This window comes from Loxodonta africana, chromosome X (genome assembly GCF_030014295.1).
Source record: "Loxodonta africana isolate mLoxAfr1 chromosome X, mLoxAfr1.hap2, whole genome shotgun sequence".
NCBI lineage: Eukaryota > Metazoa > Chordata > Mammalia > Proboscidea > Elephantidae > Loxodonta > Loxodonta africana.
In genome coordinates, this window is record NC_087369.1 from 176,300,976 (window position 1) to 176,443,273 (window position 142,298).

Below are 142,298 nucleotides of genomic sequence, written 5' to 3' on the forward strand. Positions count from 1 at the left end.
ACTCGGTTAGAACCTGCGTTATGCAGATGACATAACCCTGCTTGCTGAAAGCGAAGAGGACTTGAAGCACTAACTGATAAAGATCAAGGTCCAGAGCCTTCAGTATGGACTGGACCTCAAGCATACGGAAAACAAAAATCCTCACAACTGGGCCAATGAGCAACATCATGATAAACGGAGAAAAGATTGAAGTTGTCAAGGATTTCATTTTACTTGGATCCACAATCAACACCCATGGAAGCAGCAGTTAAGAAATCAAAAGACACATTGTGTTGGGCAAATCAGCTTTACAAGATCTCTTTAAGGTATTGAAAAGCAAGGATATCACCTTGAGGACTAAGGTGAGCCTAAGTCAAGCCATGGTGTTTTCAATGGCATCATATGCATGTGAAAGCTGGACAATGAATAAGGAAGACTGAAGAAGAGTTGATGCCTTTGAATTGTGGTGTTGGAGAAAAATATTGAATATACCATGGGCCGCCACAAGAATGAACAAATCCGTCTTGGAAGAAGTACAACCAGAATAATCCTTAGAAGCAAGGATGGTTAGAGTACGTCTCACACACTTTGTACATGTTATCAGAAGGGAGCAGTCGCTGGAGAAGGACATCATGCTTGGTAGAGAGTCAGTGAAAAAGAGGCAGACCCTCGAGATTGATTGACACAGTGGCTGCAACAATGGGCTCAAGCATAAGGATTGTGAGGATGGCACAGGACCGGGCAGTGTTTCGTTCTGTTGTACATGGGGCCGCTATGAGTTGGAACCAACTGGACAGCACCTAACAACAACCGAACATAGGGTGGGTAGTAAACTGACCAATCACTTGCAGCCTGACCAGCCATCTTGGGAGAATTACAAACCCAGGGTCAGAAAGGCCATATAAAGAAACCCACTGCTCTGCAATTGGCACATATGTTTTGTTCTTTTTTAGAGTTGAAGAATAGTCTATTGTGTGACTATACTGCAATTTTTTTAACTAGTCCTCTACAGAAGGTCAGTTAGATTTTTTGCAGCTTTTGTGTTCACCATTTACACCACCCAGGGACCAGGACCCTGCTGACTTGAGGCACAGAAGCAACAGACCAACACAGATGAGTGTCTTAGGTACTGTTATGGATTGGATTGTGTCCGCCAGAAATATGTGTTGTAATTCCTAACCTCTATGCTTGTGGTGGAGCTCTGGTGGTGCAGGCTTCTACCCAAAAGGTTGGCAGTTCGAATCCAGCACCCACTCCTTGGAAACCCTATAAGGCAGTTCTTCCCTGTCCTATAGGGTTGCTGTAAGTTGGAATCCACTGGAAGGCAAGTTTTTTTTTTTTTAATGCTTGTAGTTATAATCTCATTTGGGAATGGGTTATCTTTGTTATGTAAATGAGACAGGATTAGCATAGGGTGTGTCTTGAGAAATAAAAGAAATTAATACAAGCCAGCCAGCGAGCAGAGATGGTGGAAGAGAGATGTCAAGCCTCATGAAGATTGCCCAGGAGCAGAAGCTCAGAAGAGACAAGGACCTTCCTCCAGAGCCAACAGAGAGAGAAAGCCTCTCCCTAGAGCTGGCTCCCCGAATTCACACTTGTAGCCTCCTTAACTGAAAACATAAATTTCTGTTTGTTAAAGCCACCCATTTGTGGTACGTCTGTTATAGCAGCAGTAGATAACTAAGACGGTATTTGGTACTGAGAAGTGGGGGTGCTGCTCTAACGGATACCTACAATGTGGAAGTGCTTTTGGAATTGGGTAACGGGTGGAGGCTGAAAAAGTTTTAAGGTGCCTGATATTAAAGCAGAAACCCTGGTGGCGCAGTGGTTAAGTGCTACGGCTGCTAACCGAAGGTGGGCAGTTCAAATCCACCAGGCACTCCTTGGAAACTCTATGGGGCAGTTCTCCTCTGTCCTATAGGGTCGCTATGAGTCGGAATCGACTTGACAGCACTGGGTTTGGTTTTTGGTAATAACAAAAGTCTAGATTGCCTTGAAGAGACTGTTGGGTAGAATTATGGGTGTCAAAGGCAATTCTGGTGAGGGCTCAGAAGGAAGTGAGGAGAGCCACAGGGAAAGTCTTGTGGTCTTAGAGAACACATAAGACGCCAGCAACAGACTGCTGCTACACATGTGGACGTTAAATGGGCTTCTGGTGAGGCTCTAAAAAAAAACGATGAACATGTGATCGGACAACGGAGGAAGGGTGATGCTTTTTATGCAGCGGCGAAGAACTTGTCTGAATTATGTTAAAATGTTTGGTGGAAGATAAAACTTGTAAGTGATGAACTTGGATATCTGGGTGAGGAGATTTCTAAGCAAGATCTCAAAGGGGCCACATGGTTTCTCTTTGCCGCTTATAGTAACATGCAAGAGGAAAGAGCCAAAACCAAACCCATTGCCGTCGAGTTGATTCTGACTGATAGTGACCCTATAGGACAGAGGAGAAATGCCCCATGTGGTTTCCAAGGAGCGACTGGTGGATCTGAACTGCTGACCTTTTGGTTAGCAGCTGTAGCTCTTAACCACTACACCACCAGGGTTTCCAAAGAGAAACATTCTAGGACACGAGTCTTTAGTCTGTACAAAAGAATTTTTCAAATGTTTAAGTTTTGTTTTCATTTCTCACAGTTTATTTTTAAGTCCCTCTCTCTCCTTAAAAATGAACTGTATGAAATGAAAACAAAACTTAAAGATTTGGAAAATTCTGTTGTACAAACCAAGGACATGTGTCCTAGAATGCTCACCAAGGACATGGCTACACAATCTTGCGTTAATGAGATTAAGCCTGTGGCTGATGGATCTAACCAACTACCACAGCAGATAACCCATCAGTTTAGATTGAAGGGGACAGACAAAGAACAAAAGGAGAGATTTATGTCTTGCCCATTGGAATTCTATAGGCAGGGAACAGGCCAAAGGAGCTACATCTGTTGTCCTACAAGAAAAGGAACATCCCTGGAGCAGCTCGGGGACCAGCAGAGCCGTTGGAAGGAGCACAGGAAGCAGGGCCTTCTTGGTTTCAAAGAGTGGGGGCCACAGCCTCCTAGGTTTCAGAGTCAGATCTTGGCCAACTGATTCCGGAGTGTGGGGCTACCATTTAAGGTATGTCAGGGGGATGGGGCAGCTGCCCAAAGCAGAGGGAGTGAGGCTGCCATGCCCAAGGGGCAGAAGAATGGGGCCTGCTGGGGCCATGGCGGTAGGGTTGCTACTCAGATGGACTAGCAGAATGGAGCCACCCAAAGCCAAGGGAGCAGAGTTGAAGCCCAGGGCCAAGGGGCCTCCACCCCAGAATCTAGAGGGCGTGGCCAGCACCCAGTGTCTGGAGACTGGGGTCATTGCCCTGATGGTCTCAGAGAATTGTTTTTGAGCCATGAGAGGTAATGTAATTTGTTCTGCTGGGCTTTGGACTTGCTTGGTGCCTGTTACCCCCCCCCTTTTTTCCCCCCCCAATTTCTCCCATTTATAATGGAAATTATATCTTGTGCCTGTTCCACAACTATACTTTGGAAACAGCTAACTTGTATTCTAGATTTCACAGGTTCACAGATGAAGAGAAATTTTTTTTGCCCCAGGATGGAATACACCTAAAGCCTCACCCATATTTGATTTAGATGCTTTACAAGATGAGATTTTAGACTTGGAGACTTGGATTGAATTGTGTTCCCCTCAAAAATGTGTTGAAATTCCTAAACTCTATGCCTATGGTAGAAACCCTGGTGCTGTAGTGGTTAAGTGCTACGGCTGCTAACCAAAGGGTCAGCATTTCAGATCCACCATGCGCTCCTTGGAAACTCTATGGGGCAGTTCTACTCTGTCCTATAAGGTCCCTATGAGTCGAAGCGACTGGAGGACACTGGGTTTTATGCCTATGGTTATAATACCATTTGGGAATGGGTTGTCTTTGTTATGTTAATGAGACAGGATTAGTTCAGGGTGTGTCTTGAGTCAATCTCTTTTGAGATATAAAAGAGATTTAAACAAACAAGCCAGTAAGCAGAGCTAGGGGAAGAGACCGCAAGCCACATAAAGACCGCAAGCCACATAAAGATCGCCCAGGAGCGGAGGCTCAGAAGAGTCAAGGACCTTCCTCCAGAGCCAACAGAGAGAGAAAGCCTTCCCCTAGAGCTGGCACCCTGAATTTAAACTTCTAGCCTCCTAAACTGTGAGAGAATAAATTTGTGTTCGTTAAAGCCATCCACTTGTGGTATGTCTGTTACAGCAGCACTAGATAACTAAGACAGCTATCTAGTGCTGTTATAACAAAAAATACGAGTGGCTTTAAAGAAGAGAAATTACCTCACAGTTTCAAGAGGCTAGGAGTCCAAATTCAGGGTGTAATTCTAGGGGGAGGTCTTTCTTTGTTGGTAGCCCCAGGAGTTCTTTGGTGCCTGTCTTCCCCCTGTGTATGTCTCTGTGTCTATTCCACTTTCTTTGTCACTCAGAAGTGATTAGGGTTAGGACCCACTCTATTCTGGTATGACCACATTAACTTGACAGAAGAAAACCTATTTCCAGACAGGGTCATATTTGCATGTACAGGAGTTAGGATTTCAACACATATTTTTTGCAGACCCAATACAAGCCATAATGTTGTTTAACCAGCTCCCATAACTGCATAGGGTCCTCTCTCGAGGCACACAGCCTTAGAACCCAGCCACCATACTGTGAAGAAGCCAAAGAGCCACCTGGAAAAGGTCTGTGTAGGTGTTCCAGTCCTGGTAGAGCCGTCGGCTGACAGCTGGCTTCAACCTCCAGACGTGAGAGTAAGCCTTCCTATGACCCAGCTCACAGCCTTCGACCACCCAGCTCTCACCTAGTGCAGCCAAGGAACCAGCCCTGCCGAGCCCTGCTCTGACTGCAAATTCCGGAGCAACGTAATCATTGTTGTTTTAAGCCACTGGGTTTTGGGCTGGTTTGCTAAATTGTGATCTAAGTGGAGGCTGTTCCATGGCTGTGTGCATATATAAAAATTCACTGAGAGGTGGGGCCAAGATGGCGGACTAGGTGGACGCTACCGCAGATCCCTCTTGCAACAAAGACTCGGAAATACAAGAGAATCGATCACATACATAACAATCTACGAACTCTGAACAACAAACACAGATTTAGAGATGGAGAACGAACAAATACGGGGAGACGATTGTTTTCAGAGCCAGGAGCCAGCGTACCTGGCGGTTGGCAAGGGCGGCGTGGCGGCACAGCCGGTGGGAGAAGTCCCGGGGAGACAGTGACTGGTCTCGGAGCGGGGAGAGCAGTGTCCCAGCCAGGGAGCCATCCCGCCGGGATTTTGGTGGGCGCGGGCGGGGCGTGAGCGCGGGAACCAGCTACATTCCCCTGAATTGACCCCGGGGCAGTCCCAACCGGTTCGCGCGGGCCCAGCCGGTTCGCGCGGGCGGTGTGGCGGAGCAGCCGGTGGAAGAAGTCCCCGGGAGGCAGTGGCTGGTCTTGGAGCGGGGAGAGTGGCGTCCCAGCCGGGATGCGCAGTCGCGACTCAGGCGCCGGGAGCTGCTCCGCTCTCCTGAGCTGACCCGGGGGGGGGAGCCCACTCGGTTCATGAGAGCGGCGCGTGACGCGGCTGGCGGGACGGGGAGTCCCCGGGAGGCAGCGACTGGTTTTCGAGACGGGAGTGCACCGTCCCAGTAAGGGAGCCTTAACCTTGTGGGTGGGGCTGACAGCGGAGGATCTGACCGTGACGCCAGCAGGCCAGACCCCCCGGGGGGCAATCTCCACACAGCCAGTACATATAGGCGACGCGCCCCGCGGAAATCTCAGATATAAGAGTCATTCCAAGTAAGACAAACAACTCTGGCTATATTCTGAGGGAGAAGTCCCCGGGAGGAAGTGACTGGTCTCGGAGCGGGGAGAGCAGCGTCCCAGCCGGGGACCCGTCCCGCCCGGATTTTGGCGGACGGGGGCAGAGCGTGAACGCGGTGTTCAGCTCTATATTCTATGGTGCTACACTCCTAGCTCTCTGATCCCTCCCCCACCCTCCCCAGGCGGCTCCATTAACATCCGAATACCCGGAGCCAGAGGGAGAATTCAGATAGGGATCTGCCTGCATTTTTTTTAGCTGATTACCTGGAAAATCTAGTTTCCCAGTGATGGCTCGGACACAGCAGTCCATATCAAATCACATAAAGAAACTGACCATGACAGCTTCTCCAACCCCCCAAACAAAAGAATCAAAATCTTTCCCAAATGAAGATACAATCCTGGAATTATCAGATACAGAATATAAAAAACTAATTTACAGAATGCTTAAAGACAAATGAAATTAGGATAAATGCAGAAAAAGCCAAGGAACACACTGATAAAACTGTTGAAGAACTCAAAAAGATTATTCAAGAACATACTGGAAAAATTAATAAGTTGCAAGAATCCATAGAGAGACAGCATGTAGAAATCCAAAAGATTAACAATAAAATTACAGAATTTGACAACGCAATAGAAACTCAGAGGAGCAGACTCGAGCAATTAGAATGTAGACTGGGACTTCTGGAGGACCAGGGAAACAACACCAACATAGCTGAAAAAAAATCAGATAAAAGAATTAAAAAAAATGAAGAAACCCTAAGAATCATGTGGGACTCTATCAAGAAGGATAACTTGCGAGTGATTGGAGTCCCAGAACAGGGAGGGGGGACAGAAAACACAGAGAAAATAGTTGAAGAACTCCTGACACAAAACTTCCCTGACATCATGAAAGACGAAAGGATATCTATCCAAGATGCTCATCGAACCCCATTTAAGACTGATCCAAAAAGAAAAACACCAAGACATATTATCATCAAACTTGCCAAAACCAAAGACAAACAGAAAATTTTAAAAGCAGCCAGGGAGAAAAGAAAGGTTTCCTTCAAGGGAGAATCAATAAGAATAAGTTCAGACTACTCAGCAGAAACCATGCAGGCAAGAAGGGAATGGGACGACATATACAGAGCACTGAACGAGAAAAACTGCCAGCCAAGGATCATATATCCAGCAAAACTCTCTCTGAAATATGAAGGAGAAATTAAGATATTTACAGATAAACACAAGTTTAGAGAATTTGCAAAAACTAAACCAAGACTGCAAGAAATGCTAAAGGAGATTGTTTGGCTGAATGACCAATAATATCAGGTACCAGCCCAATACAAGGTCACAAAACAGAACGTCCTGATATCAACGCAACTCAAATAGGGAAAGCACAAAAACAAACAAATTAAGACTAATTCTAAAAAATAAATAAATAAACAAAATAATACACATAACAGGAAATCATGGAAATCAATGGATAAACGATCACAATAATCAAAAAGAGGGACTAAATATAGGAGGCATTGAACTGCCAGATGGAGAGTGATACAAGGCGATATAGAAGGATACAAGTTAGGTTTTTACTTAGAAAAATAGGGGTAAATAATAAGGTAACCACAAAAAGGAATATCAATTCCATAACTCAAGAAAAAAGCCAAGAAAAACGTAACGACTCAACAAACACAAAGTTAAACATTATGAAAATGAGGATCTCACAAGCTACTAAGAAAAACGTCTCAGCACAAAAAAGCATGTGGAAAAATGAAATGGCCAACAACACATATGAAAAGGCATCAAAATGACAGCACTAAAAACTTATTTATCCATAATTACGCCAAATGTAAATGGACTAAATGCACCAATAAAGAGACAGAGAGTCACAGACTGGATAAAGAAACACGATCCATCTATATGCTGCCTACAAGAGACTCACCTTAGACTTAGAGACACAAACAAACTAAAACTCAAAGGATGGAAAAAAGTATATCAAGCAAACAATAAGCAAAAAAGAAGAGGAGTAGCAATATTAATTTCTGACAAAATAGACTTTAGACTTAAATCCACCACAAAGGATAAAGAAGGACACTATATAATGATAAAAGGGACAATTGATCAGGAAGACATAACCATATTAAATATTTATGCACCCAATGACAGGGCTGCAAGATACATAAATCAAATTTTAACAGAACTGAAAAGCGAGATAGATACCTCCACAATTATAGTAGGAGACTTCAACACACCACTTTCGGAGAAGGACAGGACATCCAGTAAGAAGCTCAACAGAGACACGGAAGATCTAATTACAACAATCAACCAACTTGACCTCATTGACTTATACAGAACTCTCCACCCAACAGCTGCAAAATATACTTTTTTTCCCAGCGCACATGGAACATTCTCTAGAATAGACCACATATTAGGTCTTAAAACAAACGTTTGCAGAGTCCAAAACATCGAAATATTACAAAGCATCTTCTCAGACCACAAGGCAATAAAACTAGAGATCAATAACAGAAAAACGAGGGAAAAGAAATCAAATACTTGGAAAATGAACAATACCCTCCTGAAAAAAGACTGGGTTATAGAAGACATCAAGGAGGGAATAAGGAAATTCATAGAAACCAACGAGAATGAAAATACTTCCTATCAAAACCTCTGGGACACAGCAAAAGCAGTGCTCAGAGGCCAATTTATATCAATAAATGCACACATACAAAAAGAAGAAAGAGCCAAAATCAGAGAACTGTCCCTACAACTTGAACAAATAGAAAGTGAGCAACAAAAGAATCCATCAGGCACCAGAAGAAAACAAATAATAAAAATTAGAGCTGAACTAAATGAATTAGAGAACAGAAAAACAATCGAAAGAATTAACAAAGCCAAAAGCTGGTTCTTTGAAAAAATTAACAAAATTGATAAACCATTGGCTAGACTGACTAAAGAAATACAGGAAAGGAAACAAATAACCCGAATAAGAAATGAGAAGGACCACATCACAACAGAACCAAATGAAATTAAAAGAATCATTTCAGATTATTATGAAAAATTGTACTCTAACAAATTTGAAAACCTAGAAGAAATGGATGAATTCCTGGAAAAACACTACCTACCTAAACTAACACATTCAGAAGTAGAACAACTAAATAGACCCATAACAAAAAAAGAGATTGAAACGGTAATCAAAAAACTCCCAACAAAAAAAAGTCCTGGCCCGGACGGCTTCACTGCAGAGTTCTACCAAATTTTCAGAGAAGAGTTAACACCACTACTACTAAAGGTATTCCAAAGCATAGAAAATGACGGAATACTACCCAACTCATTCTATGAAGCCACCATCTCCCTGATACCAAAACCAGGTAAAGACATTACAAAAAAAGAAAATTATAGACCTATATCCCTCATGAACATTGATGCAAAAATCCTCAACAAAATTCTAGCCAATAGAATCCAACAACACATCAAAAAAATAATTCACCCTGATCAAGTGGGATTTATACCAGGTATGCAAGGCTGGTTTAATATCAGAAAAACCATTCATGTAATCCATCACATAAATAAAACAAAAGACAAAAACCACATGATCTTATCAATTGATGCAGAAAAGGCATTTGACAAAGTCCAACACCCATTCATGATAAAAACTCTCACCAAAATAGGAATTGAAGGAAAATTCCTCAACATAATAAAGGGCATCTATGCAAAGCCAACAGCCAATATCACTCTAAATGGAGAGAACCTGAAAGCATTTCCCTTGAGAACGGGAACCAGACAAGGATGCCCTTTATCACCGCTCTTATTCAACATCGTGCTGGAAGTCTTAGCCAGGGGAATCGGGCTAGACAAAGAAATAAAAGGTATCCGGATTGGCAAGGAAGAAGTAAAGTTATCACTATTTGCAGATGACATGATTATATACACAGAAAACCCTAAGGAATCCTCCAGAAAACTACTGAAACTAATAGAAGAGTTTGGCAGAGTCTCAGGTTATAAAATAAACATACAAAAATCACTTGGATTCCTCTACATCAACAAAAAGAACACCGAAGAGGAAATAACCAAATCAATACCATTCACAGTAGCCCCCAAGAAGATAAGATACTTAGGAATAAATCTTACCAAGGATGTAAAAGACCTATACAAAGAAAACTACAAAGCTCAACTACAAGAAATTCAAAAGGACATACTTAAGTGGAAAAACATACCTTGCTCATGGATAGGAAGACTTAACATAGTAAAAATGTCTATTCTACCAAAAGCCATCTATACATTTAACGCACTTCCGATCCAAATTCCAATGTCATATTTTAAGGGGATAGAGAAACAAATCACCAATTTCATATGGAACGGAAAGAAGCCCCGAATAAGCAAAGCACTACTGAAAAAGAAGAAGAAAGTGGGAGGCCTCACCTTACCTGACTTCAGAACCTATTATACAGCCACAGTAGTCAAAACAGCCTGGTATTGGTACAACAACAGACACATAGACCAATGGAACAGAATTGAGAACCCAGACATAGATCCATCCACGTATGAGCAGCTGATATTTGACAAAGGACCAGTGTCAATTAACTGGGGAAAAGATAGCCTTTTTAACAAATGGTGCTGGCATAACTGGATATCCATTTGCAAAAAAATGAAACAGGACCCATACCTCACACCATGCACAAAAACTAACTCCAAGTGGATCAAAGACCTAAACATAAAGACTAAAATGATAAAGATCATGGAAGAAAAAATTGGGACAACCCTAGGAGCCCTAATACAAGGTATAAACAGAATACAAAACATTACCAAAAATGATGAAGAGAAACCCGATAACTGGGAGCTCCTAAAAATCAAACACCTATGCTCATCTAAAGACTTCACCAAAAGAGTAAAAAGACCACCTACAGATTGGGAAAGAATTTTCAGCTATGACATCTCCGACCAGCGCCTGATCTCTAAAATCTACATGATTCTGTCAAAACTCAACCACAAAAAGACAAACAACCCAATCAAGAAGTGGGCAAAGGATATGAACACACATTTCTCTAAAGAAGATATTCAGGCAGCCAACAGATACATGAGAAAATGCTCTCGATCATTAGCCATTAGAGAAATGCAAATTAAAACTACGATGAGATTCCATCTCACACCAGCAAGGCTGGCATTAATCCAAAAAACACAAAATAATAAATGTTGGAGAGGCTGCGGAGAGATTGGAACTCTCATACACTGCTGGTGGGAATGTAAAATGGTACAACCACTTTGGAAATCTATCTGGTGTTATCTTAAACAGTTAGAAATAGAACTACCATACAACCCAGAAATCCCACTCCTAGGAATATACCCTAGAGATACAAGAGCCTTCATACAAACAGATATATGCACACCCATGTTTATTGCAGCTCTGTTTACAATAGCAAAAACTTGGAAGCAACCAAGGTGTCCATCAACGGATGAATGGGTAAATAAATTGTGGTATATTCACACAATGGAATACTATGCATCGATAAAGAACAGTGACGAATCTCTGAAACATTTCATAACATGGAGGAACCTGGAAGGCATTATGCTGAGCGAAATTAGTCAGAGGCAAAAGGACAAATATTGTATAAGACCACTATTATAAGATCTTGAGAAATAGTAAACCTGAGAAGAACACATACTTTTGTGGTTACGAGGGGGGGGAGGGAGGGAGGGTGGGAGAGGGTTTTTTTTATTGATTAATCAGTAGATAAGAACTGCTTTGGGTGAAGGGAAAGACAACACTCAATACATAGAAGGTCAGCTCAATTGGACTGGACCAAAAGCAAAGAAGTTTCCGGGATAAAATGAATGCTTCAAAGGTCAGTGGAGCAAGGGCGGGGGTCTGGGGCACATGGTTTGCAGGGACTTCTAAGTCAATTGGCAAAATAATTCTATTATGAAATCATTCTGCATCCCACTTTGAAATGTGGCGTCTGGGGTCTTAAATGCTAACAAGCAGCCATCTAAGATGCAGCAATTAGTCTCAACCCACCTGGAGCAAAGGAAAATGAAGAACACCAAGCCCACATGACAACTAAGAGCCCAAGAGACAGAAAGGGCCACATGAACCAGAGACCTACATCATCCTGAGACCAGAAGAACTAGTTGGTGCCCGGCCACAATCGATGACTCCCCTGACAGGGAGCTCAGCAGAGGACCCCTGAGGGAGCAGGAGATCAGTGGGATGCAGACCCCAAATTCTCATAAGAAGACCAAACTTAATGGTCTGACTGAGACTGGAGGAATCCCGGCGGCCATGCTCCCCAGACCTTCAGTTGACACAGGACAGGAACCATCCCCGAAGACAACTCATCAGAAATGAAAGGGACTGGTCAGCGGGTGGGAGAGAGATGCTGATGAAGAGTGAGCTAATTATATCAGGTGGACACTTGAGATTGTGTTGGCAACTCTTGTCTGGAGGGGGGATGGGAGGATAGAGAGAGAGGGAACCCGGCAAAATGGTCAAGAAAGGAGAGACTGAAAGGGCTGACTCAAGACGGGGAGAGTAAGTGGGAGTAGGGAGTGAGATGTATGTAAACTTATATGTGACAGACTGATTGGATTTGTAAACGTTCACTTGAAGCTTAATAAAAGTTATTATAAAAAAAAAAAAAAAGAAAACATTTTGCATCCCACTTTAAAGAGTGGTGTCTGGTGTCATAAAATCTAGCAAGCGACCATCTAAGATGCATCAATGAGTCTCAACCCACCTGGATCAAAGGAGAATGAAGAACAGCAAGGACACAAGGTAATTATGAGCCCAAGAGACAGAAAGGGCCACATGAACCAGAGACTACATCATCTTGAGACCAGAAGAACTAGATGGTGCATGGCTACAACTGATAACTGCCCTAACAGGGAACACAACAGAGAACCCCTGAGGGAGCAGGAGAGCAGTGGGATGCAGACCCCAAATTCTCATAAAAAGACCAGAATTAATGGTCTGACTGAGACTAGAAGGACCCCAGTGGTCATGGCCCCCAGACCTTCTGTTGGCCCAGGACAGGAACCATTCCTGAAGCCAACTCTTCAAACATGGATTGGACTGGACAATGAGCTGGAGAGGGATGCTGGTGAGGAGTGAGCTTCTTGGATCAGGTGGACACCTGAGACTATGTTGGTATCTCTTGCCTGGAGGGGAGATGAGAAGGTAGAGGGAATTAGAAGCTGGTGAAATGGACACGAAAGAGAGAGTGGAGCGAGGGAGGGAGCGGGCTGTCTTATTAGGGGGAGAGTAATTGGGAGTATGTAGCAAGGTGTATATAAGTTTTTGTGTGAGAGACTGACTTGATTTGTAAACATTCACTTAAAGCACAATAAAAATTATATATTAAAAAAAAAAAAAAGAATAAGTTCAGACTACTCAGCAGAAACCATGCAGGCAAGAAGGGAATGGGACGACATATACAGAGCACTGAACGAGAAAAACTGCCAGCCAAGGATCATATATCCAGCAAAACTCTCTCTGAAATATGAAGGAGAAATTAAGATATTTACAGATAAACACAAGTTTAGAGAATTTGCAAAAACTAAACCAAGACTGCAAGAAATGCTAAAGGAGATTGTTTGGCTGAATGACCAATAATATCAGGTACCAGCCCAATACAAGGTCACAAAACAGAACGTCCTGATATCAACGCAACTCAAATAGGGAAAGCACAAAAACAAACAAATTAAGACTAATTCTAAAAAATAAATAAATAAACAAAATAATACACATAACAGGAAATCATGGAAATCAATGGATAAACGATCACAATAATCAAAAAGAGGGACTAAATATAGGAGGCATTGAACTGCCAGATGGAGAGTGATACAAGGCGATATAGAAGGATACAAGTTAGGTTTTTACTTAGAAAAATAGGGGTAAATAATAAGGTAACCACAAAAAGGAATATCAATTCCATAACTCAAGAAAAAAGCCAAGAAAAACGTAACGACTCAACAAACACAAAGTTAAACATTATGAAAATGAGGATCTCACAAGCTACTAAGAAAAACGTCTCAGCACAAAAAAGCATGTGGAAAAATGAAATGGCCAACAACACATATGAAAAGGCATCAAAATGACAGCACTAAAAACTTATTTATCCATAATTACGCCAAATGTAAATGGACTAAATGCACCAATAAAGAGACAGAGAGTCACGGACTGGATAAAGAAACACGATCCATCTATATGCTGCCTACAAGAGACACACCTTAGACTTAGAGACACAAACAAACTAAAACTTAAAGGATGGAAAAAAATATATCAAGCAAACAATAAGCAAAAAAGAAGAGGAGTAGCAATATTAATTTCTGACAAAATAGACTTTAGACTTAAATCCACCACAAAGGATAAAGAAGGACACTACATAATGATAAAAGGGACAATTGATCAGGAAGACATAACCATATTAAATATTTACGCACCTAATGACAGGGCTGCAAGATACATAAATCAAATTTTAACAGAATTGAAAAGTGAGATAGACACCTCCACATTTATAGTAGGAGACTTCAACACACCACTTTCGGAGAAGGACAGGACATCCAGTAAGAAGCTCAAGAGAGACACGGAAGACCTACTTACAACAATCAACCAACTTGACCTCATTGACTTATACAGAACTCTCCACCCAACTGCTGCAAAATATACTTTTTTTTCTAGTGCACATGGAACATTCTCTAGAATAGACCACATATTAGGTCATAAAACAAATCTTTGCAGAATCCAAAACATCGAAATATTACAAAGCATCTTCTCAGACCACAAGGCAATGAAGCTAGAAATCAATAACAGAAAAACTAAGGAAAAGAAATCAAATACTTGGAAAATGAACAATACCCTCCTGAAAAAAGACTGGGTTATAGAAGACATCAAGGAGGGAATAAGGAAATTCTTAGAAAGCAACGAGAATGAAAATACTTCCTATCAAAACCTCTGGGACACAGCAAAAGCAGTGCTCAGAGGCCAATTTATATCGATAAATGCACACATACAAAAAGAAGAAAGAGCCGAAATCAGAGAACTGTCCCGACAACTTGAACAAATAGAAAGTGAGCAACAAAAGAACCCATCAGGCACCAGAAGAAACCAAATAATAAAAATTAGAGCTGAACTAAATGAATTAGAGAACAGAAAAACAATTGAAAGAATTAACAAAGCCAAAAGCTGGTTCTTTGAAAAAATTAACAAAATTGATAAACCATTGGCTAGACTGACTAAAGAAAAACAGGAAAGGAAGCAAATAACCCGAATAAGAAACGAGAAGGACCACATCACAACAGAACCAAATGAAATTAAAAGAATCATTTCAGATTACTACGTAAAATTGTACTCTAACAAATTTGAAAACCTAGAAGAAATGGATAAATTCTTGGAACAATACTACCTACCTAAACTAACACATTCAGAACTAGAACAACTAAATAGACCCATAACAAAAAAAGAGATTGAAACGGTAATCAAAAAACTTCTAACAAAAAAAAGTCCTGGCCCGGACGGCTTCACTGCAGAGTTCTACCAAACCTTCAGAGAAGACTTAACACCATTACTATTGAAGGTATTTCAAAGCATAGAAAAAGACGGAATACTACCCAACTCATTCTGTGAAGCTACCATCTCCCTGATACCAAAACCAGGTAAAGACATTACAAAAAAGAAAATTTTAGACCTATATCCCTCATGAACATAGATGCAAAAATCGTCAACAAAAATCTAGCCAATAGAATCCAACAACACATCAAAAAAATAATTCACCCTGATCAACCAGGTATGCAAGGCTGGTTTAATATCAGAAAAACCATTAATGTAATCCATCACATAAATAAAACAAAAGATAAAAACCACATGATCTTATCAATAGATGCAGAAAAGGCATTTGACAAAGTTCAACACCCATTTATGATAAAAACTCTTACCAAAATAGGAATTGAAGGAAAATTCCTCAACATAATAAAGGGCATCTATGCAAAGCCAACAGCCAATATCACTCTAAATGGAGAGAACCTGAAAGCATTTCCCTTGAGAACGGGAACCAGACAAGGATGCCCTTTCTCACCACTCTTATTCAACATCGTACTTGAAGTCCTAGCCAGGGCAATTAGGCTCGACAAAGAAATAAAGGGTATCCGGATTGGTAAGGAGGAAGTAAAGTTATCACTATTTGCAGATGACATGATCGTATACATGGAAAACCCTAAGGAATCCTCCAGAAAACTACTGAAACTAATAGAAGAGTTTGGCAGAGTCTCAGGTTATAAAATAAACATACAAAAATCACTTGGATTCCTCTACATCAACGAAAAGAACACCAAAGAGGAAATAACCAAATCAATACCATTCACAGTAGCCCCCAAGAAGATAAAATACTTAGGAATAAATCTTACCAAGGATGTAAAAGACCTGTACAAACAAAACTATAAAACTCTGCTACAAGAAATTCAAAAGGACATACTTAAGTGGAAAAACATACCCTGCTCACGGATAGGAAGACTTAACATAGTAAAAATGTCCATTCTACCAAAAGCCATTTATACATATAACGCATGTCCAATCCAAATACCCATGTCATACTTTAAGGGGATAGAGAAACAAGTCACTAATTTCATATGGAAGGGAAAGAACCCCCGGATAAGCAAAACATTACTGAAAAAGAAGAAGAAAGTGGGAGGCCTCACCCTACCTGATTTCAGAACCTATTATATAGCTACAGTAGTCAGAACAGCCTGGTACTGGTACAACAATAGGCACATAGACCAATGGAACAGAATTGAGAACCCAGACATAGATCCATCCACGTATGAGCAGCTGATATTTGACAAAGGACCAGTGTCAGTCAATTGGGGAAATAATAGTCTTTTTAACAAATGGTGCTGGCATAACTGGATATCCATTTGCAAAAGAATGGAACAGGACCCATACCTCACACCATGCACAAAAACTAACTCCAAGTGGATCAAAGACCTAAACATAAAGACTTAAACGATAAAGATCATGGAGGAAAAAATAGGATCAACCCTAGGAGCCCTAATACAGGGCATAAACAGAATACAAAACATTACCAAAAATGACGAAGAGAAACCAGATAACTGGGAGCTCCTAAAAATCAAACACCTATGCTCATCTGAAGACTTCACCAAAAGAGTAAAAAGAGCACCTACAGACTGGGAAAGAATATTCAGCTATGACATCTCCGACCAGCGCCTGATCTCTAAAATCTACATGATTCTGTCAAAACTCAACCACAAAAAGACAAACAACCCAATCAAGAAGTGGGCAAAGGATATGAACACACATTTCACTAAAGAAGATATTCAGGCAGCCAACAGATACATGAGAAAATGCTCCCGATCATTAGCCATTAGAGAAATGCAAATTAAAACTACGATGAGATTCCATCTCACACCAACTAGACTGGCATTAATCCAAAAAACACAAAATAATAAATGTTGGAGAGGATGCGGAGAGATTGGAACTCTCATACACTGCTGGTGGGATTGTAAAATGGTACAACCACTTTGGAAATCCATCTGGCGTTATCTTAAACAGTTAGAAATAGAACTACCATACAACCCAGAAATCCCACTCCTCGTAATATACCCTAAAGATACGAGAGCCTTCACACAAACAGATATATGCACACCCATGTTTATTGCAGCTCTGTTTACAACAGCAAAAAGCTGGAAGCAACCAAGATGTCCGTCAAAGGATGAATGGGTGAATAAATTGTGGTATATTCACACAATGGAATACTACGCATCGATAAAGAACAGTGACGAATCTCTGAAACATTTCTTAACATGGAGGAATCTGGAAGGCATTATGCTGAGCGAAATGAGTCAGTTGCAAAAGGACAAATATTGTATAAGACCACTATTATAAGATCTTGAGAAATAGAAAAAACGGACAAGAACACATACTTATGTGGTTACAAAGGGGGGAGGGAGGGAGGGAGAGGGCTTTTTATTGATCAATCTGTAGATAAGAATGGCTTTGGGTGAAGGGAAAGACAACACTCAATACAAGGAAGGTCAGCCTAATTGGACTGGATTAAAAGCAAAGAGGTTTCCGGGATAAAATGAAAGCTTCAAAGGTCAGCGGAGCAGGGGCTGGGGTCCGGGGAACTTGGTTTGAGGGGACTTCTAAGTCAACGGGCAAAATGATTCTATTATGAAAACACTCTGCATCCCACTTTGAATTGTGGCGCCTGGGGTCCTAAATGCCAACAAGCGGCCATCTAAGATACATCAATTGGTCTCAACCCACCTGGAGCGAAGGCAAAGGAAGAACACCAAGGTCACACGACAACTAAGAACCCAAGAGACAGAAAGGGCCACATGAACCAGAGACCTACATTATCCTGAGACCAGAAGAACTAGTTGGTGCCCGGCCACAATCGATGTCTGCCCTGTCAGGGAGCACAACAGACAACTCCTGAGGGAGCAGGAGACCAATGGGATACAGACCCCAAATTCTCATGAAAAGACCATACCTAATGGTATGATTGCGACTAGAGGAATCCCAGAGACAATGCTCCCCAGAACTTCTGATGGCACAGGACAGGAACCATCCCCGAAGACAAATCATCAGGCATGAAAAGGACTGGTCAGTGGGGGGGAGAGAGATGCTGATGAAGAGTGAGCTAATTAACTCAGGTGGACACTGGAGAGTGTGTTGGCAACTCTTGACTGGAGGGGGGATGAGAAGATAGAGAGAGAGGGAAGCTGGCAAAATTGGCACGAAACGAGAGACTGTAAGGGCTGACTCAATAGGGGGAGAGCAAGTGGGAGAAGGGAGTAAGATGTGTGTAAACCTACATGTGACAGACTGATTGGAATGGTAAATGTTCACTTGAAGCTTAATAAAAATTTAAAAAAAAAAAAAACAATGGAGAGAAAATCTTAGTCAGCAGACCTGCACTTCCAGAAATGCCAAAGGAAAATGTTTCCAGATGGAAACCGAGGTCTAAATCTTTAAAAAATGAAGAGTGTTGGAAATGGTAAACATGTAGGTAAATATACAAGTTTTTTTTAATGAATTTTTAATTTATTTAAAAGATAATTGAATAAAAATAAGGTATTGTGGAGTTTGTCACATGTGTAGAAGTAAAATACGTAACAATAGCACAGAGGATGGAGTGGAAGTATTTGGTGTAAAGTGTATAAATTCCACATGAAGTGGCATATTATTATTTGAAGGGAGAGTGCGAAAAGCTAAAAACGCATATCATAAACCCTAAAGCTAGTAAGTCAACAGTGAAGATAAACGAGTACCAGAAATAATTTGATCAATCCAAAAGAAGTCAGGAAGAGAAAAAGGAACAAAGAACAGAGGGGACAAATAGAAAACAAGTACAAGATGATAGACTTGAACCTATTCACTAAATGCAGGTAGATTAAAAGACCAATTAAGAAGTAGAGACTGTTAAGATGGGTTAAAAAAGGAAGACCAAACCATATGCTGTCTATAGTAAATATACCTTAAATATAAAGTCACAGATAGGTTAAAAGGAAAGAATGGAAAAAGTTATACCACAAAAAAAAAAACTAAGCATAAGAAAGTTGGAATGGCTATATTCATACCAGACAAATGGATGGAATATCGCCAGAAATAAAGAGGGGCATTTCATAATTAAAAAAAGGGTCAATTCATCAAAAACACGTAACAGTCCTAAATGTGTATGCACCCAATAAAGGAGCTTTAAATTACATGAGACAAAATCTGACAGAATTGAAAGGAGAAAGATACATCCACAATTATAATGGAGACTGCAACACCCTTGTCTCAGTCTACCAGACAGACCTAGCAGACAGAAAATCTGCAAGGATACTGAAGGCTTGAACATGATCTATCACCTAATTAACATTTATAGAACACTCCACCCAACTGCAGAACATACATTATTTTCAAATAGGCATGGAAAATTCACCAAGCTAAGCCATACATGAGGCCATCAAACAAGTTCCCAATAAATGGAAAAGAAATGAAATCATATAGGATGAATGATCTGCCCATAATGGAATTAAATTAGAAACACATAATATAACAATGGTGTGGGGGCAGCGTCTGACCTCCTCTAACTTCACAAGGGGGAAGGTGAGTCATCAGCAGTATCAACGGCCTAGGGCTGATTCCTATGAGGCAGGTTCAGACAGGCCTCCTCTCACCAACCTTTTTACCAGTTCTGACACCAGCCATCCCACAGCACTCTCCACTGCTCTGCTGGATTCGATAATTCATTGCAATGGCCACGCGGAGCTCACAGACCATACTCACAGTTATGGGGTTTATTTGGGAAGCAACAGGTTACAATTCAGGATACAGCTCTTCGATCAGGACAGCCTCTTCTCAGCCGTGCCCATGGGCAGGCCTCTCTCTGGTCCGTAGCCCCTCAACCTGGCCTCTGCCCTGTTCCCGCAAGCATTACAAAGCTCTTTAGCTCCACCCATAAGTACCTGGGGGCACCCCACTCCACCAGCAAGCCTCCTGCCCAAAGGTGCTCAGCTTTCTCACTCTTTGGGCCAAGAAGCTCACTTTGCCATCTACTGCCAGCCTCCTGGTTCTGCTGCCTCTGCTGCTGCTGTTTCTCGCCGTCTTGCTGTCTCCACTGTTAACAGCTCTCACTCTGTCTACTGGGTCTAGGAGGGTCTCAGTGCAGGGATCCCGGGTCCAATGGACACGCTCTGGTCCCCTCTTTTCTTTCTGGTGGTAGTCAGGTCCCCCTTTGCTCTGGGATTGGCTCTCTTTTAAGCCTAGTGGGATAGCAAAACTGACCAATCCCCTTGTTAGGGTTCCATATACCTTATTTGCATGGTCCCACCCCCACATGGGTGCCATGCACCTTATTTAGATTATTAGCAAGCTATCCAACCCCCTTGGTGGGCCACAAGCACCTCATATGCATATTCTCACCCAGTCATTTGGTAGGAGTAACTATGGTTAGAAGGCCCATATTAAGTAATTCGCTGCACTGCATATAACAAAAAGATACCTGCAAAATATCCAAATATTTGGAAATGAAACAACACACTTGGAAGTTAGTCATTGATCAAAGATGAAATCTCAAGGTAAATTAGAAAATATTATGAACTGAATGACAATGAATATAGAACATATCCAAACGTGTAGGATGCAGCTAAAGCTGTGCTTAAAAGGAAATCTTAAGCTTTAAATGCTTTTATTAGAAAAGTTTAAAATCAATGATTTACAGTCACACCTTAAGAAGCTGGAAAAGAACAATCCACAATACTGGGGAAATCAGCACAACTTGTACAAAGCAAGGTCACGGGAGCTCCACAGACACATCCAAACTCCCTGAAGGATCAAATTACTGGGCTGAGGGCTGTGGGGACCATGATTTTGGGGAACACCTAGCTCAACTGGCATAACAGAGTTTATAAAGAAAATGTTCTACATCCTACTTTGGTGAGTAGCGCCTGGAATCTTAAAAGCTTGTGCACAGCCATCTAAGATACTCCACTGGTCCCACCTCGTCGCAAGCAAGGGGGAATGAAGAAAACCAAAGACACAAGGGAAAGATTAGTTCGAAGGACTAGTGGACCACTACTACCACAGCCTCCACTAGACTGAGTCAGGCCCAACTAGATGGTGCCCAGCTACCACCACCGACTGCTCTGACAGGGACCACAGTAGAGGGACCCAGACAGAGCTGGAGAAAAATGTAGGACAAAATTCTAACTCACAAAAAAAGACTAGACTTACTGGTCTGACAGAGACTGGAGAAATCCCAAGAGTGTTACCTCTGGACACCCTTTTAGCACAGTACTGAAGTCTCTCCTGAGGGTCACCCTTTAGCCAAAGATTAGACAAGCCCATAAAACAAAACGAGACTAAATAGGCACACCAGCCCAGGGACAAGGAAGAGAAGGCAGGAGGGGACAGGAAAGCTGGTAATGGGGAACCTAAGGTCGAGAAGGGGAGAGCGTTGACATGTGGTGGGGTTGGCAACCCATGTATTCGTATATTGACTAACGAGAAGCTAGTTTGTTCTGTAAACCTTCATCTAAAGTACAATCAAAAATTTAAAAAAGAATAAAATAAATAAAGTGGTTGTCATCAATTTGGGAAGTTTAGGTCCCTGAATGCTGACTGTATCTAAAGTGTCACCAAAAAGCGTTAGCATTAATCTAAATTCTAGCAATTTCAGAGTGTTACCAGATCCTGGCAGAGAAATGTTCATATCATCACTTATAAGGGAGAGAGTGCAGAGGGTCACAGCAGGTTTCTGAAGGAAGTACAATGTGACACCAGCCCCATGGAGCTGGAAAAAGATGAGAAAATTAAACCCAAAGTGTAAGTAAAAGAAATCCATGAAATGGACAATGAACAAACAATAGAGAAAAATCAGTGAAACCACAACTCGGTTCTTTGAAATTATTAGTAAAATGGAGAATCCTGTATTTAGGCTGATCCAAAGGGGAAAAAAAAAGATGCAAATTACCAATATCAGGAATGAAAGAGAATGTCACAATGGGCATACAGACGTGAAAAGGATAATAAGGGAATATTATTAACTATATACCAACTGAAATGGACAAATTCTTTGAAAGAAAATTACCAAAACTGACATAATAGAAAATCTAAATGGTTTGATATCTAATTAAAGAAATTAAATTCATAATTAAAAAAAAAATTACCTCCCCACAAATAAAACTCCAGGTTTAGATGGCTCCCCTGGTGAACTCTATCAAACATTTAGAGAAATAACACAAACCTTGTAAGAATGTGTAATAGGAGAAGGGAGCAGTTTCCAACTTATTTTATGAGGCCAGCATTACCCTGATAGTAAAAAACAGAGAAAACATTACCAGAAAATGACAGATCAATATTCCTCATGAACACAGATATAAAAACTCTCAACAGATATTAGCAAACGGAATTCAGCAATATATAAAAGGATAATGAATCATAACCAAGTAGTGTTTTTATCTAAGAAACACAAGGTTGATTTAACATCTGAAAATCAATCAATGTGATTCACCAGATTAACATCAGAAAAATATTATGATCATCTCAACAGATGCACAAAAAGCACTTAAAAAAATTCAAGAATCATCTATATTCAAAATTCTCAACAAACTAGGATATATGAAAACTTCCTCCACCTGATCAAATACATTTATGAAAATCCTACAGCGAACATACTTAATGGTGAAAGACAACACTTTCCACCTAAGACTGAGAACAAGGCGATGATGTTCACTTTCACCACTTCTATTCGGCATTTTACTAGTGGTCTTAGCCAATGCAATAAGGCAAGAAAAAGAACTAAAAGGCATACACATCTGAAAAGAAGTAAAACTATTTTTATTTGCAGATGAAATGATCATGTACATTGGCTACCCCAAGGTATTTACCGAAAAACTACTAGTACTAATAAATGAATTTAAGCAAGGTCAGAGGCTACTAGGTCAATATATAAAAAAATCAATTGTGTTTCTATATACTATGAATGAACAATCGGAAAATGAAATAAAAGTGCCATTTACAGTGGAATAAAAAAACATAAATGACTTAGAGAAAACATTAACGCCCTAGGAAAGCACTGTTGGACAGCAGTACTGTGGACCTGGCACCAGTGTAGGTGCGGCTCATTAGGAGTGGAAACAAGGGCCTCCAGAGGATTTGGGGAGCTAGTGTTTTTAGATGGACAGTCAAGAATCTTAAGATGAAAAGCAATGGAAAGAAAGCTCAACACTTTCAGTGCAAGAAACTCCACAAGTATAGCCAGAGATCCAAAATGCAAAATTTTATTACTCAAGGACAACTTTTACTTCACCAATGCCTAGCTTCATGGGGGCGTGTAGTGTGACTCATGATTGTGGACAAACAATCATCATAAGCCTGCGCTACAGCCCGGGGCTACTTTCTAAGACACCCAAGAGGACGCTCAGTTAAACAAAATCTGACTTGCTTCTAACATGTGAAGGTTGTTTTTTCTCTGAAAATGCTTCCCCTCCCTCTCTGCCTTGTTCCCAACTTCCGTCTTCTTGGGCCTCCTCACTGTTTAGGCTTGGGCCTAGCTGCTCCTTCTTTCACCATCAGTGCCTGGGTCAGAGGCTGAGCCCATGGCCTCCAGAGCTTAACCTGGTCTGCAGCCGTTCATAGACCCAAGGATGCCAGTGAACCCTGGGGCATGCAGGCACTGGCCAGACTTGTGGGGCGGGGGGAGGGCGGGGCGCTGTGGACTGGGAAGAGACTCAGAACTCCTACTTCTTGCGAGTGGACCGAGCCACAGGACAGCCACATGGCAACTTTCCACATTACAAACGGCCCGGGAGGGCTCTGGGCCTCACCTGCTCTATTCTGCAGCATAGATGGCTGCAGATACCCCACCTCACTCTCAGGGGAGCCAGCTCCCCTTCATCCCACTGCACCAGCACCCATGCAGCCAGCGGCCTCAGATCCGTACTCCCCATGTCCCTCTAATGACACCCAAGTGCTGACCCAAAGGCCAATCGATGGCTTGGCTGGCCGAGTCCTGCCTGTGACCCCCCCCTTCTCCCTCCAGGGACGGTGCCCCCACGCCCGCAGCCCACGAGCTGCCAAGCGTTCGCACACCGTGAGAACTTCCGACCACGAGAACTTTGACTTCCAGGTTTGGGGCGTCTGACCGGGCACATGCTCAGCTCTGAAACTCGTCACTCTCTTCAGGCCCCTGCCTGTCCGCAGGGCCCAGGCCCAAGCCTATGAAAGGGAAGAGGAGAGGACACTTAGCAAGCAGGTGGGGGCTCTGCTGCTGCCTCATCTCCTGGGGCATTTTCTGGAATCAAGGCTATTTCTAAGAAGCGCCTCTTCCAGTAGCATCTGGAATGGAAAGTTCTCGCTGGGCTTCTTAGTTTCTGGGAGCATCAGCGAGGGTTGGCAACCCCAGGCAGAGAAAGGTGTTGTCAGGGGCAGCCAAGGTTCACAGGAGAAGGTAGGGAACTGGGGTAGAGTCGACAACTTGCCGAGGGAGAAGGGGTGGGGGGGCAGGGGTGGCTGGGTTTTCAGCCCTCCTTGGGGGAGTGGCCTGCCTGCACTGTCAGGACCTGTGGCAGCTGGCAGGAGTGCAAGTCTCCAGGGTATCTGCCCCATCCACCCAGCCTCTGGGGTACCTGGGAGTGAGCTCGAGGACAGCAGCTGGAGGCTGTCCAACACCCCATCTTCGTACAGGGCCAGCTTCTGCACCATCTTCTGTCGGGCGGGGTTGATGACGATCTGCGGTGGCTCAGATGATGTGGTACTAGCCAGCGGTGACCCTGGGGTACACAGCATCCTCTTAGCTGCCAGAGCTGTGCCAGCGTGGCTTTCCCTAGGCACTCCTCGCTGACCCTCGAGGTCTAGGCCTAGCTCCTGCTGACACCAGTTCCCGCAGGGCTCTCAGGGGTGGGGAGGGGAGAAGGGCTAGGAACCGAGGGCCCGGCCTCTCCTCTGGTGAGGCCAGACAGTCCCTAGGTCCCTGGGCCATGATGTGGGCCTCTCTCTAAGGCTGGCAGGCCCCCGCCCCATCAACAGCGGCCTCTTACTAAGGACACATGGGGCTGAACAGCAGGCCCCCAGTTCCTCTTCCCAGAAGGAGTCCCCTGCCCCCAGATACCTTCCAAGGCTGTGGGCCAGGACCCCGGGCCGCTCCCCCAATTTGACTCTCCGGTGACACCCCCTGCCTGAGTGCAGCTGGCCAGTCTGAGGGGCGCTGGGGCCCAGGTGGCAGCTCCTTGCCCAGGGCTGCCTGGCAGGGCCGGGCCTGGGGGGGGGCTTGGAGTCAAGTGCCAGGAGCACAAGGCACCAGAGAGGCCGGACATGCTCTCGTCGCTCTCCACAGGCTCGTTGGGGCCTTTCCGGAGCTGGTCTGCAGCCTGGGCCAGGCCTCTGGATGGCGCTGCCAGGGGCTGCCAGGGGGCGCCCCTGCTTGGGGCAATGCCGGCGGTGGATACATAGGAGTTCTCCTGTGGGGAGGGTGGACCACGGCCGGTGGGCTCAGCAGGCTCCAGGGGCAGCCCTGCTGCTGCCTGCAGCTCCTCAAGCCTCTCGTACACCTGCGGGGGCAGAAAAGGCTCTCTGGGAGGGACCCAGGTGGGGCTCTCCTGCCCCACCAGACCCCTTTAAGAAGCAGCCCCAATGCCAGGCAGAGCAGGTCTGCCCACAGGCCAAGCCTTGGGGAGCAGAACCAGGGCTCTCTGGCAGGGCTACCAGCTTCAATCACGGTCTTCAGAGCACGGCCCTGGTGTGGGGCCCTGTGCTCAAACCACAAGGCTGCTTCAGGCTGTCCGTGACCTGTCCTCGGGCTGTCAGGACCACTAAACTGGCACAACTTGTAACCGGGAAAGCTCTGTTCTTTGCCCCTTTGTCCCTGTCACCAGGAGCCCTTAGTCACAGCTACCAGCACCAAGGACTGAGAAAGGATTCTCTGTATCTTCTAGAAAGTGAACCTCACTGCCCTGCTGTCCTCAAATGGGGCCTCTTCTACTCTCAGCTGTCACCAGAGGGGATAGAGATCAGGGAGGGGGCAGAAAGATGCAGATGCAGTGGCACCATGCACCCAGCAGGGGGCGCAGCAAAGGTCATTTGTTTTTATCTCTGGGCCAGGCTCAAAGTCCAGCGTCAAAGCAGGAGAGCCCTGGGTCCCATGGTGCAGAGAGAAGCAGATGAAACTTGAATGCTGAAGGGCAAGCAAAGAATGTTGTTTTGGAAACTCCAGAAAGAGGCCTGGCAGGCAGTTTGGTCAGCTCACTCTGGTACAGGGCCAAGAATGCAGGACTTCAGGTCAGGCCCTCCCTCCAGGGCTACCTGGGTCATGGGGGGCCTCCTCTTAGCCCTGCGGTGCAGGCAGCAGCAGGCCAGCTGGCCCAGGGGCTGGCCTAGCTTGGGTGGGCAGGGCCCGGGCCTGGGATCCACGTGTTTCTTGTAGATCTGGGCAGCGATTGGAGCAGCCCAGGCATCCGAGGCCAGACCTGCCTGCGCTGTGGTGTGGCCACCTTTCAGGGCCACCCCGGCCTCCTCCGCCTCCTCTTCGACCAGGTCCTTCTGTAGAACAGACACAGTGAGCAAAACCTTCATCATTTATGCCTCTTTCTATGTATTCATTAATCCCCCAGTGGGTGCCAAGCCCAACACCCTGAGCCCTCTTCACAGAGCTGACATTCCAGTGGGGGAGATGCCCAGGGGCCACAGACCCTGGGAAGCTGCTGCCACTGAAAGACATGCTGGGGCGGAGAGGCCCACGAGGGCGCTGACCAGGGCTGCTGGGTTGGCCAGGCCTCCCTGAACGAGTGCTTGATGGGATCAGAACAAGTCAGACGGCACGAGGCAGTGGGGACACACATAGGATCAGGCCCTTCACCCCAAGAGCAGTGGGGAGGCCTTCACCGGGGCTTTGGCTGTAGCCTAGAGAACAGACGGGAAGAGGAAGGGCTCAGAAGGCCAATGAGAGACAACCACTGAGGACCTGGCAAGTGATGGTGACAGTGGAGAAACAGCTGGTCAGGGTCTGGCTGGAAAGATGGGCCACCGGGACGTACTAGGGCACAAGTGGATGGGTGTGGAAGGTGAAGGAAAGGAGTCTGTTGATGAGGGAGGGCAGCTGAGGCCGCACAAAGAACAGGAGGGGAGAACACAGATGAGATGGCAGGAGCAGCTGAGAGTCCCCACAGAGACACCAGTAACAGACAGGGCCACGCGTGTTTGTTCCCTGAGCCAGGAGCAGACGCACCAGAAGGGTGAGGAGCAAATACTGACAGAGCACATTCCTGGCGTTTCACGTGTCCTGTCTGTTTTGCAGATAGGGAAACTGAGGCCCAGTGCTCCCTCTCAGGCCCCTGTCAAGTTGGGACTTGAACCCAGGTCTCTAGTCTTCTGGCCATGGACAGGCACCCAGGAATACAGGAGGGAGAGGCTGGGGTAACCCAGACCTGCCCTGCAGCCCTGACTGTCCCCTGCTGGGTGCCTAGCCTCCCCTTCCCCGCCCTCCTCCAGAGGTTCCTCTCCAGCCTTGGACCCAGCGCCAGCTACAGGGGGTTTTCATATGCAGTACGTGCATATAAAGACACAGGGTTCTCCTCAGCAAGGAGCAGTCCAGGCCCTGGCTGCTTTCAAAAAGGAGTCAGCAACAGCGGAGGCAGGCTTTGGGGGGCCCTGCCTTCCAGATCGTTCTACCCTCCAGGGCTGCCTCAGGAGCTGGCTCACCAGGTACTTGGTCCCAGTTCCCTGTGTTCTCACAGCCCTCTGGCCCACCAGGGTCTCCAGCACCACCTGGGAAGAGGGCAGAAGAAAGAGAAGTGGTCTCTAAGGCTGACAGAATGGCATGGGTTGGGGCCAACAGGCACACAGCCCTCAGACAAGCAGAGGAGCACTGGTTCCCAGAAGGGACAGCGCCAGGGGGACAGAGACCAGAGATGAAGACAAAGAATGCAGTGGCCCCACACGTCCCTAGTGAGTGAGAGGCCGCTGTTGATGGGGCGGGGGCCTGCCAGCCTTAGAGAGAGGCCCACATCATGGTCCAGGGACCTAAGGACTGTCTGGTCTATCCAGAGGAGAGGCCAGGCCCTCGGTTCCTAGCCCTTCTCCCCTCCCTGCCCCTGAGAGCCCCGTGGGAACTGGTGTCGGCAGGAGGGCGCGGAGGATGCAGGGAGCTAGGCCTAGACCTCGAGGGAAAGCGAGGTACAGGGCTTGGAAGCGGCCTCATTAGTGTCTCACCAGACCAAACTCTGGTCCCCACATGGAATTTTCCAGGCCCTCTCATCTGTGACCATTTGTGGCCTTTTCCTCCCCCAGGCCGCCACAAGGGCCAGCAAGCAGCTCACCACCCCAAAGCTGAAAGTGTCGGTCTCCACGGCCAGCTTCCCTGTCTTGACATATTCCTCGGGCAGGTAGGCCAGGGTGCCCCGCACCGTCCGAGTCCGGGCCACGGCACTGCTTTGGCCAGGGCTGGCACCAGTAAAGCGGCTAAAACGGGCGAGGCCAAAGTCTCCCAGCTTGGGCATCAGTCTCTCATCCAGGAGGACATTGGAACTTGGGGACGAAAGAGAGTGGAGTCAGCCCCGCCCCGGCCCTAATGTCTCTCCATACCTGCCTGGCCCCTAACGCAATGGAATTCAGGATTGTTGACCTGGTGCTTTGCCCCAGGAAAACGGTCTGTCGCTGCCCTGCATAGTCCAGCAGACTGGCTAATCCCATGCCCACTGCCCAGTGACAGAAGGCTCAGTGGGCACACCCACTGGGTCCTTGCAGTAGAGGGTGGGGCAGCCCCCAAACTCACTCACTCAGTTTTGGCTCCCGTTCTTCAGCAGGGCCTGCCCTTGGCCTCCATCTCCACATGGGTCTGATGCTGGGGTACTCAGCAGCCCTGGAGCCCCCCAACTTGGATGTCCCAGGCCTCAAGCAGGAGAGGGCAGGCCCCTCACGGAGGCACTTAGGGCAGGGCTCCTCTGGGGCCAGACTCGCTGCTCTAAGCTGGCGGGAGGCTGGGAGGCATCTTCCCTTCACAGCTCTCATGGGCCCCAGGGTGCCGGCTGTGCCCCTCCTCACCTCTTGACATCCCCGTGGATGAGGCTGGGGCTGTCCTGGTGTAAGAACTGAATTGCCCGGGCTGTGCCCACAAGGATGTCCATTCGCTGAGGCCAGGAGAGGGGGGCGCAGGCCGGGGTCTGGAGGGCAGAGGGACACAGGGGGCTGGGGGGGCAGCCATGAGCACTCCTGTTCCTCGACTCCGACCCTCCCCCACCTGTCACCACTTCACTCTCTGGGCCTCAGTTGCCCCTTCTGGAAAAACAGGATCAAAACTGCCATTACCTACTTCACAAGGGGGCTGAAACTAAGTTAGTCCGACGTTTTGGGAAACGTTTTAAGAACGTGGAGTGTCTGTTTCCGGGATTCATTACAAACTATAACAGTCACTCCTGAGTTCCCCGAGTTCTTCTCCAAGCAGCTACTTGTCCTGGCTGAGTGGATTTTTGCCCTCCCCCATCACAGTGTGCCCATCCTGGGCACACAGGTGACAAGGCAAGGAAGCCCACAAGACACAAAGAGCTGCCAACTGCTCCCTTTTCTCAAAGGCCGGGTTGATGAGACCCTTTCGTCACTCTGCTCACAAGGGGGAGAAGCATGAGTTGGGGCGCTCTTGTGCAGAAATCCCCCTTCTGAGAGGCAGTGGGCCCAGCTCCAGGCCGTGCAGGAGCAGCCAGGGTAAAGCCATCAAAAGAGACCCATAGAAAATGGCCACCCAACCTCGGGAGGAGCCCTAAGCTAGGGGCTGCAGGGAGAGCCGGGAGCCCGGGCCCTGCCCACTGGTGAGACTCGTTCACAAATACTGAGCCCAAGGCTGTATGCCCAGTTCTCCCCAGGACCCCGTGTGCCACAGGCCCAGGGACCTGTGCCAGGTCAGGTGGGGCTACCTGGAAGTGGAGGCGGTCTTCCAAGGAACCATTGGGCAGGAAGCCGTAGACTAGGCAGTAGAAGCCGCTCTGAGCACAGTAGCCGGCAAAGTCCACAATGTTTGGGTGACGAAACCTGCTTGACAAAGGGAGGGCTACGTGTCTCGCCTCAGGCTTCACCACACTTTCCCCCTGGCCATGGCGGGGGCCCAGAGAGCCAGGCACAGCCCTGGAAGCATTTTGGTGGGGGGAAGCTCACCGGGACAGCTGCTCCACCTCAGTCAGGAAGCTCTGCTTCACAGCGTTCCACTCCAGATCGGCGTCCTGCAGCCCCGGTGAGGAGGGGAGGGAAGGGGAGAGGCTCTGCTCACCATGGCCGCCCCACCACTCCCACTGCCACCTTTCCCGGACTTTCTGCAACCCAGCAGCCTGGGACCCTGAACTGGCGCCTTCGCCGGAGGACACACCCACCTCCTTCAGCCTCTTCACAGCATACACCGTGTTCCTCATCACCGCCCGGTACACGCAGCCAAAACCACCCTCACCGATCTTGAGCTCCTCGGAGAAGTTGCGGGTGCCCTGGGCAATCTCAGGGAGGGGCCAGCAGAACGGGGCAGGGTGGGCCCCCTGCAGGAAAGCCAGTGGGCTCTCTGGGCTCTGCTGTGGGACAAGACCCCAGCAGGTGGGCTCCTGTGTCTGGGTCTCCTCCCCTCTGCCCTGGGCAGCCAGGTCCCCAAATCCACCCCAGCTGCCTCCCAGCTGGCTGCTGGCTCCGCTTTCTTCCTCTGTGCCTGGAATCTTGCCTGAGGCAAGGGGCACCCACCTCGGTGGAGCAAGGGGCTGGAGTTGGCAGTGCTGGTCGGGGGACGGCAGGGTGTGCGGTGGGGCCGAGGTGGGGCCCAGGATGGGTCTGGGAACCTGTTAAAGTGAGAGACCACGGTCAAGGTGCCTCTTCCCCAAACCCATCTTGTCCAGCAGCCCCGGCTCTTACCTGGGGAGAGGAGGGTGGAGGCTGAGGACTGCGACTTCCTGGGGCTCCTGGCCTTGGCCTCAGAGGGGACAGAGATGCTGCTGGGCCCCAGGGGCTGGGTGGTGGCGGTGGGGGGCGGGAGAGGGGCAGGAGGATGCCCTGTGCATGGCGGAGGAAAGGGAGAGGGTGAGTGGCGCCTCGGCCCCCGGCCCCCGGCCCCCGGCCCCCGGCCCCCGGCCCCCGGCCCCCGGCCCCCGGCCCCCGGCCCCCGGCCCCCGGCGGCCAGCGGGCACTCACAGGCCGTGATGATGTCCCGAGCGCGGAGGAGCTGCAGGTGCGTGAGGATGCGCACGAGGTCGGCCACGCGGGCGTTGCGATTGATCCAGGGCCACAGGACGCTGGCCGTGCGCTGTCCCGAGCGCTCGCAGAGCCGAAGCTCGGTCTGGTCGCGTACGATCAGGGCCGCTGCGGGGCAGGGGGCGTCAGGCGGGCAGCGGCGACCCGGGGACCCCCCGCCCCCCGCCCCGGCCCGCGTCCGCCGCCACCCACCGAACTGGCACCAGTCGGCAGGCTCCAGGGCGTCCATCACCTTGTAGAAGCGGCACATGACCCAGGGCGGCACCTCGTACAAGAAGTGCTGGGCGCCGGGGGCCGCGGGGTCCCCCGGGCCCGGGCCCCCGGCCATGGCCCGCCTAGCGCCGCCGCCGCCGGGCCGGGGCCTCTGGGGCCTCGGCGGGCGCGGGCCTCGGCCGGCCGGGTCGACGGACACTGACTCACTTCCCCTTTAAGTCGCCTCGTGCGACGCCCGGCGGGACGGAAGGGGCGGTGCCCGGGCCCCGCCGCCATCTCGGCCGCCGCCGCGCAAGCCTTGGCCACAAGGGGGCGCCCGCGCCCGGCCGCAGCCCGTGCTCCCGCGAGCCCGGGAAGTCGGACCTGCACCTCGCCCAACCGGGCGGGCCTCCAGGAGGAGCGGCCTGCTAAGTGGGGCGCTGAGGGACGAGGACGAGCACAGGGCACGGCGAAGGCACAGTATGTTTCAGAACGGGAGAGTGCTTCCAGGTGGCTACAGCCGGACCATGAGAGAGCCATTTGGAGGTCCCGTTAAGATGTTTGGTCTTTAAGTGGTAGGCAGTGGCTAGTCATCAGAGTTCTGGGCAGGACAGGGTCAGTTAGGTGTTCCACAAAGGCCCCCCTCGGCTGACTCCAGTCAGGGAGGGCGCCCTGGCTCCATCTTCTCTCCTTCAAACCTGCTCCACCAAGCGTTAGCTCCTCTACTTTCCTTCTCTACTGGCTCCCTCCAATGAGCACATACACCTAAGTCTCTTCTGACCGAAAAACCGATCTTGGTGCCTCCCCGCATCACCTTCACCTCCTGCTGTCTCTCCTCCGTTTTGCTGTCACACTTCTCAGGCAGTTCTCACTTCCCCTGGGGCAGGACAGCAGGGTCTGGCTTCCCCCAGTCACCACCTCGAACTCTGCTCAGCTAGCTTGACTTCTTTAGCCACGTTTGTGTCTCTTGCCCACTCTCAAAATGTTCTCCACCCTGATTTCCTTGGATTCTTGGGCCACCCCTCCACTCCTCTACCCCACACCTCAGCAGCCACTATCTTCCCATCGTCCCCTGATCACCTCTGGGGCTCAGCCCTTCCCCACTGGCCCCCACCTGCTTTATTACCTTCCCTGCTTACACTCTTCCCGGGGTCCTGGAGCCCTCTGATGGGGTCCCAGTTCCTTTTTGCAGCACACATGGCTGTCACGATGTGGCCCCTGCCCATCCTCTCATTTCTAACTCTCTCCACAGAGCAGCAGCCTTAAGCAATTCAGAACTCTGCAGGGTTCCAAAAATGTACATGCAGGGTTTTCTGTGTCCTGGAGTTTGCACATGCCACTGGATTGGCCTGGAACATTCTCCTTGTCCAACAGCTGTGGCGAACCTTTTCCGGTCCCTCGGCAGACAGAGCTGACTGCAGTCCACCCGGCACCTTTTACTTCTTGTGCATCCTGCTCACCACAGGGCCACCACCCCACTAGACGGGGAGTCCCCAGGAGCAGGACTGTTCCTTCTTCAGTTGGCTTCTCCAGCTGCCAATAAGTCTTCTCCGCCAGCTTCCTGGCCCCTCTCAATCCTGACCCCAAAGGAGCATCCCCAGCTTGTGTTCCCAGGGACTTAGGGCTGCTTCCAGAAGCCAGATCCTCCCACAGGGCCTGAAATCTATCCCCACTGAGCTTCTTCCACAGGACTTCTCAGGAGACAGCCCTTCCTGAGACACACCCTACCATCTGAGATGACCACACACATGCTAAGCTTCAGGGGAGCAGGGCCTGGGGCCTCCTTGCTCATGCAGGCTGTCAGCTCCTAGAACAGTCCAGATGCCTACGAGTGGGATCTTGTCCCCCTCCCTTTCAGTTTCCATTCAGGGCCAGGACTTGAGTGTACCTTCCAGTACGTGTGCGTCCAGCATCTGCAGCGTCCTCAGTCTGGAGCCAGGGCAAACAGCTACCGAGAGCCCATACCCTGACTGGGAACCAGAGAGGATGGGGGGACAGGCCTATAACCCCTTCCGCTCCTGGGGAACCAGGCTCTTGTGGCCCACAGGGCCCCCTTAGGGCAATCTGTCAGCATGCCCTTGCTGGGTCAAGCGGCCTGGTCATCAGGCAGCCAAGGCCAATGCAGAGGTCACAACTGACGTTCGAGACAGGAAGAGCCAGAGCTGGGAGAAGGGGTCCAAAAGCACCCAGATGCTCCCCGCCCCTGGCAGGGACATGCAGACCCTCCCGCCCCCAGTCCCTGTGCTGTGATTAGAAGGACTGGAAGAGATGGAGGCAGGGCAGACCTGGCCAGCCCTTCTGGGGTTCCCCATTGTCCTCAGGACTTGGAGCACCCCAAAGAGGTGGCCTCCGCAGACGAAGAGCGCATCCCTTCTTTCTGCTCTGCCAGGCCTCAACCCCGTCCATCTGTGGCAAGGGCAAGCCAGAGACGGTCAGGAAACCCGTGTGACCTGGGAGGGGGACTTCTGACAATGAAAGCCCAGACCTTGAGTCACTTTCACAGAGAGATTTATCGAGAATGCTAACAGCACAGGATACAGTACTTCCCAACAAAAGGTGCAAACGCGTCACTTAGAAAGGCATGCTGAGTATTCTTTGCTTCACATGTATTAAAAACCTTACAAAAATAAAATAAAACTGCGTGCTGCCCATCTTTTCGAATAGTAAAAGAACCTTATGAAAAATCACTGGGTTTTACAACAAAAGACACAAACGGACATTTTTATGTAAATTTATAAGGCAAACTCTTTATATAATAAATAGGTTACAGGGATTCCGTGGGGGTGTTTTTCAACGTATACAGGTACATTCAGACAGGTTTACTGAAATGGTACAAATTTCCTTAATAAATTGCCTTTTGTTTTTAAATATATCAGTGCTTTCAGTCATTTGGCTATACACAAAGAACCCTTTTTTTTTTTTTAACACTACAAAAAAGCAATCAATATTTTTTTTGTTTTTAAAACGACCTACTTATTTTCTAAAGTAATTGTCCCGAAACACAAAACCCGAAGGTTAATGCCATCAAGGCTGAGTCTGCCCCAGGCTCTCCCTACCCTCCACACTTCCCCCATCCTCGGACAGGCTTCTGGGCTGGGTGGCCCGTGTCACTGGCCTCCAGGCTGGGACAGGGAGTGTAACTGCGCCTCCGGAGGGCAGCCCTCCCCCACCTGGTTTTTGTAGCTACTACCCCTCCCTCCCCGTGCAAGTGGCCACCACGACCGGCACTGTCCCTGGCCTTTCCAAGGGGGGCTGCCGGACACGGAGCAGAGATGTGTCCCATGAACCCCAAACAATGTCTAATGCTGGGTGACAGCTTCTCTGAGGGAAGGGAAGAGGGTTTCTCAATGCCACATTTTGCCAGGGATCAGAGAGCCCCCTCCCAAGTCAACTTACTGCCCTGGGACATCACATTGGTGTTGTGCATATGAATGGGGTGGGGAGGGGATGCTGTGTCTTTAATGGTAACTTCGCGGGACCCGCCTTGGAGAGGATCATCCAAACGCCAGGCCTGTTCAGGAGGAGCTGCTTCTGGCGGGGAGCACTCACCTCCCAGCGCCAGCTGGGCCAGACCCCTCCGAGGACCTCCGGGCCCCACCACTTAGGCCATCCACCCTCCCTCCCCACTTAAGCGAAGGCAGCTCCACACATCCAGTCCTCTCCTGGCTACCCTCGCAAATGCCACCTTGTCTTTCCTTAAAAATAACTCTGATGTGAGTAATCTTGGGGTGGGGGTGGGGTGAAGCCAAAAGAATCCACTGGGTGGTATGAAAGGGGTTTTGCTCTTAGAGGATGGCCACGTGTCAGCCAGAACCGGACTCTCTTTTGTCTTTTTGTCTTTTGGGGGGGTTGTGGCTGACCTGGGCAGGGGGCCATCTCTTCAGATTTCCCCGGAACGGGGGAAGAGGTAGGCCCTCTCATTTCAGTCACCGGCCTCCTCCCTCCAATTTTTGTTCATTTGTAAAGAAATGGTGTCTCTGGAACAATTACTTTAAACATGGTTACAATACAGACTTCAGTTCAAACACATAAGAGATTTACTTAGCAAAGTTCCTTTCACCCACCAAAAACTACACAAATATAAGCCTCAACACCACAGTTAAGAGGACCAGTAGAGAGTGTCTCATGTTTGGAACACAAAAGGAAAAATCAAATCCAAACCAAACCCAAACAGAAACCCCCCAGAAAGACAAGGCAAGGGCAGGGCAGGAAGGAGAAAGGAGCGCAAACACAGCACGCGCTACAGTGTCCGGATACTCGGGCCGGCACGTAGTTAGTAACAGTCCTGGTCATATTTGGTCATATATTCATCAACTACTGACTCTGGAGCGGCTGTTATTGATTGAAGCAGGAATAAACTCAAACAGAAAAAGGCGGCCTTGGTAGCAAGGGAAGGAGCAGGCTTCAAGTTCTGTGACCCTTTCTGCACCCATCGTCCTCCACAGAAACACTGAACAGGGGGCCTCACCGGCCGGCAGGGCTAGCGGCCCACGGGGGCTAACTCCGGCATTGCCTTCACTTCTGGTCAGAAATCACGTGCATTTACACATGGGGACACCCACCTGGGAGTGGCAGGACATCAGCGCCAGTGGTCTCCTGGCCGACTCTCCCCTACCCGGCCCACTGCTAATACTGAACACCAGCTTCAGGGTGAGCACCTCCCACCCAGCTTTCTCTCGAGGGTCCTGAGGGCAGCCCAGCCACCCAAAGGGCCAGAGACCCATTCCTCTTGTGAACGTGGGCCTCAGAAGCAGCAATGGCGCAGGGATGGAAGCTTTTGGCCCTGGTGATTATAATGCTCTCTGCTTTGGAAGAACAAGTTTCTAGTTTTTTTTTTTTTTTTTTTGGTGTTTTTAAAAAAGGATCAAAAAGAACCGTTACAGCTAAACTCTCTAGCAGATATTGCTCATTTAGAATTACAAAAGCAAATGCAATTTACTGGTAGGCTACGGGAGAAGAAAGGGGTGGTTCTGGAGTCTTCTCCAACTCCTGGTGGGGGCACACCGGACGCATGGGGTTCTGGAGTCCCTGGGGCCCTTCCTGGCCTTCCCATCTCCCCTCCGTCCCCTGACTCCCCACGCTGATCACCACGCCCAGCTCACTGGCAGGGGAGGGAGAAGTCGAGACTCTCTGTGGGTTCCAGCTCCCCCACCCAGAGCTGACTACACTCCAGTCTTCCCCAGGTCAAGGGAGCCTTGGCCACCTGCCCGTGCAGGTGATCTGTCCTGCACCCAGTCTAGGGACACAGCTCACAAGCACAAGAGACTAGGAAAAGGAGGGCACACCCTGGGTGACGTTTGGCGCCTGCCCTGGCTTGGCACGAGGCAGCCCTGGAGACACCAGCAGGAGAGCCCACGGATCTGCTTGGACAGAAGAAGTGACCAGCAGACAGAGTTGTCGGTTTTTTTTGTTTTTTTGTTTTTTATTTTCCCTTGTCCTATGCTATGGTTATCAGAAATATTGTAATTAAGCAACAGGTATCATTTTAACAGGTCTTTTGTGTGTGGCGCCACAAGCAAAATGAGTTTATAATTGTGCAATATACAGATATATATATAAAAATTCCACTGCTTTTTGTGTCTAGTTGGTGCATTAAATAAAAGGGACAGAAAAACTAAAGGCAGAACTAAAAAGCAAAACAAAGCCAGCCCCAGGATCAAGGAGCACAAGCAGCCTAGGCAGGTGTCTCTAAGTCACGAGGAGCATCACTGGACACACGGACACTGCAGGAGGGCACTGTTCACCTGATTCCTCTCCCTGCTAAGCAGGCCAGGACCAAGGGCAAGAGAAGACGGGAGGCCAGCAGAGCCAAGGCCATGTGCGAGCCTCCCAAATGTTCTCAAATTCCAATGTTGGGCTTCCACCCAGGAAGGTGGGGACTGGACTGGGCTGGGCTGGGCTGGTGGGGGCTGCTCTCCTCGCACCTGTCCTGCCTCCGCCCCAGGGTTTCTCCCACCCGCCCCTCCCGACAGGGCCCGGTGGCTTCAGGAGGTGGCCAGGCGCGAGGTGAGGGGCTCATCCAGCACAGCCTCTGTCCTCACCTCTGGAGTCAGAGGGGAACCCGGGTGGCAGTCTCATGAAGGGGCTGCTTCCCAACACTCTAGGCCCTAAGACCCGGAGGGAGAGTGAGGCAGGGAGAACTGGCCGAGGGGGTGGGAGGGGACTGGAGTCCCTGGGGGACAGGGTGCCCAACAGGCAGATGCCGAGGGATAGACGTCACGCCCTCCGTCCAAGTTCCCTACGCGTCAGTGACTGGGGTGGGCTTTGTCAAGACGAGGAGAGAGCAGGAAGTAGGGTGGGACCGGTGGTGCCAGCTTGCGGCCTGCTGAGTCACCGGTAAACATTCCACCTCCCATACCAAGAGCTGGGCTCCTACGCAAACCTCCGTACCCAATTCCAAAGAACAGGTCACAGGCTGGCTCCTCAGGGACTGCTACCAAAGGACAGACTGGCTCTCCAATGACAAAGTGGCCCAGAGTCTCAGGTGGCTTCGGGCTGGATTTCCCTTGGCCTGTACTGCTCACCAGACACCTCAGGCCAAGCTCGAAGTATTTTTAGATCAGCATTTTTGCAGAAGTTTGCTCTTTTTCATTCAGAAACATCGAAATGTAATTTTCTGCCAACCGTTTTCTAGGTTTTCCTTCTAATGCTTGAGAATTGGTCTCTGTGTTAAATTTTTCTCCTTTAATATGTAATTATAGACCCTGGAGGAGGCAGTATCCTAGTGACTTATAACAATTAAGACAACGCCTTTTCTAAAGCTTGACACAGTATCTAAAAGAGAAAAACACAAAAGTGGAGAAAATGAACAGGTTCTTTCGGAGTGTAGCTAGTTCGCTGATGGACAGAGCAGAGATGGGCCCTGCAGACAGCAGAGAGAGAGCATGGCGGGCAGGCAGGAGCAGGGCATCCTGGGGACCGAGGGGGTGCACAGGGCTTGGGACGCAAAACACTCACTGCTCACACCGGGGCCACTTCCTCCCCGGCCTGCTATGTCTGCGGGAACCGAGGGGCTTGCCCTGCCAACTTCCACAGGGGACTCTAGAAACAGCTCATTTCTGTCGGGTTAAACTCGAATCAGGAAGCAATGTGGGACAACCATAAAGGTCTCAAAGAACTGGTGACCCGTGACCATCCCCAGCCCAGTCAGGGCGGAGGGACGGATACACAGCTCAGGCTGCCCAACTCCAGTCAGGTACACCAGGTGGACTCAGTGCAGACCTTTCTGCTCTTGCCTGGGCTTGAGCTGCTTATTAAAAGTTGGATACAAGTCAGAGGTCCTGTCAGTTAAGGAAACGCCTGCCCTACCCAACTTGGCTGTTGGCTTCTGGTGATAACCCTTCTTTCAGGGTCCCCTTCAGGGCAATGACAAACAAGGCTTGGGGCCAGCAGGGAGCTTCAGGCCCATGCAACCCTGATGGGCTGGGTGATGTGGCATTTCTAAGGGGCCCCAGTGCCTCTGTACTAGTGCCTGGCTGTGGTCACGCCCCCACTCAAGGCTGGCTACCCCACTGATGACAAGCCCTCCAGTGCGGGGCAGGGCAGGACGAACCAGGGAGAGGAGGTAGAAACTAACACCTAGATCAAGGGTGGGGACGACTGAACGCGACCTTCAAGGCTCCAGCCCCATGGGCATGTGAAAGCTGTTGGTCAATGCCTGTATTTTTCACATAGTCACTAAAAGATGCCCTCAATCTTTGTCGAGTTCAAGAACACACATACCCGAGGCCCCCTTAACACAGGGTGGGACACAGCCTTCCTCCAAGCTCCTGTTCAAATCGACCTCAAGGCAGGGCAGCCACAGGGGCCATCCTCAGCTTAGACTCATGACAGATGGAAGGGGAGAGGAGAGTGTAGACTCTGCGGAGCCTGAGGCGCCAGCTGCAGCTTTGGGAACCAGAGGGAAAGAAGCTGGGGGAGTGGGGGGTGCTGGCCAGCCCTGGGCCCGACTGCCAACTCCTGACTTTGCTCCCAAGAGCCACACTGCACTGGACTAGGCACATTGTATAAAAGCCAGACCAAGCCCAACCCATGTCTTCTTAGTGACAGTGTCTCAGCAAACTGGTCGGATGCCACACACACATGGGCAGGTGTCCTTTGGAGGAGCCAGGAGTTCCAGGATCACAGAAGCCTACCGAGTGAGGCCACGTCAGAGGTCAGGAGCCTTTTGTCCTCCGAGGAAGGGGAGTTAGGAAGGCCTCGCACCCTCCCCAGACCGCCCACTTCCCTTCCTGGGGAGAAGCCAGAGGAGAAGCTGGAAGGTTTGACAGCAAGTGCAGGTGTAAGGAATCAGGCTGACATGGGTTTTGTTGCAGTACTTGCCTTTACAGCATAAGAAAATGGATACAAATAGGCTAAACAGGCCAGCTATGACTCTACGAACCAAACGGGGCAAACTCCCTTGCTTCTAACCATTCCGGAAGAGACAAACACTGTTTTATCTGAAGCTACTGATTGGAACTGTCGACTACGGTTCCTGATCACTAAGACTGGCAAGGAAGTGCTACACGGTTTCTATGATGTTTCACTCCTTCAGGATCACACCAGAACAAGGAAGCCGGGGACAAGAACAGAAATACACAAGACAACACACATTTGACAGGTCACTGCAGCAGCTCACAGGTGACGTGCTTGTGGGTGTTTCTGGAAGCATAAGACTGCTGTCTCATTTTGCTACTTTGATAAGGTACTTCTCAGTTGGACAGATTTAGATATAAGAGACATCTCTGTAAACACAGAAAAGGATATACCAATATGATGAAGATATGCAGCTAAATAAGGACTTCCTGAACAGAGGTTAACAAGACAGGAACCCAAATTAAAACTTGTAAATTAAAACCCATCCCAAGCCCAAGCCCACTACTACCCCCAGCACCACACCTTGGACCAGAGAGAAATGTGTGATGCACTGGCCCCACCCAGCCTTCTCTGTTAGACAGGACTTCCTAAGAATCAGAGGAGCTGAGGGCTGAGACTGGGCGCTAGGTCAGGTCTCAGGAGTGTCTGCACTACTGTAAGCCAGGAGGAGCTGGGCAGAGTCAGCCAGAGGCCACTGTCAGGATAGCACAGGGGCCTCAGAGACTACACTGGGGGCCTCAATGCTGCACCCAGCTAACACACCCACCCAACTTCTCCCGCCTGCTTCTCTGGAGCTGAAGTTTTTGCAAAGGCTTGTTGCTTAGGGTTGGAAGAGCATTTTGCTTTTTTTCTTACCAGGGAAGAAAGGCCTACCTAGGAGAACAAAACCTTGTTGCTCCTTCATTCTCTGCAGGGAGAGAAGCCCTGAAATGCTATGGCCAGCTCTCATTCAGCGGAGACCGGGGCCTCCTAAGGGGCTGGGGCTGCAGCGTGAAGGCAGAGGGATAGGCAGGGAGACTTCTACAGGGCCAAGAGCCTACAAGCGTTAGCTCAGGGTATGGTGGGGCACTGCGGCTGCCTGGAACAGAAAGGACAAAATAGAAGGAGAGAATGGAAGAAATGAAAGGGTAAAATGAAAGGAAGAAATGGAAGGAGAGAAGAAAACACAATCAGGAAGTCCTTATAAAATTGCAGCAAACACTTAGAGTTTCGAAGCTTCGTGGGAACCCTATGTGCTAATCCCACTTTAAAACAAGCGCAGATATGTACAAATACAGGCAGTCTGAACACTGTCACTTCTGGTGGCTGGAGTGAGCCAGTTTTCTCTCAGAGCATCTCTGTTTGTTTTGAAGTGGGAACATGAAGACTCAATAGTGCAAATAATTCTAAGCTGTCCCTAAAGTAGTAGAATTGGAAAATAACTGAAAGAACAGTTTTCCTCCCCCGCCCAGGCCACTATGTCCCTAACTACCGGTAAAGACAGCCTGGAGTAACTAGGAACCCCTTCTGCCCCACTGTGCTGGGTCTGGTCCCCACCCTGGGCCAGCCTGCTGTGTCCTCGGCTGGCTGTTCTCCCAGCCTCTCTCTCTAGAGCCACCCTCTGGAGAATGTCCCCTGAGAGTGGACAATGCCACCTTGCCCATTCTCCGCTGGCTCAGGCCAGTCTACAGCCAGCAGTTCACATGATGGCTCCTCCCAGGCCATGTCAGGACTGGAGGGGACAGGGGTTACTGTTCTGTTCGGGCAAGTGTCCTGGTCGAGTTTGGATGGGTACCGGCGTGGGACCAGACTTGGCCTGCCATAGGTGGTCTTGCAGGGGCCAGAGCTACTTGCCATCTCGGTCTGCTCTGCTAAAGAATCCCGCTGTCTCTCCTGCCTCACACCTCCTTGTCCCGTTATCGCTGGGAGCGGGAGGTGGGGGGAGCTGGGAGAGGTGCAGGCAGGGTGGGGGCAGGAGACTGGGGCACCAATGGCACGGAAAACGGGTATTTTCTAAACTGCTCTCTGTTCCTAATGACCACCAGCAGCGTGCCACTCCTGCCCCACACAGGGTAAAAAGGGTTGGGTGGGAGGGCAGGTGCAGGCGTTGCCTAAGCAGCCTGACAAACAGCTTGTCTGGTCAGTAGTATCTGCAGCAAGCCTTGTTGAAGGAGCCTAGTTTAGAAAAGTGCAAAGCTACTTCTGGCCCTGGTTAGGTCTTCAACCTGACTGTGCTTGTCGGTAAGAAAAACATCCCAATGCTCCAACTACTCCCACCCTGAAGCCACGAAACTCTAAGTTTACTGAAAGAAAAAAAAATATTTTTTATTTCAGTTAATCGGGAAGCTTTGTCAGAGCCCTACCCATAAGGAGAAGAGACAACAGCTGCCTTTATTCTTGTTGGTTTGCTTTTTCAATCCCCTCAGTTGAAAGTCAGCTAACTCTCTCTGTCACGGGCGTCCGGCTGTCCACAGGCTCCTCTCTGTTTGGCCTTGGCATGGAGGATGAAACAATGTCTTTCCGCTCTCCCTCCCCTCGGTGTTTGTACTTTTCTGCGGCTGTGGCGGCAGGAGCAACCGCGGGCTGAGTCTTAGCTGGTTCCTTGGGGCAGCCGTCACTCTCCAATGAGCCTCCTCGTGCCATCTTCTCCTCCTTGCAAATGCTGCTGCTTAAGTCCTGAGGCTCGGGGGAGCTTTTGGGGTCCTTGGAGCTTTCAGGCTCAGGCGGGGGCAGAGGCGGCAGCAGCGGCGCGGGGGCCTTGGGGGACTCCGAGTGGTGGTGGTGGTGGTGGTGCTCCTTCTTGGGGGGTGAGGAGGTGCTGCTGCTGCGGCCCTTGGGGCTGCTCTCCTTGCTTTTCCGCCCGGGGCTTTTGCAGGTCTTCAGTCCTTTCCCGCTCTTTTCGCCCATGGTGGACACCAGCAGGGGCTTCACCACTTCTTTAACCTCGATGCTGACGGTCTCCCGGGTCTTGCGCTTCTTAATTGGGAGCACGGTCTCCTGCACAGACCGGATGGAAGACTCTTTCACGGCTTTCTTCTTGGCCTCGGCAGCCGCGGCTGCCACCACGCTGCCGGGCTTCCGGCCCCGCTTCTTAGGAATGGCCTGGGGGTCAGCCTCTGCTTTCCGCTTCCTGCCTGGGCGTTTGATGACCATGACCTGGGTGGACGTGGTTGCCCCTCCCCCTTCTGCCTTGCCCCCCGCCGAAGCTTGGAAAGGCATCTTGACGAGGAGCTTCCCAGGACTCTTCTCCATGACCCTTTTCACTTGCACGCCCTCGGACGCTGCTGCCTTGGGTCTCGCAGTGCCACTCCCTTTGGGCCGCCCCCGACCTCTGCCAGTTCCTGGAGCTTTGGGAGATTTGGGCTTCTTAGGTGGTTTCTGCTCTCGCCGGGAAGGGCTCCCTCTCCCTGTGACCGTGAAGTCAAAATCATTAGGGTCCAGGGAGGTGTCGCCTACCTTTTCGAAGTATGCAATCAGCTCCACTTTAGAGCGGAAGGCTTTGCCCTGGGGGCTGGGGGAAAATGGAGAAACACAAAGAATGATTAGCGGCTTTCCAGGACAGTGTCAGAGATGGGGAAGTGCGGGAGAGGGCCATGAGCTCTCTGAGAGGATGTTTAACTGACACACCTGATCTCACTAGTAAACAAGAGTCTAGTGAGGAAAAGCCACAGCACACTGTCACTCTAGGGGCACCAGAAAGGCTGTGTGTGAAGCCACATGGCACAGGCAGGCCTCAGAGGAGCTGGTGTGCAGGCGGCCTGTGCAGCCTGTTAAAATGCTTGGGGCAGCCTGGATTGCCCAGAGTACCCTCCTGCCACTAAGCCCCCCAACCCAGCCCCGGCCTCTCCACAATCCAGCAACCAAAGGGGTCAGGCCTGTCACAGAAGGGACCCCAGGGGCCCTGCCTAGAAGTCAAGCTGGAGTACATCCCGCTGGTCGGTGCCTGTGCCTGATCCACATGTCTGAGCCCAGGCATGTCGCTTAACCTCTCTGGGAATCTGTTTCCTTCTCTGTCAACAGGCTAACACTTTGCACACTCTTCTCAAAGGTGATGTACACTTAACCCTCATTACCCACAGTAGTGATGTTCCATAAAGTCCCCGTAAACAATAAATTAGCAAATACTGAACGAGCCTTGTTCAACCTCAGCTGGGAACTTTTCACCACCCTGGGTATGCACATGTCTGGGAAAGCACCACGAGAATTTTTAGCGAATAGGCCAATTCGCAAATAAGGAACCCGTGAATAATGAGGATCGATTGTAATTAAATAAATGATACACAAATGTCCTTTGGAAAGTGCTAACATTTTCTGCATCATTCCAAGGGGTATAACTGAAATGTACTCATTCCCTGTTCCTCTAAAGCTCAAACTCTGGAAGTTGCTCTGTTTCAACAGAACAAGTTCAGCTGGACAAATATCAAAGGGACAGATGGAAAGGCACGTCAGTGCTGTTGGTCTCTCTTCTCTGAGGCCATGTTAGAAGGCACACCTTTCTCAAAAGTGATTCACATAGTAAAACAAAAATCAGAATAGGCTGGGCACTATTAACTTCTTCTTCTGTTTCAAGGAAAGAAAAGAGGGCAGTCTCACGGTTTGGAGAAAAATCCCTGCAATGAATGTTCTCCAGGGGGGACATGGCAGACCCCGGGAGCTCCAGCTGCCATCAGTGCTGGGCTCACAAGCTTGGGGGAGCAGGCTGCAGTGGGCCCGGCTTGGGACAGGCTCTTGTGTCCTTGAGCACAGCAGGCATGTCACCCTGAGTGTCTTCACTGCCTACATGTCGGACTCTGCTCTCTGTACTCTCCAGGGCTTTGTCTGGATCCTCACTGGACCCCTTGGGTAGGGTCTACTGCTACTCGTTATTCCATTTTCCAGGTGAGGAGGACATGAGGCACAGAACTCAGAGCATGGCACTGTGTCCTGGCCTTCTGGACACAGGCCTTCTAACACATCTGGTGGGCATTGTGTCCTGGCCTTCTGGACACAGACCTAACACATCTGGTGGTCTGGCCTTGGACTTATTTAAGGCCTGGCCTGCCTCGCCCCAGGAGGCGGGGCTACACACTCCCACCAGTTTCTGCGCACCTGCCCCACCCCCAACCCTCGCAGCCCTCCAGACCCCGCAGAGACAGGAGCTGCTCTTACTTACTTGATCAAATACACGTCATACTTCCCAGCGGAGCGGCCAGATTTCCTTTGCTTCAGTTTTCGTGTCCAACCTTCAGGCAGGGTGGGATCGTCATACATGGGTCCCCGGTCGCGAATGATTGAGCGCCGCTGTTTGGGGGACGCAGAGGCCTCTGGGACGGCCGGAGCAGAGCCTGACCCTTCGGACGTCTCTGCCTTGCCTGCCTCAGCTGGCTCAGCAGAGTGGTGGGCAGACTGCACAGGCTCATGTTTGCCCTCTTTGTCTTCTTTCTTATCCTTCTTCAACTTCTTCAACTTCAGGGGCTTATCCTTGAGGCCCTGGAGGTCTTGGTCTTCTGACTTTTCTTCCCTGAAGTATTAAACAAGTATGTAAGTATCACAAAGAACACATCAGTTTGCAGAAAAAGTCAGCACCGTCAGGCAGGCTGGGGGGGTGCCCAGCACAGAGCAAGTCTCTAACTGCTGCCCAGGGCTCTGGTACAAGAAGGAAGCAACTCCAGACTGGTCTGCCTTGTCATGAGATGCTCCTTCCCAAGACTCCGCACCTGGAGAGGGCCACAGCCCTCCCTACCCGCCTTCCTGCTGGGACAGAAGACAGCCCCCTATTCCATTGATGGGAGCAGATCCCGCCTTGGCAATTTCCTGCACCCTGGGGCCAGTGTTTTGCCAGGATACTCTATGGCCAGGTCACAAAGCGGTCATCTGCAGGCGGTGTACAGAGGCCTCAGGATCACAGGCACCCTTTAGCAGCAGACATGAAAAAATGGCAAGGGCAAGACCATTCTTGCCCTGTGTCCTCAGCCAAGAATCCTCCTGGCCCGTAGGGCTCGCATCTCTGCCAGTCACTGCCCCTCTCATCTATTCCAGGGAGACTGGGCAGTGAAGGGGACCAGGGCACGCTCTGGCTGTACCAACTGGAAACTCAACCAGTGCATGTCACAAGAACACACATTTCTGAGTCTTGGGTCCTGATAAACTAGGTGTGGCCGACCAGTTCAGCCTTTGGGACTGGCTTACTAGACTTCCATGTGTAAAGGATGGGAAAGGAGGGCATGACAGCAGCACAGCAAGCCCAGAAAAAGGCTGCCCAGAACCTTCCAGTTAGTTTGCAGTCGCGGACAGACTAGACTCCCCACTTTCACACAACTCACAACATGATTCACACCCTGAATAACAGGGGGCTTCCTGGGTCCTGGAAAGGTCTGGCTTCTGTGGAGCTCTCGTTTATACTCCCCAAATAATTTTAACACCATGGGGCCAAGGACAAACCACAGGCCACAAGGAATGCCTGTTAAATACAACCAAGGGGTGGAAGGAAATTAGCGAGGTTCTGTTTTCAAGAAGGACAAGGTTGGGATGTAAATAGGTATTTTCAAGGTTTTTGAACTTATGACCTCTTTATGCTTTAAAAGGATATGACGTGTGGGCCGTGACCCATACTAGGGAGGAGGTAAGGTAACCCTACACAATATGGTTACTCAGCCTGCAGCTGACCAGGCACAGTTTCACTTTCCAGCTCGTCACCGAGAGCAAACGCTGCCCAGGGTAGAGACTAGGAAAGAGGAAAAGAACCTGGCTTCGGAACTAGTCTCTGGATATGCGTTTCAAATGAGAAGTGGCTCCATGATGGGACGTCAAGCCTGGTTTCAGTACCCCAAGAGCTTCCGGCCCCTCGGCCAGCACAGTCTGACCTGTACAGACTACACAGGTTCCAAAGAAGTCTCCAAGAGTCTCCTTTTCCTAGTGGAGGGAGTAAAGGACCCAAACCCTTGATGGTTCAAAGGGCAGTTCTGCCCACACAAACATCCAAGGACCACCTTGATGAGGCACCACCTTGGTGGCCTACGTCCTCAGTGCTTGGTCTTGAGCGCGGAGCAGCACATTCCCCAGAGGCACAAGGGTGCCACGCTCTCCAGACCACGCAGCTGTGGTCACAAAGGGGACTGAAGAGAGCCCCAGTGATGGCTACCCCAACAGTGAGAAATGAAAACATGTGAGGAAAGAGGAAAAAAGTGATTGTTATACACTGAATTGTGTCCTCCCAACATATGTGCTGTAAATCCTAACTTCCATGCCTTTGGTTCTAATCCCATTTCTGAATGGGTTTTCTTTGTCATGTTAATGAGGCAGGATTACTGTAGGATGCATCTTCAGTCAGTCTCTTTTGAGATATAAGAGATTAAACAAGTAAGCAGAGCACAGATGGGGAAGAGAGATGCCAAGCCACATGAAGACCGTCCAGGAGCAGAAGCTCAGAAGAAACAAGGACCTTCCACCAGAGCAGTCGGAGAGAGAAAGCCTTCCCCTACAGCCTGCACTCTGAATTTGGATTTCTAGCCTCCTGTGAGAAAAAATTTTTTTTCTTTGTTAAAGAAAAAAATATTCCTGTTATAGCAGCACTAGAGAACTAAGACAGTGCTCCCACCGCCCTCCCCTCACCCCCTCCCTTCCTTAAGGTATAAGGTACAAACCATGAATTGCTCCTATGGAAGTTCAAGCTGAAACTGAAGAAAATCAGAGCAAGTCCACAAGAGCCAAAGTATGACCTGGAGTACATCCCACCTGAATTTAGAGACCATCTGAAGAACAGCTTTGATGCACTGAACACTAGTGACCCTTCGAAGACCAGACGAGTTGTGGAATGACATTGAGGACATCATCCACGAAGAAAGCAAGAGGTCCTTAAGAAAAGATAGGAAAGAAGGAAAAGACCAAGATGGATGTCAGAAGAGACTCTGAAACTTGCTCTTGAGTGTTGAGCAGCTAAAGCAAAAGGAAGAATTGATGAAGTAAAAGACCTGAACAGAAGATTTCAAAGGGCCTCTCGAGAAGACAAAGTAAAGTATTATAAATTAGATGTGCAAAGAGCTGGAGATGGAAAACCAAAAGGGAAGAAGAAGCTCGGCGTTTCTCAAGCTGAAAGAACTGAAGAAAAAATTCAAGCCTCGAGTTGCAATAGTGAAGGATTCTATGGGGAAAATATTAAGAGACGCAGGAAGCATCAAAAGAAGATGGAAGGAATACACAGAGTCATTCTACCAAAAAGAATTAGTCGATGTTCAACCATTTCAAGAGGTGGCATATGATCAGGAACCGATGGCACTGAAGGAAGAAGTCCAAGCTGCTCTGAAAAAAAAAAGCTCTGAAGGCGTTGGCGAAAAACAAGGCTCCAGGAATTGACGGAGTATCAGTTGAGATTGTACAACACAGTGAATGTAATTAATGCCATTGAACTGGACATTTAAAAGTGGTTAAAATGGCACAAAAAGGACAGAAAAATGAAATCCTGATACATGCTGCATGGGCGAACCTTGAAAACACTATGCTAAGTGAAGAAGTCAGACACCAAAGGTCACATCTTGCATGATTCCATTTATATATCATGTCCAAAATAAGTAACTCTATAGAGGCAGAGGAGCCCCAGTTGCACAGTGGTTAAGAGCTACGGCTGCTAACCAAAAGGTCAGCAGTTCAAACCCACCAGCTGCTCAGAGAAACCCTATGGGGCAGTTACACTCTGTCCTGTAGGGTTGCTATGAGTCAGAACTGACTTGAGGGCAACAGGTTTGGTTTGGCTTTAAAGAGACAAAACAGAGATTAGTAGCTGCTTAGGACTGGGGAGGGGGAGATGGAGGAGTGACTGCTAATGGGCATGGGGTTTATTTTGTGCAACACTGTGAATGCAGTTAATGCCACTGAATCGCACACTTTAAAGGAGTGACTTGTACGGTATGTGAATTCTCTCCGAAGTTTTAAAAAGCCCAATAAAACAGCTGCTGAATTAACCAATTACCTTAAGTCGTGAAAGCAGGCTTTGCATCGCCTGTGCAAAGTTGTAGCTGGCCAGACTGGCTGGCACGCAGGCACTGGAGGAAGCCGACCGGGATGCCAGCTCTGGAGTCCGCGACACAGTAACCACGACAGTCAGAAAGGAACTTAGTTCAAAGAGTTTGAGGACCAGGCTATTAGCCATGTAGAAGGTTGTCAGCTAAATGTTCGGAGGGCATTTGATCAATCGTTTTATTGTGGTAAAATATGCATAAGATAAAATTTACCGTTAGTGGCATTTAGTACATTTACAACGTTGTGCAACTATCACCACTATCTAGGTTCCAGAGTATTTTCATCACCTCAAAGAGAAACTCCCTACCCTTTTCTTTTTAAAATAATGTTTATTGTGCTTTAAGTGAAAGTTTACAAATCGAGTCAGTCTCTCACACAAAAACTTATATACACCTTGCTACACACTCCCAATTACTCTCTCCCCAATGAGACAGCCTTGCTCTCTCCCTCCATTCTCTCTTTTCATGTCCTTTTCACCAGCTTCTAACCCCCTCCACCCTCCCATCTCCCCTCCAGGCAGGTGATGCCAACATAGTCTCAAGTGTCCACCTGATCCAAGAAGCCCACTCCTCACCAGCATCCCTCTCCAACCCATTGTCCAGTCCAATCCATGTCTGAAGAGCTGGCTTCAGGAATGGTTCCTGTCCTGGGCCAACAGAAGGTCTGGGGGCCATGACAACTGGGGTCCTTCCAGTCTCAGTCAGACCATTAAGTCTGGTCTTATGAGAATTTGGGGTCTGCATCCCATGGCTCTCCTGCTCCCTCAGGGGTTCTCTGTTGTGCTCCCTGTCAAGGCAGTCATCGGTTGTAGCCGGGCACCATCTAGTTCTTCTGGTCTCAGGATGATGTAGTCGCTGGTTCATGTGGCCCTTTCTGTCTCTTAGGCTCATAATCACCTTGTGTCCTTGGTGCTCTTCATTCTCCTTTGCTCCACGTGAGTTGAGACCAATTGATGCATCTTAGATGGCTGCTTGCTAGCGTTTAAGACCCCAGACACCACTCTTCAAAGTGGGATGCAGAATATTTTCTTAATAGATTTTATTATGCCAATTGACTTAGATGTCCCCTGAAACCATGGTCCCCAGACCCCTGCCCCTGCTACGCTGGCCTTCGAAGCATTCAGTTTATTCAGGAAGCTTCTTTGCTTTTGCTTTAGTCCAATTGTGCTGACCTCCCCTGTATTGTGTGCTGTCTTTCCCTTCACCTATAGTAGTTCTTATCTACTAATTAGTGAATGCCCCTCTCCCACCCTCCCTCCCTCCCCCCTCTTGTAACCACAAAAGAATGTTTTCTTCTGAAACTATTTCTCAAGTTCTTATAATAGTGGTCTTATACAATATCTGTCCTTTTGCAACTAATTTCACTCAGCATAATGCCTTCCAGGTTCCTCCATGTTATTAAATGTTTCACAGATTCCTCACTGTTCTTTATCGATGCGTAGTATTCCATTGTGTGAATATACCATAGTTTATTTATCCATTCATCTGTTGATGGGCACCTTGGTTGCTTCCAGCTTTTTGCTATTGTAAACAGTGCTGCAGTAAACATAGGTGTGCATATATCTGTTCGTGTAAAGGCTCTTATTTCTCTAGGATATATTCCGAGTAGTGGGATTGCTGGATCGTATGGTAGGTCTATTTCTAGCTTTTTAAGGAAGCGCCAGATAGATTTCCAAAGTGGTTGTACCATTTGACATTCCCACCAGCAGTGTAGAAGTGTTCCAATCTCTCCATAGCCTCTCCAACATTTATTCTTTTGTGTTTTTTGGATTAATGCCAGCCTTGTTGGAGTGAGATGAAATCTCATTGTGGTTTTGATCTGCATTTCTCTAATGGCTAATGATCGTGAACATTTCCTCATATATCTGTTAGCTACCTGAATGTCTTCTTTAGTGAAGTGTCTATTCATCTCTTTGGCCCATTTTTTAATTAGGTTATTTGTCTTTTTGCAGTTGAGTTTTTGCAGTATCGTGTAGATTTTAGAGATCAGGCGCTGATCAGAAATGTCATAGCTAAAAACTTTTTCCCGGTCTGTAGGGAGTCTTTTTAACTCTTTTGGTGAAGTCTCTGGATGAGCATAAGTGTTTGATTTTTAGGAGATCCCAGTTACCTAGTTTTTCTTCTACGTTCTTTATAACGTTTTCTATACTGTTTATGCCATGTATTAGGGCTCCTAACATTGTCCCTATTTTTTTCTTCCATGATCTTTATCGTTTTAGGTTTTGTATTTAGGTCTGTGTTCCATTTTGAGTTAGTTTTTGTGTGTGGAGTGAGGTATGGGTCTTGTTTCATTTTTTTTGCAGATGGATATCCAGTTATGCTAGCACCGTTTGTTAAAAAGACTGTCTTTTCCCCCATTTAACTGTTTTGGGGCCTTTGTCAAATATCAACTGCTCATATGTGGATGGATTTATGTCTGGATTCTCAATTCTGTTCCATTGGTCCATGTATCTGTTGTTGTACCAGTACCAGGCTGTTTTGACTACTGTGGCGGTATAATAGGTTCTCAAATTAGGTAAAGTAAGGCCTCCCACTGTGTTCTTCTTTTTCAGTAATGCCTTATTTACCCAGGGCCTCTTTCCCTTCCGTATGAAATTGGTGATTTGTTTCTCCATCTCAGTAAAAAATGTCCTTGGGATTTGGATCAGAATTGCATTAAATGTTTAGATTGCTTTTGGTAGAATAGACATTTTTATAATGTTAAGTCTTCCTATCCATGAGCAAGGTATGTTCTTCCACTTATGTAAGTCTCTTTTGGTTTCTTGCAGAAGTGTACTATAGTTTTCTTTGTATAAGTCTTTTACATCTCTGGCAAGATTTATTCCTAAGTATTTTATCTTCCTGGGGGCTACTGTAAATGGCATTGATTTGGTGATTTCCTCTTCGATGTTCTTTTTGTTGGTGTAGAGGAATCCAACTGATTTTTGTAGGTTTATCTTGTATCCTGATACTCTGCTGAACTCTTCTATTAGTTTCAGTAGTTTTCTGGAGGATTCCTTAGAGTTTTCTGTGTATAAGATCATGTCATCTGCAAACAGAGATGATTTTACTTCCTCCTTGCCAATCTGGATGCCCTTTCTTTCTTTGTCTAGCCTAATTGCTCTGGCTAGGACCTCTAGCACAATGTTGAATAAGAGCAGTGATAAAGGGCATCCTTGTCTGGTTCCCGTTCTCAAGGGAAATGCTTTCAGGCTCTCTCCATTTAGAGTGATGTTGGCTGTTGGCTTTGTATAGATGCCCTTTATCATGTTGAGGAATTTTCCTTCAATTCCTATTTTGCTGAGAGTTTTTATCATGAATGGGTGTTGGACTTTGTCAAATGCCTTTTCTGCATCAATTGTTAAAATCATGTGGTTCTTGTCTTTTGTTTTATTTATGTGATGGATTACATTAATTGTTTTTCTAATGTTGAACCATCCCTGCATACCTCGTATGAATCCCACTTGGTCATGGGGAATTGTTTTTTTTTTTGATATGTTGTTGAATTCTATTGGCTAGAATTTTGTTGAGGATTTTTACATCTACATTCATGAGGGATATAGGTCTACAATTTTCTTTTCTTGTGGTGTCTTTACCTGGTTTTGTTATCAGGGATACGGTGGCTTCATAGAATGAGAAACTCCCTACCCTTTAAGCATTAACTCCCCATTCTCTCTTCCCCCAGCCCATGGAAACTATTAATCTGCCTTCTGATACTAGGCATTTGCCTAATCTAGGTCTTTCATGTAAGTGGGATTATGCAATATTCGTCCTTTGGTGTTTGGTTTATTTCACTCAGCATCATGGTTTCCATGTTCATCCACGTTTTAGCAACTTAGTAACTCCCCATTCCCCCAGCCGCTGAAACTACTAATAAACTTTTGTCTCTACGCATTTGCCTATTCTACATATCTCATATAAGTGGCATTGTACAGGATTTGTCCTTTCATATCCAAAACTTCACACAGCATAATGTTTCCCAGGTTCTTTGACCTTGTGACATGTATCAGAACTTCATTTCTCTTTATGACTGAGTAATATGCCATTGTATGAATGGATGACATTGTGTTTATCCATTCATCTGTTGAAAGAATACAACCCTGGCGCACACCTTTCCTGACTTTAAACCACTCAGTATCCCCTTGTTCTGTCCAAAGAACTGCCTCTTGATCTATGTAAAGGTTCCTCGTGAGCACAATTAGAAGTGTTCTGGAATTCCAATTCTTCACAATGTTATCCACCGTTTGCTCTGATCCACACAGTCGAATGCCTTTGCACAGTCAATAAAACACAGGTAAACATCCTTCTGGTATTCTCTGCTTTCAGCCAGGATCCATCTGACATCAGCAATGATATCCCTGCTTCCACGGCCTCTTCTGAAACCGGCCTGAATTTCTGGCAGTTCCCTGTCGATATACTGCTGCAGCCGTTTTTGAATGATCTTCAGCAAAATTTTGCTTGCGTTGGATATTAATGATATTGTTCTATAATTTCCACATTCGGTTGGATCACCTTTCTTGGGAATGGGCATAAACATGAATCTCTTCCAGTCAGTTGGCCAGGAAGCTGTCTTCCGTATTTCTTGGCATAGAGAAGCTGGACTATATGAAGAACAGGGCATCAGGATTGGAGGAAGACTCATTAACAACCTGCATTATGCAGATGACACAATCTTGCTTGCTAAAAGTGAAGACGACTTGAAGCACTTACTAATGAAGATCAAAGACCACAGCCTTCAGTATGGATTGCACCTCATCATAAAGAAAACAAAAATCCTCACGACTGGACCAATGAGCAACATCATGATAAACCGAGAAAAGATTGAAGTTGTCAAGGATTTCATTTTACTTGGATCCACAATCAACAGCCATGGAAGCAGCAGTCAAGAAATCAAAAGACACGTTGCATTGGGCAAATCTGCTGCAAGGGACCTCTTCAAAGTGTTGAAAAGCAAAGATGTCACCTTGAAGACTAAGGTGCACCTGACCCAAGCCATGGTATTTTCAATCGCATCATATGCATGTGAAAGCTGGACAATGAATAAGGAAGGCCGAAGAGGAATTGACGCCTTAGAATTATGGTTTTGGCAAAGAACATTGAATACACCATGGAGTGCCTGAAGAACAAACAAGTCTGTCTTGGAAGAAATAAAGCCAGAGTGCTCCTTGGAAGTGAGGACAGCAACGTAGTGTGGCCACGTTATCGGGAGGGACCAGCCCCTGGAGAAGGGCATCATGCTTGGTAAAGTAGAGGGTCAGCGAAAAAGAGGAAGACCCTCAACGAGACAGACTGACACAGTGTCTGCAATAATGGGCTCAAACACAGCAATGATTGTGAAGATGGTACAGGACTAGGCAGTGTTTCATCCTGTTGTTTGAGTCAGAACCGATTCAAGGGTACCTAACAAGGACTAATGATGTTGATCCTGTTTTCACGTGCTTATTGACCATTTGTATATATATTTATCTACATATTTTTTGAGAAATGCCTATTGAGATTTTTTGCCTATTTTTTAATTAGGTTATTTGTCTTTTTATTATTGAGTTAAAAGAGCATATGTTTTCGACACGAAAACCTTATCAAATATATGATTTGCAAATATTTTTTCCCATTCTGTGGGTTTACTTTTTACTTTCTTGATGGTATCCTTTGAAGCACAAAAGTTTTTAATTTTTGTCAAGTCCAACTTATTTTTTCCTTTGATTGCCTGTTTTTTTGGTGTCGTATCTAAGAATTCTATCCCAACTCCAAGGTCACAAAGATTTACTCCTCCATTTCCTTCTAAATGCTTTAGAGTTTAGTGTTCATATTTAGGTCTTTGATCTGTTTTGAGTTGTTTTTGTATATAGTATGAGGTCAGGGTTCCACCTGATTCTTTTGCATGTGGAGATCCAGCTGTCCCAGCACCATCTGTGGAAGACACTACTGTTTCCCCGCAGAATGGCTTGGCACCAAATAATCCACTTTGGAAACACTTTCTTCTGGCTTCTGTGATAGCCTTCACCCGGCCTCCTACCTCACTGTTCTAGTGTGCCGTCGAGTCGATTTCGACTCAGTGAACCTATAGGACAGAGCAGAGCTGCCCCATAGGATTTCCAAGGCTGTATTCTTTATGGAGGAAACCCTGGTGGCGTAGTGGTTAAGTGCTATGGCTGTTAACCAAGAGGTCGGCAGTTCGAATCCACCAGGTGCTCCTTGGAAACTATCGGGCAGTTCTATTCTGTCCTATAGGGTCACTATGAGTCGGAATCGACTCAACGGCACTGGGTTTGGTTTTTTTGTTTTTATTCTTTATGGAAGCAGATCGCCAGGTCTTTTCTCCCACAGAGCTGCTGGTGGGTTCCAACCCCTGACCTTTTGGTTAGGAAACAAGCTCTTAACCATTTCACCACCAGGACTCCTTTCTATTTCACTAGTGGTTCCTTTTTAAAGTTTCCTATTGATAATTTTTTTTCCTACCTTTGTATACTTCATGTATATGTTTTTACAGACTTATCAAAGTGTTGGCTGCTTCTATTGAAGAAGAGAATTTTTGACAAAATGAATTTTCAACATGGAGGCAACATTTTGGGGAAAAATAAAAAGAGATATCTAGTGAAGGGAGGAAGCTCAGGGCCATTCACTTTATGTGATTATCTCATCAGTAACTCCGAGGGCTGTCTTCACTTTCACTATTTTGCCTCTCCCTAGTGCCGCTGTGTCTCGTCCACATGCCTGCCAAACTTCTGCTTTGTGACAAGGGTGGCCACTGAGCCCACATTCTGACTTCACCTTGATCCCATAGGAATGACCACAGAGTAGACAAATGGGGAAATACCTTTACTATTGTTGGAAAACAAGAACGCTGCCATCAACATCTGTGGTGCAGTGAATTAAACATGGCCCTTTTAGCCATGCATGGTCTTGGAACTCCGGCTCAGTGACGTGGTGGGAGTATGTAAAAAAAGGTGCTGTGGCCCACCAAGGGGATCAGACAGCTTGCTAACAATGCAAATAAGGTACATGGAACACTTGCGGGGGTGGAATCATATAAATAAGATGAATGGAACCTTAATGACAGGATTGGTCAGTTTGCCATCCTGCTAGGCTTAAAATGAGCCATTCCGGAGGTGGAAAGATGGGACTTCACTACCACCAAGAAAGCATGTCTTTTGGATTCGGGGTCCCTGCACTGAGAACTTTTTAGACTCAAGAGAGAGGGCTTTAACACCAGAGAAAGCATGAGATGGCAAGAAGTGGCGGCAAGAGCGGCAGAGAAAGGCAGCAGCAGAACCAGGAGATCGGTACAAGACGGTGTGGTGGGCTTCCCGACCTATCAAACGAGACAGCTACAAGAGGCAAGCCGACTCATGGAGCGAGAGAGCTGTGTGTCTGCGGTGTAATGAATTTCTTAATATAGCCCTTCTAGCCATGGTGTTTGTGACTCATGCACAATGACTGAGTGGGACTACGCAAACAAGGTATATGGAACCTGTGATGGTTGGGGTTATGGGTCAACTTGGCTAGGCCATGATTCCCCATGTTGTGTGGCTGTCCCCCATTTTATGTGTTGTGGATTCTGACCTCTACATGTTGATGAGGCAGGACTGGTGGAGGGTGTGTCTTGTGTCACAGCCTAGCAGGAGGGCAGGACTCAAGTCCCACTCTTAACTCAAGTTACGCCCTTCCCTGGGGGATGGCCTGCATCTAAGATATATGTGTGGATGACCTGGCAGGCTCTCTCTCCATATGGATCCTGTGTCTAGTTTGTGATCAAGTGACCTCTGGTTCTTGGGCCCGAGGCCTGCTGTCTGACCTGTCAATCCTGGGGTTTGTTGGCCTCCACAGCCCCGTGGGCTGACAGCCTATCATCTGACCTGATTCTCCAGCTTCCGTAGCCTTGTAAGCCAGCAGCGTCAGCCCCCGCAGCCACAGACCCACATATTTGGGACCTGCCGGCCTACACAAGTGTATGAGCCATTTCCTTTGTACAGTGTGTGAATTCCAGGAGGCGTTGCGGTGAATTAGGGAACCCAAAGACGTGAGGGAGAGTACTGAGGGGAGAGGGAGTAGTGGATGTTAGAGATGATGGAGTGGGACAGCAGCTTGGAAAAGGTGGACCTTTAGGACATCTTTAACCTCTGCCTCATAGGAACCAGCCTGGTGCTGATCCTTATGAAAGAAATTAATTATTCATTTAGTGCCTTTGGGCAGGAAGCTTGCTGGCAGAGTGGGGTGCCTCTGGGCATTTACTGGCAAAGCTCAAACAGCTCTGTAACACTTGCCCTAGCAGGGCAGAGGGCAGGCCAAGGGCCAAGAGAAGAGGCTTGTCCTGAAGGGGCCGAGAGGAGCCTGTCCTCAAGAAGCCAAGAGGACCCCTACATGGCCGAGAAGAGCCGAGAGGGCTGTCCTACACTGAAGAAGGGAGACTTTGCCTAAATGCTTCCTGATCCTGATTCCAAGCTGTAGCCTGTTGATGCGGATCCCCAGTTCTAAACTGGTACTTCCCTAATAAACCCCATAATTGTTGAGCACTGTCTGTGAGTTGTGTATGGCCGCTGCAACAAATTTTCGAACCCAGCAGAGAAGTAGAGGGTGCCATAGGAAGGACGGCTGGTGTCAGAAGTGGTAAAAAGGTTGGAGGGTGGAGGTGTGTCTGACCTCCACCTCAGAGGAATCAGTCTTGGGCTGATGTTCATCTTCTCTCCTCCCCGTTGTGGAGTCAGGTGAGGAGGTCTGACAACATCACACCACAACATTTCTACAATGGCCTAGAAACTCTGCGAGATTTCTGGTGGATATGGTGCCACTGGGATCAATCTAAGAGAAATACTGCTCACACAATTCTGCCACGATTTAGCATGAACGAAGCAGGGACCCATCAGGGAGTTACGTGGACAGGATGCCCCAAGAAAACCCTAGAAAGTCTTTAAGGTCAGGCAAACAGGGCAATTTGCCGGTAGCAAGTCGGGGGAACCTGGAAGCACACTAGTGCCCTATGTGGAGAGGCCACTACAGGGCTGACCTGTTTCCCTTGGCACTGCTGAGAGGTTCCTGACAGTGATGGAGGGGCAGAGAAGGGCTGCAGCACTCCAGGTACCTCTGTACGACTGTAATGGGTAGAGGTATACGTATGGGTCTAGGTACAGGCAGAGACAGAGATTCCACTTATTTCGGCCACCTCCCCAGTAGGACCCTGGACCTCTACCCCACCCCAGCTTCTGCCAAAAGAGGTTCAAACTGCCTGGAAAGCCACGAGTGACCAGCAGGGGATAAAACTTCTGTTCCCAAAAACAACTCTGGGGTATTGGCTGAGCAGTTAAGTAACATGGTTGACGGCAAACAAATATAAACAAATCGGTAACTTTCTCATGTATGGATAGTCGGTAGAAAAGGGAATGGGAGGGCTGAATTACTGCTGCTCCAATCAAGATCCCAAATGGGTTTTCTTTGAAGCTGACATTTACCTAGAAGAATAAGCATCTGCAAATAGCCAGAGAAAGTAAGAAGAGGAAGCCGAAGGGGGGGAACCCAGGCCATGCCTTACAGCCCTATCAAAACTTACCTCTTACCAACTGTTGCTCACACATCACACGACAGAATCGATTACACACGGATTAAAGAATTATGTTCAAATGGCAGATTCAAGGGTCCTCAATGAATTTCACTCTCCCAATCCCTAATCAAATGAGAAACAAACAAAAGCAGGGAGAAGGAATGTGAAGGAAGGAAGTCATCAAAAGATGGGAGGGGCCATTCTCGAAATCAGGATGCTTCAAGAACTGGCAGCCCAGGGAACGATTCTAGAGGAAAATGTAGCTGCCAGATTGAGCTCCTAGGCCTGCCCCTGCCCCCAGAAACCTTCCTCATGAGCTATATCCTGAGAATTCTCAGCTTGCAAGCTGGAAAGGAGCACCTGGGTGCGTGTCCTTCGCTTTTTCCTTTGAGACCTAGAAACTGCAATCTTGCTGGGTAGAGCGAGAGAATCAGATAAGGCGGTCAGTGAGTCAAGCCCACACTGGGCAGTGTATACTCTCAGGGACACACAGATGCAGGGAAACATCCAGAGCTTGAGGCTTCCCCATTGCAATGAGGAGGGCACACATAACCTTCGGGCAGCTAGAATTAGCTCTGGTATAAGACGTTTCACCCAATTCCAACAACAAGGAGAAGAATCTAGATAATGACAAAGATTACCCAGCTGCAGCTCCCCTCAGTATCCAAATTCTCTCCAACGCCCAGACAACCAGCCCTCACATGATAGCCAGAGGGAGAACACAGAGAGGAAATGCCAAGAGACTGGGAAGACAGAATCCCCATTCTATCAAAGCAAACATAAGAACTGCACAGAACCATCTAAGCCAGAGCCCAAAGGAAAACAATTGACACGGTAAGTTTGCAAACATGTATGGCAAAAAGAAAAAAGAGAGACACGGGGAAGGAGACGGCCCCTGAAAGCAAAGTCTCTGTTCGAGAAGAAAATACACCTCAAGGAAAAGAAGGAAATTCCTTACAACTTTATAAGAACACATTCCCAACAGAAGAGCTCAAAGATGAGACGATGAAACACAATAAGATGAAAAGGCACATTCCCAACCTATAGGAACAAACTGTAGACCAAAACACATCATTATGAAACAAATAAATACATTAAAAACAGCCAGGAACAGAATATACATCGCTGAAAATCAAATTAGATAAACACAGTGAATGCAGAAGAAAAAGATGAAAGCTAAGGCAATTAGAGCAAAGCTAATAGCATCGGAAGAGAGACAAAGACAATTCAACATAAGGATAATTTGTGTCCCTGAATGGACACTGCCATCAAAGATCTATTAGGAGAGAACTGACCTGAAATGGAGACGAACTGTATTTGCAGCTTCAAAGGACACATCGTGTTCCTGGGAAAATTTGATAAAGAGTGCTCAATGGCAAGACAGACTCTAGTCAACCTACTCAGCTTCAAGGATAAAGAAAGAATTCTTCAGGCGTTCTGGCAGGAAAAACTATGTGACTTCCAAGGGGGAAACATCAGAAGACCACGCACATTATCTACAAAGTTCTAGGGCAGCTTGGTGCAGTGGTGAAGAGAGCAGGCTCAGGAGCCAGCTTGCCTGGGCACTCAAATCCTGGCTCAGCTGTTTACTAGGTGAGGGTGGGGGAGGTGAGGGGTCAAAGCACAGAGGTCAGAGACAAGTCAGAGAGATGGGTAGGGGCCAGAAAGCTCAAAGTGGCTACTCTGGGAAGGTGAACTTGAACACAGACCTGAATGAGGAGTGAGGAAGCAGGTCATGCACAGGGATCCAGGCCTCTTAAGGAGCAGCAAGAGCAAGGACTCTGACACTAGGAACAATTTGGCATTTTCCTGTACAAACAGATGAGTGGGCTGGAAGCAAGCGAGCAAGGAGGAGAACGGCAAAAGATGTGGTTACAGAGGTAGGTAGGAGCCAGGTTATATCTAGCCTTCTAGGTAAAAAAAAAAAAAAATTTTTTTTCTAGCCCAACTATATAATTTGCAGAGCCCAATGCAAAATAAAAACGGGAGCCCCTTGGTCAAAATTAAGAATTTCAGGATGGTGACAGCAGAGCATCACACCAAACACAAGCTCTCGTAAATCTTAAGGGACTGTACAGGTGGCACGTCCAGGAAGCCAGCCTTGCTTCTGGGCAGATTTTGAATTCTATTCTGAGCTGGACGGGAGGCCCTGGAGGTTTTTATCAGGGAAGTGACTTCTAAAAAAGGCTCATTTTTACAAAACTCACTCTAACAGTATGGAAGATGTACAGGATGTAGGGGGTGGGCATGAGGGAACAAGATGAAAGCAAGAAGACCTGAGGTGCCACAGACTGGGCTCTCCAAAAGAAGACGCTGAGTGCCAGCCCAGGGGGCAAGATGTGTACCAGGGGCTGATACCTGGGCAGAGGAAAAGGTCAAAGTGCACGACAGGCCTGACAAAACTTCAGCCCACCTGGCTGGGAGCTCTGGAGCAAGGAGTGCCTGGCAGAGTCCCACCTTGGGCAGAAATGGCCAGGGGGAGGGGGCTCTGTATCCCCCTGGCTCAGTCACCAGTGGGCTGCCCTGGGAAAGGCAGGACCTTGGGTAAGGAGCCTCTCACAGTTGAGCCCACTGAAGCTGGCAGGTGGAGCCTGCCAAGTGCATTCACGCCGAGGGTCCATGCAGTGACCTCTGTGTCTGTCACGTGAGGCTACGGCAAGAGGCTCAGCAGGAAATGTTGGTGGCTGGCCTGGGGCAATCAGGGACAAGAAAGCACGTGCAGTGTAGGGGACGTAGGGCAGGTGGGAGATCAAGAGCTCTGGATTCCATGTTGTATGTTTTAGATATTTAACCTTCTACAGGTCTCAATGGCAGCTGGATATACAAAAGTCTTGAGTTCGGGGAAGCAGTATGGCCTGGATAGAGTCTTGGCACGGAGGTTGGAAGAGCGAGGCAACTGAATGTGGCACCTGAGGCATGAGTGCAGATCTCTCACTTCACTATCCGGAGTTGTGAAGAGGAGAAAGAATCAGCAAAGGAGAAGAGAAAGAACAGTCAGTGAGATGGAAGGAACATCAGGTGTATCTGTCCAGATTATTAGTTGTAAGCAACAGAAATCAACTGTAGCTGATTTAAGCAGAAAAAAAGCTTGATTAAAAGGCTACTGGGTGGCCCAGAGAATCCCTAAAGGGTTGGAGAAACAGGATGGAGTCCAGTTGGCCAGGAGCAATACCCCACTTCCTGCTACCAAACTGGTCGCATGCAGATACACAGCCTCTGCCAGCGCTAGTCCCATGGACCCTGCACCCCAGGAGCTCGTCCTTCTCACAGCTGTGGCAGTGAGACAGGGCTCCTCTGCAGCAGGTGTATTAGACTGGCAGTGCCAGGGTCACACGCCCACACCCTCTCAGGGCTCAGCCAATTTTTGTTGGGAAGCGCCAGATAGTAAATATGTAAATATCTTAGGTACTGCGGGCCACATAGTCTCTATCAAAACTACTCAACTCCACCACTGCAGTAAGAAAGCAGCCATGGACAACATGTAAAAGAATGGTTGTGGCTGTGTGCCAATAAAACGTTATTTACAAAAACAGGCTGTGGGCCGGGCGTAGTTTGCCAACCGCTCATAAGCTAAAGGGGAGACTCTCCCAAACACAGAAGTGGGTGCAGATGTGAGGTTGGCAAAAAAAAAAAAAAAAAGAAGCCAGTGTACACCATACCAGGAGAGTGAGGGGTCCCAGGAGGTACAAGAGGAAAATGTTTGAAGGAAACATTTTCAGGAACTGGAGGACTCACCACTGGCCACACAACTTGGCTATGTGGATGCTCACTGGGGACAGGACAAGACAGTTTCATGGAATGAGAGGAAGAAAGCCTTTGAGGAGTTGGCTGAGCAGAGTGGGGGTAAGAAAGGAGGTGGAGACAGTGAGTACAGATACTCCAGGAAGGGCTTTGCTAAAGAGGAGCCAGAGAATTAGATAGGAGCAGAAAGAGCTATGAAATGAAGGGAGGGTTTAAGATGGAAAAGTCTAATGCACGTTAATATGGTGGTAGGATGATTCATAAAGGAAGGGAAACTTGAAGTCTGAGAGAGCGAGCGAGCACGGAGTCGTCACAGATCACGCCAGCTGGAGGGACAGGAAGTTCTCCTCATGGACTGAGATATCTGAATTCTAGCTCTGCGGGTGGAGCTGTCTCAAATGATGACAAAGCCCAGGGCGTGAACATGGCAGTGGGTGGCTGAGGCCGCTGGAGCAGAGGGGTCAGGGAGATACCTACATGTACTGCGGTCACTGGTGGGATGGCAGGGACAGGGAGAGATAGAAAAAAGTTGTGGGCCTGGCACTCAGTCCTCAATGCACAAGGACCACTGGGGCAGTAAGTGAGGTGGTGACAGGGAGTCAGTGGGGCTGGAGAACCGAGTAGCACAAGGGTCACATGGTGCTTTTTCAGATGGAGAGTAAGGAGGGGCAGGGAAGGAAAGCTGAGTCTGAAAGAGTCAGCAGGATGTGGAGGTAGATGGGGAGGAAAAGGAAAAGAGATGGCAGCTTTAGGCAAGGGAACCAGGTGTGAAGGCCTGACGTGGGCAGCAGGGCAGTGTGTGGAGGAGCTTGAAGCAGCCCTAAGTAGCTGAGGGTAAGCCGGTGAGAAAAGGAGCAGCAAAGAGGCTAAAGAGAGAGGCAGGGCCAGATGAGGGACCATGATGTCAGCCTTCATGGACAGTTGTCACTGTCACTCGCAGGTTTAAAGCACAGGAGGGAGACGTGACCCTAGAGAGTACGTGCTGGCTACAAACAACAGAACCCACCAGCTACTGGAGGAGTCCTAGAGAGAGGTGAGGCTTGAACTAGCATGGTGGTGGCGGGATGTAGAAGAAGAAGAGGCTGGAGACAGAGTTCAAAGGTGACTCCCTGGATGTGGGCAGGGCAAGGCAGATGGCTCTCGAGTTTCTAGCTGGAGGACTGGTGCTGTTAGCAACTGTAACAGAGAGCAGAAGACATGGGGCTTGGCTGTCTGGTCTTCTGGTCCAACCATCTTATTTTAGAGGTGCTAAGGCAAAAAAAAAAAATTTTTTTTTTTTAAGGCAAACAGTCAGAGTGACGCTATGGAACACAGCAGAACTGCCCCATAGGGTTTCCAAGGAGCGGCTGGTGGATTTGAACTGCCAACTTCTTCGTCAGCAGCTGTACTACCAGGGTCTCATGAGTCAGAACAGACTCTATGGCAGGGTTTTTTTTTTTGTTGTTGTTGTTTTTTTAAAGGGTAAGCAGTGGGTTGAGGAGAATGAGAGGGCAAAAATTCTTCCTAATGCTCCTTATTTTCTACCATGAAAGAAGCAAAGCAAGGGTTATTTCCTTTTTACTTCCCCTTCAGTGCTCTCTGTTGCCACCCAATGGGATCTTCGATGAAACCCCAAGAAGACTCACTGTGGACTCACGGGCAGACCGGGAGTCTTGGGAGTCTCAGGAGACAGCCAGCCTAACCGCAGAGTCGAGAGTGGTCCCAAGCCACAGCCACGGAACCAACCCACCCAGCCCAGGAATATGGGACAGCGCCCCGAAGCAGCCACTGAAAGCACCCCGGCTTCCTTTAGACACGTGACAATCCCTCTGCAAAGATCAGAGATTCCTGGAACTAAGAGACAGGAATTCATTTATATTCAGTAGTTCAAACTAAGATGGTTTTTGGCAGACACGCCTTGACCTTGACTTCTCTGTACTCCCAGGATCACTTATCAAATTCAGGTATACCAAGAGGAACAATTTGCAGACATCCAAGAAACTGTTATTTGGTGGGATAAAAATTATGGTGCACTTGAGCTGAACTAAGTTTTAGGTTCTAGTGTTTAGCGTCTACATTTCAGGTGTATTTATTTTTTAAATTCAGGAATGCAAACAAACTTAGTGAAAAGTGTTAGCTCTCAGGGTAAAGCATGGAGCTACAACTACTTGCTGCTCTCCACCTTCCACCCCAGTTCTATCCTGGCTACCAATGTCACTTGCTGAACAACACTCTGTAAGGAGTGCTGTACCCAAGGTCAAAATGGGAGGCTCTATGGGTGAGTGGAGGCCGTCACTGCTCTCAATGGACTTGGCTGAGTGGGGGGAAACATGCATCCACAGGTCATGTTACCGTCATTGGACCTGCTTGATAAGAAGCCCACCCAGCCTGGTATGAAGCCTGAATGCAGGACATACAGCTCCGTACACGGGAGGGACAAGGATATGGAAACAGGGTCAAACAACAGGACCTGGCTTAACTCTCCTTTTCGGCAGGGAGGAGTATCAAGGAGCAAATGAACATTTTCAAATGCCAGAGAGAGGTCCGGTAAGATAAATACTTGAATTTGCTAAACTCCAGGAATGAACAAATGGGTTACGCAGCAGGTGCAAGCTAACATTATGCTGATACCTCGAGAGAGAGAGAGAGAGAGACAGACAGACAGACAGAACAAGGGAATAATCTTCTCTCAGTTAAATTTTATCAGTGGCCAGAAAGGATGAAGACACATGACTTCTGGAGAATCTGACCAGATCAGATGGACACCTGCAGCAGACCTGAGTGGCTGGTACCTGAGTAATTTCACCCTTAGGGCTCTTTATTGTAAATGACTGTTTTGGACTGGTAAAACGATTGGGAGGGGGAAGTTAATCCTTCAAGTATGAAAGTGCCAGTGGCTAGAAGAGCCAGGGGGGTAGCCGGCGGTGCAATGAATTACTTAATGTGGCTTTTCTAGCCATAGCCTTTGTTACTCACAAGCAATGATTGAGTGGGACTATGCAAATAAGGTGTATGGAACCCTAACAAGGGGATTCGTCAGTTTCGCCATCCCACTAGGCTTAAAATGAGCCAAACCAGAGGCAGGAGGAGAGGATCTAACCACCACCAAGAAAGAAGAGCCAGGAATGGAGCACATCCTTTGGACCCGGGATCGCTGCATTGAGAAACTCCTGGAAGTATGAGACAGAGAGGCAGACAGAGAGAGAGAGAGAGAGCTGTAACACAGAAGACAGCGAAAAGTGGCAGCAGAAAACAGTGGCAGCAGAGGCAGGAGACCAGCAGGAGGCAGCGCAGTGGGCTTCCTGGCCCATGGAGTGAGAAGAGCAAGAAAGCTGAGTGCCTTTGGGCACCTGGTGGAGCTGGGTTTGTCAACCCCCAGAGTTAGTGCTGTGCGCCTTTGGGCCAAGGCTTGCTGGCAGAGTGGGATGCCTCAGGGCGCTTATTGGCAGAGCTAACAGAACTTTGTAACACTTGACCAAGCAGGGCAGAGGCCGAAGGGCCAGAGAGAGGCCTGCCTGCAGGCATAGCTGAGAAGAGGCTGTCCTGATCAAAGAACTGTATCCTCAGCGTTCCTGAACTTGAATTGTAACCTGTTACTTCCCTTATAAATCCCCTAACTGTGAGTATGGTCTGTGAGTTGTGTGTGACCATTGCAACAAATTATCGAACTCAGTAGAGACACAGAGAGTGCCGTGGGAGGGAGGGCTGGTATGAGAATTGGTAAAAAGGGCTGGCGAGAGGAGGCTGTATCTGACCTCTGCCTCACAGCAATCAGTCTTGATTCTCCTCCTCCATTGTGAAGTTAGAGGAGGTCAGACGATACCTCCGCCACACCATTTTTACAGTTCCCGTCTGAAAAATGTGGGTAGAAACTGAGCCTACCTCGCCAGGGGGCTGTGCAGAGTGGGTGAGTTAGCACAGCACTGGGAGGGCTGGCCTCGGAGGAAGGCCCTGCTGCTGCTAGTTCTGTGATCAGAGCAGGCTGTCAGGGCAGGAACCAGCAGAGATGCAGATCCAGGGCCGACCACTGGGGAGGACTGCAGCTAGAAGCTACTTTTGTGGAAAGGCTGGCATGGACAAGGATAAAGAGTCAATAGGAGGCTGCAGAAGAAAATACACTAGACGACATGATGGATAGATATTAGGCAGCCTTTCAAAGGATGTTTAGAAATAGTTTTTCATAACGGGGGAAAAAGCAGGGTACAATATTATGTATACACCATGTAACAGCAATTAAAACTCTATCCAGGAGAAAAATACAAAATAAAAACCTGAAGAAGTGGGAAAAAAGAAAAGGCATATGACACCACCTTAGTAATGAAGGAGATGTTAGTGGATGAAGGAAAAGCATTATCAGTTATAATGATAAAAGGGTCAGCCCACCAGGAAGAGAGAACAATTTCTAATCTTGAAAGCACCTGAAAACAGGGAAACTGACAAGTCCATCCTCACAGGGGATTTTCACACACATTCCTCGGCAATTAACAAATCAAGTAGACAAAATTACAGCAAGAATATAGAATATGTTCACAACACAATTATTAGGGCTGAGGTAGCAACTGGAGGCCACACTCCCTGTTCCAGCAGTCACCGAATGGGTATCAACACAGATCGTGGACCAAGTTCTCTGACCACAGTGCAGTTTAGTTAGAATTTGGGTTTTTTAAAAAGTAACTAGAGAAAAACAAAACCAATGCGCTTGGAAATGAAAAAAAGAAAACTAAGTAATTTGTGGATCAAAAAAGAATCATAAAGTTTAAAAACCCTTAGAACTGAATTAAAGCGACAAGACTATATATCAAAGCTTGCTGGATTCAGCTGCAGGAATACTGGAGGGTCAGCCTTCAGTGCTTACATTTGAAAAGGCTGGTTGGCAATCAAAAACCTAAGTTTACATTTTGAGACGTTAAAAAGACAAAGACTGTACTTCAAGGAAGTAAAAGAAATGATAAAGATAAAAGCAAAAACTAATGAACTAGAAAACAAACATACACTAATACAGAACAGCTTGCTCCTTGAAAGACTAATAAAGCTGACAAGACTCCTAGCAAGACTGAAGAAGGAAAAAAGGAAGAAGGCACAAATAAACAGTCTTAGGAAAGAAAAAGGAGACACAGATACAGATGCTGCAGAGATGAAAAAATGATGATATGAACACTCATGTGACAAGAAATTCAACAACTTAGACAAAATGGACAAATTCCTAGAAAAACATACCTTCTCCACACTGACACAAGCAGTTGAGGAAAACGAAGGTCGGTTTAGAGGTAAGTGCTTAGAGCATCTCCAAGGCTGCGTCCAAGAACCTGGCCACGACGGTACCCTGCAGAGGGGCCTGGGGGCTTGGAGAGCAGGGCAGCAGGGACACTAAGATGAGCTGTCACTCGAGTTGATGCATGTTCAAAACTAAATCCAAATGTGCCTAACTCAGCTGTGGTGCGGAGGCTGGACAGCAGCGTGGGGAGCAGGTAGAGGGCAGCTCTGACCCCTGGCCACACTGGGTCTTTCCTTTCTTTCTTCTTTTCCCTTTCAATCTCTCCTAATTTGGAAGGTGACATGGCATCTTTTTTGTTTTCATTTGGATCTCTTTGATTACCACGGAGGCAGCACTTTTTTCCCATCTTCATTAGCCATCTGGATTTCCTTTTATGAATTTCCTGTTCATGTCCTTTGTTCAGCAGTGGTGACTACTGGTAAGTTAGCAACAATCAAAACTTTTGCATTCAAGTCTAGACTGAGAAGGAAATTAAAAACTCTGACCCAGTGCACTTGCAATAAATTCTACTGAATAAGCCCCAGACAACTGTACCCACAGCCCACGTCAGAGGCGTTTCCACCTTTCCTTGTAGAAACATGAAGCCTAGAATGAGCACTGGATGGTGGCCTACAGCAGAACTGTTTTTCTAACTCAAACGGTTCCCTCTTCTGGGTTCCAAGAAGTTACCACCTGAGTATTCATCCATTCGACAAACATCTGCTCAGCTGCCTCAGCGTGCCAAGCACCGTGCTTTGAGTGAGGCCTCCTTCTGCACCCCCTTTCCAGCAGGGCCCTGAATTGCAACCAGTGCTCCTAAATTACTACTCCATTACTAAAAGGATGTACATCCAATCAAGAAGGTTAGTAGATTAAAGACTCAGGAATGAATTCCAAGGCCACATGGCGTGAAAAGCCTACACTTGGGTCACTCCACTTGAGAGCACATTGCGAAAGCACGTTTTTACGTGGTCCACACCTGCACGTTTTGTCAAGAGTCCTCGGTCACAATCAACAGAAACCAACGGTGGCTAACTCCAATCAAAAAGGAATTCTTTGGCAGCATGTCTGAAAAGGGAGAGAAGACTAGAGAACTTGGCTTAGAAACACAGCTGCACAACTGAAAACACAGCCAAGCCAGTACACAAAGCAGCCGTCTGGTCGGACACCCACTCTGGGGGCCACGGCCACTTCATCACTGGACATCAGCCGCTACTGCTGCTTTACTGTCTCCATTACCAAGCCCTCACCGTCCCTAAAGTGTCCAGGTCCCAAAGGGTTTGGCCAAACCCAGGTATCATCACCATCCCGTACCTGTTCTCCTGGGGCAGGCACGGCTGGCAGGCTACCCACAGTCCAGGCTCTCTACCTCCCTTATTAGCGGGAGTCTGTGCTTGGCTAAAACACAGTATTTCCCAGCCTCCAAGGACAGCTAGGTGATGATGGTCTGGCCAACAAGATGGCAGCAAAGGGCTTTATTTGCTCATCAGTTTCCACTCCCAGCTGCTCCTGCCCCTGGCTCTGGGTTTATGCACATGTCCTGCTTCAATTGCTGGGATGGGGAAGGAAGTGACAGCATGCTGGTCCCCAACAGAGGCTTTAAGAGGCCTCCTGTCTCTGCTCCTCTTCTGGGGCTCCTGACCTCTGCCAAGCAGAGACTGTCCCTGGTAGCTGCTTCCCCAGCCTGGGTCCTGGCACAACAAGCTTGAGAACACATCTGAACCCCATCTTGTGGCTGACCCAGACCCATGGGTAAGAAATAAATGACTGCTGCTCTCGTCCCTGAGGCGTTGGGGCTGTCTGTCCCCCAGTAAACCAGGAATTGTTGAATGGGCCTGCAGGGCTGGGCTGGCAAGTGTCCTTCTGCCCTTCCCCCGTATTACCCTCTTTCCTCTCACCTGTAACTGTCATCTCCCAACCATGAGGCAGCCTTGAGGATGGCATTCACGCACTAAGGATGATGGAGCAAAAGGACAGAGGAGCCATGGGTCCTGGATACTTATGGGGCCACTGCAGTGGCCACGGCCAGCTACCTCCAGATGTCATGTCACATGAGAGAAAAAATGTACTGCTAGGCTCAGCCCCGTCTGGGCTTTCTTAAGTGGAAACTAGGGTCCACCTGCCACACCATGGGGGAATTCTTTTATAACAAAGAAGCTTTCATGATGACTGGAAGTCAAAACACAACAAAATGTCCATGACATACCCTCTGTGAGACTCACCCACAACATGGCTTCTCACCAAATTATCTACCACAATCACTGTAACTCCAACTACTGAAAAATGACACAATACCTTCTGAAATTGTTTCATCTACTTCCAATGGCTAAAAAACCAGTCTTTGGATGGTTATAAATGAATTCAAGAGACAAAAATCCAGATAATTCAGAATACACTACCTAAAACACATGTGCTTTCTTCTGTGTAATAAGCTCCCACTATTACTTATTCAGAGAAAACTCACCTCATTGCAGAAACATAAAAACGTTTTCAAAAAATTACTCAACACGCCATCTCCTATGACAGCAGATGACAAATCACTTCCTTTACGCTTGCAGTTGTCATAACCTGACCAGAACAAAAACACATTATTTCAATCGCTGAGACTCAGAAAGTTTGATTAGCCAGGGAATAGAAAATGCTCTACCCCAAACTATACCCAGTACACTGGGCTGAACGACTTCTCCCAAAATACATGTCCTTCCCAGAACCTCAGAATGTGCCCTTGTTTGGAAGCAGGGTTGTTGCAGATGTAATTAGTTAACATGAGGTCATACTGGAGCACAGCGGGCCCTTAAACCAAGAAGAGACACATATACATTCCATGTGATGATGGAGGCAGAGATTGCAGTGATGTGTCTACAAGCCAAGGAGTGCTGGCAACACCAGAAGCTAAAAGAAAGGCCTGGAACAGATTCTCCCCTAGAGCCTTCAGAAGGAGCATCACCTTGATTTTGGACTTCTAGCCTCCAGAACTATGTAAGAGCAAGCTTCTGGTGTTTTAAATCACCCAGTGTGTGGTCCTTTGCTCTGGCAGCTCCAGGAACCTAACAGGCCCACCTAGAAGCGAAGCAAGTAGAACAAGCCTATGGAATGAGATGGGTCAACAGATACCAGGCCCACACATGGGCCATGACCAGATGCCAGGAGCAACGCTGGCTCTTACGCTTCCCTCAGAGATCCAAGGGGACTTGGCCCACTGCTCCTTCCTTATTCCAGCAGTCACTGGGTACCTCTGACAGCCAAGGGCTATGCTATGAGGGAGAGCACCGGAGCAGTCAGCTGAGATCTCTGTACTCAAGAAGCTTGTGACCCATTAGGGAATAAGCAACATGCCAAAAACCACTGTCTGGCTAGAGGGGCTACCAGAGCTATCTGAAGGGGATCTAGCGAGGGTACAAAGGAGAAAGTGGTCAAGTCTCCTGGGACACGAGATAAGGTGGGCACTATTAGCCTCTTTTCCATAATCAATTCTTAAGGTTCCCAAACTGTCAAGTGGAAATCCACCAAGGCCACTCTCATGGGCACGTTAAGCAGCACACCTGTTGGCAGAACACAACTGCTGTCACACAAATATGAAGCCTGGGTCAACTGCAAAGGCCCCTGACAGCCATCACCATTTCATTTCCTCTGCTCTGCAGAGCTCTGTTAGGAAATCACACTGTTAAATTAGACATTTGTTAAGTAACCACCTTTACGAAGTGGATGAACTGTGAGTACCACTCAGACTTCATACATTTCTCCCGTGTTTTCTGATAACTGAAAATTCCCCAAAAGCAGCCCAAACTTGAGCCCCACCTATTACTCTGTGTGTGTGCCTTCTGACTCACGACTGCAGAATTTATTAACCCATTAACAATCCCGTGCCTGCTGGCCAAGGAGAAGCTGATGGCACAACAGCAGACTGGGCTGTGTTCTATTTGGCCTCTCTTATCAACAACAACAGGAACCCCAGTGGCACAGTGGTTAAGTGCTTGGCTGCTAACTAGAAGGTGGATGGTTCAAACCCACCAGCTACCTCGTGGGAGAAAGACGTGGCAGTCTAATTCTGTAAAGATCTACAGCCTAGGAAACCCTATGGGGCAGTCCTACCCTGTCACATGAGGTCGCTATGAGTCAGAATCAACTCGACGGCAATGGGCTTTTGAACAAAAACAAAATCCCAGGGCAAGGTCCCACTGCAGAACTCATTCATTCATTAAATATGCAGAATTCTAGGTGCTGGGGATATGGCAGGGAAGAGGCAAAGTCTCTGCCCTCACAGCGCTTAGATTCTAGAGGGGTGGGAGGGAGTGGAGGGAGAGAGACGGACGGAGTGAGCGTGGATGAGTGTACTAACAAAACCAACCAGTAAAACAGAGTGGAGGAGATGGTGACCAGTGCCAGGGAGGGAGACTGGTAGGTAGGTCAGCGAGGGCCGGAGTGAGAAGGTGACACTTGAGAAGGCTTGAAGGAGACCAAAGAGGGAGCCATGCAGCTACCTGGGGGGAAAAGTGCTCCAGACAGAGGGTAAGCAGGTGCCAAGGCCCCGGGACAATGTGGCTGGAGCATCCCAGGAAGGGAAGGGAAGCCAATGAGGCTGCAGTGGGTGAGTGGACACGGGGGTGCCCAACGCTGGCACGTTGGGCAGAGGACTAGACAAGTGGCCACAGAGCTGAACAACGTGGAGACCCTCACAGAACAGTCGGGTAGAGCTGGGTCAGCTAAAGGCCAACGGGAGAAGGTTCGTGGGTGCGTGGGCATAGGTCTTATGGCCAGTGAGTAGAGCATCCTTCCAGGAGCCCTACTGTGAAGGGAAGCAGAAGAAAGGGTCAGATGGAGAGCGTGGCAGCTTCTAAAGGGTGGAGCGGTCATGGCACAGGAGACAGTGGAAGACGGGTGAGTGTGATTTCTGGGAACAGGGGAGAGGAGCCTGGAGGGCGATTCCTCACAGCAGGACGGGAGTGAGGGCCCTGCTGGTGGTATTTCCTCTGGGAACTGAGAAATGAGGTGATCACCTGAGAGAAGGTGCAAGGGAGGGAGAGGAGAGGAGAGACTGGGGAACTGCAAAAAGGTGGGCAGGCAGCGTGAAGGTCCCTGAATGTAAATTTGGACGCAAACCAGTTGTCAGGCTGTGTTCGTCCTGACAGACAGGGCAGGGCAGGAAGACTGAATTTGCTCAGGGCCGAATATGATGAAGAGAGTGGCTAGGGAGTCGAGGGGTATACCAGGGAGCAAGAACCAGCGGTTCAGGCTCGGGGAGAAAGGGCCAGAGAAAAGATGGGCCTGGCAAGGAATTCTAAGTTTGACTACTGGAGGGAAAGGGTATGGTAGAGTTTTTACTTTGGCACAGGACTGGGCAGTGTTTCATTCTGTTGTACACAAAGGGTCGCTATGAGTCAAACCCACTCCACGGCACCTAACAACAACCACTGCTTTGGCAGATAACTGAAAAAACGAAAAGATGAGAGCTCAATTTTCTGGAGCCAGCACCAGTCCTGGCAAAAATCGCTGAACTGTGAAAAAGAGTAAAAAGAGGTGCTATCAGTCAGAGCATATGAATCTTTAGAAAGTTGTCTTTAAGCATATCACGTAAGTACTTTCACTTTGCAACGTCTGATCTCTGTGGCAAGTCCAAGAACAAGGTACAGACGAGAAGGGACTGAAACTGACAGTAAGTGCTGAGGGGGGTCCTCCTGACAGCTGCCCAGCAACTGCAAGCAGACAGAGAGCAGCTGCCCTTGCAGCTGGGAGTCAGGCGGGCATTCGACTCAGACAACTCAGGACAAGAGGAGCATCTTGCTAAATCTACTATGAACCTTTTTAGGCTAAATCTGTTGTGATCATGCTGTATGGAGTAGAGCTAAACTGCCACTCCCCATCTGTTTATATCCGAAATGGAAACCAAGAGCTCTGTGGGGAAGCCTGGCCTTTCCTTGGGCCCTTCTATCCTGGAGGTAGGATGGGCATCTGGAGTGGGCTGAAGGGTGGTCCCAAAAGATTCACCCACATCCTGATACCTGGATCCAGCAGTGGTGGCCTTATTTGGGAAAGCGGTCCTTGCAGATATAATTAGTTAAGATGAGATCATACTGGAATAGGGTGGGCCTTAACCCAATGACTGGTGACCCAGAGGGAAGGCTGCCATGTGATGATGGACGCAGAGATGGGAATGATGCCACCACAAGCCGAGAAGCTGGAAGAGACACGGAAGGATCCTCCCCTCGAGCCTTCAGACAGAGCACAGCCCTGCCGACACCTTGATTCCCAACTTCTGGACTCTGGAACTGTGAGAGAGTACATTTCTGTTCTTATAAGCCACCCAGTGTGTGGTATTTTGTTGAAGCAGACACAGGAAACACATACAGCGTCTCCGTGTGCTCTAATTCTCTGTAGAGTCCTTGGCTTTAACAAAGGATTCAGGTACTTTCCATCCTCCCTGTCTCCCCAAAGCCCACCCCCTATGTGGCCAGAGGCTCTGGGTGCTACCTCCTCTCTCTGTGCAAGGACTCTGTTCCCCCAGGTATGCAGCCTCTCCTCCTCTTTAGGTGGCCTCTTTACTGGGCTGTGCCCCTGTGGGGTGCAAACATGCCCTCCTATCCACCACTCAAGAGGCCCTTTCCTATCTCCACCCCCACCTCCCTGGTCTCCATCACAGCAGAACTTTTCAAGAAGAGCTGTCTACACCAGTCTCCACTTCCTCGTCTCCCACTCACCCATCCGCAGCTCCAATAGGCTTTCTGCTTCCATCACCTGCGATTATTTTCACCATCTTACAGCCAGGGTAGTTGCTAGTTCTTTGACATAAACTTACAGTGTTACTCCCTGCTTCAGATCCTCCAAGGGAAGGCAGCCTGCTGTGTACACGCATTTGCCACCTGCCCCTCCAGGCTCAATAAAGCTGAAGTACGAAAGTACAGCAGAAGAAACCACTAGCAGGGACGATAGCAGGAAGGGACTTATAAATAAATAGTGGGATGTTTCCAACAAAACCCTAGAGCTGAAGTAGTGAGGAACGTGGTGACAACTGAAACAGGGCAGAATGAACTACAAGGGAGATACAGAGGAAGGGGAGGTCGTGTGCCTACTAGAATCTCAAAGAGGCTTTTGGGTCAGATCAGATCAGGTCAAGCAGTGCCCCTCAAACTTTCGGGTACACACGAATCACCCGGGGTCTTGTTCAACTCTAGATCTGATCCAGGAGGTTTGGGGCAGCCCGAGGTTCTGCATGGCCAGCAAGCTCCCAGGTGAGGCTGAGGTCGCAGGGCTGGTCCGTGGACTGCTTTAAGTGGCAAGGTGCTATGGTCTACAGAAAGGAGAAATGAGACTAAACAGGTGGGGATGGGGTGGGGAGGTTACAAAAAAGTTTGGGAATGGCTGTCCCTGGAGACACCTAATCACATACCCTCAGGCTAGAAACCAAAGGAACTTTCCTGAATAAATACCTGTGAGCCTTCCCCTCAGGCTTCTGATGTGGCTGCTGGCAGCCCAGGGGAAGCCCACCTCTTTCTCGCATCTGAGCGTCTGTAGTGGGAGGGTTAGCCCTTCCCTGCCCTGCACTGCGCAACACAGAGCTCCTAGTCCAAATCACCCCTCGGGAAAGACCCAGCAGGAAGAGGGCGACTCCAGCACAGCAGAACAGAGGCAGCCCGCCAGCTAACTAAGCCTCCTCTCCCCAAAGTGAATAGCTCTCCAGGGGCAGGAGAAGAGAAGCAGCGACATGAAAGACAGACCAATTCCATCCCTAGGAGAAACAGATAATACTCTCAGGGAAATTCTAGAAGATAAAACAGTCAGAAGAGAAACACCTGTAAACAAGAAAGAAACAGACAATAAAAGGGTTCAGAGATTAAAAATGGGTTAGCTACAAATACTAACAACACCCAGCAAGGTTTTCCAGTTGGCATTGTTTGTAATAGGAAAAGAGTAAAAATGACCCAACTGTCCAGCCACATGGAAACCCTGGTGGCAGAGTGGTTAAGTGCTACGGCTGCTAACCAAAAGGTTGGCAGCTGGAATCCGCCAGGTGCTCCTTGGGGCAGTTCTACTCTGTCCCACAGGGTTGCTAGGAGTCGGAATAGCCTCTACAGCAATAGGTTTGGTCTGGATTCTGGTCCAGCCACAGGGAACTGCTCGACTAAACCACATCTGTACAAGGGGTAACAAAGAGAGGGAAGGAAGAACTCCATGCCGTCATGGAAAAAGAAAGGAAGATCTTCGTGCTGATGTGGAGTGATCTCCTGGATATATTACATGAAAACCCGTAAAAACGAGATGCAGACCCATATATACAGCAGGCTAACTTTCCAGGTGAGAAACAAGGGAAAATAAGAAGACACATGTTTATCCGCTTACCTTACAAAAAGAAACACTAGAAGGATGAGCAAGAAATGAAGAAAAATGGTCACCTATAAGGAAGGAAGGAAAGAGCATCAGGGGTGAGATGTGTAAATGTCACTTCTCTGAGTATACCTTTTTATGTAGACTTGACTTTTGAACCATTTAAATGCTTTACATATTCAAAAAAATAGACAAAGGAAAAAGCCAACCACAAAGTTGTAAAAATGAACCAACTGTATATCAAGTCGATAACATAACCACTGAGAAAAGAATTATTCCGAGGGACTTTTTCCTGAGCTATTACAAAGAAACATTTCAAACATACAGAAGAAGTTTTAAAGAACTGTTCAAAAAAACACCCACATGCTCGCCATCTAGATTCTGTTAGCAATTTGCTATATTTATTTGATCATGTATCATTTATCTATCCATCAATTTCTTATTTTTGATTCATTTCAAAATTTAAACACAAGTACACTGCACCCCTGAACACTTTAGCACGCATATCATTGACTAGAATGGAAAAGTGGCTTTCAGTGCTGCAGGTGACATTTACAGGGATCATTCCATGAGTTCTGTCAAGCGCATGCACCCGTGGCACGCGCTCGCCACACAAAGCCCTGCCCTCCGTGACACTTGGTGTCGTCACTTTTCAATTTTGGCTATTTTGGTAGGTGGGTAGTGGCATCTCACTGTGGCTTTAATTTCCACTTCTCTGGTGATTAATCGTGTTGAGCACTTTTTCATGAGTATACTGGTTATTTGTACACCTTTGTGAAGTATCAAAATCTCTCCATTTTTAAATTGGTATTGATTTGTATTAGTTCTTTATCCTGGATACAAATCCTTTGTTAGATATAAGATTTTTCTATTTTCTCTATAACTTGTGTCAATCATTTTCTCTATGACTTTTCATTTTTTTAACGGTATCTTTCAAAGAGCTAAATTTTAACAAAGTCCAATTCATCCATTTTTTTCCCTTTAATGCTATTGCTTTCTGTATCCTAAAAAACCTTTTCCTACCTCCAGATTGCGAAGACATTCTCCTATGTTTTCTTCTACAGCTTCATACTTTCAGCATTTACATTTAGGCTTATAATTCATCTGGAATTAATTTTTCTGTATGGTGTGAGGTAGGGTCAAGGTTCTTTTTTTTTTTTTCTGGCACAGACAGCCAGTTGCTCCAGCGCCATTTGCTGAAAAAGACATTCCTTTCCCCATTGGACTGCTCTGGTGTCTCTATTAAAAAATCAAATGATACTGTAAAAATCAAATGGTCTATTTCTGGACTCACTATTCTATTCCACTGACTTATGTATTTATCCTAATACCAGTACCAAATAGTCTTGATTACTGTAGATTTACAGTATGCCAAAATCAGGTAGTATAAGCCCTCCAATTATCCTTTTTATATATTATTGGATTCAATCTGCTAATATTTGATTAAGATTTTTGCTTTTATCTTCATGAGGGATACTGGTGTGTAATTTTCTTGTTTTGTAATGTCTCTGCGAGGTTCTCATAACATGAGCTGTGAAGTGTTTCCTCCTCCATTTTCAAAAAGATTATGTAAGACCGGTGCTATTTCTTAAATGTTTAATAAAACTCACCAGTGAAACCAACCAGACCTAGAGTTTTCTTTGTGGACTTTGTGATAATTAATTCAATCTCCTTATTAGATAAAAGGCTATTCATATTTCCTATTAAATATGAGATCAGTTTGGTAAGTTTTTAGAAGTTCTATTTTTCAAGGAATTTGTCCACTTCATATAAGATTGCAAACGTATTGGCATAAAATTATTCACAATATTCCCTTACAGTCCTTTTAATGTTTAAAAGGTCTTTAGTAATATTTCCTTTTATGCCTGATATCATTAACTTATGAGCTTTTCCTTTTTTCTTGATCTGTTGATATATTCAAAAAACCACCATTTGGCTTTGTCAATTTTCTCTATTGTTTTTCCTTTTATCAATTTCTGCTCATCACTTTTTCTTCCCTCTACTTTGCTCTTCTTTTTCTAGCTTCTTAAGGTAAAACCTTCCATTACTAATTTTACATCTTTCTTCTTTTCTAATTAAAAGCATTTAAAGCTATAAATTTCCCTCTAAGCACTGCTTTGGCTACATTCTACAAATCTTAATACATTGTATTTTCGTTATCATTTGAAATATTTTCTAATTTTTCTTGTGATTTCTTCTTTGACCCACAGGTTATTAAGAAATGTATTGTTTAGTTTTCAAATATCTGGTTCTCTTCCTATATGTCTTATTGTTATCATTCCTAATTTAATTTCATTCCGTTCAGAGGATATAATCTATAGAATTTCAACCTTCTGAAATTTACTGAGCATTGTTTTATGGCCTAGCAAATGATACATGGTTGAGCTATATCACATACACTTGAAAAGAACTGTATTCTTTAGTTGTTGGGTATATTGTTCTAAAAATGTCAATTAGGCTAAGATGGTTGATAATGGGAAACCCTGGTGGCATAGTGGTTAAGCGCTACGGCTGCTAACCAAAAGTTCGGCAGTTTGAACCCACCAGGTGCTCCTTGGAAACCCTATGGGGCAGTTCTACCCTGTCCTATAGGGTCACTATGAGCCAGAATTGACTCAATGGCAACAGGTTTGGTTGATAATGTTGTTCAGATCATCCATGTCCGTACTGATTTTTTTGTATAGTTCTATTAATTACTGAGAAGCCCGTTGCTGTCAAGCATATTTTCACTCAAGTGAAAAGCCATTAAAGAAGAAAACTCATCCAATGCAGTTCCCCTCTTCCAAATATCAATTTCCCTCCAGTTTCTGCCTGCTTTAGTCACTCTCCAATGCCTTTAAATTTTTGTCCAGGGTTTGTAACTGCCGTCTGTAACAGGGGTGGTCCAATATGAATTACCTCACCAATACCAAGAGCAACTTCCCAGGTGGCTTTTGAACACAGTAAACTTGATTTTACATATTTAGTAAGACATACTCTAAGGATAAAAAGAGCTGCAAAGAAATGTAAGACTTCATTCAGTGTTTTTATTGTTCATAGTTGTGATGGTTATGGTTGTGTGTCAATGTGGCTGGGCCATAATTCTCAATGGTTTGGCAGTTAATGATGTAGTTTGGCAGGCATATGCCGTTGTGATCACTTCCATGATGAGATCTGATATCCACGATGGTGTCTGTAGTGAGTAGCCAATCAGTTGAAAGGGAGTTTTCTTGGGCATGTGGCCTGCACTGAACATAAGTGGACATTCTGGCAAGACTCAGGGACTTGTATTTGCCCTGGATTCTGCAATTGGCTCCTGTTCGTCTGACCTCTGGTTCCTGGGACTTGAGCTAGCAGCTTACCTGCCATCATGCCTGCCGACCTTGGGATTCTTCAATCTTCCCAGCCTGTGAGCAAGAGCGCTGCTCTCTGACCTACCGATCTTGGGTTTGCCAGGCCCTGTGGCTACGTGCCGTTGGATTGGTGGCGTAGTGGTTAAGTGCTACGGCTGCGAACCAAAGGGTCTGCGGTTCAAATCTGCCAGGCGCTCCTTGGAAACTCTATGGGGCAGTTCTACTCTGTCTTACAGGGTCGCTACGAGTCAGAATCGACTCGATGGCACTGGGTTTTTTTTTTTTTTTGGGTGGCTACATGAATTAGGGGAAGCCTCTATCCTGACCCATGGACTTGAGACACTGCAGCCTCTACAATTGTGTGAGCCATTTTCTTGATATAAATCTCTCTCTATATATTTATTTATATGCTCTACCGGTTTTGCTTCTCTAGAGAACCCAGCCTAAACCAGTAGTAATACTGGTATTGTAATTATGTAACTATTTTATGTACGATATTTTTACACAAATAATGTGCACCACCTACGTCTGTTTGCCAACCATACCCTCCCCGTGACATATTTTTGTAAGTGTGCTTTGCTAATTTTTAAATTTGTCATTAAGTATTTTGTTGTTGCTAGGTGCCGTCGAGTCGATTCCAACTCATAGCAACCCTTTGTACAACACGATGAAATATTGCCCGGTCCTGCACCACCCTATGTTGTTGTTGTTAGGTGTCATCAAGTAGCTTTCTGACTCACAGTGACCCTATGCACAACAGAACAAAACATTGCCTGGTCCTGTGCCATCCTCACAACTATTGCTATGCTTGAGCCCACTGTTGCAGCCACTGTGTCAATCCATCTCATTGAGGGTCTTCCTCTTTTTCACCGACTCTCTACTTTACCAAGACACATTTGTCTATTCTTTTGGCAGCCCACGGTATATTCAATATTTTCTGCCAACACCATAATTCCAAGGCATCAGTTCTTCTCTGGTCTTCCTTATTCATTGCCCAGCTTTTGCATGGATATGAGGCAACTGAAAATATTATAGCTTGGGTCAGGTGTACCTTAGTCCTCAAAGTGACATCTTTGCTTTTAAACACTTTAAAGAGGTTTTTCGCAGCAGGTTTGCCCAATGCAATACATCGTTTAATTTCTTGACTGCTGCTTCCACGGGCGTTGACTGTCGACCCAAGTAAAATGAAATGCTTGAAAATTTCAACATTTTCTCCATTAATCATGATGCTGCTTATTGGTCTAGTTGTGAGGATTTCTGTTTTATGTTAAGGTGCAATCCATACTGAAGACTATATCCTTCAGTATTAAACATTAGCATTTTATTATTAGCGTAATTAGTGTTAATAAAAATTAGCATAGCACACTTACGAAAATACCTCACGGGGGGTTGTGGTGGCAAACAAACGTAGAAGTCGTGTGTTATCTGCATAAAAATACAGTATAAGATAAAGCAAGTAAGCAAATATGTTAATGTTATTATGAACCAACACTTTCAGGGTAAGAAGATATAAAATAAAACTTAAGAAAAAACTCTGTAATGTTAAGTTTCCACTGAAAGTATCAATATGTATTCATAACTTTTAAAAAAATCAATTAATTTTATATCTCTGTCCACTGAAAGGGCCTAGAAGCAATGTCACCCCAGTAAGAATAAACATATCTAGTACTCTACATCTTGGATTCTAAATGCTGTTTTCCACTAAAAGGAACGAGGATGTCTTAGAACTAGTTCTGGTACAGGAAAAATACATGCTGGGGTGGGGTTTCTTGTACCAGAAATCAAGGAATTGCTCTCAGAGTGGGTCAAGAGTACACGGGAGACAATATGAAGGGGCTCTCACTGGCCAAATTTGGAATTATTTGAACATCAAAAAAAGAATAATGACCAGAGCTGAACTGTAAGACATTTAATAAATAAAACTCCATGAGCCCATACTAACACAAGAGAGAGGAGAAAACACAATAGCAAATATTTCACCACTGTTTATCATTTACACCATTATACAGTAACTACTATACCGCCAATCCCTGGAGAAGGACATCATGCTTGGTAAAGTACAGGGTCAGCAAAAAAGAGGAAGACCCTCAATGAGATGGACTGACACAGTGGCTGCAACACTGGGCTAAAACATAGCAATGATTGTCAGGATGACGCAGGACTGGGCAACATTTCATTCTGCTATACCTAAGGTCACTATGAGTCGGAACTGATTTGATGCACCTAACGACGACAACAACTACTCCACCTCCTTATTCTGAAAATCAGCAATTAAAGGCAAATAATTAAGCATTTACACTGTCTTTTTAGGAGACAATATAGTTCATTCTTACTTATAAGACAAAGTTCTTTAAAGAGCAATGCCAATAATAAATGTACAAGGGATGACAGAATTTTAAAAAATTTCATTTGCAACCTCCAATGTAATGATGATTAAGGTAAGGTTCATCAATGAACATTAAAACCATTACCTGAATGGTTGTTGTGCAACACAATATTCATATTTTGCCAAAGTATCACCCAACAGATGGACATCTACTAGAAAGATATGGCAGTCACCCCCTACTTTAACCAAGTGATAAAACATGGAATCATGGGACAACCAGTGTAGGTTTCCGATCTGATGCTATATGAAGCATACAACATTGCCTAGGAAATATTCTTGCCAAAGTATTTAACCTGAACAAGCCTGTAGACTTACCTTCCTATTTACAATTAATGTAAGGTATAAACAAGTTAAATTATACCACAAGAAAACAGACAAATCTAGAATGCAGGCCTTCTATATATAACTGGACTGGTTGCTTCAAATAGTATCACTGGTAGAAGGGAGGTAGAGGGACAGCTTTTGTTAGAGAGACAAATGAGGCACAATCAAATACAGTTCATAAATTTTAATTATTAACTAGTTCCCCAAATAACAGCTGTAAGAGACATGGGTGAAATCTGAGTTTGGAATGGCTAGTGGGTTTTATCTGATAACATTAGAGAATTACTGTTATTTTTTTTATTAAATATTTTACTCTGTTTTAGGTAAAAGTTGACACAGCAAATTAGGTTCTCATTTAACAATTTTTGTACAGATTGTTCCCTGATTTGTTACAATTTTTGCAATGTCTCGGCATTCTCATTATTTTCATTCTCTTTGTTCTGTTTCCATTAATTTAGCTTCCCTACCCCTCCTTGCCTTCTCATCTTCACTTCTGGGTAAAGGTTGACTGTTTGGTTTTGTATAATTGATTATTTAAGGGAGCACATAAGCCAACATATTATTTGGTTGAAAGGAGACTTCCGGGGGTGGCTTTGGTTCCAAGTTAAAAGGGTATCTTAGGGTGATAGTCTCGGAGTTCCTCTTGTCTCTATCAGTCCAGAAAGTCTGGCTATTTTTTAGGAATTTGAGTTTTGTTCTACAGTTTTTTCCCATTCTATCTGGGACCTTCTAATGTATCCCTGGTCAGATAAGTCAGTAGTAGCAGCTGGGCACCATTCAGTTCTTCTGGTCCCAGGCTAGAAGAGGCTGTGGTTCGTGTGGGCTATTAGTCCTGTGGACTAGTTTCTTCTTTCAATCTTTGGTTTCCTTTATTCCATTTTGCCCCAGAGGGGAAGAGATCAATAGTTATATCTTAGATGGCTGCTCACAAGCTTTTAAGACCCCAGGCACTACTCACCAAAGTAGGATGTAGAATATTATCTTTTTACGAACTGTGTTACGCCAACTGACTGAGTTGTCCCATGAGACTATGGTCCCAAGCCTTTTAACGCAGTAAACCAATTCCACGAGGTGTTTGGATATGCCTAGGTCGGCTCTGTAACTGTGCCCCCTATGTGCTTTATTATACATATGAATGTATATGTTTAATTTTTTTAATGGGATCAGGGCATTGTCCTTATGTTAGAAAATGCCCTTATTTTTAGGAGAGCAAGTATTTAGGGATGAAGTGTCCTGATGTCTGCAAATTACTTTCAAGTGGTTCAGCAAAAAGGTATAAAAACACACATATTTATATAGACCAAATGGTAACAACTGTTGAAGCTAGGCAGTGGGCACACAGGTTTTCATAATGAATTAGAAAAAAAAATGTTTGGCTGAAATAAAGAATTTAACAGAAGGAATAAAAAATAAAGTCTAGGAAATCTTCCAAGATTCAGAGCAAAAAGACCAAGAAATGGAAAATATGAGAGAAAATTGAGACAGAAGACCAATATAAGAGGTCCAAAATTAAACTAAAAGGATTCCTCATAAGAACGAGAAAATAAAAGGATGGAAAGCAACATATCTTTTTTAAAAAAGAGGTGACAAGAGACAAAAGTATTGTGATTAAACGACCACAGCATAATGGATGAAAAAGATTCAACTCTAGACACAGTCTTGTGAAATTTCAGGACACTAAAGAAAAAGAGAAGACCCTAAACTCTTCCAGAAGAAGGGAGGGAAAAGAAGGCCCCCTACAGGCATCAGGCATTTCTTTCCTGAGTACCTCTGCACGTTAGAAGACAACGAGAGCAATGCCTTCAAAGTTATGAGGGAAAATAATTTTCAACTTGGAATCCTACACTCAGCCAATCAAGCATTAAGAGCAGAATAAAGGCATTTCAAACATGCAATGACTCAGAAAACTTATTCATTATAATGCTTTGGGCTGCAAGTAACAGAAAACCCAACTCGAACTAGCTTAAATAAGAAAATTTGTTATTGCACATAACTGGAAATCCAGAGATAAGGCAAGCTTCCCTCAGTGCAATCACTAGCTGAACAACAGCATCAAGACCCAGGCTGTTTGCATGTCTTTGATCCACCACCCTTGGTGTGTACACTTTGTCCTCAGTCTTGGTCCCTCAGTCTGAGGTCATAGAAGAGCTGCCAGCAGCAACTTCCTCTTATTCATGTCCACTGAGAGAAAGAATGTCTTCCCAGCAAATGGCAACGTAAGCCCTTTCTTTAAGACTGACAGGACCATCTTAACTCATACATCCACCCTTGATCAGTATCAGTGGCCAAACTCGAAAGATTAGATAGGAAACTTAAGGGGTACTGAGTTTATGTTATCAGAGGAGGAACAACCTGGAAAAGGCGGGAGAGAATAGCTGCACAACTTGAAGAACGTAATCAGTGTCAGTGAACTGTACATGTAGAAGTTGTTGAATTGGTGTGTGTTCTGCTGTGCGTATTCTCAACAAGAAAAAATAAATTATATGAAAAAATAAATCATTTAAAAAAATATCAGTGCCCTATCTTAGCAAGGTATTTAAGGCAGTACGACAAGTAAAAGAAAGACATGGGTTCTAGGAAACAGTGGCTCCAACCCAAGAGATCAGTGAAGGGAAGATTCAGGGTGGCGGCTATGTGCAACCTTAAAGAGAAAATGCTTGTCCACATTGCAGGAGGAGGACAAGGAGCTCAAAGAGAAAGGACTTTTGGGGAAAAAGAATAATCACAGGAAATAAATAGCATGACTGAGAGAATTTTAAAACAAGATCAAGGAATATCATTAAAGAAAAAAAAAAGGCAATTAGAAACAGTGGAAAAAACAAAAAGCTAAACAAGAAAGCCAAGGTCCAAAAATGAAATAGATTAAATTCTGGCGATGGTTTTAAACAGATGATGGTTTAAGAAAAGAAAATCCATTTGACCTTGATTGGATTGGTCATCCTCCTTTGAGTGGTCCAGTGATTGTGACCCTTGTTATATTGTTGTTAGGTGCCAGTAAGTAGGTTCCAACTCATAGCAACCCTGTGTACAACAGAACAAAACCCTGTCCGGTCCTGTGCCATCCTCTTAATTGTTGCTATGTTTCAGCCCATTATCGCAGCCACTGTGTCAGTCCATCTTGTTGAGGGTCTTCCTCTTTTTGCTGACCCTCTAGACATATCAAAAAGGAAACATAATTCTAGCACTATCGGGTCTTGACTTGAATAATATTGGCTTATGTATAATAATGTAAGTGATGTTTACTGGTTTCCAACTTTTAGAATTAACCTATGACTTAGGTGTGGTTATAGAGCAAAACATAAATGTTAACAATTATAAGAATGTATATGCTCAAGTATAGCTTTTAGGAGGTAAAAGCAGGGGAAAGGTGGAAGGAAAAGTAGAGTCTTTACTATCCCTATCTTGTATAGACTGTGGACTAAAGTTGATGGAACAAGAAATACTGTTTAAAGTTACAGAGAAAATGCAAATAGGAATCTCAACATGGCGAGGGTAATGTAAGCTAAGTCATCTTCTTTCATTTCAGGGAGTTAGTACAATTTCCTTAAGTTGGCAAACCAAGAAAGATGAATAAGCATATTATTTACTTTTGAAGGTAAACATCAAAAGGAACTAAAAGGTTAAAAGCTATATATCTCTAGGGTGTGGAGCAGGGAGGGGAAGAGGTAGACTGTTGTTTAAATCATAAGCTCTTTTGAGCTGACTCTTCACCTAGTAATAGTAGTATTTTGATAAGAATTCAAAACCCAAACCACCTAACTCTTCAATAGCTTCCTATTGTTCCTTCATTAATGTCCCAAATCCTGTATGACCTAGCCCCTATGTCTGACAGCACCTCCTGCCACCAGGCCCCTATTGCCCCCACTCCAGCCATGTAGGGCTTTTTTCAAGTTCCTCAGATGGGCCTTCACACGTGTTCTCCTCCATCCGGAATGCCTCCTTCCACCCTGCACCTTCCCCACTTCTGTTCAATCTTCAGTTCCCAGCTTCCGCACTGCTTCCTTCCTCCTGCGAGGATGATTCCTAGAATTTTGGATTGAGAAACTGGATGTTGATGCTATTTACTGAGATGAGGAGTGAACGGGGAAAAACTGAGATTCTGTTTGGGACTTGTTACAGTAACAACTCAAGTGCAAACACCAATGAAGCCGTCAAAGGTGGGGCTCAGGGGGAAGGTTTGAGACAACAGACGCACCATCCCACAAAGCAATGAAGATGCAGAAACAACGCAAATGCCTCTTAACTAAATGAAGGCACAGCCACGCAATGAAACGTCAGATAACCCGAGGAACGACGCTGTAAAAACATGAACCAGAGAAGAGTGGCAGACCTACGGGCAACTTCTACTTTTCCTATCTTTTTCCATTTTCTGAATAGTTTTTTGTTAAACATACATTGCTTTTATAATTAGAAAATAAAATGATGTTGTTTTCATTTTGGGAAAAAGTGATACTATAAATCCGCATTTACTGACATGGAAAGATAATGACAGCACACTGTTAAAGATGGCAACTTACAACAGCACGTGTTATACGATCCTATTTATCTAAATAGGGTCGCTATGGGTCAGAATCAACTCGACAGCAGTGGGTTTGGTTTTGGTTTTTTTTATTTACCTATGTGTGCATGCACACAGGCATATAAGACGACTCTGGAAGGATGTTTGAAATGTTAACATCAAAGGCAACTTTTGGGCTATTATTCACCAACCAATTATATCCTATTAAGTATTATTAAACAGTGATAGAAACATTCATTATACTTTGCATGACAGCTACAAAACATTGTATGTGTTTGTAAATAATTGATATTATAATATACTGAACTGAGCTTTAAATGTCATTTTGCTTCTGTTGCTTGTACTTTAAGGTACTCCTTGACCTCTTCTCCCAGCCCCCATAACTGACTAGCTAAGTCCTGAGTGCTTTTACATCTGCAGCTGCATGGGATAATCTGGACAGAACAAGCATTCGTAACCTCTTTCTGCCATGGACTCCTTCTCAGATAAGTATTTTGAAATGCATAAAAAAAATGAATAGAAATCAAGGAACAAAACACTGGTGATGAATTGGCGATAAAGTAAAGCAATATGCGCTTCTTTGTTAAACCATTAAATGACAAGATCTAGAGGTAGATCTAATAACTACTGTACTTTTGAAATAGTCATAAGCATAAATAATACTTCAAAATACCTATGACAACTATAATATGATAGTAAACCACCTTTGATCACTCTGGCAACGAAGTCACAGATACTCCTAACAATATGATGGAATGCTGCCTACATTCATTTTTGAAAGAAATCTAAATTTTTCAGTTAGAGGCTAGTAAAAATGAAGATACAATTTTTTTCCATCCCTGAATTCTTAACCCCAGATTAATTCTTAACCCCTGAATTCTTTGCCCCAGACCAATGCCTTGGTCCACAAAGATACACACCAAATATTAATAGTAGTTATCGCCACTTGGTAGAATTTCTAAACAGATTTTAATTTTTTTTGTCTTTGTGCCTATATGTATTTTCTAAGTTTAAATAATGATGTTTCGCTTCCGTAATTAAAAAAAAAAGCCTAATAAATACTGTGTTTTGTTGTTTGTAACAAAGACATCCTATACAGTTGCTTACAAACTATATTAACATTTTTTATAGGAAGACACCACTTGACAAAAAGGCTTTTGACCTTCTCTAACGACTCAAGATAGAAAAGGTCAAAAGTGTTTTTTTTGTTGTTGTTAAAAGTAGTGTCATCCTATTTAAAAAAAAATCACATAATCATATGGTCAACTATGCTGGGAATGACAACTCGAAGAGGAATGGCATTGCATTCATTGTCAAAAACAACATTTCACACGATAACTATGAGCCCAAGAGACAGAAAGGGCCATAGCAACCAGAGACTTACATCATCCTGAGACCAGAAGAACTAGATGGTGCCCGGCCACAACCGATCACTGCCCTGACAGGGAGCACAACAGAGAATCCCTGAGGGAGCAGGAGATCAGTCGGATGCAGACCCCAAATTCTCATAAAAAGACCAGACTTAATGGTCTGACTGAGACTAGAGGAATCCTGGCGGTCATGGTCCCCAAACCTTCTGTTGGCCCAGGACAGGAACCATTCCCGAAGACAACTCATCAGACATGGAAGGGACTGGACAATGGGTAGGAGAGAGATGATGATGAAGAGTGAGCTACTTGTATCGGGTGGACACTTGAGACTGTGTTGGCATCTCCTGTCTGGAGGGGAGATAGGAGGGTAGAGAGAGTTGGAAGCTGACAAAACGGTCACGAAAGGAGAGACTAGAAGGAGGGAGCAGGCTGACTCATTAGGGGGAAAGTAAATGGGAGTATGTAGTAAGGTGTATATAAGCTTATATGTGACAGACTGACTTGATTTGTAAACGTTCACTTAAAGCTCAATAAAAATTATTATATATAAAAAAAAGAACATTTCAAGATCTATCCTGAAGTACAACGCCGTCAGTGATACGATAATATCCATACGCCTACAAGGAAGTCCAGTTAATACGACTATTATTCAAATTTACGCACCAGCCGCTAAGGCCAAAGATGAAGCAACTGAAGATTTTTAACAGCTGCTGCAGTCTGAAATTGATTGAACATGCAATCAAGATGCATTGAAGATAATTACTGGCAATTGGAATGCAAAAGTTGGAAACAAAGAAGAAGGATCAGTAGTTGGAATATATGGCCTTGGTGACGGAAACAATGCCGGAGATCGAATGATAGAATTTTGCAAGACCAACGGCTTCTTCATTGCAAATACCTTCTTTCACCAACATAAACGCCAACTATACACATGGACCTCGCCAGTTGGAGCACACAGAAATAAAATCGACTACATCTGTGGAAAGAGATGATGGAAAAGCTCAATATCATCAGTCAGAACAAGGCCAGCGGCTGACTGTGGAACAGACCATCAACTGCTCATATCCAAGTTCAAGCTGAAACTGAAAAAAATCAGAGCAAAGTCCACAAGAGCCAAAATATGAACTTGAGTATATCCCACCTGAGTTTAGAGACCATCTCAAGAACAGATTTGACACACTGAACACCAGTGACAGAAGACCGGATGAGCTGTGGAATGACGTCAAGGACATCATACACGAAGAAAGCAAGAGGTCATTGAAAAGACAGGAAAGAAAGAAAAAAATCCAAAATGGATGTCAGAGGAGACTCTGAAACTTGCTCTCGAACATCGAGCAGCTAAAGCAAAAGGAAGAACTGAGGAAGTAAAAGACCTGAACAGAAGACTTCGAAGGGCAGCTCAAGAAGACAAAGTATTATAATGACATGTGCAAAGAGCTGGAGATGGAAAACCAAAAGGGAAGAACACGCTCAGCATTTCTCAAGCTGAAAGAAGCAAAGAAAAAATTCAACCCTCAAGTTGCCACAGTGAAGGATTCTATGGGAAAAATATTAAACGACGCAGGAAGAATCAAAACAAGATGGAAGGAATACACAGAGTCATTCTACCAAAAAGAATTAGTCGATATTCAACCATTTCAAGAGGTAGTATATGATCAGGAACCGATGGTACTGAAGGAAGAAGTCCAAGCTGCTCTGAAGGCATTGGCGAAAAACAAGGCTCCAGGAATTGATGGGAATATCAATTGAGATGTTTCAGCAAACAGATGCAGCACTGGAAGTGCTCACTCGTCTATGCCGAGAAATATGGAAGACAGCTTCCTGGACAACTGACTGGAAGAGTCCATATTTATGCCTATTCCCAAGAAAGGTGATCCAACCAAATGTGGGAATTACAGAACAATATCATTAATATCACACGCAAGCAAAATTTTGCTGAAGATCATTCAAAAAGGGCTGCAGCAGTATATCGATAGGGAACTGCCAGAAATTCAGGCCGGTTTCAGAAGAGGACGTAGAACCATGGATATCATTGCTGATGTCAGATGGATCCTGGCTGAAAGCAGAGAATACTGGAAAGATGTTTACCTGTGGTTTTACAGACCACGCAAAGGTATTCCACCGTAAGGATCTTAACAAACGATGGATAACATTGCAAAGAATGGGAATTCCAGAACACTTAATTATGCCCATAAGGAACCTGTACATAGTTCAAGAAGCAATCGTTCAAACAGAACAAGGGAATACTGCATTGTCTAAAGTCAGGAAAGGTGTGCATCAGGGTTGTATCCATTTATCATACTTATTCAATCCGAATGCTGAGCAAATAATCTGAGACGATGGACTATATGAAGAATAACCATCAGGATTGAAGGAAGATTCATTAACAACTTGGGACACGCAGATTACACAACATAACGAAAACAAAAATCCTCACAACTGGACCAATAAGTAACATGGTAATAAATGGAAAAAAGACTGAAATTGTCAAATATTTCAATTTACTTGGATCCACAACCAATGCCCATGGAAGCAGCTGTCTAGAAATAAAGCGACACATTGCATCGGGTAAATCTGCTGCACAAGATCTTTTTAAAGTGTTAAAAAGCAAAGATGTCACTTAGAGGACTAAGGCAGGCCTTACTCAAACCAGGGTATTTTCAATCGTCTGATGTGCATGCAAAAGCTGGACAATGAATGCGAAAGACTGAAGAAGAATTGACGCCTTTGGATTATGTTGTTGGCGAAGAATACTGAATATCCTGTGGACTGCCAGAAGAAGGAATAAATCTGTCTTGGAAGAAGCACAGCCAGAATGCTGCTTGAAAGTGAGGATGCTAAGACTTCAGCTCGTGGACTTTGGACATGTTATCAGGAGGGACCAGTCCCTGGAGAAGGACATCACGCTTGGTAATGTACAGGGTAGACCTGCAACGAGATGGACTGCCAACAGTGGCTGCAACAATGGGCTCAAACATAGCAAAGATTGTGAGGGTGGCGCAGGACCGGGCAGCGTTTCGTTCTGTTGTACGCAGGGTTGCTAAGAGTTGGAACCGGCTCGACGGCACCTAACAACAACAACAACTTAAGTGGTTGGATGGCTTTAATCGTTTCCATGTTCTTTCAAGGCTAGGGAAAAAAAATCACTAGAATTATTTATTTTAGAGTCAAAAGGAACAAAAAGACAAACTGTCACAACTGCAGGCGTCTGGCTATTTTATTTGCCAAGTGTAATTCCAAAAACAGCCAAAAATATTAGAGGAAATTAGTACTTAATATGGACTAATACCTTCTGCTGTTTACAAAAACACAAGAACCACAAACACACGGAAATTTATATTTAAAAATTAGTTACCAAATATGTGTAAAAAATTTAAAATACAACTTATCAAAGTAATGTTGCAACTTAAGTACCGCTATAAACCCCAGGGAAACCAAGCATGCTTTAACATTTGCAAACATTATTCACATGCAGAAAGCAAGCTCATGCTCCAGCAGCGACATGGGAGGCTGTAAAGGAAGAAGAAGCTACAGCTGGGAGGGAAATGTGCATGTCTCAGAAGCTTGCTTTGCTTTCTTTCAAACCTAAAAATGAAACCATTGGACTGCCCTATTAGTAAGTCTAGAAAATGGATGCCTGCTTGTAGAAGGCTTTTACAAACACAGAAACAAAAATATCTTCTTCTTAGTTAATAGGACCCAAGGATATAAACATAAACCAGACGCCAATCCTTCTCCCTCAGGGCTCTAGTGGAGTTTATGTCCTAAAAATGTTTATACAGCGTGTGGAGACATGGTAAATGAACGAATGAGTCTACATATATCAACATGGACCAATCCCAAGGGCCAAGCATTCAGTGAACAAAGCACGTTGCAGAGTACTACATATGGTGGGATATCCCGGAAGTGTAAAAAACACTTTAAAATATTATATACTGTCATGTGTAATAAAAGTATAAAAACTGGGATGAAAAGGACCCGTGTTACCTTTAGCCAAGGGGTTATCCCAGGGAAGGCAGAATGGAGAGTGGAAGATGGGCTGGGATTTAGCTGGCTCTATAATGTTTTTCCCAGTTTTCTTTTTTTATATACTGTTTTATAAAGTTTTTTTTTTTTTTTTAATAATGTTTCAGTTCCATAAAAGAGCTAACACAGTATGGCAAAATGGTGACATGTATGAGGTTTGGGTGCTAAGTACATGAGCGGCTACCACCTGAGCAGACTGTCTGGCCAGGGGGGACGAGGGTAGGGGGCACTGCTAAGAGGTCTGGGCCTCAAGGGCAGAGGGTTGGAGACAGCGAGTGGCAGGCAGAGGAGGGCTCTGCGGGGTTGGCGTGGCACTAGGCATGAACTGTTGGGCACTGGTGCTCGACAAACTGAAGAGCTTGCTTCTGCATTGCTTTCTTCCGCATTGCTTTCTTCATCCCAAAAGTCTTGTTAGACAGGTAATAAATACAGGTTAGGAGAACTAAACAGTGGCCTTGGTGCCCAAGTCAGTTCACGTCCACATGAGCTCCCGGCCTCACTGCAGCCCAGCACTTGAGAGTATCAGAGAATTCTGCACTAGAGGAAGTCCTGACTTTGCGGGCATTGCCAGCTCTCAGGGGCAGACGGGGAGAAAGGAAGGTTCCCCGAGACTTGCAGGAGGACCCCTGGGTACAAGGAGGGAAAGGACAGGGAAGTCAGCTTGGGGAAGATGACATACAGAGCAGGGTGGAAAGGGGACAGGACGGGTGGACAGAGGACCCTGCATTCTAGGGCCCAGGGAACATCTCAGGATGTGATGTCACCTGGGAAGAAAGTTAAGGCTGTTGGACACCGGTGGTGCTGTCGACCGAACACTTTGAAAATGCATCCCCCCACTCCTACTTTCTCCTTCAGATCTCGGGGGCCAGTTTTCAGGATTTTCTTCTCTGATCCCACCTCCCCAACTAAGTGGGACCCCCTGTTAGGTTTCTGGGGTTCCCCTTAGCTCATGGTCTTCACTATCATAGCACTTATCTCCTTGTAAAGGAACCTGTGAGATTGATCAGGGGAGGGCAGCCTGTGTGCTCGTCACCACTGCTGCCCCAGCACCTAGCACGGTACCTTTATAAACGGTCAAAGCCATAGGCAAAGGAAGAAAAGCAGCCTGGTTGTGAACACTTCTGATATACTCCTTCTGTTCACTGCAATACATACGAGACATAACACTTGGTTTTACGGGAAGATCCGACAGCTGAGGGAGACTCAAATTCCAAGTTCTAAGGAGCTACACAACTTAGAGCTGACCAAAAACAATAACACCCCATCTTCTTCAAGATTCAGAAACAAGAATTGGCCAGTTTCCCTTCCCAAGAAAAAGTTCCTACTCACAGGTCCTGCTCACATGAGATTACATCCTGATGACGTGACAACTTCAAAGTTTTGCTTTCTAGTGTAAACTGCTAACAGATATTTCTTCCTTGCCCAATTAACAGTTTTCTAATCTCTACAAATAGTATTGCAGTCGTAAACTCGTGCACCTATCCACTCGTAAGTAGTTTTTTTCCTTAAAAGCCTGCAATTAAAAAGCTGCCCTTCAGCTCCTGTCTGGAGGGGAGATGCGGGGGGGGGGTGGGAAGCTGGTTGAATGGACAGGAAAATCGAGGGTGGAGAGAAGGAGCGTACTGTCTCATTAGGAGGGGAGGAACTAGGGGTATACAGCAAGGTGTATATAAATTTCTGTATGAGACTGACTTGATTGTAAACTTTCACTTAAAGCACAACAAAAATTAAAAAAGCCGCCCTTGATTTAGCACTATCTGATAAAAGAAAAAAAAATTTTTTTTTCTTTTTATCAAAGCTGAGAATGCCTGTAGCCTATGATCCAGTAACTCCCTCTTCTAGGAATTTATCATACCAGGAAACCTGCCCATGAGCAAAAAAGCATCTGTGCAAGACTAGTCACTACAGTATTAATGAAATTGGAAACATAAATCTCCATCAAGAGAAAACTGGTGAATAAATTAAGGTATATCCAGCCTACTCCAAACCTTAAAAAAAAAAAAAAAAAAGATACAGCTCTATGTGAACCGCTACAGATCAATGTCTGAGATACAGTAATTGAAGAGGGCAAGCTTCACAGATGTGCGCAGTATTTTACTGTTTATTTAAAAACATACACCCTTGTTTGCACATGTGTGTGTGCATGCATACACACACACACACACACACACACACACACATAAAAATATGTCTATAATGGTGGCTGCCTCCAGGGAGAAAACTGGACAGCTGAGGACAGAGATGGCAGGCGCCTTTCCACCATATAACCTTTCATCCCATCTTCTGAATTTTATACTATATCCCTAATTTCAAAAAAATCATTAAAAAAAAAAGTCTTACACAACAAACCTTTTCCTTAATCACGAATCATTTATATGCCTTCTCCATTAAGTAAAAAAGATTCTCAGTCCAAATCAAGACTCCACTTCAGTTTTAAGGGTATTTGTTAGATTTAAATAATGCAAGTTGCAAAAATTACATCCGCTCCCCTAAGAATATATTCACCAAAAGCCTGCTTCATTTTTATCAGCTATTACAGAAAAGCTTCAACATGATCATAGAAGAAAATTACCATTTTTGTCAGTACGCAACTTTTATTCCACCACAACCAAGCTAACTGAATATAGAACTGTTTCAAGACAAAAATCAGCCTGCAATTATAGCAGTCAGAAAACAAACTATGCTTATGTAGCAGTCTACCCTAAAGCTCTAACTTGTATGTCAAAATTTAAAACACACACACACACATACACAACACTGGCTTCCTCCTAGCTTATACAAGACACACTTTTGTGAAGAGCCACTCTTTTCTCGAGTCGTCCAGGATAAGCACTGTACTTGCCTGGCAACATTACCTCTACCCCCCGCCCCATGACAAGGGCAGCACAGCCTCCAGGACTCAGCACCGTCCCTGGCTCAAAACAGATGCCCAAATATTTGCCGGTCGATGAATAAATGGCTACCTGCTAATGGCCCTGCCATCAAGCCTCACAAAGAAAAATTTAGAAAGAGCAACTTTACAGAGAAAACAGGAAAGAGTTTAAGATCTATCATTTTTAAGATTTTAGCATATGATAAAGGCGAAAAACAAATGACTTATTCAACAAGTGGCTGACACACTGGCGAATTGATCTAGACCTCACTGCATTCTAAACTGAAATACCGGCCAGATGTCCTTCACAGAGTCTCCACAGTCTCCGGCTCCAACAGTACCTGAACAGAGAATCTGGTGCTCGCCAACCTCCCCCGACTAGTCACTCCCAGCCAGCCTGCTGCCACCTCCTCACAGCAAAGCCCTCAGATGCCCCAAGGGCCCCCTCCTCAATTGCCACCATGACAACCACATCCCCCTTGCAGGTGTGCCAGAACTACACCCAGGACTCGGAGGCTGCCATCAATCGCCAGATCAACCTGGAGCTCTACACCTTGTATGTCTACCTGTCCATGTCTTACTACCTCAACCTCGGTGATGTGGCTTTGAAGAATTTTGCCAAATATTTTCTTCATCAATCTCATGGGGAGAGTGAACATGTTGAGAAGCTGATAAAGCTGCCAAACCAACGAGGTGGGCGAATCTCCCTTCAGAAGATTGCATCAAGAAACCAGATCGCGATGACAAGGAGAGCGGGCTGATGCAGCTGAGTGCGCTACACTTGGAAAAAAGCGTGGACCAGTCACTACTGGAACCACACAAACTGGGCACTGACAAGAACGACCTCCACTTGTGTGACTTCACTGAGTCTCATTACCTAAGTGAGCAGGTGAAATTCATCAAAGAATTGGGTGCCTACTTAAGGAACTTGTGCAAGATGGGAGCCCCCAGAATCTGGCCTTGCAGAGTATCTCTTTGACAAGCACACCCTGGGAGACAGTGATGGACAGAGCTTTAGCCTGGCTTCCCCACAGCCACAGGGGTGACTTCCGGGGTCACCAACGCAACATACGCCATAGTAGGTTTATCTTTACCTTTTTTACACATTGTACCAAAACATCCACTTCAGTTCTTTCATTTATATCATTCCTTCAAAGAAATTTGGTAACCATAAATAAATAAAAAAGAAAAACCAAGAAAAAAGTATTTAAAAAACCATTAAGAAAAAACAGGAAACTTACCTATATTCTTTTGTACGTATGAAACACACAAGTTGTTTTGAGAAAGAAATAAAATGAAGATGAATAATTGTTCTTAAAGCAGAAAAGTATTTTCTAAGTATAAAAGCAAAAGAAGAAATCATAACAGACATTTTATATATTAAAAAGGACAAGCAAAATCAAGACATACGACAGAAGTAGGAAATTTTTTTGCATGATGACAAAGAATATCCTCAACATATTACGGGTTCTTACAAATCAAGTTAAAAAGAAATACCCCAACGGAAGAATGAAGCAGACCACGAAGAAACAATTCACAAGACAAAATACAAATGGCCAAATTACTGAGATTCAGTTTCAGCAATATCTGAGACCAGAGATGGCCACCCAATCCTGGTAAGGGTGAGAAACTGGCACTTTCATGTGCTGTCCTGGGAAGTGGTACAGCCATTTTGGAAGGCGATGTGGCGGTACCCACCAGCAACTCCAGGTCTGGGCAGCCATTCTCCAGCAAGACTGACTCAAAAGGAAGTTCAATACAGCCACTGTTGAATGGCAAACCACTGGAAACAACACTAAGGGGACGACGAAATATATGACAGTTCATCGACACCATGGACTGACTACAGTGCTACTGAAACAAACACACAGATAGAAATGTCCTGGCCCAAAGAGCTGCAATCTATATTTTTTTGTTTTTAATTTTATTTTTTTATCATTTATTCTTGTTGTTGCAATCTATGTTTAATCCATCCCATATGTCTATTGAGGAGAAGATTTAGAAGGCTCTCTATTAAGCTATGGAAATCCTCGTGGCATAGTGGTTAAGAGCTATGGCTGCTAAACAAAAGGTCATCAGTTCTAATCCACCAGGCGGCTCCTTGGAAACCCTGTGGGGCAGTTCTACTCTGTCCTATAGGGTCGCTATGAGTTGGAATCGACTCGACAGCAACGGGTTTGTGTTTTGGTATATTAAGCTATTAACAGTGGTTATCTCTGAGTAGTGGAACCTGAGACTAAAGCGGAGCGGTCATTTTTTTACTTGATATACTTTAAATGGTTTGAGTTTTTGATAAAAGCATGTATTATTTTTGTATTTTTTGAAAAGGAAGTAAATATCAAGCACTTAACTACTAAGGACAGGTTCTGGCTTTGAAAATTCCCTTCAAAGTTCCTTGAAACTCAAATGGCCATATTTTCCCCATTCATCAGCAATGAGTTTTTTTTTTAATCTCTTCCTTTCTACATTTCTTAAGAGAAACTGTATAGTGTCACCACTGCCTGTTTAAAAAAAAACCCATTTGTAATCTGAGAAAAAGAACATTAAAAACATAAACCACCACCCCACGCCTAAAAACCTACCAGAAGAAATCCATTCACTCATCCTATAACATTTAGGCAACATTAATTTCTGAGACAACACACAAAGTGTTCGCCATGCAACTCCCACCAGCACGAATCCACAGAGTACAAAGAGTGTCCTGTCCATGTGGCCCCAGGCACAACCCTCAGAAGTAAAGGGAAATGACAATTTGAGTCACAGGACCAGAACAGAACCAAACTGGGGACTAGAAGGAAACACAATGCTCCCTGCCTTCTTCTAGACCACCTGTTTTCCTCCACCTAGGCCTCACCTGCACATAGCTTCGGAGGCCGGCTATTTCTTATGGAGTGCTTTACAGTGAGGAGTCAGAAGCCACTGCAGAGCACAGAACAACGTGTTCCTTGGGGTCTATGTAGAAATCAAAATGGCAGTCAATGTGTAAGCCACAATTTTTCTCGGGAAGAGAAATGGAAAAACTTGATTAGAATGTTCTGCCTCACCACACTGAATGTTTGAAAATCAGAGTGTCAAAATATCAAATACGGACTGACCACTGATTTAAAGAAAACTTGAGATGTTGAGCATAACAGTAGCAAAATGAAGGAACCACTCAATTTTACAAAACTGGAGTGCACACAATGGCGACAAAGTCGCTAAAGGTGTAGCTGATCCATCACCTGACTCTCAGGCCTAGAGCGACTAGTAGCCCCAGCTTTTCTAAAAGCACCCTGCCCCAGAGTCTAGATCCCTGGCTGCACATGTCTGCATGTGGCGTGCACACTCGATGAGGCACAGCTACCCCCCGTTCTGGGACAGCTTTCGGGAATCCATCTTTACAAGGGACTACACACCGGTGCCCACAACGGAAAATGCACTACAGGCACTCAGAAACATTTGCCAGTGAGTCATTCACAGAAAACAAAACCAAACCCAGCCCCCTGCTGAAGACCACTAGGCTGTACAGCCACAGGTGGAGGGCTCAGGGCAAGAGCTTCCGGCGCGGCTGACCTGCTTCAAGGTGAACTGGAGATGCAGCTCACCAGTTCCGGCTCGACTCTGACTCCCGCCCCCAGATCACGCTGTGGCTACCAAGGAACCCTACCCAAACTGACCGTTCAGGGCTCAGGGAAGTGACTTTTTTTTATTATATGGCACAGTTTGGCACAGTTATATCTTAGTCTTTGGGGTACTTTTATACTGTCCAAGAGTAGTATATCTTTTTTTTTTCCTTTTTTTTTTCTTTAAAAACAGATGGCCAAACCAGGACATATACTAAAAAAAAAAAAAGGAAGGTTACTTACCTGAGCCCTAACATCCCAGCTACCATGGAATCCTGTTGGAGCTGGTCTACAGAAGCAAGATGTATTCTGGGGAGTCACATGTCACATCAAAGCAGGAACTGGTGAGTCTGTACTTTTATGGAGCCTAAAACAAAGAAAATTGTAAGTTGAAAGCCCTCATTGTGCTGCACGACCTTTTTCCCAGGGCGATTGGGACATCTTGAAGATAAACGTATAGACAAAGTGCTATGCTAGTTCCCGGCTTAGCTAGCTAGAAGCAACATCTGGCCCGTAACACGCCCTGCTACAAAGAAAGGCGCATTCTTGTCCAAATCAACACGTACAAGTCTTGTCTCCTCCAGGGTATACTTTGACACTACAAAGCCTACCGTTAGTGGCAATCTCTGGCAAGTATCTCTGCCACCAAGTCATACAGAAATACTCTGGGAGAGAACACACGTACAAGAGAACACACAGCACCAAAACACCATCCCGGAAAGAACACATGAAATCAAGAGGCGGGACTCCCTTTTTCAAGCAGCTTAAGTTGCAAAGAGCTCTGTGACATCTTGTAAAAGAGCTTTAAGCCCAAGTGAGAGAAGCAGTACCAATGGAAACCAAGAGCCCTGGGAAATCCAGAGCCATCACCCCAAATAAAAAAAAATACGCACAGCTATTTCAGAGCAACCACTTATAAATTTTTCAGATCAGTAAAATGCAGTGTCCAACAATCTAAGGTATCCCCTTAATAGTTGCCCTTTTGTTTCTGAGCTCACGTTCAAAAAAGAACTTTTGTCATTACATTTTTAGCCATTTAGATAACCACTGTTTCCTTGTTACAACATAAACTGCCCCATATTAGCTAATCTCAGATGCCGTGACTGTCCAGTCCAACTGCAACACTTTTATCTTTAGACTAAAAAAAGACTAGGCTAGAGTGTACAACTTAGAAGCTCTTCACACAAACAATTACTCATGTAATCAAACCCAGAGGAAGGGCAACACCAACCAAGTCGTTTATGGATAGTCTAGAACTACCAAGAGAGATACCTGGAATATATACACCTTCTGTGCTTCAATGAGGCCTCATAATTCCTTTAAACAAAGACTCAAGTCACAGAATGCTTAGAACTCTCAGAAGGCAAGTTCACAGTATTACTCAGCTATATAAGAAAAATACAACTGGTATCCTGGCTGGGAAGCCCCGGAGAAGCCGTAACTTCTCAAGGCCCCAATTTTTTTCTCACTTGTAAACTGAGGGAGCTGGACTAAGGTTCCTTCCAGCTCTGAAAGTTCAAGATCTTTGATTCACTCAAAATTTCAATAAAAAACAAAACCAAAAAAGTGCCAGAAAATGAGAACAGTGAGGTGAAAACCACAGTAAAGCAGTGATTTGCAGGTCCATATAGATGACACCTCCAGTTCCAAAGGCAAGTGAGACGAGTGACCCCTTCCTAAGGCTTGGTACCACCAGCTTCAGAGGCAGCATCAAGAATCCAGACAACTGCAAACCAATTAACTACGGTAATGGCATGTAAATATGCAAGGACACCCAACATCAGTGGGCTTTCAAGAAGTTATAAAGGCCGAGGCTTTATTAGCTAATGGAACGTTACCCCACCTTTGGCATGGAGTGGGGATGTCCTGCCCTTCCCCAAATTTCCACTCCAACTCAGTTATTTCACATACCATACCTACCATCAAACTCGTAGAACAAAGTAGGTAAGCAATGGCGTGCAAATAAAGCTTTCGATATGAGAAGTTTCCTTGGAAGAGAAAAGCGATCAGGTAGAGGCAACGAAGCATGGCTTGTATACAGGAAGCCCAAGAAAAGTGACCACTCACATTGTTCTGCCCAAAACTGTGTAAAGGCACAGTGGTGACAACGGCAACTGGACTAGGAAGGGCTGATACAGAAGCATTAGGATGAGGTCCTGCAGCTAGAGTGGCAATCACGCTCTACCCAAGAAAAAAGGTGGCGTTTGCCACCACAGGAGGTTGGTCAGCCACTTCAATTTGAAACTGCCCGGTTGATGCTTTAGTCAGCCCCCAGCTCAGCAACTGCTCTCGGCGCACCTTGAACTACCAGTCACTATGAGGCCGAGGCCGGCCAAGCAGTGGAAGGGCGCCTCACCTCCAAGAGAACTCAAGTGGCGGGGCTCCAAACTGGACCGAGCCAAGTACAAGGTTCTCATGAATATTTATTCGACTTTATAAAAAAGTAAGGGTCCGAAGCCACACGACTTGTCATGAAAACAGTCCCAAGAAGGTACATTAGAGTTGGAAACGGATGCAAGTAAGGAACAAACAACTTTAACCTCTGCTCTTCTTTATTCTAGACTGAAAAAACAGACTCCTTGTTCCATCTCCGTGCGGGGGGTCGGACGGGGGGAGTTGGGTGTCACCTAGCCAGCTGTTTTTTCAAAACCACACAGCTTGCCTCTCCCCCGACACCAGATTCAGGCAGGCAGGCAACAAGGACTCCAGTTGGAAACTGTAAACATGTGAACACAGAAATAAAAACTGTACCCTAATCCTCCTCATAGACAGAGGTGCGTGCCCTACCCCAGACCCATCTCAGGATCCAAACAGCAAAAAAGTCAGAGTAGGCTTTACTGCAGATGCTTTCCTATCAGGTGGAAAAAAAAGGCCTGGTACTCCAGATTTAAAGCATTCTACGCAAATATTTTAAAACAGGAAATAGAAAGGTGTGATAGGCCAGTACTAGCAAGCAAGCTGCAGGAGGCTTCTTCAAGCTGTTAGGACGTGCTGCCTTCAGATGCCACCAGGCACTTGCCAGAGAAAAGGAGTTCTGGGAGGATGCCTGTGTGGTTCAAAGGGGCTCCAGAGGAGGCAATCGCGTTGTCAACTAGGGAAAGCAAACTGAAGAACTAGGCTCGTCATGTCTTAGGTTCAGGTGGACAAATCTTGGAATCTTCATCAAGTGAGGCTTGTGTGTCTGTGTGCGGGGATGAATGTACCCCAACAATGTGGCGACCCAGCTGACCTGCCACGAATGGGCCATCTGTGGCAACTGATTTCAATCGACGCACAAAAGCCCACTCTACTTTTACCTCAACTGAGCGTGCTAAGATTCAGACACGTTCAGGTACAAAAACAAAAGCAAGTGTTTCTCAGGCTTCCTGACTAGGATTTGAAGTAAAAGTCCTGAAATAAATAAGCCTGTTTCCCTAAATCTCTGGTGGAAATTCCCAAAAGACCTAAAAAATCCAGACCCTGTCTTTTTATAGGGACCCAGCATATTTCATAAGACCCAAGAGATCAGCTTAATCTCGTTATTAACTGAAATTAGTGTGACCCAGTTGAAAATTCCAGCTACAGAACCCAAATTTCTCCTCTACAGTAATCACTGCGTGTTTAAATTTACTACAGAGGCCTGAATATGTTTTATTCCTATAGTATAGCCAAATGTCTAAAACTTGTGGGAGTCCCATAGAGTCTAAACCAGTTAGCTGCACACAATCATAGTTCTGATTCCCTGATCACCAACCACCCCCTTAATCATATCCTATAATCTCACCAATGTGGGTCACTGATCCCATACACTGGAGACGCACTTGTCAATAGCTCCGCAGAGCCCATTCCTGTTAGTGGAAAAATCACCAGAAGTACACATCTGCCTGACCATGAGTCAGGAATATCAATTTTGTGGTGGAGCCCATTTTTGCTGTGACCAATCCACACCCAAACACAGTCCCGACAGAAGCCACTGACACGAAGGTGAAAAAAGGAGATTTGTCATCTCTTCCAAAGCAAGCTTTCTCCCTTCAGGGACCATACTTATCAGTGTCATAAACGGTCTCCTTTGTCAGAGCAATCTTTTTAGACTCTTCAGGATGACCTTAAATCTTCAGCGCAAAACCAGAGAAACGCTGCCACTGCCACAAAAAGTCACCTGAGTTTCAGTTTGGGTGATTCAGTCATAACCCAACCGAAAAGAGAATAAACTTTCAGGAAAATCGACAGGGACCATAGCAATGCAATGAACTTGACACATCTGGTCTCGGTGATCTTGTGCAGGTCGTGCTCCAGGGCTATGGGAGCCCATTACATACTATGTCCCATTACACTTATGTAACTGGAATATCGCTGAAAGGGGGGGAGGGTGAGAGGGCGCTAATATTCCGAAGTCACAGCCCCCCCCTCAAAAAAATCCTTTGAGTAGCCCGGGGGCGCGCTGATGCCGAAAAGCCTCATGTGCTGCCGGACAAACAGTCCCCTACCCACAGTTCCAGAAGAGAACTATAGCCACCTCTTTATGATGAGTGGTGGGACCTAGGACATTATGTCTATTGCCTCTTGTGGGTGGACAATAATTCCCGCCTACTTCTTGCTGCTAGATGTGGAAAGGAGACGGTGGACGGATTCGCTTCCAGTGGGGGCAGAGAGTCATGGAACGGGCGAGAAGAAGGGGGAGGCAAAGCCTGAACATGGGGGGTGAGCGCGCAGAAGCCCTTGTGGCGCACTCTCCCGACGGGAGGCGGACTGCGCACGCGCGCCGTTGGGGGGGGGCAAAGTAACGGGAGAGGGGGCGCGAGAGGGAGGGAGAGGGGAGAGCGCGATCCAGGGAGAGGCCGGGTGCGCGGGCGCGCGACGGCGCCGCGGCCCGAAGCCCCGAGAAGGGCAGGACGCGCGCGCGCCCACGACAGGCGAAGCCCCGGCGACATGGGCGCCCATGGGGCAGAGATGCGCGCGGAGGGCGGGAGGAAGTGAGACAGAAGGCCGAAGCGGCCCGGGCGGCGGCCCCACGAGACCGCGGCGAGGACGGTCATCCGCGAGCGCGAGTGACGGGCCGAGGGGGGAGCCACCAATGGAGGCGGCAGGCGGGGGAGGGGGAGAGTAGAGAGGAGGGACGCCATCCGCCAGCCCGAGTCGCCCGAGCCCGCGGGCCCCTCCCGCGCCACGTCCCGCCCCTGCCCCCCTCCCCCAAGGAAGGGTCCCCGCCCGCGGCCTCAGCGGTACCACTCACAGTCTCTCCTCCTCGCCTCCTCCTCCTCCTCCGCTCGGCGCGGCGGCGGCGGTGGCGGCCATTTTCCGGACGGCTTTTACCACAGCCCTCTCTCCGAGAGGAGGGAGTGCGCGCGCCACCGACGCCGGGACCCCGCACGGCCGACGTCGCGCCCCGCCCTCCCCGGTCGGCCTGCGCGCTGCTGCACCTGCGCGCCCGCGCCCCGCCCCGGCCCAGCCCCCGTTGCCGCCGCGTCGTCCCGAGCCCGCCTGCCATTGGCTTTTGTGGTAGGGGTGGGGCGGTTCCTGGGCAGCGTCCCCGCCAATTGGTAGGAGCTCCTGTCAGTTACGTCAGGGACTAGGGGGCGGAACCCCTGTCCAGCTGCCGATTGGCTGCCGCCGGCCGTCATTTGGGAAAGAGGCGGCTGGGCCCCCGAAGGGCTGGTTTAGTGGGCGGAATTTGAATGCTAGGGATTAATGGGCCCTTGCGGATATTAGGGCGAGTGAAGGCCTAGGCTCGGAGCGCTCGTTTGCGCGGCCCAACCGGCCGGTCGGCCTGCCGTCCAAAAACGCGCAAGGCGCGCTGAGATAACTGTTTCACTTCTCCCGCATTTTCTCACCATCACTCCCTTCATAGAAGCAGGAAAGTTGCTTGACGTTGGCACAGCCGAGGGACCTTGGTTTCAGAGGCCTACCCATTGCATTCTTTCTTCTGAGCCCGCAGGGTGCCAGACCCTCAGAGGGGCGGGCACTACACTGACAAATCACAGCCCCTGCCTTCGTGGAACTCTGGTGGGGGAAAGAGGATGCACGCTAAGGCCTTCCGAGACCTGCAATTGTTAAACAAGGAATGGTTTGGTGGAGGTATAGATGTGGAGCACTTCACTCTGCCTGGACGAGAGTGGGAAGACTTCTTAGAAGAAAGGATTTGGGAGCGAGATCCAGCACTTCTATTTCTGGAAAATATTTAAGAGCGTGTAAAAAGTTTTGGCCAATGGGATATTCAGTACAGGACTGTTTGTTAAGGTGATCCTCCTATCCTGATACCCATTCAACATCCACTTCATCCAGTACTCCTTGTGCTGACACTATGATTACCAGGGCACCTTCTGATTTTAATTTGGCTTTCCCCACATTCATTTATTGAACACTTACTATGTGCCAAGCCCTGTTCCAGGATTTGGATGAAAAACATCCAAGACAGTGAATTAACATTTTCACGGGGAATATTCATGCTAAACATACAAATAAGTATATAATATAATGTCACAGAGTAACAAGGATTTAAAAAAGATAAAGCAAGGATGGAGGTGCTATTTAGCTATCCACAGGCTTTCTCACTCATTTTATTCCCCCAGATGAATATACAGGGAAAGGACATTCCAGGCAAGTTGAAAGAAAGGAACAAATCAGTCTCAGAAGACATACAACCACCTAAAAGTGAGGATGGCAAAACTTCAACTCACTGACTTTGGACATGTCATCAGGAAAGACCACTTGTTAGAGATGGATTAACACAATAGCTCCATCAATGGACTCAAACATACCAACGATTGTGAGGATGGCTTAGGATCAGGCAATGTTTTGTTCTGTCGTACATAAGGTCACCATGAGTCAGAGTGGACTTGATGGCTTTGTTGTTGTTAGGTGCCCTTGAGTCAGTTCCAACTCATAGTGACCCTATGTACAACAGAACGAAACACTGCTCAGTCCTGCACCAACCTCACAATCGTTCATATGTTTGAGCCCATTCTTGCAGCCACTGTGTCAATCCATCGTGTTGAGTCTTCCTCTCTTTTGCTGACCCTCTACTTTACCAAGCATGGTGTCCTTCTCCAGCGACTGATCCCGCCGCCTGATAACACATCCAAAGTACGTGAGACGAAGTCTCGCCATCCTTGCTTCCAAGGAGCACTCTGGCCGTACTTCTTCCTAGACAGATTTATTCCTTCTTCTGGCATTCCATTGTATATTCAGTATTCTTTCCCAACACCACAATTCAAAGGCATCAATTCTTCAGGCTTCCCTATTCATTATTCAGCTACGAGGCAATTGAAAACACCATAGCTTGGGTCAGGTGCGCACTTAGTCCCCAAGGTGACACCTTTGCTTTTTAACACTTTAAAGAGGTCTTTTGCAGCAGATCCACCCAATGCAACAAGTCCTTTGATTTCTTGACTGCTACTTTCATGGGCATTGACTGTGGATCCAAGTAAAATGAAATCTTTGACAACTTCAGGAAACCCTGGTGGCATAGTGCTTAAGTGCTACAGCTGCTATCCAAAAGATCAGCAGTTCAAATTCACCAGGCATTCCTTGGAAACTCTATGGGGCAGTTCTACTCCATCCTATAGGGTTGCTATGAGTTGGAATCTACTTGATGGCAACGGGGTGACAACTTCAATCTTTTCTCCATTTATCATGATGTTACTTCCACGGGCACTGATTGTGAATCTAAGTACAGTTAAATCCTGGACAATGTCAATCTTTTCTCCGTTTATCATGATGTTGCTCATTGGTCCAGTTGTGAGGATTTTTGTTTTCTCTATGTTGAGGTACAATCCATACTGAAGGCCGTGGTCTTTGATCTTCATCAGTAAGTGCTTCAAGTCCTATTCACTTCCAGCAAGCAAGGTTGTGTCATCTGCATAACACAGGTTGTTAATGAGTCTTCCTCCAATCATGATGCCCTGTTCTTCTTCATATAGTCCAGCTTCTCGGATTATTTGCTCAACATAAAGATTGAATAGGTATGGTGAAAGAATACAAGCCTGACACACACCTTTCCTCACTTTAAACCAACCACTATCACCTTGTTCTGTATGAACAACCGCCTCCTGATCTATGTAAAGGTTCCTCATGAGCACAATTAAGTGCTCTGGAATTCCCATTCTTCGCAATGTTATCCATAGTTTGTTATGATCCACACAGTCGAATGCCTTTGCATAGTCAATAAAACACAGGTAAACGTCCTTCTGGTATTCTCTGCTTTCAGCCAGGATCCATCTGACATCAGCAATGATATCCCTGGTTCCACGTCCTCTTCTGAAACCGGCCTGAATTTCTGGCAGTTCTCTGTTGATATACTGCTGCAGCCACTTTTGAATGATCTTCAGCAAAACTTTACTTGCAACAACTAACAACAAGTACAACAACAAATCAAAGGCCCTAAGGAAAGTCTATGCTTGCCATGCTGGAGACTAACATGGAGATCTGTGTGGCTGGATAGTAGTTGGGAATGCAGTTGGAGAGGCAGCCCGGGCCGCCATGGGAACTGGAATCCAACATCATCAGATTTATGTTTTAGGAGAATCACTCTGTAGGGGCAGTGTGGAGAACTCACCATAGTGGGACAATAGTAAGAACAAGAGATCTCATTAAAACTTGGAATACAGTATATAAAAATAACAAGGAAAATATAGATGGCAATTGACAAGAGAACAAAAACACAGAGAGATTGTATCAATATGGCAGACTGAGCACAACTGTACCCCATCTGTCAAAAATTTCCTTGAACCAATAGGAAATTTATATTTTAGAAGAGTAAATTCAAAATGACTATGGAAAAGAGAATGGTACAATGGACAGTCCAAAACTTTGGAAACAACACCCCAGAAGATAAAACAGAAACACAAGTTTTTGTTAAACACTCATGGAAAACTTGCTACAGTTGCTGATGCCTTGTAGTTGTTGTTAGGCGCCATCAAGTCACTTCCAACTCGTAGTGATCCTATGGACAACAGAACAAAACACTGCCCGGTCCTGAGCCATCCTCATGATCATTGTTGTGCTTGAGCAGCCACTGTGTCAATCCATTTCCTTGAGGGTTTTCCTCTTTTCCGATGACCTTCTACTTTACCAAGCATGATGTCTTTCTCCAGGGACTGATCCCTCCTGATAACAGGTCCAAAGTATGTGAGACGTAGTCTCCTCATCCTTGCTTCTAAGGAACGTTCGGGTTGTCCTTCTTCCAAGACAGATTTGTTCGTTCTTCCGGCAGTCCGTGGTATATTCAATATTGTTCCCCAACACCACAATTCAAAGCATCAATTTTTCTTCAGTCTTCCTTACTCATTGCCCAGCTTTCACATGCATATGAGGCCATTGAATACGCCACGGCTTGGGTCAAGCTTACCTTAGTCCTCAAGGTAACATGTTTGCTTTTTAGTGTTATTTAAAAAAACCCACTGCCGTGGAGTCCATTCCGACTCATAGTGACCCTGGAGGACAGAGTAGAACTGCCCCCGTAGAGTTTCCAAGGAGCGCCTGGCAGATTCGAACTGCCAGCCTTTTGGTTAGCAGCTGTAGCTCTTAACCACTACGCCACCAGGGTTAGTCGCTTTAAATGTCATCTAAAGTGACATTTTGGCTTATGCATTAGACCTTAAAACAACAATCTCAGTGAATTCCAAAATGTAGAAATCATGCAGATCACAGTCTCTGACATCAATTTAATAAAATTTAAAAAATTAGGGGCAAAAGAATAGGCACAAAACAAAACAAAAAAAAAAAAACCCGCTCTCTACGTTGAAGTTTTAAAATAGGTTTTGAAATAACTTGAGTTAAAGAGGAAACAAAAACTAAAATTATAAACTCCTCACATACAAACAACAACCTATGAGATGTGGCCCAGTGGTCATGTATAAAAATCTACAGCCTTAACAACATTTACTAGAAAATAAGAAAAAGAGGTAAGAAATGGCTTGATTCCGATAGAAGACAGCATGCAGACACTCAGGCGCATGCGCATGCGCATACACACAGTTTTTCTTCTTTAGCCTTGTTGTTGCTGTTGTCAGGTGCTCTCAAGTTGTGGTGACCCCACGTGTAGCAGAATGAAATGTCGCCTGTTTCTGTGCCATTTTCATGATATTTGCTATGTTTGAATGCATTTTTTGGCCACTGGTCAATTAATCTCACTGAGGGCCTTCCTTGCCTTTGCCAATCCTCCACTTTACCAGTCTCTTTCTTAGAAGCCCACAAAAAGTATAGAAGAACAGAAAGGAATAAACCCATAAGAATAAAGAGAATGTGGTGAGGAAGAGGAGATTACCACCAATGGACAGATTTCAACAACGATTTTTTTTGGAAGACACTTGGGAATGAGTTGTTAAATAAAATAGGAAAAATACAGCATAAAATATTTGAAAGGGAAATACAGAAGAGGTGGGAGCCAATTTGCCAGATACATCAGAACGCTCAGAATCAACAGGTGTGGTGGTGAAAGGCAATAGTATTAATTGAACACCTGGGGATTAATTGAAGGTCCAAATACAGGGATGACCGTACCAGTTGGAATCTCCTCTTCCCCACCAGACAGCTGAGGTGGCAGCTGGCCCAGGTTGTTGTTCTTAGGTGCTGTTGAGCCGGTTCTAACTCATAGCAATCGTATGTACGACAGAATAAAACACTGTCCAGTCCTGTGTCATCCTCACAATCAGCTGGCAGAGCTCTGCAAAGAAAATTCTAAATAAACTGAATGAAATATCTGTGCAGAACAAAGGTTTCCAGTGTGGATATTGGCATGGCAACCCCCAAACAATTTTCTCCTCATTCTAGCATTTGGGGGATATGGACCCTGTTCCTCAGCTCCCTGCCCTATAGAGAGAAGAGCATAGCAAGAAGACAGACCTATTTACCCAACAGCAGACTAAATCCACAATAATTACCTGGCCCTTTTTTTTTCAATATAAACTGACTGCTGAGGGTCATCATAAATTTGAAAAAAGACTTCAACACAAACAAAATGCAAGATAAACATATAAGGGGGGGAAAGAACTAGGAGGAATCCCAGAAAATACAGATAACATACGGGAAAAAATTTGATCTAATTAGTCTATTCAGAGAAGTAAAAGAAAATATTGCATCCACAAAACAAAAACAGCATATGATGTAAAAGGAGCAATCAGAGAACTAGAAGAAGTATTGGAAATTAAAATATGATTATTGAAATTCAAATTTCAATAGAAAGATTGAAAGATAAAGCTGAAGAAGTTTCTCAGAAAATAGAACAGATCAACAGAGAGAAAAAATAGAGAAAATATGAACACTTAGAAGAGTGATATAGGAAATCCATCAAGCAGGTAACAAGGTTTCTTTCTCTTTTTTTTATTTTGTTGTTATGGTTGAAAATATGCACAAAAAACATACTCCATTTCAAGCATTTCTACATATTCAGTGACATTGATTACATTCTCACCCTCCTTTTCTGAGTTGTTCCTTCTGCATTAACATAAACTCGCTGTCCCCTAGGGTTCCTATCTAACTATCAAGAGTTCTTGAAAAAAAAAAAGAATTCTTGAAAGATAAAACCAAGAAAAAGGAACAAGAATCAGAATAGCATCAGACTTCACAACAATACTGGATGATAAAAGACAATAGGACAATGCTTTCAAAAATCCAAGGGAAAATCTTTTTCAACTTAAAATTCAGCCAAAATATCCATTAAGTGTGATAATAGAATAAAAATATTTAGATATGCAAAAGCTAAGAAAATTTACCTCTCAAATATCTTTTCTTAGGAAGCTACTTGAGGATGTTCTCCAGCAAAACCAGGGTGTAAGCCAAGAAATAGGAAGATGTGTTATCCACAAAACAGTGGCTCTAATCCAGGAGAGCAGTGACAGGAAATACCAGGCATGCCAACTGGGCAGAAGGCCTGATTGGCAGTCGGTCTAGATTGGAGTAGGAGAATGGCAAGCTATGGGAGAAAGGACTCCAAGAATTTTTTTTTTAAATGTGTGTGTGTGAAGTCAACATATTAGATGGTGTGACTGTTGACAGAAAATTGAATCTAATAATGGTAAATAATTCAATAAAATAAGGAAGAGCAATTAGAAACACCAGGAAAAAAGAACTTTTTTTATTCATATGCAGTGTAATGAATTACTTAATATGACCCTTCTACCCATTTTATTTTACCCATAGCCTTTGTAACTCCCGCCAAATGACTGGGTGAGACTATACAAACAAGATGCTTGTGGCCCACCAAGGAGATTGGGTAGCTTGCTAATAATATAAGTAATGTGCATGGCACCCTTGTGGGGGATGGACCATGCAAATAAGGTGTATGGAACTCTAACTAGGAGATTGGTCAGATTTGCCATCCCTCTAGGCTTAAAATGAGCCAACCTAGAGGCAAAGAGGAGGGATCTGACTACCACCAAGAAGAAGAGACGAGAGGGGAGCATGTCCTTTGGATCTGGGGCCCCTGCACTGAGATCTTCCTAGACCCAACAGACAGAGAGAGAGAGATGGCTGTAACACCAGAGACCGAGAGAAACGGCGGCAGAGAAATAGCAGCAGCAGAAATAGGAGACTGGCAGGAGATGGCATGGTGGGCTTCCTGGCTCACCAAGCAATGCAATTACAGCGAATGGAGCAAGAGAGCTAAGCGCCTACAGGCAGGAAGCTTCTTAGTGGAGTGGGGTGCCTCCAGGCACTTGGCAGCAGGGCTAAGCTCACCAACGCATGAAGCAAGAGAGCTGAGAGCTTTCGGGCTGAGGCTTACTGGCAGAGTGGAATACCTCTGTGCACTTATCAGCAGAGCTAGAAGAGCTTTGTAACACTTGTCCAGGCAGAGCTGAGGCCCAGGGCCAGAGAGAGGCGTGCCTGCAAGCACAGCTGAGGAGAGGCTGTCCTGATGGAGGAATTGTATCCTGAGCATTCCTGAACCTGAATTGTAACCTGTCACTTCCCCTAATAAACCCCATAATCATGAGTATCGTCTGTGAGTTCTGTGTGGCCATTGCAGTGAATTACTGAACCTAGCAGAGGAGTACGGAATGTCGGTGGGAGGCACAGTTAATGTCAGAATTGGTAAAAAGGTTGGAGGGTGGAGGCATATCTGACCTCCACATAGGAATCAGCCTTGGGCTGTTGATCTTGATTCTCCTTCCCCCTTTTGAAGTTAGAGGAGGCCAGACACCCCTGACATGCCATTTTTTCATCATACTAGATAGTTATAATCAAAATAAGAAACAAAGTAAAATGTATCATAATTTTACCAGTTGGTAGTGTGTAAAGGTGCGCCTGACCCAAGTCACGGTATTTTTTATAGCCTCATATGCATGCAAAAGCTGGAAAATGAATAAGGAAGACTAAAGAAGAATTTATGCCTTTGAGTTGTGTTGGCGAAGAATATTGAATATACCATGGATTGCCAGAAGAATGAACAAATTTGTCTTGGAAGAAGTACAGCCAGAAGGCTCCTTAGAAGCAAGGATGGTGAGACTTCATCTTACACACTTTGGATTATCGAGAGGGACCAGTCCCTGGAGAAGGAGAACATGATTGGTAAAGTAGAGGGTCAGCAAAAGAGAAGAAGACCCTCAATGAAATGGATTGACACAGTGGCTGCAACAATGAGCTCAAGCATAGCAATGATTGTGAGGATGGTGCAGGACCGGGCAGTGTCTTCTTCTGTTGTACATAGAGTCGCTGTGAGTCGGAACCGACTCAATGGCATCTAACGACAATAACAAGAAAAGAAAATCCATTGGACAATTATGCTGGGGAAGTTCTCTTTTCAAGTGGCCTAGGAGTCATCACGTTCAGCTTATAGAGGAGGAGATATAATACTAGCACCCCTCTTCTTGGTCTGGCATTGAAAAATATTGACATAGGCATCATAACGTGAATTTTTTGTTTGGTTTTCAACTTCTAAAGTCAACCTATGCACAAAACATTAAGGGATTGGTTATTGTTGAAGGATGAGGTGTAAATGCTTACCCTGACAATGTAAAATTAAAGTGTGAACCTGAAGCCCTTGCCATTGAGTCAATTCTGACTCTGACTCATAGCAGCCCTAAAAATTAAAGTGCAGCTGATATAAAATGGGATGCTTACCAGAAAGGAAAGGGTAGGGACACTAATACCTTCAACTTACAAAATGACGGGTCCAGATACACTACTGTTGAAAGCTGATGGAATGAGAGATTTAAGTGTATTAGTCAAACTTATAAAGCAGGGGCAGAGTATTCAATAAGCAAGGTAAGCACAGTGCTTACCCTGCTTACCAGATCATCTGTGGTGAACAATTTCACATTTTTCACCACATCAGTGACTCTGCTTCTAGGCATGACTGGCATCTGTCTCTCTCCCAACCCCCGAGCACCTTCCTACAGAATCAAAGCCTCTTTTCAAATTTACAATCCCTGACAGGGACAGATGACCTAGTAAGCAAGGTAAGCACAGGCTTACTTGTGCTTACTTACTAATCTGTAGTGAACAATTTCACATGGGTTTCACCACATCAAAGATGTGCTTACCTTGCTTATTGGATAATCTGCCCCTGCTTACAAAGAACTAAAAATATCAGTATAAATATCAAATATGGTATATCAGGAATCACTGAGACCACCCTCAGGCTCAATGATTCACTGAAAAGACTCACAGATCTCAAAAAAGCTGTTATACTCATGGTTACACTTTATTACAGCAAAAGGGTACAGACTAAAATAAGCAAATGTAAAAGGTGCACAGGGCAGAGACCAGGCACAAGCTTCTGGTTGTCCTCTTCCAGAGTATTTGTATAGGCAGTGCTTACATTGTTAACACAGACTATCTGCCATGGCCCTAGGCCCCCACCATAAACCCCGTTGTTGGCATAGATTATCTGGAGTGGCCCAAGGCTCCACGTATACAAAGTCACTCTTATCAAGCAAGATATTCCAAGGGCTTAGAGGTCACCTCCCAGTACCTGGGCACAGTCCAGTTTCTGTGGGATGTGCACGGTCTGAACACCCCAAATCTGCTTAGTTAACCCTTTACTGCACATATGGGGAAGAGGAGTATGTCGATGAACTGAAGCTGGTCTCATGTAATGCTTGGATAAAGATGAAAATCTCATCACTGAGAGAGGTGGAAAATGCATATTGGAGTTTCAGGGGTATAAAAATGGCATGGCAGAGGCATCTGACCTCCTCTAACTTCACAAGCGGGAGAGAGAATCACCATCAGTATCAGCCCAAAACTGATTCCTATGAAGTGGGAGTTAGACATACCTCCTCTCTCCAAACTTTTTACTAATTCTAACACAAACTGTCCCTCCCACGGCACTCTGTACCTCGCAACTGGTTTCGGTACTTCGTTGCAATGGCCACACAAAACTCACAGACAATACTCACGATTATGGGGTTTACGAGGAAAGTAACGTGTTACAATTCTGGATCAGGAACAACTCAGGATACAGTTCTTCAGTCAGGACAGCTTCATCTCAGCCACGACCACAGACAGGCCTCTCTGGCCCTTGGCCCCTTGGCCGCTTGAGCCTCTTGGGCCAGCCCAGCCTCTGCCCTGCTCGGGCGAATGTTACAAAACTCTTTAGTTCCTCTGATAAGTTCCCAGGGGCAGCCCCACTCCTCCAGGTAGCCTCTGCCTGAAGACTCTCAACTCTTTCACTCTGTAGGCTGGAAGCCCACTGTGCCATCTCCTGCCAGTCTCTTGATTCTGTTCTTTCTGTTGCCACTGTTTCTCTGCTGCTGTTTCTCGCCATCTGTCTGAGGCTGGGTTCTCTAGAGAAGCAAAACCAGTGAAGTGTGTATTTGTATAAGTGTTGAAGAGCAAAGATGTCACCCTGAAGACTAAGGTGCGCCTGACCCAAGCCATGGTATTTTCAATCACATCATATGCATGTGAAACCTAGTCAATGAATAAGGAAGACCGAAGAAGAGTTGACACCTTTGAATTGTGGTGTTGGTGAAGAATATTGAATATACCATGGACTGCCAAAGAACGAACAAATCTGTCTTGGAAGAAGTGCGGCCAGAATGCTCCTTAGAGGCAAGGATGGCGAGACTGCGTCTTACATACTGTGGGCATGTTGTCAGGAGGGATCAGTCCCTGGAGAAGGAAATCATGCTTGGTGAAGTACAGGGTCAATGGAAAAGAGGAAGACCCTCAATGAGGTGGATTGACACAGTGACTGCAACAATGAGGTCAAGCACAACAACAATTGTAAGGATGGCTCAGGACCGGGCAGTGTTTCGTTCTGTTGTGCATACGGTTGCTATGAGTCAGAACCGACTCGACAGCACCTAACAACAACAACACGTATGTGTATATATATGTAGAGAGAGAGAAATTTATCTCAAGAAAATGACTCACGTGGTTGTAGAGCCTAGCAAGTCCCAAGTTCATGGGTCAGGCATCAGGCATCAAGTAGAAGGCTTCTCCTGACTCATGTAGCTGCAGGGGCTGACTAACCCAAGATCCACAGGTCAGACAGCAGGCTGCTGGCTCACGGCTGCAAAGGCTGACAAATCCAAGATCAGCAGGTAAAACAGAAAGCTGATGGCCCAAGTCCCAAGAACTGGAGGTCAGATGCTGATGAGCCAAATGCAGGATGCAGAGCAGAGCAAAAGCTAGCGAGCTCTGCCAGAAAGTCCACATATATTGGATGCAGGCCACATCCCCAAGGAAACTCCCTTTCAACCAACTGGTTACTGTCTTAGTTACCTAGGGCTGCTATAACAGAAATACCACAAGTGGATGGCTTTAACAAAGAAAAATTCATTCACAGTCTAGGAGGCTAGAAGTTCAAATTCAGGGTGCCAGCTCCAGTGGAAGGCTTTCTCTCTCTGTCAGCTCTGGGCGAAGGTCCTTGTCATCAATCTTCCCCTGGTCTAGGAGCTTCTCAGCACAGGTACTCCAAGAGCAAAGAAACACGCTCTGCTCCCAGCACTACTTTCTCAGTGGTATGAGGTCCCTATGTTTCCCTGCTCCCTTCTCTCTTTTATATCTCAAAAGAGATTGACTCATGACACAGCCTAATCTTATAGATTGAGTCCTGCCTAATTAACATAACTGCCTCTAATCCTGCCTCATTAACACCATAGAGGTAGGATTTACAACACAAAGGAAAATCACATCAGATGACAAAATGGCGGACAATCACACAATACTAGGAATCATGGCCTAGACAAGTTGACACACATTTTGGGGAGATACAATTCAATCCATAACAGGTTCTCATAGCAGATCTCATCACGGAAGTGATTACATCATTATACAATTGCCAAAGCACTGAGATCATGGCCCAGCCAACTTGACACACAACCTTAACCCTCAAACCATCTCTCACTGTCTCCAGTGTTACAGTTCTCTGTCTCCTGGGTCTAGAAACTTCTCAGTGCAGGAACCTCGGGTCCAAAGGATGTGCTCTGCTTCCATTTATTCTTCTGGGTGGTAGTGAGGTCCCCCCTCTCTGCCTCTGGGATGGCTGAATTTAAGCCTAGCAGGATGAACAAACTAACCAATCGCCTCATTAGGACTCCATATACCTTATTTGCATGGTACCACCCCCACAAGGATACCAAGAAAGTTATTTGTATTATTAGCAAGTTGTCCAAACCCCAATCTGCTGCAAATGACCTCTTTAAAGTGTTAAAAAGCAAAGATGTCACTTTAAGGAATAAGGTGCGCCTGACCCAAGCCATGGTGTTTTCAATCACCTCATATGCATGCGAGAGCTGGATTACGAATAAGAATAAGGAAGACTGAATAATTGATGCCTTTGAATTGTGATGTTATCGAAGAATATTGAATATACTATGGATTGTCAAAAGAACAGACAAATCTGTCCTGGAAGAAGTACAACCAGAATGCTCCTTAAAAGTGAGAATGGGGAGACTTCATCTCTCATACTTTGGACATGTTATCGGGAGGGATCAGTCCCTGGAGAAGGACATCATGCTTGGTAAAGTAGAGGGTCAGTGAAAGAGAGGAAGACCCTGGAGGAGATGGACTGACACAGTGGCTGCACCAATGGGCTCAAGCATAGTAACGATTGTGAGGATGGCGCAGGACCAGGCAGTGTTCTGTTCCGCTGTACATAGGGTCGCTATGAGTTGGAAGTGACTCGACTGCACCTAACAACAACCAATCCCCTTGGTGGGCCACAAGTACCTTTTTTGCATAGTCCCACCTAATCCTTTGGTGAGAGTTGCAAGACCATTGTGAGAAAGGTCATATAAAAATGATCTATGGCGTTACAAAGAGCTTGATAAGGGACATCCATTTTTCCCCCACCTGAGCGTCATGGAACTTGACACTATGATTCTAAAGTTCATCAGAGAAAATTTATAAGATCGGCCAGGAAATGTTTACAAAGGGGAGACTTGCCTTTCCAGGTATCCAAACACACTGTGAAATGTTCCGTTTCAGTGCTGAAACAGACAAACAATAAAACCAAATAGATGCCAAAAAGAACCAGATATAATGCAGCAGGTCCCCCTTCTGCTGCCTTGTTAGTTCCAGGGCCCAGTCTTTTCCTGTATGCTTCACCGTGGTGACCGGCAACCCAGTTCGAGCCAATGAGAAGAACAGACAAGTCCACCAGGGGCTTCTGAGAAGCTTTGGCAGTTCTGCTCTTCCTTGGCAGGGGTGGATCTGCAGGAGACACCTAAACCCCGGCAGGAGCTCGATCACGGGTGTCTTCGTGAAAACTTTCTCTATAGTTAAGGGTCTCCTATACTCCCCAACGACTTTTTCTGTTTCCTTAATCAGAAGTTTCTTGTGACCCACGGGGACACAGAAGCTCTGATCACTTCTGAGGACTTGGGTGAATATAGATGTCTCAGCATCTGTGCTTATTTCCCAGTTTGGGTTGTTTATTTTGCATTGTTTTGTTTTTGCTCCTGCTTCGACTGACTATTGTTTTATCCTTTTGTCTTGTTTTGTGTTTTGGGATTGATTTTTTCGTTTTCTGGTTTCTGTGTTTTAACTGCATACTTTCTGCTTTCATCATTCCTGTTCTCTAAATATTCTCCAAAATTTTCTTTGATTTTTTATTTTTTTGACCTAAGATTTTTCTTCAGGGAGTTCTAAATTTTCTACATAAGCTTTGGTTTGTTTTGCCTTCCATTTTTGTTGTTAATTTTCTATTCTAAGAATGTGTTCTGTGTTATTTTCTATTTTTAGAAATTTATTAATGCCTTTTTTTTTATGGCTTAATATTCAATCAGTGGTTCTTCCATCACTCCTGTCTGCCATGATGGCCAGCTTCAAATGTTCCTTAGTGTGGCCTCAAAATTGCTATTATATTAGTCAAAGTCCTTCCAGGAAAACAAAAACCACTTCAAGTAGTTACAACTGAGGGCACTGAATGCTGGGAAGGGAGTACCTAGTGTTGCCAGGAAGTCAATAGTGAGGCAGCTTGGGGGTCAGCACTGCCTGGGAGCTGCCATCACCCCTAGGCTGGAGGGACACAGGGAGAAGGCTGGGCCTGTTGGTGAGAGCTGGAGCCCCTAGAGGAGCAGCAGCTGCAGCTGAGAAGCTCCAGGGCAGAGCCAGAGGAAGAAATACAGTACCTTGGCTTCTCCCCTCCTCCACCCTTCCAGTCTCTTGCCAGGGCCTCCAGCTGGCCCCAGAGCCTGGGAAAGACAGGCTGCAAGGCGACTTACGATTCGGAATAGATTTGAGTCCAAACAGGCCCAGAATGGCCCATCGATTAACTCTCGACTATAAAAGACGAGGAAGTTAGCTCATGCTTCTTGCCACCTCCCCTCCTTCCTGTCCCTCTACTCCTCCCAGCAGTTTTGTTTATATTAGTACTTGCAGATCTTCTAGGGGTTTTATTTATACCTTTAAATAATAATTCAAAGCTTCATTACTCCATTGATCAACACACAAGACAATATCTATAGATCCCTAACTTTTAAAGATAAGGGAGTCAGCACATTTAAACTTTCTCCCACCTCTTCTCCCTCCGTATCTGATTTTATTCTTTCTGCATCCTGATGGCTCTGGGCTTTTGTGTCTGGCTTTGGAATTGCAGCTCCTGTTACAGATGCTTGGCTTTAGGTCTCCAAGCATCTAGTTTGCTAGATTCCGCCATCAAGCATCTTGGCATAGGTCCACAATGTTTCCTTTCAGATAACCACTCAATTTTAAAATGAGCATCATTCCACCTGAGCCAGTTGCTGAAGATGCCCCCTTGGCCTACATCTACCTGTGGGCCTGCAGTTTCAAGCATGGGGCCACTGGTTTGTCCCTCAGGCTGTGCCAGGTCATTTGGGCAACTCTGTGTACTGTCCAGAGCCTTCAGAGACACGTCTGCTCTCAGCAGCCCCCCTCAATTTGGGAGAATAAATGTAAATGAATGGAAAAAGCAATAAATGGTATCTGCCAGAAGATAATTCAAAGAACATTAAATACTACCCAAAAAAGTGTAATCTTATGTCAACAATCAGACCACTTTACAACAAAGAGGTAACTGTAATGAATCATTATGAACCTAGCAGCATTTCATTGAAAGAGAGAAAGCACAATTTATGAAGAAATGGACAGAAACATAAGAGTCTTATTTCTGTGGCAAAACAGAGAAGTATACAATTGGCTAAAGCTATAATCCATGACATTGATTTCCTAACTATGAATTGAATTTTGTACACTACAGAGAATACAGTTTTCTATTCTGTAAAAATGGTGTGGTGGAGGCGTCATGCATCTTCTAACTTCACAAGGGGGAAGGTGTATCACCGTCAACAGCCCAAGGCTGATTCCTATGAGGTGGAGTTGAGACATGCTTCCTCTCTCCTCCATCTTTACCAGTTCTGACACTGTCCCTGTCCCCACGGCACTCTAGTTCTGTACTGAGTTTGATAATTCATTGCAATGGCCACACAGAATTCACAGACAATACTCACAATTATGGGGTTTATTAGGGAAGTAAGAGGTTACAAGTCAGGATCAGAAATGACTAAGGATACAGTTCTTCAATCAGGACAGCCTTTTCTCAGCCATGCCTGCAGGCATGCCTGTCTCTCTGGCCCTTGGCTCCTCAGCCTGGCTTCTGCCCTGCTTAGGCAAGTGTTACAGAGCTCTTTAGCTCCTCCAATAAGTGCCTGGGAGCACCCCACTTACCAGTAAGCCTTGGCCCGAAGGCATTCAGCTCTCTTGCTTCTTGGGTTAGCGCTTCCACTGTAGCCGCCTTGCTCCGTGAGCCGGGGAGCCCACCGCACCATCTCGTACTGGTCTCCTGGTTCTGCTGCTGCTGGTTGGTTCTCTGCCACACTTTGCTACCACTTCTCGCCGTCTTTCGCCATCTCCTGTGTTGCAGCTCTCTGTCTCCTGAGTCTAGGAAGTTCTCAGTGCAGGGATCCTGGGTCCAAAGGACGTGCTGTACACTTAGCTCTTTTTCTTGGTAGCTCTTTTTCTTGCTCCTGTCTCCTTTTATCTCTTGTAAGATACAAGGTATGACTTAAGTAAGGGTGTGACTTGAATACGGGTGGTAAGGGTGGTAACTTTAGCCACTTCCTCTAGTAAGGTGAAGATACATCCCACCCTAATCCTCCCTTGTTAACACAATGGATAAAGGACAACTCGCTCCCAAATGGGACCATAACCACAGGCATAAAAAAAAAAAAAACTTGCCATCGAGTTGATTCTGACTCATAGTGACTCTATAGGACAGAGTAGAACTGCCCCATATGGTTTTCAAGGAGCACCTGGTGGATTTGAACTGCCGACCTTTTGGCTAGCAGCTGTAACTCTTAACCACTACACTGCCAGAGTTTCTAACAACAGGCATAGAGGCTAAGATTTACAACACATCACAAAATGGAGGATGACTACATCATTACATAACTGCCAAACCACTGAAAATCATAGCCCAGTCAAGTTGACACATAACCTCAGCCATCACAGGTTCCATACACCTTATTTTCATAGTCCTGCTCAATCATTGTGTGGGAGTCACAAAGACTATGGCTAAAAGGGCCATATGAAGTAATTTACTGCACCACAAGTTCCAATCAAAATTTGACAAAAAACCGATAACATATTGTTTTAGTCATCTAGTGCTGCTGTAACAGAAATACCACAAGTTGGTGGCTTTAACAAAGAGAAGTTTATTCTCTCACAGTCTAGGAGGCTACAAGTCCGAATTCAGGGTGTCAGCTCCAGGGGAAGGCTTTCTGTCTCTGTCAGCTCTGGAGGAATGTCCTCATCATCAGTCTTCCCTTGGTCTGGGAGCATCTCAGCACAGGAACCTCAGGTCCAAAGGATGCGCTCTGCTCCTAGCACTGCTTTCTTGGTGGTATGAGTTCTCCATGTCTCACTGCTTGCTTCTCTCATTTATATCTCGAAAGAGGCTGGCTTAAGACATTACCTAATCTTTTAGATTGATTCCTGCCTCATTACTATAATTGCTGCTAATCCATCTTATTACAGCATAGTGATAGGATTTACGACATATGGGACAATCACATAAAATGGTGGACAATCACATAAAATGGTGGACAATCACACAATACCGAGAATCACAGCCCAGCCAAGCCGACAGATATTTTGAGGGGACGCAATTCGATCCATGACATATATTAAGCTGCAAGGGAAATTGGAATTAATTACTCAAATGTCCCAGCTTCAGAGAAGCCTTCCCCACCCATTCCATCTAACATGGTTGCCGCTGTCTTTATGCTGTCCTTCTCTATGTCTTTACTCTGGATCTGTTCTGAGCCCTTATCACTACCTAACAATTATGTAGGTAGGTGCACCAGCTTTTGTCTCCTCCACTAAAATCTAAGTGTCATAAGGGCATAACTGATCGAACAAATAAATTAGCCAAACACAGTTGCACCTCAATTGCCTTTGCTATCAGCGTGAAGAACAAAACAGGGTCTTCGTTAGACGTCTTCACTGTCCCAGTTCCAGGGCCTAAAAGGACAGGGCAGTGGGAGGGGGTGCAAGTCCTGAGAGGGTGACAGGGATGACTGTGAAGAAATACATGAGAAAAGTGATGGATATCAAACCCAGTGGCGAGTAAGGAAAGGGCAGCACCATCACTCTTGTGGCAAGGCTCCCAAGAGAAGAGAAGCTGGACAAAGCTTCTGGGGCTTGGTCCTGCCTGCTCCCTGAGTTCCATTCCGGGGGAATCAATGGGCAAGGTCACCAGTGACTCCTGGGAAACAGGCTGGCTCCCCAGTCGGATATCTGGCAGGGCTGAGCTGGGGACAGGGGCTGCATGTGTCTGTCTCTCACAGCATGCTGTTTCAATCCAGACTGGCTGTCCCCAAGCCTGAGGCCTGAGGGCCCTTCACCTCTGTCCTTGGTTGGAGCTCATGTTCCTATATCCTTTGTCTTCCTCTTTCTTGTTTACCCCTCAGTTTGATGGAGGATATTCTCCAGTAGTTCCCCAAGAGAGAGTGCACAGGGGATAAATTTTTAAGAACGTGTGTGTCTGACAATGTCTCTATTCAGCATTTTGATGTTATTGATCATTTGGCAACATAGAGAATTCTAGATTGGAGGTAATTTTCCTCCAGATTTTGAAAGGAATGGCTCCGTTAGCTCCCTGTTCTAGGTGTCACCATTCTGGTTCCTGATCCTTTATATGTAAACTTCCCCCCCCCCGAAGCTTATCAAACCTTCTCTTTCTCCTCAACATACTAAGATGTCACAGTGATGTACCTCAGTGAGAGTCTGTCTGCATCCATGAACTTAGCATTTGGTGGCCCTTTTCAATTGGCATCTCATGTCCTTCAGTTCTGGGAAATGCTCTTTAATGGTTTAATTGATTTCTTCCTCTCCATTTTCTCCGTTTTCTGTTAAGCCTCTACTATCATCATCTTTCCCTTTCTATATTCCTTTTCTTTGTCCTTTTGCTTTACTTTCTGAGAAATTTCCCCAATGTAGCCTTCAAAGAGTTCTATAGTTTTTCATTTCTGCTACTGTGCTTTTAATTTTCAGAGTTCTTTTTTCTCTGGGTGCTTTTTTGTTTTATTTTTGTTTTGTTTATTCTTGTTCAGGAGTCCCTGGGTGGTACATAATGGTTAACCAAAAGGTTGGAGGTTCAAGTCCACCCAGAACCACCTCTGAAGAAAGGTCTCATGATCTACTTCCGATAAATCAGCCACTGAAAACCCTGTGGGACACAGCCCTACTCTGACACGCGTGGGGTGGCCCTGAGTTGGAGTCAACTTGACAGCAACGGTCTTTTTCCTTGTCTATTCCTGTTCGATGGTTGCAACAGTTTCTCCTCTTATCTCTGCAAAGATGTTAACAGTAGGGTTTTTTTTTATTTGAAGTTTTCTTTTCCCTACATAGTCTGTTTCCTCCTCCTGTTTACATGCCCGCACGTGTGTGAGCACGGGAGGCCAAATGGAATCTCCAAGTCCACTACAGAGGCTTCTCTCCATGGACTCCTATAGGGGGAGTCGGCATGGCTGCCCCAAAAATACCTCAAGTGGATGGCTTCAACAAAGAAAAATTTATTTTCTCACAGTCTAATAGGCTGGAAGTCCAAAATCCGGGCTTCAGCTCCAGGGCAAGAATTTCTCTCTCTGTTGGCTCTGGAGGAAGGTCCTTCTAATCAATCTTCTCCTGGACTGGGAGTTTCTCTGAGCAAGAACCCCAGGCCCAAAGGGCACGCTCTACTCCCGGCGCTGCTTTCTTGGTGGTATGAGGTCCCCCTGTGTCTCTGTTTGCCTCTTTTATATCTCAAAAGAGATTGCCTGAAGACACAATCCAATCTTGTAGATTGAGTCCTACCCTTTTAACATAACCACCGCCTATTTCACCTCATTAACATCATAGAGGTAAGATTTACAGCACATAGGAAAATCACATCAGATGACAAAATGGTGGACAATGACACAATACTGGGAATCATGGACTAGCCAAGTTGACACACACTTTTGAGGGACACGATTTCAATCCGTAACAGTTGCTATGAGTTGGAATTGACAGGTAACTGCCAGAAATTCAGTCCAGATTCAGAAGAGGCCATGGCACCAGGGATATCATTTCTGATGTCAGATGGATCCTGGCTGAAAGCAGAGAATACCAGAAGGATGTTTACCTGTGTTTTATTTACCATGCAAAGGCATTCGACTGTGTGGATCATAACAAATTATGGATAACATTGTGAAGAATGGGAATTCCAGGACACTTAATTGTGCTCATGAGGAACCTTTACTTAGATCAAGAGGCAGTTGTTCAGACAGAACAAGGGGATACTGATTGGTTTAAAGTCAGGAAAGGTGTGCTTCAGGGTTGTATCCTTTCACCATACCTATTCAACCTGTATGCTGAGCAAATAATCTGAGAAGGTGGACTATATGAAGAAGAACAGGGCATCAGGATTGGAGGAAGACTCATTAACAACCTGCGTTATGCAGATGACACAACCTTGCTTGCTGAAAGCAAAGAGGACTTGAAGCGCTTACTGACAAAGATCAAAGACCACAGCCTTCAGTATGGATTACACCTCAACATAAAGAAAACAAAAATCAATCCTCACAACTGGACCAATGAGCAACATCATGATAAATGGAGGAAAGATTGAAGTTGTCAAGGATTTCATTTTACTTGGATCCACAATCAACAGCCATGGAAGCAGCAGTCAAGAAATCAAATGACGCATTGCGTTGGGCAAATCTGCTGCAAAGGACCTCTTTAAAACGCTGAAAAGCAAAGGTGTCACCTTGAAGACTAAGGTGCTCCTGACTCAAGCCGTGGTATTTTCAATTGCATCATTTGCGTGTGAAAGCTGGACAATGAATAAGGAAGACCAAAGAAGAATTGACACCTTTGAATTGTGGTGTTGGCGAAGAATATTGAATATACCATGGACTGCCAAAAGAACCAACAAATCTGTCTTGGGAGAAGTACGACCAGAATGCTGCTTAGAGGCAAGGATGGCAACACTGTGTCTTACACACTCTGGACACATTGTCAGGAGGGATGAGTCCCTGGAGAAGGACATCATGCTTGGCAAAGCACAGGTCAGTGGAAAAGAAGAAGACCCTCAGTGAGGTGGACTGACAGGGTGGCTGCAACAATGAGCTCAAGCATAACAACAATTGTAAGGATGGCACAGGACCAGGCAGTGTTTCATTCTATTGTGCATAGGGACGCTATGAGTCGGAACCAACTCGACAGCACCTAACAACAACAACAAGCTGACTACGACAATTACTGATAAAAGTTATTTTACGATTATTGGACTATTTAGGTTTTCTGCTTTTTTTTTGAGTCAATACTGGTAATTTGTTTTTCCAGGAATTTGCTCATTTCAACTGCATTTTGAAATGTAATGGCATAAACTTATTCACAATTTTCTGTGTTTTAAAATCTTTACTGCATCTGTGGTTATGTGCTGCCTTGCACTCCTAATACCTTTTACCTGTGCCGTTCCTCCTGTATCTCTTGATGAGGTTTATAAATGTTGTTAGTCATGCCTGAAGTCCAGCAAAGCTTCTGCCTCTGACTGGCAGTGCTTCCTTGCCCCCTGCTCTACGTAAGAAGTATGTTTTTCCTTTTCCCATTGCTATCCTTATGACAACAGTATAGATTACTGTCTGTAGTGGGAATGACACAAAGACCCCCTGACTGCAAATGGGTAACCTTTATTCCAAACTTAGGAAAAAGCTTGTTTTCTCTAAACTTAAGTGGAACTTCGTATGACTGTTTTCTGCACTGTATTTCTGATTGAAACTCACAATCATGTTGCTCATGATTTCTAATTAAATCTGTTGCCATAGGGTCAATTCTGACTCATAACGTCCCTATAGGACAGATTAGAACTACCTCATGGGTTTCTGAGGAGTGGCTGGTGGATTTGAACTGCCAACCTTTTGTTTAGCGGCTGAGCTCTTAACCACTGTGCCACTGGAAGTCCCTGAAAATAAGGCAGGTTTTAAAGCTGTTGCCGCCAAGTCAATTCCGACTCATAGTGACCCTAGGGAGTGGAGTATAACTGCCCTATAGGGAATTTCTAATTAAACGTCCCTTATCTTGTGTCATGTATCTGGGGCAACGTGACCCTTGTTTAACCCCCACGATTTATTAAGACATAACAGATTTTTAGCCCTTGAGAAACTAAGCTGTTTTGCACCTAGGAGACAAACTCATCCGAAGTCCCCCCTTGTGTCTCTGAGGGCCGCCCCTGGGACTGCTGCTCGGTCCGGCTTTCTCCTTTGCTCCTTGCCTTGCTCCACTTTCACAGGTGCACCACCTTTTTAGCTGGGATTCTTGCTCTCACAGTCTGGCGGCTTCCCCCAAAGTCACTTGCCCCAAATAAGCCTCCATTAGAGCACAGCCCTGGCCCCTGGGGAGCCCGAGCAGTGCACCGTGAGGGTCCTCAAGTCCCTGGCGCTTTTGCCAGGGAAGGCTGCCACTGATGGTGGGTTTCACCATGGCTACGGTGATTACGCTGGTTTCTGAGCTCTCGGCTTTCAAAGCCTAGTGGCCACTTGAAGTTTCTGGTCCAATTTGGTGAGTTCCTCTTGTCTTTCAGGGTGAGAGACCGAAAGCCCTGATTCTGTGACTCATGACTTTGTTCCAGTACACGAAACTGATAAGACCCCTTAAGGATGTTTGTCTTCTGGTTTAGAAGCTGGCAGCCTGGGTGAGGGGTTCCAGACAGGAAGTCTTGAAAACCTAGTGATGACCCCACACACTGGCTTCAACTCTGAGGCTCAGTGAAAAGCCCAGAGCCAGGGTAGCTGTTCACAAGCCTGGTGCTTTCTGCCTACAGGACAGTGGCCTCTCCCTGGCAGAGGGTGAGCTGAATAGCTGCTGCCTGGCGGGGGCGGGGGAGGGTCTGTTTACAGTTATCCTTAGCCAGAGCTGGAGAACCGGTTCTACCTGTTTTCTGTGGTCTCCATCTGTAAGCCCTGCTCACTGGAGCCTGTTGGCCGGGCACACTATTGAGTAACCCCCCACAAGGGGACCTGGGCTTGTGCAAGCAGCTGCAGAAACAGACCAGGTTCACAAGAGAGCCACCCCTAGAGAATGGTTCCCGGGGGAGTCCAGGGCATCGGTGTCATCTCGAGCACGTGTTCTGAGGCTCAAAGGGAACAAGTGCACTCATGTCTGCCTGCTGCAGAGCCTTCAAGAGCCCGACCTCCCCGCAGCTCCCTGAGGCTGCTTCTGATGGCTTTTTCTTTTTTCTCCACTGAAGAACCACCGGTGAGCTACTGCAGGATGGGAGGAGAAGCTGTGGGTGCCAGCACTGAGTTAAGACCCGAGCACCTAGCTCACCCTTGATCCCCCAAACAAAGTCCTACACTTTCTGTAGAACAGCATGAAACGGGAGCCTCCCCCTTACCTTGTCAAATCCTCACCCAGAAATTCCCTGAGCACCCAACAGAGACCCCCACTCAGGGCTCAGTGGTAGGGGAGGTATATCAGTATACAGAGGAGGCCTCCTTGACAGTCTCCAGCTTGCTAGAGAGCTTGCTAAGATTCTTCTGCTGGGTGTGAGTGAGGGTTTTTCTAGGTATATGTACTTTCAGGACTACAGCAATATTAAAGGGGAGGAGTTTTCTTTGAATGGTGCCTTTACCCACGTCTGCAGGAAATCAACAAATCAAGACATCAAGGCTCTCATTGGCAGCAGAGCTCCTATTTTGATTGGTTTCAAAGACTCCCAAGAAAAAAATATTTTAAAATTGAAGTCCCAACTTCGCACGCTGTAAAAATGCTGGCCCCTTAAGAGAAACTCGAAGTCATGGGCTGGGAGGTGAGCTCAGGCAGGTTTTCCCAGTGAAGCCCTCACTGTCTGTATCCTCCAAGTGGGCCCAGCCACCCTCACCCCCTGGCTGGTGGCGGTCCCAGGGCTGGTGCACGGCATCAAGCCGTCAGACTTCACTTTGACCTCAGAGAGAGAGAACAGCATAAGACATTGCCCTGCTCCCTGCTTGGCGTGGAGGCAGGGGAGACTGCAACCAGGCTCTAAGGTCATTAGGTTGGTCTTGGAGCAAAGGGAACTTGGGCGAAGGCAATCTAGCAGCTACACGAGAGAGATGGACAGACTGGGCAGATGGGACACACGAAGGGAAAATGAAGGGCTGGCACTGGGGCAGAAGCTTTATCTGAGCAAGACACCAAAGAGGAAGTTTCTCAGCAGCTTTACCAATAAGGACTCATGAAATGGAAAGAGAGTGTTCTCAATTCTAAACCATTGACAATAAAGCATCTTAATCAACAATATTGGAAGGAAGACTGACTGATCTTTTAGTTTTCTCTAGAGAAAGTAATATTACAAGTCCCTTGTCATGTGAAGATGAGATTAAAGAGCATGTGACCAAAAGTGTAGGGAAAAAAAGAGTAGAGAGATGGGTCAAACCTGTAACATAAAAATAATAACAATGACAATGATATTTTGCAGGCTTTTTAATTTTTCTGTGGTATTTGTCAGTGCGGTGTAATGAATTACTTAATATGGCCATTGTAGCCATGGTCTTTGTGACTTATAGAATGATTGAGTGGGACTATGCAAATAAGGTATATGGAACCTGTGATGGTTGGGGTTATGGGTCAACTTGGCTAGGCCATGAGTCCCAGTGTTGTGTGGTTATCCTCCATTTTATGTGTTGTGGATCCAGACCACTACATGTTGATGAGGCAGCATTGGTATAAGGGGTGTCTTGGGTTGCAGCCTTGCAGGAGGGCATGACTCAAGTCCCACCCTCACTCAAGTTATGCCCTTCCCTGGGGTGTGATGTGCATCTGAGATATATGTGTCTGTCCTGGAGGGGCTCCCTCTCTCTCTGCATCTGGATCCCATGTCTGGTTCGTGATCAATTGAGCTCCAGTTCTTAGGACTCAAGCCAGAGGCCTGCTGTGTCTGACCTGCCAATTCTGGGATTTGCCGGCCTGTACAGCCCCGCAGACCAGCGGGCTAACATCTGACCTGATTCACCAGCTTCCTCAGCCTTGTGAGCCAGCAGCCTGTGGTCTGCACTGTCAGTTTGGGTTTGTCAGCCCCTGCAGCCACATGGGTTGGGAGAAGCGTATGTCTGACCCACAGATTTGGGACTTGCCAGCCTCCACAACCGCATGAGCCATTTCCTTTGTACGAGTTCTGTAAGAAGCAGCAGAGAATAAGGGAACCCAAAGACGTGAGGGAGAGTACCGAGGGGAGAGGGAGTAGTGGATGTTAGAGATGATGGAGTGGGACAGCAGCTTGGAAAAGCTGGACCTTTGGGACATCTGTAACCTCTGCCTCATAGGAACCAGCTTGGTGCTGATCCTTATAAAAGAAATGATTCGTTCAGTCAGTTTTTAAAAACTCATAGTTAGTTGATTTCTTTTCTTATTCTGAATAATTATTTACTTTCACAACAGCTTTTGTATTCATAATTTTTTTTTCTTAAAAAGGGAGCCACTCACATATAGACACATGAGATTATGTGGGCAGCTCCTGTCTGGAGGCAAGATGAGAAGGGAGAGGGGGACAGGAGCCAGCTGAATGGACTTGGGGAATACACAGTGGAGAGGAGGAGTGTGCTGTCAGGTTAGGGGGAGAGCAGCTAGGAGGACATAGCAAGGTGCATGTAAGTTTTTGTACGAGAGACTGACTTGATTTGTAAACTTTCACTTAAAGCACAATTTTTAAAAGAAAGAAAGGAAAAAAAAAGGGATCCCAGGTTGTATAAGCTTTAGTCCCCAAACAATGTGGATCCGTCCCCCAGTATGCACGGTAACCTGCTAAGATATTTTAAATAAATTAATCAGTCTGTGGGGACAAAATCTCATCATGGTTTTCTCTGCAAAACCACTAATTTGTAACTGTCCAAAAAAGAAAAGCCAGTCAGTCAAATCACGGAATCTTTCGTTGTTACATGCTAACAAATAAAAATTGTATGTGTAAATGACCATGTAAAAGAACACCTAGGTGGTGCAGTGGACTACTGATCAAAAGGTTAGAGGTTGAAGTCTATCCAGAGGTGCTTCAGGAGAAAGGCTCGGCAATCTACTTCCAAAGAAAACCAGGCATTAAAAACCCTACGGAGCACAGTTCTACTCTGACACACATGGAGGCACCATGAGTCAGAATTCTCTTGACAACAACTGGTTTTTTACCAACATTTAGAGGCCTTTAACAACGTAAAAGAGACAAGGAGGAAGGTGGCCCGCCATCCTCATGGGAACGGGAAAGCTGAGAGAAAGGCCCCTGACTCCTACAGTTTGCCCCACCCAGTGCTGGGCAGCAGGAAGTCTGGAGAACCCTAAAGCCCAGAGGAGCCTCCGTTGATCTCTAAACTGAGGGCTGGACGGCTTTGGGCTGCAAACCCTCACCGGGATCATTGCATTAATCTCCAAAAGACACAACCCCTCATCTTTTGTGATTAAAATTTTGAGCCCCACTTGTCAAGTTGTAGCAGAAGTTGTACTCCTCTTAGTAAATAAAGCCAAGAAAACATTTTAATACCTCAAATTCACTCAAGACTTCTGCATAAGCTAAACCCTTGAACACATTAAATTGTTTTGTTAATTTTCATTTGAAAGGTAGCTCTATTCTTCTCTCCAATTTCATCACAGTATGAAATATAATACAAATGTTACATTTTGCGTTTTGCAAGGTAGGAGCTATCAAATAAAAAAAAAATCAAATAGAGCTTCCTAAAATCATTACACTTATCCTATAGGTCAGATAAGTGATCATTTCTTATACTAGATATCCAAGTTTATAGAAATGTAATCCTGTGAGTTGAATTAAGCTGAGCTATAATTATTAATGTCTTTATTTTTAAATCAATCTTTTTTAAATTTTATTTATTTTGTTGTTGTTGTGAACATACACAGCAAAACATACACCAAGTCAACAGTTTCTACATGTATAATTTAGGGACATTGATTACATTCTTTGAGTTGTGCAACCATTCTCATCCTCCTTTCGTGAGTTCTTCCTCCTTAACATAAATTTGCTGCCCCCTAAGGTTCCTAGGCCCCCACGTGTCTGTCAGTTTGTCGTACTTTGGGGACTTGCTTGTTCCTGTGGTGCTGGAAGCTATGCCACCGGTATTCAGATACCAGCAGGGTCACCCATGGAGGACAGGTTTCAGCTGAGCTTCCAGACTAAGACAGACTAGGAAGAAGGACCCGGCAGTCTACTTCTGAAAAGCGCTAGCCAGTGAAAACCTTATGAATAGCAGCGGAACATTGTCTGATATAGTGCTGGAAGATGAGCCCCCCCAGGTCAGAAGGCACTCAAAAGATGACTGGGGAAGAGCTGCCTCCTCAAAGTAGAGTCGACCTTAATGACGTGGATGGAGTAAAGCTTTCAGGATCTTCATTTGCTGATGCAGCAAGACTCATAATGAGAAGAAACAGCTGCAAACATCCATTAATAATCGGAACCTGGAATGTACAAAGTATGAATCTAGGAAAATTGGAAATCGTCAAAAATGAAATGGAATGCATAAACATTGATATCCTAGGCATTAACCCACTGCCATCAAGTCGATTCCGACTCATAACGACCCTATAGGACAGAGTACATGCCTTTGAATTGTGGTGTTGGTGAAGAATATTGAATATACCATGGACTGCCAAAAGAACGAACAAATCTTCCTTGGAAGAAGTGCGGCTAGAATGCTCCCTAGGGGCAAGGATGGCGAGACTGCATCTTACATACTTTGGACATGTTGTCAAGAGGGATCAGTCCCTGGAGAAGGACATCATGCTTGGCAGAGGACAGGTTCAGTGGAAAATAAGAAGACCCTCAACGAGGTGGATTGACACAGTGGCTGCAACAATGAGTTCAAGCATAACAACGATTGTACAGATGGCGCAGGACCGGGCAGCGTTTTGTTCTGTTGTGTACAGGGTCGCTATGAGTCGGAACCGACTCGACGGCACCTAACAACAACAACAAGGTTCCTAGCTAATCTTTAGAGTTGCTGTTGTCAATTCAATTCCATATGGATAGTTCTCGCTCTTTTTTTTTTTTTTTTTTTGCCCGTTAGGTGAAAGTTTACGGCTTAAGTTAATTGCAAATACAAAAATTTATACACATATTGTTATGTGACATTAGTTGCAATCCCCACAACATGACAGCACACTCCCCCTTTCTACCCCAGTTCCCTGTGTCTATTCAACGGGTTCCTGCCCCTTCCTGCCTTCTCATCCTGCCTCTGGACAGGAGTCACCCATTTTGTCTTGTGTATCTGATTGGACTGAGAAGCACACTCCTCACGAGTATTATTTTTTATTTTATAGTCCAGTCTAATCCTTGTTTGAAGAGTGGGCTTCAGGAATAGTTTTAATTCCAGGTTAACAGAGCGTCCAGGGGCCTTATTTTCTGGGGTAGTCCCATATAAATAGTTCTTAAAAGAGCACAATGCTCAAGGCAGACATTTTTCACTAGTTAAGCTAAACTATTGTTTGATTTTAAGAAGACTTTAGGGGATATTTCTGGTTTAAGGTTCAAAGATTATCTCAGGGCAATAGTTTCAAGGGTTCATCCACCCTTCATGGCTCTAGGAAGTGTGGAGTACATGAGAATGTGAAACTCTGTTCTGCATTTTCCCCCTTTTAATCAGGATTCTTCCATGGAATCTTTGATCATAATGTTCAGTAATGGTAGCCAGGCACCATCCAGTTCTTCTGGTCTCGTGGCAAAGAAGGCAGCTGTTCGTGGAGGCCGCACATTCCATTTCCTCCTCCTATTCCTGACTCTCCTTCCTCTGTTGCTCCAGGTGAATAGAAACCAATTGTTGTGCCTCGGATGGCTGCTTGCACGCTTTGAAGGCCCCCGGCACTACACAAGGAACTAGGAAGTAGAACAGAAGCACTAAGCATGTTATTAGGCCGATTAACTGGGCTGTCCCATGGAGCCATGACCCTAAACCTCCAAACCAAGGAACCAAATCCCGAAAGGTGTTTGGCTGTACATAAGCAGCCTCAGCAGCGATTCTTTTTTCTTTCTTTTTTAAATTGCTATATCTATCACACAACTTTTGCCAATTCAACTTTTTACAGGTGTACAACCTATTGACAGCAATTACAATAATGGGCTGTACAACCCTTCCTTTAATCAATGTTCTATTTCCATCACCATTAACCTCCCCTTTGTCCCTTCCTCCCACCCCTGGTAACCACTAGTAAACTTTGTTCTCTCTACATTTGCCTTAGTCAGAATCAACTTGATGGCAACAGGTTTCGGTTTTGTCTTTTTATACAAGAGGTTATATAATATTTGTCCTTTTGTGATTGGCTTATTTTACTCAGCATAATGTCTTCCAGCTCCATTCATATAGCAGCACGTATGAAGACTTCATTTTTTCTCCTGGTTCAGTAGTATTCCATTGTATGTATGTACCACATTTTGTTTATCCATTCATCCATTGATAAAAAAAAAATTTTTTTTTGATGGGTTGTTTAAATTGATCTTTTTAAGCTCTGAACAATAGCATTAAATATATAGCCCTAGAGGTTACTCACTTTGTGAGGTCGATGAAGTTTACAATGTCACATTTCCATTTATTAACTGTGACCGTCTTGTTCTTCAATGTCAACCTCCTATCATTTCTAAGATTCCCTAACAATTGACTTTGAGACTTTGGATGGATAATAAATTGAGGTAATTAGTGAGTAATCTTTACCTGGACAATCACCCAAGGAATTAAAGTTCAGAGAGACAGAGAATGAAAAAGTACAGAGTTACTTTTTACTTATGTCTTCATGTTTAAGTATAAACACAGTTGTCCCTCATACCCCCAAATTAAATTGACAAAACCACTGTAGTATAAACATTGTTTTATGCTGTGCCTGATTGTTTTAATTATACTTTATGATTTAAAGTCTTAAAGCTTTAAATAATATTTGCAGCTGAACATCTTTTACTGTGACTGTATGTAAGTGGATATTTAAACAAATACACACGAAGATGTATTAAGTTAATGAATTTTTAAAAAGCTTATGTGTAATAGAGTTGGGAGGATTGGCTGCTCAGAAGAAAAGGGTCTCAGCATGAGGTACTCTGCTCAGATGGCAGAGGGCTGACCCTCACTGTACTAGGAACTCCCACTTCCCAAGAGTCTGCTAACGTGGGGCTTTCATGACACCCCTGGTCATGGCCATTTCACAGTGGTGGACAATTAGAAAATAAGCTACTAAACAAAACAAAGAACAAAGGCACCTCCTCTGTGGAGGAGCTAAAATTCCTCATGGTTATCCTGTTACCTTCTACTGTGAGTTGCTATAAAATATTGTGACTCTGGTTACACTGTCAAGGCCATGGGCATTTCTTGTCGTAGGGCACCTGGGCTCTTATCTTCAGTGACTGAGCAGCCTCCTCTGACAAGTGCTTTCTATACTGGCCTTCTCCGAGATCAGTCCTCAGAACAGTAACAAGGTTAACAGGGGTCTTTTTCAGGCGACCTTCTTTGATGGAGGGCTGCTTGGTAGCGCCAAGCTTCGTGCCTTGGCCTGGCTTCTGTGACCTATCACCTGGTGCATGTGAACAAAGGGGGGATGGCAGGAAGGAGTAAGAACGATCAGAATGCTCCGCAATTATTAGAAACGACTCAGCGGGATTATAGGAGCTACCCTGTAGATTTACTAAAATGTCGTTGACTTAAATATGTTTTGGTAAAAAGAAATGAAGTCACAATACATGTTACGATGTGGATGAACCTCAAAAACATTACGCTCAGTGAAATAAGCCAGCCAAAAAGATCACTTATGGTATGATTCCACTGATATGAAATGCCCAGGATAGGTAAATCCATAAATGCCGGGAAATGGGGGGAGGGCGATGGAGAGTGACTGCTAATGGGCACAGGCTATTTTGGGGGTTGATTAAAATGTTCTGAAATTAGATAGTGGTGATGGTAGCACAACTCTGTGACTGTACTAACAACTACTGAATTGTACACCTTAAAATGCTTAATTTTTTTCAGTGTAGATCTTATCCCATTTATTGAATTTTTTTATTGTGCTATAAATGAAAGTTTACAAATCAAGTCAGTCTCTCATACAAAAATTTACGTACACCTTGCTATATACTCCTACTTGCTCTCCTCCTAATGAGACAGCGCACTCCTTCCCTCCACTCTCTCTTTTCATGTCCATTCAGCCAGCTTCTGAACCCCTCTGCCCTCTCATCTCTTCTCCAGACGGGACATGCCAACATAGTCTCATGTGTCTACTTGATCGAAGAAGCTCATTTTTCACCAGTTATCATTTTCTATCTTATAGTCCAGTCCAATCCCTGTCTGAAGAGTTGGCTTTGGGAATGGTTCCTGTCCTGGGCTAACAGGTCTGGGGACCATGACCACCAGGGTCCTTCCAGTCTCAGTCAGACCATTCAGTCTGGTCTTTTTACTAGAATTTGGGGTTTGCATCCCACGGCTCTCCTGCTCCTTCAGGGGTTCTCTGTTGTGTTCCCTATCAAGGCAGTCATCGGTTGTAGCCGGGCACCATCTAGTTCTTCTGGTCTCAGGATGATGTAGTCGCTGGTTCGTGTGGCCCTTTCTGTCTCTTGGGGTCGTAATCGCCTTGTCTCCTTGGTGTTCTTCATTCTCCTTTGATCCAAGGGGGTTGAGACCAATTGATGCATCTTAGATGGCCACTTGCTAGTGTTTAAGACCCCAGACGCCACTCTCCAAAGTGGGATGCAGAATGTTTTCTTAATAGATTTCATTATGGCAATTGACTTAGATGTCCCGTGAAACTATGGACCCCAAACCCCTGCCCCTGCTACGCCTGGTCTTTGAAGCATTCAGTTTATTCAGGAAACTTCTTTGCTTTTCGTTTAGTCCAGTCATGCTGACTTCCCCTGTATTGTGTGTTGCCCTTCTCTTCACCTAAAGTAGTTCTTATCTAATAACTAATCAGTAAAAAACCCTCTCCCACCCTCACTCCCTCCCCACCTCGTAACCACAAAAGTATGTGTTCTTCTCAGTTTATACTGTTTCTCGAGATCTTATAACAGTGGTCTTATACAATGTTTGTCCTTTTGCCTCTGACTCATTTCGCTCAGCATAATGCCTTCCAGATTCCTCCATGTTATGAAATGTTTCACAGATTCCTCACTGTTCTTTATCGATGTGTAGTATTCCATTGTGTGAATATACCATAATTTATTTATCCATTCATCCGTTGATGGGCACCTTGGTTGCTTCCATGTTTTTGCTATTGTAAACAGTGCTGCAATAAACACGGGTGTGCATGTATCTGTTCGTGTAAAGGCTCTTATTTCTCTAGAATATATTCCAAGGAGTAGGATTGCTGAATCGTATGGTAGTTCTATGTCTAGCTTTTTAAGGAAGACCCAAATCGAATTCCAAAGTGGTTGTGCCATTTTACATTCCCACAAGCAGTGAAGTGTTCCAACCTCTCTACAGCTTCTCTAACATTTATTATTTTGTGTTTTTTTTGGATTAATGCGAGCCCTGTTGGAGTGAGATGAAATCTCACGGTAGTTTTGATTTGCATTTCTCTAATGGCTAATGATCATGAGCATTTCCTCATGTATCTGTTAGGTACCTGAATGTCTTCTTTAGTGAAGTGTCTGTTCATATCTTTTGCTAATTTTTTAATTGGGTTATCTGTCTTTTTGTAGTAGAGTTATTGCAGTATCACGTAGATTTTAGAGATCAAGCGCTGATCGGAAATGTCATAGCTAAAAACTTTTTCCCGGTCTGTAGGTAATCTTTTTACTCTTTTGGTGAAGTCTTTGGATGAGCATAGGTGTTTGATATTTAGGAGCTCCCAGTCATCTGGTTTCTCTTCTGCATTGTTAGCGATAAAATGCTTAATTTTTATGTTATGTGAATTTCACTTCATCTGTTAATCAGTTTAGTGACACATCAAATGGACATTGTCAGGCCCTGCGGGACAGTGTCACGGTGCACAGCCTGACCACCGTTTCTCAGCAAGGCTGATAGCGCGGTGACACCAACACGTGGGAGGCAGCAGCTGCAGTGTCAGTGCCCAGCCTCTCTCCATTGCAGGCTTCAGTGCCAGCGATTTAACGACATCTTCCAAACAGTGACAGTGACTCTACAGATGGGACTCAGATGAGCTTTAGTATAACGAATGGCTAAGTTTCGAAAACCACAACTGTCTTCTGTCTTTTTCCAAAAAATCGAGGTGACATTCACATAACAAAATGAGCCACTTTAAAGTGAACAATTCAGTGGTGTTTGGTACAGTCACAAGGTTGTGCAGCCATCACCTCTATCAAGTTCCATTAGCAGCTGCCCCCCATACCCCCCACCAGCCCCTGGCAACCAGGAATCTCCTTTCTGTCTCTATGGACTCGCCAGGTCTAGACAAATCACCGAGTTCTAGCTGTCGATGACACCTCACGTGGAGTCTATAACAAATCAGCAGGGAACTTGACTGCTGTAGGCTGGCCTGGTCCACAACATCCCTGAGCATCAGGGTGCCAAAGCGTGTGCTGGCTCCTTCCCAGAGGCCCTTCCACCCAGAGAAAGCCGTCCTTTGCATTGGCCACTCAGAGTCTGTCCTCTGTCCTCCCAGACTATAATGGGACTATAATCAAATTTGTAATTACAACTGCACCAGAAATGTCACTTTTAAAGGTAAGGCTCAAGTAGCCAGATTCAAGACGCCCACATTACATGACAAGGGCTGAACTGCAGAGGAAGAGCCAGCGCCTGCACACAGCCTCCAGGAAAATGGCCTGGGGGGGTCACAGCCTTGTGGGGAGCCAGCAGGTCACTCCCCACGAGGCACCTCTGAGACAGAGTCCCCATACTGGCAGGGGCTGCAGCGTGACCCAGTGGGGACAAGGTTTCTGTCTTTGTCTCCCTGAACCAAAGGCAGTAGAAACACATCCACAACAGGGGAAACTATGAACATCTCTTGTAAAATGTCTCCATGTAAAAAAGGCCTGACAGACAAAGGGAACACACACAATAAAGCCGCCCACACCCCTGTACAACGTGAAACCCTGTTAAAAAGGATTCGTCTTGGGGTTCTGTTTGGCATTTCCTCCCTAACATGGGAAAATGGTTAAAAGGGAGGATAGCAACGATTGTGAGGATGGCACAGGACCGGGCAGTGTCACGTTCTGTTCTACGAGCTGGAACCAACTTGACGGCACCTAACAACAACAGCAATATCACACTACGTATAAATCTTATTGATAATGTTAACTGCATATATAGTATAAATTAAAGCTTTTATATGATTTCCCTGTCTGTGAGAGTTTACCAAAAAAAAAAAAAAGAGACAATCAGACTACAGGCTGTATTAATGATATTAGTAAACAAAGCATAATAAAGAGATTTCTAAGTTCAGGTAGACGTAAGGAGCCACGTGAATTTCCCCACTTCTTCTTGCTAGGTGCTGCTGAGTCGGTCCCGACTCATAGCGACCCTATGCACAGCAGGACGAACCACTGCCAGGTCCTGAGCCATCCTTGCAACCGTTGTTATGCTTGAGCCCACTCTTGCAGCCACTGTGTCAGTCCACCTCATTGAGGGTTTTCTTTTCTTTAGATGACCGTCTACCAAGCATGATGTCCTTCTCCAGGGACTGGTCCCTTCTGAAAACATGCCCAAAGTATGTGAGACATAGTCTCACCATCCTTGCTTCTAAGGAGCATTCTGGCTGTACTTCTTCCAAGACAGATGTGTTCGTTCTTCTGGCAGTCCATGGTATATTCTTTGCCAACACCGTAATTCAAAGGTGTCAATTCTTCTTTGGTCTTCCGCAATCATTGCCCAGCTTTAGCATGTCAAAGGAAGACCACTTCTTCTAAGACCCATGAAAACGCAAGAAGAACGAATGAAAATCTCCCACAATCTACATCTTTCACGAAACCTGGAAGCAGAGAAGCAAACTCCAAATAATGGTGATGAGGGGGCGGGGGAGAACCACCGAAAAACAGAGCTCTGTAGGCCAAGAGGCCACCAGGGTGTGGCAGGGCAGTGGCACGTGACAAAGGGTTCCTTCCAGCCGTCCCCGGGACGCACCGACCAGGGACCCACTCCAGCGGGAGAGGCCCCGGTCCTGCATCGGAGCTGCTCTGGGCAGCTCCGAGAAGGGTCAGGACAGAGAGCAGTGCTGTGGAGGCTTTCAAAGGCTAGAAAGCGCAAGCAGCTCATAGCGGCCGCGCAGATGGTACCAGATTCGCCGCCCCACGGAAGCGCCAGAAGAGGGAGCCGGTGAGCTGAGAAACAGGGAAACGAATCTAGTGCACCCTCGGATTCCCTAGGATCCTTTTGCGCGCATTGAAATATAAACAATAGAGGCAAAAGTAAAGAAAAGCAAGACCGTTGCAGTCATACAAACAAAACACAAAAGCAAAGCGTCTCAGCAGCAAAGGAAGCTCAGCAGAAAAGTGTTTGAAAACATTTTATGTGTCAGCTCCTTTTGGGGTGGAACCCCTGCTGAGAATTTGCATTTTCACCCCAAATAGACTGAATCAGAATCTACATTTTAACATAAAATCCCCGGGTAATTCTTATGTATAACTTCTGGGGACCTTGTTAGAAATGCAAATTCTCTGCAGGGGTTCAAACCTGAACAAACTGGTTGGAAGGTCTGGCCTGTGTATGGACAAGGACTTTCACAGGGCCAATGTGTTTTCATCCATTGTTGTCACCAGATCTTTTTGATGTTCAATTTGTCACCAGTTCAGCCAGTAGGAGCCTTTGGCCACTGCCCCATCAATTTCTGACACAACAAACTATTCCAAGCTCACATTGTACTTCTTTTGATAGATAGTACTAGGAAATATATGTGTATTTAAAATTATGAGATCATATTTAAATTTTAAATTTAACATGTTGACACTACATATCTCCACTTCCTCTTATCATGAAGATCAGGATTCATTGAGCTAATTTTTTGTTTTGTTTTTCCTACATATAAAAGAACCAGTTTCAACATAATGATGTTGTTGTTCGGTGCCGTGGAGTCGGTTCCGACTCATAGTGACCCTGTGCACAACAGAACAAAACACTGCCCGGTCCTGCGCCATCCTCACAGTCGTTGCTATGCTTGAGCTCATTGTTGCAGCCGCCGTGTCAATCCACCTCGTTGAGGGTCTTCCTCTTTTCCACTGACCCTGTCCTCTGCCAAGCATGATGTCCTTCTCCAGGGGCTGATCCCTCCTGATAATACACCCAAAGTATGTAAGACACAGTCTCACCATCCTTGCTTCTAAGGAGCATTCTGGCTGTACTTCTTCCAAGACAGACTTGTTCGTTCTTCTGGCAGTCCATGGTATATTCAATATTCTTCGCCAACACCACAATTCAAAGGCGTCAACTCTTCTTCAGTCTTCCTTATTCATTGTCCAGCTTTCACATGCATGTGATGAGATAGAAAATACCATGGCTTGGGTCAGGCGCACCTTAGTCTTCAAGGTGACATCTTTGCAGTGTGAAAAGAGAAGACTGTGATTGGGGAGGGGCGAACACAGATGATGTTGGGGGCAGACGAACATGGCAGCCTCTAAACAGGGCCTTCCCCTACTTGAAAGCGCAGATCCTTGCCTAAAGGTACAGTGTGAGACTTCCTCCCACTCTGTGCTCCAAGCAGACGGTTAATCTGGGGCTTACGTGGGCAAGGGTTGCCCTGACAAACTCCAGGCAATTAAGAAATAACTGACCCTGACTCAGCCCAGCCTCGAGCACAAAGCCAAATACGCATCAGCCTGTTGGGAGTTTGGCAAAACCGTAGCCCACATTTGGGAGCTCACCAAGTTCCCCAGGAGAAATTGACATGGTGTTTCTTCTCCGTGATGATTGTGTAGTTACTAAACCCATTGTCGTCGGCCTCATTCTGACGCATGGCAACTCCATGTGTTACAGAGTAGAACTGTGCTCCATAGGGTTTTCTTGGCTGTGACCTTTGGAAGCAGATCGCCAGGCCTTTCTTCCACAACACCACTGGGTGAATTCAAACTGCCAACCTTTAGGTTAGTAGTCAAGTGCAAACCTCATGGAATTACCACCAAACCAAAACCAAACCCAGTGCTGGCGAGTCGATTCTGACTAATAGCGACCCTATAGGACAGAGTAGAACTGCCCCATAGAGTTTCCAGGGAGCTCCTGGCGGATTTGAACTGCCGACCCTTTGGTTAGCAGCCATAGGTAGCACTTAACCACTGCGCCACCACAGCTTCTGGAGTTACCACAGCAAGCAAAATTAGGCAGTGGAGGCATGACAAGTTTTAATTCACTCAAAATTTCAGTCATTTGCACTGAAACTCTCTAGCTGTAACTTGCTGATTCTGTTTGTTTGTGTGGGAATAAAGAGCACTGGAGATGAGCCAAAAATGTCTGAGAATTCCTTGTAAAGATGCAACAAAAGAGACACATCCAGGCTCAAAACTCAGAGAAACATTGGAGTGGGTCAGAAACAGAACAGAGAAATTCTGTTTGTGGGAAGGTTTGAAATTATGCGTTCAATTTCTTCAATAGGTATAAGACTCTTCAGATTTTCAATTTCTTTTCCAGTCCATTCTGGTAAGTTGTGTTTCCCTGAGTGTGTCCATTTTGTCTAAATTCTTCAAATGTGTTGGCATAAAGTTGTTCCTAATATTCTCTTTTGAGAATGTCTATAGGCCTGAGGTGATTGCTTCCTTTTTGTTTGTGATATTGGCTATTTACACTTGACCTCCTGATGCTCACCTCCTCCCTCCGACAGCTAAACCCGCACCACCCACAGCCTTGACTTCTCAGGTGAAGACAACTACATCCTTCTGGTTGCTCAGATCCCAAACCTTGGAGTCAGTATGAATTCCTTTCTTTCTCAAACTGCTTACACCAAGGCCACCAGGAAATCCTGACGATTCTACCTACAAAGATATCCAAGATTCTTCAAAAAGTTAAACATAGAATTACTGAATGACCCAGCAATTCCACTCCTAGGTATCTAACCAGGGGACTCAAACAGATACTTGTACACCAGTGTTCACAGCAGCACTATTCACGACAGCTGAAAGGTGGAAACAACAGATGACTGGATAAACACAACGTGGCATATCCACACAATGGAATATTACTCAGCCAGGAAGAGAAACGAAGTTCTGATTGCATGCTAAGACATGGATGAAACTTGAAAACGTGATGCTGAGTGAAATGAGCCAGACACACAAAAAAACCCACATATTGTCCACAACAAAGGAATCCACAGGCACAGAGGGCAGATTAGTGGCGGCCAGGGCTGGGAGGGGAGGGAGAATGGGGAGCGGCCTTTGGGTGATGAAGGTGTCTGGACGAGACAGATGGGATAGATGCACAACCGACTGAGTGAATGTACTAAATGTCACTGAATTGTTCACTTAAAAATGGGCAAAATGCTAAATTTTATGTTATGTATATTTTTCCCACAATTAAAAAAGTAGTCCAAATCGGACCTCTTCTTCCCATTCCACTCTCTGGTCGGAGCCGGCATCATCTCTCCCCTGGGTCACTGCCGGTTCCCCTGCTTCTGCCCTGGCCCTACAGCTGTCAGAGCAGCCACCAGAGGGATTTTATTAAAACCTACGTCAGTGCATGTAACTTTTCAGCTCACAAGTGTGCAATGCTCACTGTCTCATCAGAGTGAAAGCTAATATTCTGAAGATGCCTTGCAGGCCCCCCGTGATCCCCACCCCCTCTCTGACCCTCCTTTCCTCTCCTACTTGCCCTGGGCTCCCTCTGCTCTGGGCACCTGAGTCTCCCTGCTGTTCCTTCTGCCCCTGGGCTTTTGCACTTGGCGCTCCTTCTCCTCGGATGTCTTCCTCAGCTCTCTGCCTTGCTCCCTCCCTTCGTCCTTCCAGTCTTTGTTCAGATATCACCTGCTTAGAGAGACCCAACCCATGGCCTATGAAAATAGGCATCCATCCCCTCCCCACCCTGGCACCCAACTTCCTTAGCCAACTTTCCTTTTCTCCGTGCTCCTTATGACTACAGTACTCGTTTCTCAAATCTAGTGTTCATTGTCTCTCTCTTCCCACTGGAATGGCCACTTCCAGAGGGCAGGGATCTCTGTCTGTTTGTTTGCAGATAGACCCCAGTGCCTAGAACGGTGCTGGGCACACAGTTTTTGTTAGGTGCTGTTGTTAGGTACCGTCAAGTCGATTCTGACACTAGGTACAAGAGACACTACGTACAAGAGACACTACGTACAAGAGAACGAAACACCGCCCGGTCCTGCATCATCCTCACAATT

At 45.8% G+C, this 142,298-nt stretch overlaps 2 protein-coding genes and 1 pseudogene across 7 annotated transcripts; 1 reads left to right on the plus strand and 2 right to left on the minus strand.

Annotated features, from left to right (window-relative positions):
* Positions 1 to 23,530: 23,530 nt before the first annotated feature.
* Positions 23,531 to 31,813, minus strand: IRAK1 (interleukin 1 receptor associated kinase 1). 6 transcript variants are annotated; one of them, XM_064277785.1, is made up of 14 exons: positions 31,667 to 31,813; positions 31,415 to 31,582; positions 31,139 to 31,276; positions 30,971 to 31,065; positions 30,619 to 30,774; positions 30,407 to 30,471; positions 30,169 to 30,283; positions 29,303 to 29,421; positions 28,579 to 28,786; positions 27,962 to 28,027; positions 26,567 to 26,803; positions 25,377 to 25,815; positions 24,895 to 25,038; positions 24,200 to 24,484 (listed from the first exon to the last, which is right to left on the minus strand). In XM_064277785.1, the coding sequence occupies exons 1-14, from the start codon at positions 31,800 to 31,802 to the stop codon at positions 24,423 to 24,425; spliced, it is 2,148 nt and encodes a 715-aa protein (XP_064133855.1). In that variant the 5' UTR covers positions 31,803 to 31,813; the 3' UTR covers positions 24,200 to 24,422. The 6 variants fall into 6 exon arrangements, with proteins under 6 accessions (XP_064133856.1, XP_064133855.1, XP_064133854.1 ...); XM_064277784.1 differs by having other exon boundaries at positions 30,619 to 30,804; XM_064277783.1 differs by having other exon boundaries at positions 30,619 to 30,807.
* A 2,741-nt stretch (positions 31,814 to 34,554) lies between these two features.
* Positions 34,555 to 103,580, minus strand: MECP2 (methyl-CpG binding protein 2). Its single transcript, XM_023540772.2, has 3 exons — positions 103,447 to 103,580; positions 45,156 to 45,503; positions 34,555 to 43,514 (listed from the first exon to the last, which is right to left on the minus strand). Exons 1-3 carry the CDS (start codon positions 103,506 to 103,508, stop codon positions 42,437 to 42,439), a joined length of 1,488 nt encoding a protein of 495 aa, XP_023396540.2. The 5' UTR covers positions 103,509 to 103,580; the 3' UTR covers positions 34,555 to 42,436.
* LOC100675611 (ferritin heavy chain-like) lies at positions 95,081 to 95,834 on the plus strand (annotated as a pseudogene).
* Positions 103,581 to 142,298: the final 38,718 nt, after the last annotated feature.

Excerpts from the sequence above, each read along its gene's own strand:
- IRAK1 (XM_064277782.1), bottom strand. The coding sequence starts at position 31,802 with ATGGCCGGGGGCCCGGGCCCGGGGGACCCCGCGGCCCCCGGCGCCCAG. Across the intron at positions 28,787-29,302 it reads ATCCACGGGGATGTCAAGAG|TTCCAATGTCCTCCTGGATG; the intron begins GTGAGGAGGGGC and ends TTCGTCCCCAAG. Across the intron at positions 28,028-28,578 it reads ACACTTTCAGCTTTGGGGTG|GTGGTGCTGGAGACCCTGGT; the intron begins GTGAGCTGCTTG and ends CCCTCTTCCCAG.
- MECP2 (XM_023540772.2), bottom strand. The coding sequence starts at position 103,508 with ATGGCCGCCACCGCCGCCGCCGCGCCGAGCGGAGGAGGAGGAGGAGGC. Across the intron at positions 45,504-103,446 it reads GGAGGCGAGGAGGAGAGACT|GGAAGAAAAGTCAGAAGACC; the intron begins GTGAGTGGTACC and ends TTAATACTTCAG. Across the intron at positions 43,515-45,155 it reads TATGACGTGTATTTGATCAA|CCCCCAGGGCAAAGCCTTCC; the intron begins GTAAGTAAGAGC and ends ATTTTCCCCCAG.